Source organism: Oryctolagus cuniculus, chromosome 11 (genome assembly GCF_964237555.1).
Source record: "Oryctolagus cuniculus chromosome 11, mOryCun1.1, whole genome shotgun sequence".
NCBI lineage: Eukaryota > Metazoa > Chordata > Mammalia > Lagomorpha > Leporidae > Oryctolagus > Oryctolagus cuniculus.
The window spans coordinates 1,035,410-1,167,963 of record NC_091442.1 but is presented as its reverse complement, the minus strand read 5'-3'; the positions used below and the strand labels follow the sequence as shown (position 1 = coordinate 1,167,963).

Genomic DNA, 132,554 nt, shown 5'->3' with positions numbered 1-132,554 from the left:
CTGGTGCCTGGCACACAGCAGGGGCTCCGGGACACCCCCCAGGCAGGGGTGTGGCTCCGACCCCTAAGAGAGGCCCCTCTGCGTGTGTTGGCCGCTGCCATCCCGCCCCGCCCGCCGCACTCCATCCCCGCACAGGAGCTCCGGGGAGCGGCCGTTTCCCGAGATTGAAGGCAAAATTGCTTGAAAGCCTGCGCTTTTATCCACCAATTTGTGGCCACTTAGCAGGGCCAGGCGGAGGGGAGCCGGGGCCCCGGCTGCGCTGTCGGTGCGGAGGCGCCCAGCGCAGCGAACGCTGCTTTGTCCTTCCCAGACGGCTCAGGACACAGGGCGGGCGTGAGCTGCGGGGTCCGGCCCCGTGGCGTGGGCCCGGAGGGTCGGACAACAGCCAGCCTGTGGCAGGAGCCACAGAGGTGAGGTGCAGGGGAGGCTGCCCACTGGACAGCGCCCAGCCCTGGGGCCTGGGGTTTGCAGGCCCCAGCATCCCTGGGCTCGGTCCTCCCCCGGTCACCAAGGGGTGTCCGCACAAGAAGGCAGGGTCAGAATCCCAGGGGGAGGCGGGAGAGCTGGGGTGGGGGCAGGGCTGGCCTCGGGAGGCAGGAAGTTCTGCGGGGAGTTTGGAGAAAGAAAGCACAGGGAGCTGCGGGGGCGGGAGGAGGAGGAGGATGGGTTTTGTGCTGAGCTGGCCTCACCGCTGACCGGCTGGCAACTGGCACCTGGCACGGGCGGCTCCCGGCTGAGAGTGGAATGAGGCCGAGGTCAGGCGAGCCTGCGTCGGCGGCCGAGGGCCCCGGGGGCTGCAGGGGGCTTCGGGAGCAGGGGCGCAGCCCGCGTCACCGCCCCGCCTGAGCTGGGCCTGCGGCCTCTGCAGACCTGGTAGGGATGTCCTGGCGCAGACGGTGTCTGCCGAGCAGAGCGCTGTCCACACGACCCCGAGCCCCTTCCGCGTGCCCCTCCGCACCCTTAGCCCCACCTCCAGGCCTTAGCCCAGGCTCCTCAGCCCCCGCAGCCCCTCTGCTGCCCCTCCCCCGCACTCCCTGGGGTTCCTGGGTGTGACCTAGATCCTGAGCCCCCCCCCCCCCAGGCAGAAGGTCATGGCTGGGCTCGTGGCCAAGAAAGATGGGCGCCCCGTCCTAGGGCAAGGCTCCCAGCGCCTGGGGAGGGGGCCCTGATGAGGGCGGACTCTGGACGGAAGGGCAGGGCAGGCTCTGGGCCCCACAGTCGTCCCCACGCCTGGGGACCTGTGCCTCTCGCGGGATCCCTGGCCCCCCAGAGCCCCTCACACAACGTCCTCAGGGATCAGCACCAATAAAAAAATACACTTTAATATGACCTCACGTGTGCAACAGCGGGCATGCACGCTCACTCAGGCGCACAGGACGCAGCAAAGCAGCCCCGCCCCCGGCGCCCCCGGCCCCAGCTCCTCCCGCCATCCCGGAGCCTTGGGGCCCTCCCAGCCGGTGGCCCCAGGCGGTCCTGGCTGAGTAGACGGGGCGGGCACCCTGCTCCGGCTGCGCTCAGAGCCGCGGTCGGGGCACCGCTGTCCCTAGCCGGGGGTGGGGCGGGCAGAAGCAGCTGGCGCAGCTCAGCCGGAAGCGCGGCACAGAGGGAGGAGGGCGTGGGAGCCCACACCTGCCAATCCAGCCCCGAGCTCCTGGCAGTTTTGTCTCTCTTGATTAAACATCCAAGGAACATCAAGTTCACAGGCATGTTTTCTTCCTTCTCCGTCTTCCCGAAAACGCCCGGAATGGAAAAGCAGGGAACAACTTCGAGGTCCTGGGGCCGCTCGACACTTTCGGGGACGGAGAGAGGAGAGGGAGGGAGGAGGCAGGCCCTGGGCTTGAGCGAGAGATGGGGGCAGCAAGGGCAGTGTCCAGGCTTGCCCAGGGAGGGGCGGTGTGCGGGTGTGTGCAGGCTCGGGGGCCGGGGCGCGCGCCAAGCACTAAGCAGTTGGTCTGGGAAGCAGAACACGAACCAGTAACGCACAAAGGGCTGACTCCCCCAGCCATCACAGTGCCCGTGGGGTGGGCGGCACGGCTGGGACCCCCGTGTTGCCTTGCCTGGGCTGGAGTCGCGCGGCAGGCAGCAGGGCGGGCCCCTGTTCAGCCAGCCAGGGCCCCTCCGGCCAGCCCAGCCAGCGCCTCCACCGCGCAGCAAAGGCACTGGGGTGGACCCCAGCGCTCGCGGGAGCCAGGTGGGTGACAGCCGAGCCGGAGAGGCTGCGGGCGGCCGGGCGGCGGCCGGCTCACTTCCAGCACTGCTCCAGGGAGCCATGAGGCTGGATCTTGAGCCGCTGGGGGCAGAGCAGCTTGGTGAAGGCCCGGCGGAAGCTGTAGTGGCACAGCGGGTAGAGCACGGGGTTGACCGCCGAGTTGGCCCACAGGAGCCAGAAAGACGTCTCGTACCAGAAGTCAGGGACGCAGTGGCCGTGGCAGGCGGCCCGGATGATCATGAGCAGCGTGTACGGGGCCCAGCAGAGCCCGAAGATGCTCACGATGACCGCCAGGGACTTGGCCACCTTCTTGTCCCGCGACAGCCGGAAGCGCTGGCTGATGCCCTGCGACACCATCTTCATGCGCTTCTCCAGTGACGCCGAGGACGCCGACGGCTTCGAGCCCCTCTTGAGCGAGCGCGGCCGCTCGGCGCCCCGGGAGGAGCTGCCAGAGCTGGAGGTGGGCGAGGCCGCGGCGCCCCCGCCGCTGCCGCCCCCGAGGGCGCCCTCCCCGGCCTCCGCGCCCGGCGCCACCTCGCCCACCCCGTACCTGTGCAGCGGCACGGCCTCCGCGTGCCCCTTGGGCCAGCAGCCCCAGCAGCCGGGGGGCGGCGGGGGCGGCGAGGCCTGGGCCTCGGGCGGGGGCTCGGGGCCGGCGCCGTCGCGGACGCCGTCCAGGCGCAGGCGCGTCCGCCTCTGGATGTTGAGGTAGATGCTGAGGTTGAAGAAGGTGACGCTGAGGAAGGGGGTGAAGAACTCCAGGGTGGAGGCCGTGATGAGGAAGTACCAGTTGTGGAGGAACTCGGCGTAGCAGTGGCCCTCGGGGATGGAGCTGCCCCCCGACAGGTGCTCCCAGCTCAGGATGGCCGGCCCGTACAGCAGGAAGGCCAGCACCCACACCAGCGCCATCTTCTGCACCGCCCGCCGCGTGTCGCCCTGCTGGGCCCGGTAGGAGACCTGCGCGGGACACGTGGGGCTGGACCGGCCTCCGCGTGCGCTCCTCGGGGCGGCCGAGCCCTGCCCTCCCTACTGCCGCCCCCACCGTGTCCCCTGGCCCACCCTGGGCCCTACAGGGTGCCCCCACCAGCTGTGAGCTCCCTGGGGCGTGGGTCCAGACCCAGCACGGGCCACACAGGGGCAGCGCGGGCAGCGCGGGCAGGGCGCCTGTGCAGGGCGAGGCCTGTGGCGCAGCGGGTCCAGCCTCCCTCGTGACGCCAAGAGCCATGTTGGAACGCTGCCGGGTCGAGCCTCGGCTGCTCCGCCCCCCTGAGCCAGCTCCCTGCTAATTTGCCGGGAAGGCGAAGGAGGGTGGCCCAGGTACTCGGGCACCGGCCACCCACGTGGGAAGCCCTGACGGCCTTCCGGCTCCCGGCTCCGGCCTGGCCCAGGCCTGGCTGTTGCAGCCGTCTGGAGAGTGACCAGCGGGTGGAAGGTGGTTCCCCCGTCCGCCTGTCTTCCCCGGCTCTGTCACTCTGCCTTTCAGATGAAAAATAATCTAAAAAAGATGCTCTCGTGCTCCAGGGGCGGAGTCCAGCCCTGCCACGTGCAGCAGCGTCCTTGGGAGTGGGAGTGCAGGAAGCCCCGTGCTGGCCCCGTGCTGGGAGAACACACGCTCCCACACGCTCCCACACGCTCCCACACGCTAACACACGCTCCCACACGCTAACACACACTCATAGTAACACATGCTCACACATGGTCACACACGCTAACACACACGCTAACACACAGGCTCACACACACTCGTAACACGCTCACACAGGCTCACACACTCGTTACACTCACACATGCTAACACACGCTCACACACACACGCTCACACATGGTCACACACGCTCACACATGGTCACACACGCTCACACACGCTCACACAGGCTCACACACACTCGTGGTAACACACGCTCACACACGCTCCCACACGCTCACACATGCTCCCACACGCTCACACACGCTCACACACGCTAACACACACTCACACACGCTCACACACACTCACACATGCTAACACACACTCACACACACTCACACACTCACACATGCTCACACACGCTCACACATGCTAACACACACAGGCTCACACACGCTCATGGTAACACACGCTCACACATGCTCACACACACCAACACACACGCTAACACACAGGCTCACACACTCGTAGTAACACATGCTCACACAGGCTCACACACTCATAACGCACACTCACACGTGGTCACACACGCTAACACACACGCTAACACTCAGGCTCACACACGCTCATGGTAACATACGCTCACACATGGTCACACACTAACACACACACGCTAACACACAGGCTCACACACACTCGTAACACGCTCACACAGGCTCACACACGCTCACACACGCTCACACACACACGCTCACACATGGTCACACACGCTCACACATGATCACACACGCTCACACACGGTCACACATGGTCACACACGCTCACACATGGTCACACACGCTCACACACACTCGTGGTAACACACGCTCACACATGGTCACACATGCTAACACACACACGCTAACACACAGGCTCACACACACTCATAGTAACACATGCTCACACATGGTCACACACGCTAACACATACGCTAACACTCACACAGGCTCACACACTCGTAACACACACTCACACAGGCTCACACACACTAACACACACGCTAACACTCACACAGGCTCACACACTCGTAACGCACACTCACACGTGGTCACACATGCTAACACACACAGGCTCACACACACACATGGTCACACACACACACACTCACACAGGCTCACACACACTTGTGGTAACACACGCTCACACACGGTAACATACACTCACACATGGTAACACACACTCACACACGGTAATGCATGGTAACACACACTCACACGCTCACACATGGTTAACACACAGATGGTAACACGCGCACACACAGTAACATACATGCTAACATATATGGTAACACATGCTCACACACGGTAACACATGGCAACAATCACACATGGTAACATACACTCACACACGGTAATATACCTACATGGTAAACACAGTAACATGCTTGCACATGGTAACACATGGCAACACAGTAACACATGGTAAATCACCCTCACACACAGTAATACACACATGCTCACACACTCACACTCGGTAACACACATGGCAACACACTCACACATGGTAACACACACATGCTCACACACTCACACTAGGTAACACACATGCTCACACACGGTAATACATGGTAACACACAGTAATACACGTGGTAACACACTCACACATGGTAACACACACGCTAACACACGGGAACCAAGGGTCGCAGATCCCCGAGGGGCTGGATAGAGGGTGGGGCCGCAGGTCTCAGGAAGTGGGGCGGCACAGGAGGGCGCGGCAGGGGCCCGAGGTGTGGTGTCTCCGGTGGGGGGAGTGACGAGGGCCTGAGCCCACCCCTCAGGACCCCCGCCCCCGACTCTGGCGCTGACCTCCGTGAGCACAGGGGCAACATCCAGGCCACCGCGGCCGCAGGGCCGGTGCTGGGCGGGGGGGGGGGGGGCGAGCCGGCCTCCGGTCCCGGCTGCTCCACTTCCCATCCCGCCTCCTGCTAATGCGCCCGGGAGACAGCCAAGGACGGCCAAGTGCTTGGGCCCCCGCGGGAGGCCGGGTGGAGCGCCTGGCTCCTGGCTCCGGCCTGGCCCAGCCCTGGCTGTTGCAGCCATTTGGGGAGTGAGCGGACTCTCTCTCTCTCTCTCTCTCTCTCTCTCTCTCTCTCTCTCTCAGTAACTGCCTTTCAAAGAAGCAAATATCTTAAACTTAAGAAACAAAACAAAACAAAGCTACCACTGCTCGGGAGCCTGTGGCCTGACACCCCCTGGACGGCGCCTTGTTCCGTCCTCACAACGGCCCCACCGCTGCCCGGGCGCCGGCAGACCACAGGGGGATGGACTCGGGAGGACCCCCGCTCACACACTGTCCCCCCCTTCCCAGAGTAGGAGGGAAGATGCCCCCCACAGAACCCGGGGGGGCGGGGAAGACGAGGTGGGGAGGGAGCGGCGTCGGGTGGCCTCAGGCCCCTGGGACCCGCGCGGCAAACTCGCAGGCCCGGGCCCCTGACACGACGGGGCCTGGGGAGCCAGGAGCTGCGTCTCCCTGGGGCTGCATCTTTGAGTGCACCTGCCAGGGCCCTGCCTCCACCCAGGGACTTGGGACGGCGCCGCTCCCTTCAGAACCTCTGGTCAGGTCGCACTCTGCCTCCTACCCCAGGGTCAGGCCAGCTGGCTGCAGAGCACAAGCCTTGTGGGTCAGGACGAGGTCGGCGGGGACCAAGCTCTGGGGCACCGAGAAGTGGCCACCCCCGACCGTCCCAGGGAGTGAACGGCGACACCCACACGCCAGGACTCACGGCTCGCGTGACGGACAGGAAGCGGTCATAGCTGATGAGCACAATGTTGAAGACGGACGAGGTGCACAGCAGGTAATCCACCACCAGCCACAGCTTGCAGAGGCCCCGGCCAAAGGTCCAGCGGCCGGTCAGCACATAGGGCACATACAGCGGGATGCAGAAGGCACCTGCAAGGGGTGGGGGGAGTAGGGCCACAGCTGCACAGGGGCCAGAGCCAGATCAGCCACAGCGGACACAGGCAAGACCTGGAAGTACCGTAGTGGCCACCTTCCCGGGACCATCAATCTCCTAAACGCCCCTCCCTGGGGTCTCCCAGGCACAAACCCTGCCCTACTGCTGGCCTTTGCCGCCCCCCCCCACCGCCCCTGGACTTGGGGTCAAGAGAGGAGAGTCCAAGCAAGGGGGCCTGGCGTGGAGACTCTGGGCTTCTGCCCAGCGCTCCCAGCCCCCAGAGAGAGGGAAGATAATTTCCACTCTGCCCCAGCCCCCACCCTAGCCCCTGGACGGCCCTCCCTCCTTGGCGAGAAAACCCAGAGAGCCCCTCTCCGCCAGCCGCTCCCACCGCCAGGGCCCGCTCAGCGTCTGCCTGCCAGACGCACCTCGCAGCCCCAACAGGTGTCTGGCGCTCGGCCCCCTCCGCGCGCCCCGCCCCCCAGCCGGCAGCAGAGCACGGACACGTGAGAGCGCGCTCCTGCCAGCACCTCCCCACCCCCCGCCTACCCCACGGCACCCTCCCCCAACACGGATCTAAAACCCCCCTCCCGAGTCCTCTCCCCAAACCCCGCAGCGCCCTCCGCGCGTCCGGAGCCGCCGCCGCCTTTGTTTGTTTGGCTTTGGCGCAGGGGCCAGCGCAGCACCGGCGGTCGCTGCGCCTCGCGCCTCGCCCCGCGCCTTCCCCGCTCGCTCGCTCGCTCGCTCGCGCCCCCTCCCCCGGGGCACCCCTCCCCAGCCTCTATACCGCGGGCCGGGAGGCGAGGAACTTCCTCGCGCCCACCGCCCCGCAGGCTGCGGCTGCCTTGCCCCAGCCGGACCCCGGAGGAGCGTGCGCCCGCGGGAGCCACCCCGGGTCCGTGCGCCAGTCCCCGCACGCCCGGCCGGGCTACAGCTGCGGGCTGCAAGGGCGGGGGCTTTACCCACGAGAAAGTCGGAGATCGCGAGGTTGAGCAGAAAGAAGTTGTTCTGGGTGCGGAGGCTCGAGTCGGCCACGAAGGCGAGCATGACCAGCGCGTTGCCCAGCACCGTGGCCACGATGAGCAGCGCCATGAGCGCGGCCAGCACGGCGGTCCAGGCAGCCGAGAAGGCGCGCGCCCCGCCCGCCGCCGCCTCGCCCGCCAGCGCCCCCGACGCGTTCAGCAGCCCGTCGGGCGGCGCGCGCTCCATGGCCTCGCAGGCTCACGCGGCGCCGGGACGCGGGGCAGGGCGCGGGCCGCGGGCTGGGAGGCCGGGAGGGGCCCCGACCCGGGGGCCTCGTCGTGGCCGACTCTCCGCCCAGTGCGGTTCCCCGGGGGGCGCCCGGCGCATGGTCCGCGGGACCTGCGCGGGAGGCACCGAGGGAACGGGGCCCGGTTCCGAGCAGTGGGGGACCGGTGGCGCGGCGGCTGCAGGCGAGCGGAGCCCGAGCGGAGCCGGAGCCCCAGCCGCCGCCGGCGCGTCCGTGCACCCCGAGCGCAGCGCGCAGCCGAGTGCGCCCCGCGCCCAGCCCGCCGCCCCCCGCGCCCTGCGCTGAGCCCCCGCCATTGGCTGCGGCCCTCGCCCCGCCCCCGCCCCGCCCCCGCCCCGCCCGGCGCCGGCAGCACCACGGACAGCGCCGCGTGCCCGCCCGCCCGGCTACAGCCCCAGCCCCGGTGCGCACGGCGGCTGGCGGAGAGCCCGCTCCGGGCACGGCGGGCGCTGGGGCCGGGGGTCGCCGCGGCTCACCGGGGAGGCGGTCTCTGCGACGCCCGGCCCCCTCCGTGCCCTCGGTCCCGATGACCCGTGCCCGGCCTTCGTCTGCAGCCGGAGCGCCGGGGGAGACCTGGGGGGAGGTGGGGGTGGGGATACGCCCGCGGTCGCGCTCGGGGGAACTTGCCCTGCGGGGCCCCTCCTCGCTCTTTACGGTGTGCAAGCCTCTCTGGGGGTGGAGGAAGGCTCCGAGAACGAGATGGGGAGGGGGTCTCGAGAGCCGGTGCCGCGACCCAGAGTCCTCTCCATCCCCTGAGTGTGGGAGACCCTGGGTCTCAGCCTCCCGCGGTCAAGGCCCCTGCACAGGGTCCAGGGTGACCTGCCAGGCGCGGCCAGATGTGTGGTTACATAAGGGAGCTTGGGAGCCCGAGTGGGTTCAGCCGGAGGGGAGCACGCCCCGCCGGGACGCAGGTGGCCGCCGGTTGACCTGGGAGCCTCCAGCGGCTGCAGCGGGACCGCGGGTCCCCCCGGAGGGCAGCGCGGTGGGGCGGTCACTGCTGCGGCCGTGGACAGACGAGGTCACTGCGCTCGGGCGCAGACAAGGCGGCGGCTGCGTTTGCGCCGCGGGCGGGGGGCTGGCGCGAAGGAGCGTCCCCATCCCCCAGGCACAGGGGGTCAAGGGCAGACTGACAGCCGCGCTTGCGCTCAGACACACAAATACCCACGGAGCGGGGGCCCCGCGGCCGGCGTCCCCACAGGCTGGGGACCCAGGAGCGCTGGGAGCCGCATCAGACAGCCGACAGCCAGGGAACAGCCTGGGGGAAGCTGCGGCGCTCAGGCGGACCGAAGTGCCTGTGGCTGGGTGGGGGTGGGGGCCCCTGGGGCCGGCGCGCAGCCACCCCACGCTGGGATCCGGCGCAGCCACCCCTCCCCCAGCCCCAGGTGGTGCTGCAGCAACTTTGGGGCGTGTGGTCTCCCTTCCTGGGTTGCCCCCAGCCCCACCCCAGCCTCCAGCTGTTTCCGGGTTCTGGGGGAGGGGGAAGCCCTGCTCATACTCCTTCTGCCAGCCAGCCCTGCCCCCTGGTTTCTGCCAGTTGCCCCTTACCCTAACTCCTGCGCTGAGCCGGGCTGTGCAGGGCGGCACCCCGGGGGCAAGGTGCAAAGTTTCTGGAGCTGGCAGACCTGTGACGTGTGGTCCTGGGCAGGACGCACTGCCCCAGAGCCTGCTCCCTGCGTCTCCCCCGTCCCACCCCCAGGCTGGCTACAGCCAGACAGTGCATCAAGTTCCCCCACTGGCGGAAGCCTCAGAGGGCGGAATTGCACGGGGTGGGGGTTGAGAGGGGCCCAGCTCCTGCCCTCCCCGGCTGGGGCCACCGTGCCGCCATCTTGCATGGGGAGTGTGAGTTGCTGAGCCACAGCTGGAGCAGGGTGTCGTTACCCTCGGAACTGGCAGGAGAAGCCGCACCGGAGTCTGGGACCCCAAGCAGGACTAAAGACTGGGGGCTCTGGAGGCCCGCCTTCCCGTTCCCCCAAACGGGCAGGGCCCCCAACACCTGCCGTCCACCCCCAAGGCTGGGGCCACACCCACCCCGGCGCAGGGGAGTTCCCTGGTGGCTCTGCCCACAGCAGCTGAGTGGGGACACCTGAGCCCCGCCTGCCGCACACTTCGACGGGGCGTCACCGCTCCCTGCCAAGGCGGCGACAGAAGGTTGGGTGTGGGTCCTGTGGGTCATCCACCCTGGCAGCCTGGCTTATTTGTTTGTTTATTTTTAGAGATCGCTCTTATTTGAAAGTAAGCGTTACACACACACACACACACACACACAGGGGGAGGTGAAGGAGAGAGAGAGGGAGAGAGAGAGGAGAGAGAGGGAGGGAGAGAGAGAGGGAGGGAGGGAGGGAGAGAGAGAGAGAGAGGTCCTCTGTCCGCTGGCTCCCTCTTCAAAAGGCTGCAATGGCCAGGGCTGGGCCAGATGAAGCCAGGAGCCAGGAGTCTCCTCCAGGTCTCTCACGTGGGTGCCGGGGCCCAAGCACTTGGGTCGTCTTCCACTGCTTTCCCAGGTGCTTTAGCAGGGAGCTGGATGGGAAGTGGAGCAGCCTGGGCATGAACCTGAGTCCACATGGATGCTGGCGTCGCAGGCGGCGACTTTATCTGCTGCACCACAGCACTGACCCCAGAGCTCCCACTTTTTAATCAAAGCTCAGGGCCAAGCCCCTTGCTAAGAATCGCTGTGGGCTCGGTTCACACCCCAGCACTGGGGGCTGAGCTGTGTGGCCCTGCGGTGGGCGAGCAACTCCCCTGAGCCTCAGGCCCTTGCTGTCCCCACCGGCCGGCTCCCTGTGAGCACTTACACCATGACGTCATCAACCCCAGTCACCGACAGGTGGCACTGGAGCCATCACTGCGGTGCACGCCAGCCGCCCGCCCAGGGTCGCACAAGGCCTCAAGCCCAGGCTCCGAGCAGCCTTGCCCTGGCCCAGCCCCGTGGGGTGGAGGCCCCCACACCAGCAAGACAGGAACCTGGTGCCCTCTGGGTGGGGGTCCCAACCTGGCGGAGGACTGCAGGGTGAGTGGGGCAGGCCTCCGTGTGGCCGAGGACAGGCTGTCCTGCTCTGGGGGACCCAGAGTGGCCGCCCAGTCTGCACAGCATGTGGAAATGGAGAGTGGCTGGGTCCAGGGGCCAGGGGCCAGGGGCCGCACGGCAGGCTGGGGCAAGGAGCTCCCTACCGTGGAGTGTGGGTCTAGCGTGGAAGAGTTGGGGTCACATGCAGCCATCAGAAGCATCAACCACCAAGGTGGGACACCAGCAAGCCCCTGTCCCCAGCCGCCCAGACTGGTGCGGTCACACCAAGCAGAGGGCTCGCGTGGGGAGCCACGCACAGGTCCAGGAGCACGGGCCCCCATCTGCCGGGGCCCGCCCCCCACTGCTGCCTCTCAGCGTCTGACCCCAGCAATGGGTGCAGCACTGAGCCCCAAAGGGCTCCCTCCTCCAGGACCAGCGCCCCCTGGTGGCGAGATGATGGCGACAGGTCCACTGCAGCCCCTCCTCACAGGGCTGTGCACCTGCTCCTGGCTTGGATTTGCCTCTGTGTCCGGGGAATGGAGGAGGCTGGCTCCCCAGCATCCCACCAGGGCTCCACGTGAGGAGGGGGTGCAGGAGTGGTCCCACGGCCCCAAGGCCTTGTGGTTGCACCGCCTGCCAGGCCATCCCGGGGCAGGGGTGGGAACGGCCTCGAACGGCCTGGCAGTGTGAGACACTGGCACAGGGCCTGGGTGCTGTCCTGCAGGGTGTGGGCGAGTCAGGGAGCCTCACGTGCAGGTGGGGCACCCCCGCTGAGGCAGCGCAGCACCCAGGGCGAGGCGCAGGCGGGACAGCAGGGAGCAGCTGTTCCGAAAGTGCGGGCTTGGAAGCCCTTGTCCCAGGAGAGGGCACCCTCTCCCCAGAGGACTTCAGGCCATGGCTGTCTCCAGGGTCCAGAGAGGAGGCAGGCCCTCCTGGGCACGATGGGACCCCCGGTGCGACTGCTCCTGTGTGTGGGGCGTGCAGCCACCCTAGCCCGAGGTCCGGTAGTCAGGGGCTCAGCGCCGTGAGGAGCCAGCGTGGCCCCAAGATCTGCAGAGACGACCGCTGAGGCAGGGGCGCGGCCCGAGGTCACCTGCCCCGTCCCCTGCGTCATCCCGGGAATCTCCTGACCAGCACTTTCTTCTTGGCGTCTGCTTGCTGGAGGACCCAGGAGGACACGGCCAGGTTCCAGGCTTGGAGGCGTGGCCAGGGAGTCTCCCCTGAGAGAGGGACACTTGAGCAGAGACCTAAGGAAGGAGGGGGTGTTGGGGGGCGGGGGTGCAGAGTTCCGGGCAGAGGGAACAGCAGGGGCGGAGGCGAGGGGGGGGGCGTGTCCAGATGCTCGGTGTGCAGCCGGGAGGCCCGTGCGGAGCAGACAGGGGACGGTCTGGGGAGAGGTCGCAGGGGCAGGTGGCGTCATCGCGCCTTCTGGGACATGGGGACTCCGGGACCCCGGCTGCTGTGGGGAAGCAGTCCCCTTGGACGAGGGCAGAAGCCAAGAGACGTTCAGGTGAGCGGCGACGGTAGCGGCCGTGGAGGGGACCCCTGGCGGACTCTGGGTGCTTTTTGAAGCTGACAGGTGAGCTGCGAGGAGTGAGAGGGGTCCAGCCACGTTTGGGCTGAGACACCTGGGAGGATGGTGTTGGCGCGCACGCAATGGAGCAGCGTTGGGGAGATGGGGTCCTTGCTTTTTTAATGTTTAGAAAACTTGAGAGGTGAGGGGGCGCAGAGACACAGAGAGAGCGAGAGAGAGCGAGAGAGAGCGAGAGAGAGAGAGATTTCTCACCCTTTGGTTCAGTCCCCAAATGCCTGCCGCGGCTTAGAGGCTGAAGCCAGGAGCCAGGAAGTCCACCAGGGTCTCCCACGTGGGTGGCAGGGACCTGGTTCCTGGAGCCGCCTCTGCCGCCCAGGGCCTGCGTCAGGGCCAGGGCTTCAACCCCCAAGCTAAGCACCCACCCCAGAGGTGCCCTGTCGAGCAGCTGGACGCCGGGGGAGCGAGGACACGGGTGGGCAGCCCTGGGCTGGCAGCTCCGCCCCGCTCAGGCTGGCCTGTGCACCTGCAGCGTCCCGGCCGCGCTCTGCCAGCTCTCACGGCGCCGGTAAAGGCCTTTCTCCGCTGGACTGAGGGCCGCCCGGCGCTGTCGCCCGCACAGCTCCGCGCCGCTGTGGGAGGACACGGCCCGCTAATGAGGAATAATGAGGGAGCAGGGCCACCCGAGGCCGGCGGCCAGACAGGTGTCCTGCCAGCCTCGGCCACGGCCCTCGCGGCCCGGGTCCCGCGTGCACCCGCTCCTCACGGAGCCGCGCTGTCTCCCTGCAGGAGCTCATTTGAATATGGGAATGTAGATGTTTCTTTTTTTGTTCCGAGTCTTCTCTCCCCCTGGTGACATTCTAAGCCGGCTCCCGGTGAGCGTGATGAGCTCAGGGCCTGGGTGTGTGCAGACGGCATCTGAGGCCACCAGCTTGGAACCCGAAGCCGCGTCTGACCGCCCTGTCTGTGGGGCCCGGGGTGGGGGGAGGGGCACAGGAGGCAGGGACGCAGCTGGCCCACTTGGCTGCAAGGGACAGGAACTGCCGAGAGGCCCACGGAGATGGGGGTCTGGTCGCCCACCGGAGACATCCAGGGGGACGATCCCCAGACAGAGCTGCACGGGTGCTCGAACAGCCGCCCTCCCCGCTGCACCCCTGTGTTCCCTGCCGCTCCGGGATGCTCTGCTCCTCCCCTACCCTCTCGCTACTGGAGGGGAGCAGCCGGCAGAACCCAGAATCGCCACACCGGCCTGGCCCGGCCGTCAGGTACGGGGGAGTGCCGGGGAGGGGCCGTGGCCAGCGCAGCTGCAGGCGCATCGTGTAGCAGCCCCTGCCCGCTGCCCCTGCGGAGCCCACATGCTATGCCACCAGGGCCTGGGCGCAGGGAGCCCACCGTGGTGGGGACGGCGGTGGGCAGATGGGACTGTGGACAGGGCCTGGCTGTGGCTGTCGGTCTCCTGCTGCCCGGCTGCAGTGGGTGTGGCGCAGAGTGTGAGACTGGCCCACCCTGGGACCACCCACCGGCCGGAGGCTTAGCGGCTCCCCTGCGTCTGCCCACTGCTCTTCCAGCGCCGGGCTGGGTCGGTGGCGCCTAGCGCAGCGAAGAGCACCCACATCAGCACCCTCACTGCACACCCCTGGCCCCTGGGCCGGGGTCTCTGCTCGGGGAGTGGCGAGGGGCAACGGCTCAGCGGCCGCAGACAGCACGAAGCCTTGCAGAGCCGCACCGAGCCGTGGCGTCGTGGGCGATGCATTGCTGCGCCGAGCGAGGGCACACAGAGAAGCCCGAGGGATGAACGCGGACGGCGGGGAGCGGGCTCGGGCCCTGAGCTCTCCACCCCAAACCCAAAGCAACAGCGTTGATAAACACAAAACTCACAAAAACGGGAGGGGGAACACGTGTTACTGGGGTCAGGCCAACCTAAGGCCCGGGCGAGACTGCTGTCCATCAGAATCCTGACGACACACGACAACCTGGACAGTTCTGATTATAATCTTCTTAAAATTTTAATTAATTAATTAATTTTTGACAGGCAGAGTGGACAGTGAGAGAGAGAGAGAGAGAGACAGAGAGAAAGGTCTTCCTTTGCCGTTGGTTCACCCTCCAATGGCCGCCGTGGTCGGCGCACTGCGGCCTGCGCACCGCGCTGATCCGAAGCCAGGAGCCAGGTGCTTCTCCTGGTCTCCCATGGGGTGCAGGGCCCAAGCACCTGGGCCATCCTCCACTGCACTCCCGGGCCACAGCAGAGGGCTGGCCTGGAAGAGGGGCAACCGGGACAGAATCCAGTGCCCCCACCGGGACTAGAACCCGGTGTGCTGGCGCCGCAGGCGGAAGATCAGCCTAGTGAGCCGCGGCGCTGGCCCGAATCTCAGTCTTACCATTGACCCCGGTGCAGCAGCGGGGCCGTCGCCCAGGGGTCTCTGCCTGCCGGGTGGGACGCAGTGCACTGCTGTCGTCTGTGTTTTAGGTCCTAGTTTCAGACCAGAGCCTCACGGGGGGAGGGGCTTCCTCAAGATGGAGTCTCGGGTGCTCTAAGACGCCCCCCACTGCCGGGTGTCACTTCAGAATCAAGCACAAGCGAAGACAGAGGCCGGCGCTGCGGCACCGCAGCCCACACGGGCGCCGGCTCCAGTCCCGGCTGCTCCTCTTCCCAGCCAGCTCCCTGCTGTGGCCTGGGGAAGCAGTAGAGGATGGCCCAGGTCCTTGGGCCCCCGCACCCACGTGGGAGACCCAGAAGAAGCTCCTGGCTCCTGGCTTCAGTCTGGCCCAGCTGCAGCCATTGAGGCCATTTTGGGAGTGAACCAGCGGTTGAAAGACCTGTGTGTGTGTGTGTGTGTGTGTGTGTGTGTGTGTCTGCCCTCCACCCCCACCCCAGCTCTGTAACTCTGCCTTTAGAATAAAATAAAAATAAATCTTAAGAAAAAAATATTTGGCAGGCGCCGCAGCTCTCTAGGCTAATCCTCCGCCTGCGGCGCTGGCACCCCGGGTTCTAGTCCCAGTCGGGGCGCCGGATTCTGTCCCGGTTGCCCCTCTTCCAGGCCAGCTCTCTGCTGTGGCCCGGGAGGGCAGTGGAGGATGGCCCAAGTGCTTGGGCCCTGCACCCCATGGGAGACCAGGAGAAGCACCTGGCTCCTGGCTTCGGATCAGCGCGGTGCGCCGGCCACGGCGGCCATTGGAGGGTGAACCAACAGCAAAGGAAGACCTTTCTCCCTGTCTCTCTCTCTCACTGTCCACTCTGCCTGTCAAAAAAAAAAAAAAAAAAAAAAAAAAAAAAAAAAAAAAGATTTGAATACCTTAAAAAAAAGAGAGCGAGAAGACATACTCCAGGAAGGCTCCCTGGAGGAGGCAGAGCCCAGAGGAGTCCAGAGGTCTGAGGGTTCTGTGGGCAGCTGCCCATTGCTGGAGGAGCCAGAGGAGTGCAAACGTGCCTACGTCCAAGGCAGGGAGCCCCTGTGTGCGGGTCCTGCACGGCGTGCCTCCTGGCCAGTGTCTGCGTGGGTCCTGTGTGGCGTGCCCCCAGGGTGTCTGCGTGGATCGTGTGTGGCGTGTTCCCCGGCGGGGGTCTGCGGGGGTCCTGTGTCGTGTGCTCCCCGGCGGGGGTCTGCCTGGGTCCTGTGTCGTGTGCTCCCTGGGGGTGTCTGCGTGGGTGTCTGCGTGGATCGTGTGTGGCGTGCTCCCCGGCGGGGGTCTGCGGGGGTCCTGTGTCGTGTGCTCCCTGGGGGTGTCTGCGTGGGTGTCTGCGTGGATCATGTGTGGCGTGTTCCCGGCGGGGGTCTGCGGGGGTCCTGTGTCGTGTGCTCCCCGGCGGGGGTCTGCCTGGGTCCTGTGTCGTGTGCTCCCTGGGGGTGTCTGCGTGGGTGTCTGCGTGGATCGTGTGTGGCGTGTTCCCCGGGGGTGTCTGCGTGGGTCCTGTGTGGCGTGTTCCCCAGGGGTGTCTGCGTGGATTGTGTGTGGCGTGTTCCCCGGTGGGGGTCTGCGTGGGTCCTGTGTCGTGTGCTCCCCGGCGGGGGTCTGCGGGGGTCCTGTGTCGTGTGCTCCCCGGGGGTGTCTGCGTGTATTGTGTGTGGCGTGCTCCCCGGGGGATGTCTGCGTGGGTGTCTGCGTGGGTCCTGTGTGGCGTGTTCCCCGGCGGGGGTCTGCGGGGGTCCTGTGTCGTGTGCTCCCCGGCGGGGGTCTGTGGGGGTCCTGTGTCGTGTGCTCCCCGGCGGGGGTCTGCGGGGGTCCTGTGTCGTGTGCTCCCTGGGGGTGTCTGCGTGGGTGTCTGCGTGGATCGTGTGTGGCGTGTTCCCGGCGGGGGTCTGCGGGGGTCCTGTGTCGTGTGCTCCCCGGCGGGGGTCTGCGGGGGTCCTGTGTCGTGTGCTCCCCGGCGGGGGTCTGCCTGGGTCCTGTGTGGCGTGCTCCCCGGGGGTGTCTGCGTGGGTGTCTGCGTGGATCGTGTGTGGCGTGTTCCCCGGCGGGGGTCTGCGGGGGTCCTGTGTCGTGTGCTCCCCGGCGGGGGTCTGCGGGGGTCCTGTGTCGTGTGCTCCCTGGGGGTGTCTGCGTGGGTGTCTGCGTGGATCGTGTGTGGCGTGTTCCCGGCGGGGGTCTGCGGGGGTCCTGTGTCGTGTGCTCCCCGGCGGGGGTCTGCCTGGGTCCTGTGTCGTGTGCTCCCTGGGGGTGTCTGCGTGGATCGTGTGTGGCGTGTTCCCGGCGGGGGTCTGCGTGGATCGTGTGTGGCGTGTTCCCGGCGGGGGTCTGCGGGGGTCCTGTGTCGTGTGCTCCCTGGGGGTGTCTGCGTGGGTGTCTGCGTGGATCGTGTGTGGCGTGTTCCCGGCGGGGGTCTGCGTGGATCGTGTGTGGCGTGTTCCCGGCGGGGGTCTGCGGGGGTCCTGTGTCGTGTGCTCCCTGGGGGTGTCTGCGTGGGTGTCTGCGTGGATCGTGTGTGGCGTGTTCCCGGCGGGGGTCTGCGTGGATCGTGTGTGGCGTGTTCCCGGCGGGGGTCTGCGGGGGTCCTGTGTCGTGTGCTCCCCGGCGGGGGTCTGCGTGGGGGTCTGCGTGGATCGTGTGTGGCGTGTTCCCGGCGGGGGTCTGCGTGGATCGTGTGTGGCGTGTTCCCGGCGGGGGTCTGCGGGGGTCCTGTGGCGTGTGCTCCCCGGCGGGGGTCTGCGGGGGTCCTGTGTGGCGTGTTCCCGGCGGGGGTCTGCGTGGGGGTCTGCGTGGATCGTGTGTGGCGTGTTCCCGGCGGGGGTCTGCGTGGATCGTGTGTGGCGTGTTCCCGGCGGGGGTCTGCGGGGGTCCTGTGGCGTGTGCTCCCCGGCGGGGGTCTGCGGGGGTCCTGTGGCGTGTGCTCCCCGGCGGGGGTCTGCGGGGGTCCTGTGGCGTGTGCTCCCCGGCGGGGGTCTGCGTGGATCGTGTGTGGCGTGTTCCCGGCGGGGGTCTGCGTGGATCGTGTGTGGCGTGTTCCCGGCGGGGGTCTGCGGGGGTCCTGTGGCGTGTGCTCCCCGGCGGGGGTCTGCGGGGGTCCTGTGTCGTGTGCCCCCCGGCGGCAGCCAGCTAGTGCTTGTTGTGGGAGGGGGCAGGCGGCCTCCGCGCTGGCTCCCCGGACGCTGGAAATGAGAACATGGCCGCTGGGCGTTTGCACCCCACGTGGGGCGGAGCGGCCTGGTCGCCCAGTCCAGCGTGGGCTCCGGCTCCCTGCTGTGCGGGTGGCTCAGGCGCTTGGGTCCCTGCCGCCACGTGGCAGGCCTGGGTTGAGCCCCCAGCGCTAGCTTTGCCCCGGCCCCGGCCCCGTGGTCGCAGGCACGGGGGGCAGGGCCAGCAGCTGGGAGCGCTTGCTCTCCGTCTCTTTGCCTCTCAAACGAGCAGAATCTTAAAGCAAGTAAGCGAAAGACACAACAACAAAAGAGAAGGAAGGCAGACCCTCCTCCCACACTCCCCAGAGCCCGGGCAGCTGGGACCAGCCAGGTCTGGGGAGGGCCCGAGGGCTCCAGAGCCAAGCCCAGCTGTGGGACCCCAGCCCCAGCCCAGGGGCTTCCTTCGCCCCCTGCAAGAGCATTTGGTGGGACCCCCATGGCTGTGACCCAACAGAGCCCCTGTCAGCCCTGCCTTGGCGGGGCGGACCCGAGCCAGGCCAGGCTATCACCCGCCCCTCCCACCCCAGCACCCCGGGGGCTCGGGACTGGGCTCACCCGAATCGGGCTCTGGACAGCTAACATGGGGGTCGTGAGTCCTGGCCAGAGCAGAGACGGGCCCCACTGACGGGGCGGCCCTGGGGAGCCTGGGAGGCACGGTTCCCAGCCTTGCCCTGCAGCCTGGCCAGGGTTTGCCCTGAGCCCTCCCCACCCTGGACCAAGCTTCTTGCAGGTTCGGGTCAGGCCGTTCCTTACCCTCATTGCCACCTGCCTGTCCTCAGAGGTCCGGGCTTCCCTGAGCACGGCTCTGCACCCACTGCCTGCCGTGCCACCGTCACAGCGCCTTGGAGCCCGGCCGTGCCCTCCCCTGACCCTCCCTCCCCTGACCCTCCCCTCCCACCTGGCCCTCCTCTCCCCTGACCCTCCTCTCCCCGGCCCTCCTCTCCCCTGACCCTCCCCCCACCTGGCCCTCCCCTCCCCTGGACCTCCTCTCCCCTGGCCCTCCTCTCCCCTGACCCTCCTCTCCCCTGGCCCTCCCCCCTGGCCCTCCCCTCCCCTGGACCTCCTCTCCCCTGGCCCTCCTCTCCCCTGACCCTCCTCTCCCCTGGCCCTCCCCCCTGGCCCTCCTCCCACCTGACCCTCCCCTCCCCTGACCCTCCCCTCCCCTGACCCTCCTCTCCCCTGGCCCTCCCCCCACCTGGCCCTCCCCTCCCCTGGCCCTCCCCCCACCTGGCCCTCCTCTCCCCTGGCCCTCCCCCCACCTGGCCCTCCCTCCCCTGGCCCTCCCCCCACCTGGCCCTCCCCTCCCCGGCCCTCCCCTCACCTGGCCCTCCCCTCCCCTGGCCCTCCCCTCACCTGGCCCTCCCCCCACCTGGCCCTCCCCCCACCTGACCCTCCCCTCCCCTGGCCCTCCCCTCCCCTGGCCCTCCTCTCCCCTGACCCTCCCCTCCCCGACCCTCCCCTCCCCTGGCCCTCCCTCCCCTGGCCCTCCCTTCAGTCCCTGCCCCACAGCTGGGCCTTCCTGCTGTGACCGGCTGGGGACTGGCATGGCGACCCCGGTCCACTCTGCAGGCCCCAGGAGCACGTGGTGGCTGCCGGGTGAGAGCCGTGTCTCCAGGCTGCTCCCCAGGCGGGGCCAGCAGTGTGCACCCTCTGGCAACTGTGGGATGGGGGCAGGGCTGTGGGACTTGGGCACAGGTGCACACATGCAGTATTGTCCACGGACCGTCCCCACCCGTGTCCCAGCACCAGTGGGGTGGTCTGTCTGGAGCAGGGTGGCCCTGGGCGTGTGCGTGCCCAGCTGTGAGGTGAGGCTGGTGGACAGCCGGCCACGGCCTTGGGTCCTGAAGCTGCAGCAGACCCGGCACCCACGCCCTTCCCAGACGCCCCCCGGGCTGCGCCCCCACACCTCTGCCGATGGCTCCTCCCGGAGCTCTCAGGGCCACGCCGGGGTCTCCCAGGTCTTGCCTGCAGGGTCTCGGAGCTGCTGACTGGGGCTGGGGCATGTGTCTGTGTGTCTGCACGTGTGTGGTTCATGTGTCTCTGTGTGAGCATGTGTGTGCGGTACATGTGTGTGCACGTGTGTCTGCATGTGTGTGGTGCACGTGTGTCTGCATGTGTGATGTGTGCACATTGTTTGCATGTGTGGTGATGTGCGTGGTGCGTGTGTCTGCATGTGTCTCTGTGTGTGAGCATTTGTGCTTGTGGTACACGTGTGTGGTACACATGTGTCTGTGAGCATGTGTACATGTGGTACATGTGTGCATGTGTGGTGCACACATGTCTGCACATACGTGTCTGCATGTGTGGTACATTGCATGGTGTGTGTGCACATATGTGTGCGTGTGCGTCTCTGTGTGTTGCATGTGTCTGCCCACAGCCCCCACCACCTTAGGGCTTGGGCCCCTCGTCCTCCATGGCAGCACCCAGGACAGCACAGCGGGGCTGGAGCCGTGCAGGCTGGGCTCAGAGAGCCGCTTCCTGGAGGAGGGGACAGCCAGGTCTCTCCTGCCCGTCCCCTGGGGCCCAGGGCGGCTCCGTGGGGGACTGATCGGTGCCCGTCAGTGCTGGGCCTGGGTCCAGTCGGAGAAGCCGTCCCTCGAGTCCTTGAGGGAGGAAGGGAGGGTCTGGGAGTGAGTGCGTCTGCTCCTGGGCCGTGTGCACCCGTGCCTTCCCTCCGTCTGCATGTGTGTGTGAGGCACACATGTGTGCACGTGTGCGTGTGTTCAGCTGTGCACCCAGTGGTCTGAGCGGGCAGAGCTGCCCCTCCCGCCCTGAAGGGGGTAAGTCAGGGTCAGAGACACAGCCCCTGCCTGCCTCTGCTGGCTGCACAGTCAGATCCTCCCTTGGACGGGTGCAAGTGTCAACCACCCGCTGGCCACACATGTGTGCGCACACATGCACACACGTCCTCCCACACACACTCAAGGCATGCAAACACATGTACTCACATAAGGCACACACATGCACACATATGCTCACACACGCACACACATACTCTCACACACATGCAAACACGTCCTCCCACACACACACACAGGCATGTGAATGCATGTACTCACATAAGGCTCACACATGCACACACATACTCTCACATGCGTGCACGTACACGTAGTTACACAAGGCACATGCACACATATACACACGTACATGCACACACACATCCTTGCACACACATACACGTATCCACATGCTCACTCGCACACACGCACACACGAGAAACAGGGCAGGGGCTGTCCCAGCACAGGCTGGGCTGGCGCCCGCCCTGGGCAAAGCAGCAGGCCTCGCGCCGCCGGGCCTCTCGCCCTGGACCGGGGGCGCCTGAGGCTCACCCCGTTCCCTGTGGGCCTCACGCCGTGGCATGGGCTTGCCACCTACGGCTGGGACGCCAGCAGTCCCGGGGCTGGACCGCAGTCCTGGGCAGGAAGTGGCCGTGCCGGTCTTGACAGCGTGCGGCCCACGGGGTCCCCATGTCCACGTCCCGGGGGGTGTTGGGGCCCTGCTGCACCCTCCTGCCCACCCTACCACCTGGGTCCACCTCTTCCTGGCCTTGCACATCCTGCCCTTGGCCTGCATTGCTCAGCTGAGCCGCGCAGGCCAGGAAGTGGCTGTGAGAGAGGGATGAGGCTCCTCCCTCCCCTGGGTAGAGCAGGTGCAAGGTCAAGGTGAAAGGCCCCTGGTGGCCACGCCCAGGGCTCCAGCGTGGGGCAGGAGAGGGCAGGAGGGGTCCCGGGTCCGTCCTCCGTGGGCCTGGCGAGTGGGCTCCTGGTCAGGATTCGTCGTGTGGCAGGGGGTGCCGTCCAGCGTCCCGTCTGCACCCCTACCTGCCCGCGGCGGGGGAGGGGCCCCCACAGGCAGCCCCAGTGGGGCTCTGCCTCCCAGGCCTTTCCTCTGGGGAAACTGAGGCTTCAGGGTCCTGCCCACAACCTCCGTGAGCAGGGCCCTGGCCCACGTGGGCCTCAGCCCCCGTCCAGCCCCCGGCTCTGTGCCCAGACCTGCCCCCACTCCTGCAGGCGAGCCCGGGGTTGCTAGTGAGAGTGGGGGCGTCCCCAGGGTCACCTGGGAAAGACCCGCCCCGGTGTCCTGGAGCCCCAGCCAGGGCCCCTGCACGCACCGCCTTCCCAGGGCTTGGGCTGCACTGGGGAGCGCAGAACCAACCCAGCCCGCTCGCCCAGCCCGCCACACGCCTACCGCGCACAGAAGCACCCGGCTGGCTGCTGGCAGCGCCCCAAGCCCCGAGGACCCGCTTCCCACACGGCGCCCGCCTCACGTGGCGCAGCTCCAGGGTTTGCCGGGCCCAGCACAAAAGGAAGAGGTGGCCCCCAGAGTCCCAGGGACGGGGCAGCAGAGGAGGCCAGGAGGCCGGGACTGCAGCTCCAGCCCCAGGGGTCCCCACGCGGCCCTCTCCCCAGGGTGGGGTGGGGCTGGCGCCTGCTGCCCTCTGCTGTGGCCCAGGGCCTGGCCCTCGGACTCCTCCAGGGGCGGGGGCGGGGCCGGGGGGCGGGGCAGGGGCATACCCGCCCTAGAAGACCCTAAAAGCCCGGCTGTCCTACCAGACCCCCCCATTCCCGCCGACGCTGCTGGCACGGCCCTCTGGCGGCTGGGGCTGTTCCGGGCGGGCGCTGGCGGCTCCCCACCGTCTCCGGCGGAGACTCGCCCCCTCCACGGCAGCTCCAGCCAACACACTTGCCTCCCAGCAGATGCTGTGGAACCCGCCCAGCTGTCTCCTCTCGGCTGCGCCGCCCTGCACACGGATGTGCACATGCCTGTCCCGGCCCACGTGGGCCCCCGGGAAGGGGGGGAGGGGAGCACCAGAGCCCTTCTCCGGGCAGCCCTGGGCTCTGTGGCCTGCCCACGGGGGACCTGGTGCCCAGCAGGTGCAGGGTGAAGCGGCTCCCACTTGGCGTCCGTCAGGGGACAGCCAGGGAGGGCCACCGCAGGACGTGCCGAGCCTCGCGGGCCCGGCCCAGGTTGTCGGGATGCCGGTCGGCAACGGCCAGTGTGCCAGGCCAGCAGGTGGCCCACGCCGCGCCAGGGCCTTCCAGAGCGGCCTTCATTTCTGGGCCTGGGGCTGCGGGAGGGGGCCACAGGGCCCCGAGTGGTCTCTCTTGGGGGAGGCCCACAGGAAGCCGCCCCTGACAAGTGGCCAGCACGTGCCCTGCCCCTGGACTGGCAGTGTTGCCGGCTGCAGCCTGCTCTCGGCCCTCGGGGCGGGGACGCCCGTGTCCTCGGGACCCAGCTCTCAGACGGAGCTGCCCGGGGCGGGCGCTTGGCACAGCGGCTTCCGTCGCCGTGCCGAAGTACCTGCTCAGCACGGGCTGCTCTGCTTCCGATCCAGCTTCCTGCTGGTGCACGGCCTGGGGCGGAGCCCAAGTCCTTGGGTCCCCGCCACCCATGGGAGCCCTGGACAGCGTTCCTGGCTCTGGCTTCAGCCTGGCCCGGTCCAGGAGTGAACCAGCAGATGGACGTCCTATTTGTCTCTCTGTCTTTCAAATAAAAACAAAAACATCTCTTTTTTTTTTTTTTAATTTTTTAAGGAAGATGACTCATCTTGTGGGGCAGCATTTCCAACCTTCCTCTTTTGCTTCTGGTGAGAGATATGTGTGATGGCCACAGCACCAGCGGCTGTTCTGGGCCATGAGGTGACACGGCTGAAGGAGCCAGCACCAGGAGAGATGTGAGGACGGGAGCCCCCGCGGTGCTCGGACCCTGCCCCCCCGCGGCACTCGGGGCGGACGTGCAGTCCTCGTTGGCTGGAGCCTCTGTTCTGGGCTCCTCAGAAACGCGGCTCTGGGCCTACCTGGCAGCAGCCGCCGGCTCAGACACTCCGCCCAGCCTGGCAGGAGGCTGTTCTAGTGTGGGGGCTCCCAGACCCGGGAACTTCGGGGTCTGCACTGGGAGCCCCCAAGGACACCAGGCAGGGAGGGCTCTGGGAGCAATCGTGAGCTGGGCTTAAGCTTCCCGGACCCAGCTGACCGCGGGACTCTGCAAACGCAGGGCACAGGCGGAGGGCAGCCGGCGACAGCTAGACGTGGTGGCCCTGGGACTCTGCGGTCCCCCGTTAGCGCTGCCCGTGGGTGGCTGGGGCGCTCATGGGAGGCGATGCACGGGGGTGTTCACTCCGTGCCGGCGCGCAGGAAGCACCTCACAAAGGCCAGTGCTGCCGCTGTGCGAGTCAGAACGGGGTCCACGTGGACTTCGTGAGGGCCCCCACCCCAGCTGAGCCCCGCCCCTCCCCGGGAGCTGGGGGCGCCGGGAGGCTCCAGGAAGCCGTGGGGGCGCAGTCTGCACGGGCAGGCCTTTTTCCTCCTTTTGCCAGAATCTAATGGGTACAGGTTGTTCAGGTCCCCAAGACACGGGAGGAATAAAAGCCAACCAGAACAAGCCTGTGCGGCTGCTATTGATAACTTGTCTCTCTTCACGTGGCGGGTTCAAAACTAAAAATACTCTCCCTGCCACGATCGGGAAGCCGGAGCTGTCACGTTGCACAGGAGCCTGGGAAGTCGCCGTGGGCAGGCGGCAGCCAGCCTCGTGAGGGCCCTCGGCGGGCCAGGCTGCACCCCACGGGGGATTCCACAGCAGGCAGCGGGCCGCGGGGAAAGGCCCCGGGGAGCAGCCGGGAGCGGGCGGGGTTCTGTGACGTGAGGCACAGGGCGGCGGGGGCTGGCAGGGCTGTTCCTGCTGAGCCCACTCTGCTGCGGGACCCCGCGGGAGTCACGTCTGCTCTGAGACTCGGTTTCCCCAGAGTTGCCGCTTCGGGGCAGAAGGCAGGGAGCAGGCAGACGCAGGCACCTCCCGCGGGCTGGGTGAGACGGCACCTGGTGACCGGCCCACGGCAGGGGGCAGGGGGATGGCTTCTCCTCCTTGCTGAGAGAGCAGAGGGCGCTCCCGCACTTCGTCCTGAGCACGTGGCTGGGCCCGAGTCCTCTCAAGACCCCCGGGGCCCATCCGTGCTGGCCCTGTCCCCAGGACCATTCGGAAGGAGTTGGGACCCAGAGGCAGCCGGACACTGCCGCTGGGTCCACTTGGGGGTTGGCCTGGTCTGGCCGCCGTGCAGGCGGGAGCAGGTGCCCCAAGATCTCCAGGCTGAGTGTCTCATGCTCACACCAACGCCCGCTGACCGGCTGGCCCGGAAGCCGGGGGGTGGAGCTGGCCGGCTCAGCCGCACAACCCCCTGGGCACCTCCTGTTTCCATGCAGGTCCTGCTCCTGGGCTCGGGCAAAGCTCTGCTTCCCCCGCACACCCCGGGACCCCTGGTGAGGCTGTGAGGTCGCTGCTCACCTGCACGGCGGGACAGTGGGCAGTCCCTGCCCACCAGAGGCGTGCACCGGGCTGAGGCGGGCCCAGCAGGGTTGGTGCCAGCATCGACGTCACCATGCTGGCCCCAAGCTGTCCTTGTCTCCCTCCAGCCGAGTCCTGGAGCTTTGTGCCTGTGGAATTGGCCTCTTGGCCCAGTGAGGGTCATGACAAACACTGCCATGCTGGTTGCAAGGTGCCCCTTCCTCACCACCAACCAAGGGAGGGCCCCGCCGAGCCCTGGGTGCAGACCTGGAAGGAGGCAGCAGGCGTCCAGGTGTCATGGGTGCTGTACAGGGAACAGCTGCAGGGCTGGCCGGAGACCAGCCTCACCCCAAACTCCCAAGGCCGGGATGGGGTGGACAGGCTCAGCCGAGGGGTGGTCCCCGGGCAGGTGGGCGGGGCACTGACTTGCAGCTCAAGGTCATGGTGCGGGCAGGTAGGTCAAGCCTTGGGGCTCAGGGCCAGAGTTGCAGAGGTGAGGGGTAGGGAGGGTGGTGGGTTTGGAGACCCCGGAGCTGGCCCCAGGGACCAGGCCCACAAGGGAAGCTGCAGAGCCTGGTCATCTCCGTAGCAACCAGCCTGCCCTCCCCGTCCTGCTGGGGGGGCCTGCACACTACACTTTTCCCTTCCCCGTAACCATGGCAACGCCTTTGTTTCCCGGGCTGGCCCGCCTCCCTCCGTCTCTCCCTTCAGGAGAGCCGGGAGCTCCTTCCCAGTCGCAGCACGTCTCTGGCTCTCCGCCCCTGCCCCTGCCGCCAGCGGTGCCCCCGGGGCGGGGGAGGCCGGGGCCAGCCCCTGGGGCCCCACCCCTGCTGCAGACAGAGCCCCCTGCTGGAGGGGGAGGCGCCTGCGGGCCTGGGGACCCCGCTCCTGGGTCACCTAGGGCCAGCCCCTGGGGCCCCACCCCTGCTGCAGACAGAGCCCCCTGCTGGAGGGGGAGGCGCCTGCGGGCCTGGGGACCCCGCTCCTGGGTCACCTAGGGCCAGCCCCTGGGGCCCCACCCCTGCTGCAGACAGAGCCCCCTGCTGGAGGGGGAGGCGCCTGCGGGCCTGGGGACCCCGCTCCTGGGTCACCTAGGGCCAGCACTCCTGGCTCTGCCTCCTGGTTCAAGCAGGGAAGCAGGCGCAGCAGCTCAGGTGACCTTAAGGTCTTCGGACCCCTGCCGGGAGCCCCTGCACAGCGCCTTCTCCGCCTGACCACCCTGGGGGGCCGGCTGTGAGCAGATGCCGGGCCGTGACTTCGGGCCCGCGGTCTGGGCTCTGTGCCCGCAGCAGAGGCCCCAGGCTGAGCCCCCTCGGCCAGGGCGAGCCGCAGGCCCCACACACCGGCCTGGCTCGCGTCCTCATCACCGGGAGCAGGCCCGGGTCCCGGCAGGACGAGGGAGGCGAGTGGACGTGCCCAGGGCTGGGCAGCTGGTGGACATCCGAGCCCCACGGCCGCCTCCAGGGCCGCCGGGCTCAGCCACGGAGCCACGACCCGCGCGTGGGGCGCTGCAGGGTGCACGCGGGGCGCAGGGAAAACGTGCACAGCCCCGCCCCGCGCATCGCGGTCCCCGCCGCCCGCGCGAGGCTCGCCGGGGCCGCGCAGCCCCGGGCGCCGCGCCCGGCCACCTGACTCACTGTTTGTAAACTCGGCTTCCCGCAGCCACGCCCGCCCCGCCCCTGCGGGCCGGAGCGGAGCAGCCCCGCCTCCACCGCGCAGCGATTGGCTGCCAGCCCCGTCGCTCCTCCGCGAGGGCGGCACCCGGGACGGGCGGAGGGAGATCTCGCAGGGCCGAGCGATTAGCATAGTTCCCACCCCCGAAAGCGGCCCCCGGGTCGGACGCTGATTGGGCGGGGGGCGGATGACGTAACGGCGCCGGGGGCAGCGAGTGGCTGGCACGGGCTGTCAGTCGCCGGCGCGGCGGGCCGCACTTCCGCCTCGGTGTCAGCGGGTCGCGGGCTTGAGGGGCGGGGGCGGGGAGGGCAGCGAGGCTCGGCCGGCGCCCGCGGGACCCTCGTCCAGGTGAGTGCTCGGCCCGGCCGCCTGGCGAAGGCCCGGGACGGCGGGGCGCGGCGGGCGGCGGGGACTGGGCCGCGGGCAGGCGGCGGGAGCAGCGCCCGGGCCCGCAGGCCGCCCGCGCCCGACAGGTTCCGGCCCCGGCCCCGGCCCCGGCCTGGGCGTGCGGGCCTGGGCCTCAGAGGGCGCGGGAAAACTTCCGAGGAAGTTCCGGGCCGGCCCGGACCTCGAGCCTGCGAGCCTGGCTGTGGGCGGCCGCCGGGCGCCTGGCCCCGGCCTCCGCCCCCTGAGTCCCGGCCTCTCGCCCTGCGCCTGCCCGGGCGTCGGCCAGGAGTGGGTGGGCTCGCCTGGCGCGTGCTGCGCCCTGCGGGTGGGCGCCGTGGCGGCCGGCAGCGCGTCCCGCCCGCGGGAGGGCGGCGGGAGGCCGCGGGCCTGGCTCTCCCCGGCCGCCGCCTCTGCCGAGGTCACCCGTGTGCACCTGCGCCCCGGCAGTTTGCGCGCTGCCCTCGCACGTGGGTCTGCTGTCGAGAACTTTTTAGCCCGGCGGTCTCCCTGTCTCCACTCCGGAGAAGGCCCCTTAGCCCGGATCAAGACGGCTAATCGCAAAGCCAGCCCCCCCCCCCCCCGCGCGTGTGGGACGGGCAGGTGGGTGGGGTAGGATGTGACAGGCCCAGCTGTCGCCCGCGGAAGCTGCGCCCTTCCCTGTCCAGCAGGTTTTGTTCTGAGCTAGGGCGAGCCCTGCGCCCGCCTGTGTGCGCACCTGGGGGAGGGCAGGGCCTGCCGCGCCGGCCACCTGCCGCGGGTGGGCCTCAGCCGAGGGGCAGGGCCTCGGCTCCCGCCCCTGTGGCCCCTGTGCTGCTCGGAGGAGCCAGCGAGGGCAGCGCAGCCTCTGAGGCCCGGTAGGTGCTCGGACACCTCCGGCCCTCTCCTTGCCGGCCACAGGAGCCCTGCTGGCGGAACTTCCTCCCTGGGCTGCGTGGGGCCGACGGCTGGGAGCAGCTGTCCGCGGCTCCTCGGCCGGCTTCCCGAGGCCTTCTCCTCCGCAGCGGCTGTGGGAGAGGCCCGTGGGTGCCGCCTTCCGGGGAAGCGAGGAGCAGGGCGCTCAGGCAGCACGCCCCGGCCACACAGAGGTCCAGCCGCGCTCTGGCCCGGCCTCATGGGGGAGCAGCATTTACGCCTCCGAGGGCTGCGCGTCTGTAAACCAGCTTTAAACAGATTTATTTATTTATTTATTTGAAAGTCAGAGTTACACAGAAAGACAAGAGGCAGAGAGAGAGAGAGAGAGAGAGAGAGAGAGAGAGGGGTCTTCCATCCGCTGGTTCACTCCCCAGTTGGCTGCAGCGGCCAGAGCTGTGCCAATCCAAAGCCAGGAGCCAGGAGCTTCTTCCAGGCCTCCCACGCAGGTGCAGGGGCCCAAGGACTTGGGCATCCTCCACTGCTTGCCCAGGCCACAGCAGAGACTGGATCGGACTAGAACCAGCGCCCGTATGGGATGCCGGCACTGCAGGCAGCAGCTGTACCCACTACGTCACAGCGCGGCCCCTTCTTACTGTTTTAATAAAGTGGTTCTCCATCTGGCTGTCCTGGAGTGTGCCGAAATGGCCGGCTGCTGGGCAGCGCCTGTCACCAGGAAGGGGAGGCGGTTGCCGCTCACCTGTGGAGAGGCAGGGGTGCAGCAGGTGAGCCTCGGCTTGTGCAGGCGTCTCCACGTGGACACCGGTGTCTGAGTGGACACACAGGTGTCTCTAAGTGGACACCGGCGTCTCTGAGTGGACACTTGGTGAAATAGACACTCGGCGTCTCTGAGTGGACACTTGGCATCTTTAAGTGGACACACCGGTGTCTCTAAGTGGACACTCAGTGTCTCTGCATGGACACCGGCGTCTCTGAGTGGACACTCAGTGAAGTGGACACCAGCGTCTCTGAGTGGATAGCGGCATCTCTAAGTGGACACTCGGTGTCTCTAAGTGGACACCGGCGTCTCTGAGTGGACACTCCATGAAGTGGACACTTGGCGTCTCTGAGTGGACACTGGCATCTCTACGTGGACACTCGGCGTCTTTAAGTGGACACACAGGGTGTCTCTAAGTGGACACTCGGTGTCTCTAAGTGGACACCGGCGTCTCTGAGTGGACACTCGGCGTCTTTAAGTGGACACACAGGTGTCTCTAAGTGGACACTTGGTGTCTCTAAGTGGACACTGGCTTCTGAGTGGACACTCGGCGTCTTTAAGTGGACACACAGGTGTCTCTAAGTGGACACTCAGTGTCTGCGTGGACACCGGCATCTCTGAGTGGACACTCAGTGAAGTGGACACCGGCGTCTCTGAGTGGACACTGGCATCTCTATGTGGACACTCGGCGTCTCTAAGTGGACACACCGGTGTCTCTGCGTGGACACCGGCGTCTCTGAGTGGACACTGGCATCTCTATGTGGACACTCGGCGTCTTTAAGTGGACACACAGGTGTCTCTAAGTGGACACTCAGTGTCTCTGCGTGGACACCGGCGTCTCTGAGTGGACACTCAGTGAAGTGGACACTGGCGTCTCTGAGTGGACACTGGCATCTCTATGTGGACACTCGGCGTCTCTAAGTGGACACACAGGTGTCTCTAAGTGGACACAGCATCTCTAAGTGGACACACAGGTGTCTCTAAGTGGACACTCAGCATCTCTAAGTGGACACTCGGTGTCTCTATGTGGACACTCGGCGTCTCTAAGTGGACACTGGCGTCTCTGCGTGGACACCGGCGTCTCTAAGTGGACACTCGGTGTCTCTATGTGGACACTCGGTGTCTCTATGTGGACACTCGGCGTCTCTGAGTGGACACTCGGTGTCTCTAAGTGGACACTCGGCGTCTCTGAGTGGACACCGGCGTCTGCGTGGACACGCAGGCCGTCCTCTGGCCCCAGTGGCACTTGCAGGGTCCAGCTGTGCTGCGGTCAGTGCTCTGGTGAGCGGTGCTCAGCGTCTGCCTGCACCTCCAGGGAGCGCCGCACGGTGCCGCGCACACCCCTGAAGCGGGTTCTGGTCAGCTCATCAGAAATGTGGCGCTTTTGTTGTTGTTGTTAAGTGGTTTATTGATTTACTTGGAAGAGTTGCAGAGAGAGGGAAAGGGAGAGGGATTTCCCACCGCTGTTCCCTCCCCAGACTCCTGCCACAGTCGGGTCGGGGCCCAAGTCAGGAACCAGCAGCCCCATCCAGGTCTCCCACGTGGGTGGCAGGGACCCAAGGACGTGGGCGATCGTCCACGGCCTTCCTGGGTGTATCGGCCGGAAGCTGGATCAGAGCAGTAGCCGGCACTCGGCTGTGGCTGTGAGTGTCGCACGCAGCAGCCTAACTGCACCACAGCACTGCCACGGTGTCTGTGCCGTGAGTCTGCCGGCGGGGATCTGCTGTGCCTTGGTGTCCCTGGGAGAAGCCGAGGCCTTGGGGGCTTTGGGGGCTGACGGGAGCCGTGACGAGGAGCGCGGGGGGCTGTGTGTTGCCACTTTGTGGGGTCGGTGGGTGGGGAGCGGGGCGAGTGTTGGCTGGGCTCCTGGGTGCCGCTGTCGCTTGGGCTGTTTGATGGGAGGAGTCACCGTTTGCTCTGGCCTCCAGCGGCTGCCTGTGAAACCAGCTAGGTGTTGACTGTCACAGGTGCTCAGCGAGCCGGGGTGACAGCGCGCACACACACACACACACACACACACACGGCGCAGTGCAGAGAGGAAGCCTGGGACGGCTGACAGGCGGGCTGTGTTCTGTTCAGAATGAGCCACCGTGAGCGAGTGGCCATCTGAGGGAGGGTCCCTGGACACCTGGGCACGGGCTGCTCTGAATCCCCCGGGGCCCTGGGCTGCACCGTCCGGTGTGTGGATTGTTTCCCGTCGCCGTGCTTCCCGCTGGCTGGCGACGTCTGATGAGGGTTTGCGCGGCTGCCAAGTGCGAGCTCGGGTCCGAGCTCGGTGCACGGTGAGGTTGATCCGTGGCCTCCCGGGGTCACAAGGAACTTAGTTAGCATTTGAACACAGCTGAACATTAAAGACACAAACCCACGGGTATTTTAGGTTCCAGTTTCCGTGTGCCGTCGCCAGGGTAAGTTTGACTTTTCAGAACGCTTTTGCCAGTGGGTTTCCGGTGCTGCCTTGGGTTTGAGTCCTGGCGTGGAAACACGGTGCCTCCCATCAGCTCGCGCTGCAGTTCTCATCAGTAACACGGAATTGGCCACCGCGAGGTTTGCGCGAGCTTCCGGCACGCCCTTCCTTTCCGTTCCAGATTCAGAAGGAACGTGGGGTCATCTGGCGGGGTTTCAAAGCTTCCGCGTTTGCCGAGCCGGAGCCGGAGCAGCCGGTAAAACCAGCCCTGGGTGCAGAGGGCTGTGCAGGGCTCCCCGCCTCCCGCGAGCCCTGGAGCCGAGAACACGCGTGTGGAGACTGGCTGGATGCTGGCGTTGTCTCCTCGCTTGCTTTCGCTGCTTCTCAGCGGAATACCCGCCTGGCTGATTTTGAAAAATAAGCCCTGGGTTAGTCCTGCTGAGCTGGCCGGCCGCCGGCTCGTGTCCTGGGTGCACCTGTTGAGGGCTACAGCGCCGGCTGCTGCCGCCGTGTGTCAGTGCTGGGAGGGTCCTGGGTCTTGGCTGCTCCTGCAGGCCGTCTGCCTGGGAAGGTACAGGGAGTGCCTGGGGGTGGGGCGGGGGCTGTGCCCTGCGGGCAGGGTCTGTAGAGCCCTAGAAAGGGGCGAGGACCTCCGAGGGAGGGCTGGCGTGGCTGGAGGACGGGGAGTGTGGTGCGTGCAGAGGAGCACCCCAGCGATGGCAGCGGGCGTGTGGGCCACCCGCTGAGAGGCGGGAGGAGGACGAGGGCAGCTCCATGGCGCCCCGCTCCTGCCCCTGCCCCGGCTTTGTGCCGGCCTTTCCTGGCGACACAGAGCTAAGCCCGCGCTCTGCAGTTAGGACTTAACCTGCGTGCCGAAGAACCATAGTGGTAACTGTAGCAAGTGTGTGGGGGGGTCTCCTGGTCCGGAGGTGCCAGCCCCAGCTGCCGGAGCCCTGCGGGGGCCAGCCGCAGATCCAGGGGAACCTGGAAGGGTCCGAGCAGGCTCCCAGGCGGGAGAGGGGGCCCACTGCTGGGGCAGAACTGGCGCGGGAACCACCTTGATGTCCTCACGGGCAGCGTAGTGGCGCATGCGGGCTAAGCCGCCGCGTGTGCCCCCGCGTCCCGTGTCAGAGGCCTCGCCTTCCCACCCGCTCCCTGTGAGGCCTGGGCAGGCACTGGAAGTCGACCCGAGTGCCTGGGCCCTGCACCACGTGGGAGACCTCAGCCTGGCCCGCTCTGCTGTTGTGGCCACTGGGGAGTGAGCCAGTGGACGGAAGACCTCTGTCCCCCCTCCAACTCTACCTTTTAAAATAATAAATATTTCTGAAAAATCTAGTGTGTTTTTGTAAAGGGTGGACAGTTTGCATCATGTTTTCAGGAAAAAAGGAACAGGAACCGAATTTTGCCTTTTTTTCTTTATGTTCCTGTTTTTTGGGGGGGCTGGGGATGTGAGGTTCGCACATTTCCCCGACTGAGTGTGAACACCCCTTCCCCGAAGGGCTCAGGAGTGCCGTCGAGTGCCCTGGACAGGCCTCCAGTCTGGGAGAGGAACTCAGGGCACGAGACCAGCCGGGTGCAGTGGGGCGGCCCAGCCGGTGGAGGGGCCCAGCCCTGCCCTGGCTCTCCAGGCCCTGTGGGCAGCAGCCCCTCCCCACAGGGTGCCCTTCCCTGCCCCTGTAATCTTCCTCCTTCACAGCTTCTCCCAGGGCGATGCGAGGGGTGAGAGGGCATGGGGGGGGCGGATGGTCGGACCCTGCCCCCCTTCTCCCTCTCTCCCCCCCCTCTCCCTCCCTCTCCCTCTTTCTCTCTTTCCTCCCTCTCTCCTTTTCTCTCCCTCTCCCTCCTCCCTTTCTCTCCCTCTCCCCTCCCTCCCTCCCTCCCTCTCTCTCCCTTTCCCTCTCCCCCTCCCTCCCTGCCTCCCTCCCTCTCTCTCTCCCCCTCCCCTCCCTCCCTCTCTCCTTTTTTCTCCCTCTCCCCCCTTCCCCTCCCTGCCTCCCTCTGCCGCCTCCTCCCTCCCTCTCTCCCTCCCTCTCCCTCCTTCCCTCCCTCTCTCCCCTCCCTCCCCCTCCCTGCCTCCCTCTCTCTCTCTCCCTCCCCCTGCCTCTCTCCCTCTCCCCCCTCCCCCTCCCTGCTCCCTCTGCCTCCTCCTCTCCCCCTCCCTCCCCTCTCCCTTTCTCTCCCTCTCCCCCTCCCTCCCCCTCCCTCTCTCTCTCTCTCCCCCCTCTCTGCCTCCCTCTCTCCCTCCCTCTCCCTCCCCCCTCCCCCTCCCTCCCTCCCTCTTTCTCTCTCCCCCCTCCCTGCCTCCCTCTCTCTCTCCCCCTCCCTGCCTCCCTCTCTCCCTCTCCCCCCTCCCCCTCCCTGCCTCCCTCTGCCTCCTCCTCTCTCCCTCCCTCTCTCCCTTTCTCTCCCTCTCCCCCTCCCTCCCTGCCCCCTCCCTCTCTCTCTCCCTTTCTCTCCCTCTCCCCCTCCCTCCCCCCTCCCTTTCTCTCTCCCCCCTCTCTGCCTCCCTCTCTCCCTCCCTCTCCCTCCCCCCTCCCCCTCCCTCCCTCCCTCTCTCTCCCGGCCTCTCCTAGGGGGAAGCACCTGCCCAGAACTTGGTCTCCTCCTCCCGGGCTGCACTGGCACAGCGTGTTCTGTGTTGCATAATGATGAGATTGATTAAAACAAATGTTTTGGTGCAGACACTGCGGCCTTCCCGTGTGTGTCTGCGCACACGGCGCCGCTCCTGCACGTGCGATTGCTCCTTGAAGTGTGCGATGTTTCTCGCACTCACTGTGCAGTGGTGAGCCGAGAAAACCACTTGAGGGAGCCAGTCTTGGCAGTGGGCTCGGCCAGGGTAGTGTGGGCTCCAGGGCTGTGCTCACAGGCCCCCTGCTGGCGGGCGAGCGCACCCCCGGGCCACGCGGCCGAGGGCGGGCTTGCCCTCTCCAGTCCAGAGCGTGTCTCCCTAACAGAATCCAGAAGGTCCTTCCGTGGTGCCGGCTAAACTCGCTCGGCCAGTGTGGACGCGGCGGCCGCTCCGGCTGAAGCCTGTGGCTCAGCTGACGTGGCTTGGGGTCGTGTGCAGCGTCAGGTGGCTGACGTGGGGACTGCTTGTAGCCCCAGCCGAGGCAGGCTTGTTTCAGAAGCGCGCCCCCGAGACTTGGCGGACACTCGGACCTGTCGTGTCTCGCTCGAGCAGGAGCTGGTGTTCAGAAAGGCCACCCCGGTCTCTTCGGTCTCTTCGCAGAGTCCTTGCCGGGGTGCCAAGTGGGTGTCAGGCGCGCGCCACACTTGCCGCTCTCCCTGCGGGCTCTGGTGCGGGGACGCGGGGCGTTGATTTGGCTCTGGGCGTGTGCAGAATCTGTGAGAGCTCCCCGGACTCCGGCAGGGACGGGGCTGAAGGACAGCAGCCGAGGCCCAGAGGTGCTGGGTGGGAATAAAGGATGGGCGTGGCCTGCCGGCCTCTGTCCCCGAGCCGGGTTTCGGGAGCCTGCCTGCACTGTGAGATGAGCTGGAAGGGCCCGGCTCTGACACCAGAGGCCTGGCACCCTCCCCTGGGGGCTGGGACGCGCGGCCCCACGCGGCCTCGGGCTTTGCTGTGCAGTGGACTCCCCGTCACCTGGCTGAGGGAGGCGGCATGAGGCTCCGCCCCCTTGCACCTCCACAGTGCACCTGTGGCCAGCGGCAGCCTCGGCCCCCGGCGGGTCGGAGATTCCCACGGCGCCTGAGTGCTGGGAGCGGAGACTCTGTGCCCTTTTGTTTTGCTGGCACAGTGGCCAGGTGGCCAAGTGGGTTTCCCGCACGAAATGACCCTGGGAAGGCTGAAAGGCGGCAGGCAGGGCGCTCACGGGGTGGCCACGCTGCGGCTCTGACCTCCCAGGCCCAGGCACTGCCCGCCCGGGGCCCGTGGGCCTCCACCGCCCTGCAGAGTGGGATCCCCGGTGTGCGGGGCAGGAGCGGGGCAGGCAGGCACTGTAGGCGTCCCAGTTGCCTGACCAGGGCCACGTCTTTGTGTCTGAGCCAGTGTCTTCTGCCCCACCCCAGAGATTTTCCCCAAGTTGTGGCCGAGCTTTCCGTGAGTTCCACAGAGTAGCCTTTTTTTTTTTTTTTAGATTGATTTATTTATTTGAAACAGTTACACAGAGAGAAGGAGAGGCAGAGAGAGAGAGAGAGAGAGAGGTCTTCCATCCGCGCGTTCACTCCCCTGATGGCCACAACGGCTGGAGCTGCGCTGTTCTGAAGCCAGGAGCCAGGAGCTTCTTCTTCCGGGTCTCCCATGTGCGTGCAGCGACCCAAGGACTTGGGCCATCTTCCACTGCTTTCCCAGGCCACAGCAGAGAGCTGGATCGGAAGAGGAGCAGCCAGGACTCGAACCGGCGCCCCCATGGGATGCTGGAGCTTCAGGCCAGGGCTTTAATTTGCTGTGCCATAGCACTGCCCCCCTATTTTTTCTTTTTAAGATTCATTAATTTATTTTTTTGAGAGGCAGAGTGGCAGAGACAGACACGGAGCGCAAGAGACCAGAGCTATCTTCTGTGCACTGGTTCTCTCCCTAAATGGCTACAGTAGATGGAGCGGGGCCAGGCTGAATCCAGAATTCATGCCAGGAATCCCATCAGGTCTCCCGGGTGGGGCCTGGAACCAGGGGCTTGCGCCATCGTCTGCCTCCGTGGAGCTGCGGCGGGGAACCGGCTGGGAAGTGGGCCTCTGAGCTCGGCCCTGAGCTCTGGTGTGGGACTCTCATGTCGCACGCGGCAGCCTGACCCACTGCACCACAGCACCACTCTGTGTGTTTTTTCTTCATTTTCTTTCTTTATGTGTCTTTTTTTTTTTTTTAATAAAAGGGTTGTTTATTTATTTGAAAGAGTTACACAGATAGAGAAGGAGGGGCAGAGAGAGAGAGGTCTTCCATCCTCTGGTTCACTCCCCAGTTGGCTGTAATGTCTGGAACTGGGCTGATGCCAAGCCAGGAGCCAGGAGCTTCCTCTGGGTCTCCCATGCGGGTGCACTTGGGCCATCCTCCACTGCCTTCCCAGGCCATGACAGAGAGCTGGATCGGAAGTGGAGCAGCCGGGACTTGAACTGGTGCCCACGTGGGATGTCGGCAGTGCAGGTGGCGGCTTTACCTGCTGTGCCACAGTGCCGGCCCCTGTGTGTGTCCTTTCTGAAATGTCGCTGACATTCACTGAACTGCACATACTGAAAGTGTGTGGTCAGCCCTGACGGTCACGTACAGCCGTGACACCATCACTCCATCCCACCTCTCTGTCTCTCTGCAGCTCGTTTGTTGAAGCAGGGCTGCGTCCCGTCTGGGTCTTGCTGGTTGTGCCCTTTATAGAGCCTGCACCGGGAGCGAGTCCTGCCTCCGCGCCCGTCGCTGTCCTGCGCCGCTCACTGCTGAGCGGGCTGTAAGGCTGGCTGTGGCCGCCCGTGTCCCAGACGGGCTCGGTGTGGCCTTGTGTTCCGCACCCTGACGTGCGTGGGTGAAGCCAGTGTGGGTCGCGCCGTGGTCCTCCCTGGGACACACATCCACTGTGTGGGCAGTGATGAGCCTGGCGTACTCTGGGTCCTCCTCTGATCTGCGGGAGCCCTTCTGTCAAGTGAGATCTGCTCATCACCTGGCGACACAGGGCACAGATGGTGCGGGAGGCAGGGCAGGGGCCAGGAGTCTCCTGGCGTCATCCGGAGGTGACCAGTTAATTCCTTCCTTCCTTCCTTCCTTCCTTCCTTCCTTCCTTCCTTCCTTCCTTCCTTCCTTCCCTTCTTTTCTTATTTCAAGCTTTATTTTGTTACTTTGAAAGTCAGAATTAGAGAGAGAGAGAGATCTTCCATCCACTGGTTCACTCCCCAATTGGCTGCAATGGCTGGAGCTGAGCTGATCTGAAGCCAGGAACTTCCTTCAGGTCTCCCACGTGGGTGCAGGGGCCCAAGCACTTGGGTCATCTTCCACTGCTTTCCCAGGCCATAGCAGGGAGCTGGATGGGAAGTGGAGCAGCCGGGACTAGAACCAGCGCCCATTATGGGATGCCAGCACCGCAGGCCAGGGTGTTAACCCGCTGCACCACAGCACCAGCCCGAGAATCTTCTATCCATTGGTTCACACCTCAGTGGCCGGGGCTAGGCCAGCCTGAAGCCAGGAGCCTGGAACTCCATCCGAGTGTCCTGCGTGGGTGCAGGGGCCCAAGCACTCGGGCCGTCCTCCCCTGCTTTCCAAGGCCACAGCAGGGAGCTGGGTCAGAAGTGGAGCAGCCAAGGCTTAAACTGGTACTCAGATGGGTCCAGTGTCACAGGCCGTGGTTTGACCTGCTGCACCCTGCCTTTTTTGTTACTTGGTTGAAGATGTGTTTCTGACAGTGCTGGAGGCTGGGGTGCAAGGCCGAGACCTGCCTGGGGCGGGGGTCTCTTGCTGGGCCCCTCCGGCGCCCAGGCAATGCAGGGCATCGCTTAGTGAGGGGCCCGATTTCTTTTTTTCCTTTTAAATGGGAAAAATTTGGTTTGTTTCTTAATGACAGTTTATGGTGGGGGCAACACAGAAGGTGGTGCTGGGAATTAAATCCCTTGTTATGGGGGAGGCTCAGGCTTCCCAGAATCCCTTGTTCCTCCCCCCTTGGGCATGTGGAGGGGAGGAGGAGGGACAGGGAAGAAGCGGGGTGCGACCGATGCAGCTGCTGCCTTTCTGGGCTCTGCAAGTGGGGAGGGAGGAGGGGCCGGCTGGCCTGTCCACTGTTGTCCTGTGCTCGTTTGTCTTCACTTCTGTGGCCCCGGGTCCTCCCCGGGGCTGTCCGGGCCCTCGCACCTTCCCGGTAGGGCCCACGTGCTGAAGTCACATTGAAGAGGACTTCGGGAGAACGACGCGTACCCAGTTTATGCTGCGGCAGCTGATCTGTACGCGTGGGAGTGGCAGCTGCTGGAGGCAGGTGTGGAGCAGTGACCGAGGTTCTGGGGAGACTCGGGGGCTGTTGGGGGCGCTGCGTCCTGCACCTGCCCTCCGCTCCCAGATGAACGTCTCCTCCCAGCTGTTGCTCTGGGGTGCAGCCCCCAAGTGGTGATGACCTCCTGAATCGTTGATTGACCTTGAAGTCGCATGTCCATCGTGAGATCATTCATTTCTTTGCTTAGATGTCGTTGGGATTGATTTCAGGAGTGGCGTATGGGTGTTTAAAAAGCGTTTGTAAACCGGGACCCTTCTGGAAGCTGAGTGTGTCAAGTGTTTCCCCTTACACCTGCAGGATCGGCCGGCTTCTTCCCGAGGAGAGGTCCATGGCGTGACGTGCCGCCCTGCCGAGCCCTGCTGAGCCCTGCTGCCCTGCTGAGCCCTGCCGAGCCCTGCTGAGCCCTGCCGCCCTGCTGAGCCCTGCCGCCCTGCTGAGCCCTGCTGAGCCCTGCCGAGCCCTGCCGAGCCCTGCTGAGCCCTGCCGAGCCCTGCCGCCCTGCCGCTGCAGCTTGGCTGCGATGACCGAGTAGGAGGCCGCCCGCCAGGGCAGCCGCGGCCACCCTGCAGCATGAACGGCGAGGAAGAGTTCTTCGACGCCGTCACAGGTGAGCCGGGGCCGCAGCGCGGGGTGGGAATCGGGGGCCCCGTGACACGGCCCCCTCGGCGACCGTGGGCCCAGCCGTGGGCACGTGGAGGGCGTGTGCACGAGCAGGCGTTCCCGTCCTCACGAGGAGAGCGGGGGTGAGAGGTCAACTCTTCGGCACCGCCGGGCTCCTGTCTTGTCCGGGCTGTGTGAGGCGTGCAGTCCTGCCGGGCACGTGTTTGCTTCCCCACGGCTGCCACGTCTCAAGTTGGTTCCTCCATGGCCACGCTGAGTAGAGACCGTGCAGGCACATGCGTGTGTGTGACGCGGGGCTGCAGAGACCGTGTGGGCACATGCGTGTGTGACACGGGGCTGCAGAGATGGTGCGGGCACGTGTGTGTGTGACGCTGGGGGCTGCAGAGACCGTGCAGGACATGCGTGTGTGACGCTGGGGGCTGCAGGGACCGTGTGGGCACATGCGTGTGTAACACTGGGGGCTGTAAGGACTGTGTGGGCACATGCGTGTGTGACACTGGGGGCTGCAGACCATGTGGGCACATGCGTGTGTGATACTGGGGGCTGTAGGGACTGTGTGGGCACTTGCGTGTGTGACGCTGGGGGCTGCAGGGACCGTGCGGGCACATGCGTGTGTGACACTGGGGGCTGTAGGGACCATGCGGGCACATGCGTGTGTGACACTGGGGGCTGTAGGGACCGTGTGGGCACATGCGTGTGTGACGCTGGGGGCTGTAGGGACCGTGTGGGCACATGCGTGTGTGACGCTGGGGGCTGCAGGGACCGTGCAGGCACATGCGTGTGTGATGCTGGGGGCTGTAAGGACTGTGTGGGCACATGCGTGTGTGACGGTGGGGGCTGCAGACCGTGCGGGCACATGCGTGTGTGACGCTGGGGGCTGCAGACCGTGTGGGCACCGGCATGTATGATGCTAGGACTGCCCCGGCACTGAGAGGCTGGAGGACCGCGGGCGTTAGGGCTGTGGGCAGCTCCGTCCCTCAGAGCCCAGGGCCGCCGCCGTTCCGGGTGTCCGTGACTTGGCGACAACGCTGCTTCCTCAGCCTCAGCTCGAGACAGAACCAGGCGCTCGGGAGCCCCCAGTGGGCAGAGCCTCCGGCTGCTCCTCCCTCGGCTGCTGCCCCATGGGGCTCTCTCCCGGTCACCTCACACAGCCCGCGGCGCACCCGGGAGTGCCCGCTGTCTGGCCAGGCAGCTCGGCGGCCCCAGGGCGCCCCTTGGCCTCTCCGGGGCGGAGGTAGGCCGGCAGCTCCGGGACGTGCCAGCCGCCGTGCCGCGCTGCCGCTGCGCCTTCCTGGGTGCTGCTGGGAGTTTTGTCCCCGGACCCTCAGTCGGGTCCTGCTCGGCTCTGCCCGCGGACCCCTGCCCTGCTGTGGGTGCGAATCCAGAACCTCCCGCGTCAGCCCCTGCGGCCTCCCCGGAGCTGACTCGTGCTCTTGGTGGCTGGGTTTGGGTGGGCGCCACCGTCCCGGGGCAGCCGAGGGCAGGTATGGCGACGCCCCCCGCCACGCGGTGCTTCTCCCGCGACGGCTGTGTGCGAGGAAATAGTCGCGTCCCACCTCCGCCCTTCGGCTCGGGAGCAGAGCGGGGGGGGGGGGGGGGGCGCCTCGAGGGCGGGAGCTCTGAGCCCCCTCTCGGGGAAGCGGTTGTTGAACGAACTCGTCGCATCGCAGGGGACTGCTCGCTCTGTGTGCGGGACCAGGGCCCCCGGCGTGCGCTCGGTTCCTCCTCTGCTTGCCTGGTGCCGTGTGGCCGGCGCTCGGGCCCCGGCTGATCTGGAGGCAGGACCTGGCCTGCGAGGTCCTGTGACGGCGTCAGCAGGCACAGAGCTTCCCGCAGCCCCGGTGTCTCCACTGTGGCTTCCCCCGGGGCACAGCGAAGCCAGAATCAGAGGTGACAGCTGTGTCAGTGGGATCCTTCCAAAGTCCAGTGTGACACGGGCTGTCCAGTTCACACGTGACACGTGTTCCCCAGTCTGCGCGTGACACATGTTCCCCAGTCTGCACGTGACACGTGTTCCCCCAGTGTGCGTGTCACGTTTTCCCCAGTCTGCGTGTGACACGTTCCCCAGTCTGTGTGTCCCGTGTCCCCCAGTCTGCATGTGACACATGTTCCCTGTCTGCGTGTGACACGTTCCCCAGTCTGCGTGTGACACATGTCCCCCAGTCTGCATATGACACATGTTCCCCAGTCTGTGTGTCACGTGTCCCCCAGTCTGCGTGTGACACGTGCTCCCCCAGTCTGCGTGTGACACGTGTTCCCCCAGTCTGTGTGACACGTGCTCCCCCAGTCTGCGTGTGACACGTGTTCCCGTGTGACACGTGTCCCCCAGTCTGCATGTGACACGTGTTCCCCAGTCTGCGTGTCACATGTCCCCCAGTCTGTGTGTCACACGTCCCCCAGTCTGTGTGTCACGTGTCCCCCAGTCTGTGTGTGACACGTCCCCCAGTCTGTGTGTCACGTGTCCCCTAGTCTGTGTGTGACACATGTCCCCCAGTCTGTGTGTCACGTGTCCCCTAGTCTGTGTGTGACACATGTCCCCCAGTCTGTGTGTCACGTGTCCCCCAGTCTGTGTGTGACACATGTCCCCCAGTCTGCATGTGACACGTGTCCCCCAGTCTGCATGTGACACGTGTCCCCCGTCTGCGTGTGACACGTGTTCCCCCGTCTGTGTGCCACGTGCTCCCCGTCTGAGGCATCTCTCGATGCCGTGTCTTTGAGCCCTGCAGGCGTGGGGGGTGGCAGTCGGGTGCTTTCCTACTCCCTGGGCTCGGCTGCAGGTCTGACCGCCGCTGCCCGCCTGCCCCCCAGCCTGCCGTCCTCTGTGGGTCCCTCGACCTCTGCAGTGTCAGGTTCGTGGTCCAGCACGTCGCCTGCTGAACCAGCCCCAGAGCAGCCCCCGGAGCTGAGCATGGCGCTCTCACGGCGGCTTGTTCGCGGTGGAGCGCCGCCTAGCACCCTGGGCTCGTGGTGCGGGGGTGCCGTGTGGCTGTGCACGTGTGGACACCCGAGTTCCACGGATCACCCTCCACGCTCACTCCTCATTCCTTCCGTAGCCAGGCACGTGTGTGTGCTGCAGTGGTCACACATCCTGTGGTGCTCGTGAGTGTGCCACGGTCACGCACACACTGCTGTGGTCACGTGTGCTGTGGTGGTCACATGTACACTGTGATGGCCATGTGTGTGCTGTGACAGCCACATGTGCTGTGGTGGTATGCAAGTACTGTGATTATGAGTATGGTTGTGCATGTACTGTGATGGTCATATGTGTACCGTGACAGCCATGTGTGTGATGTGGTGGTCATGCGTGTGCTGTGGTGACCATGTGTGTACTGTGATGGACGTGTGTGTACTGTGGTGGTTGTGTGTACTGTGGTGGTCATGTGTGTGCTGCGATGGTCGTGTGTGCTGCGATGGTCATGTGTGTGCTGCAATGGTCATGTGTGTGCTGCGATGGTCATGTGTGTGCTGCAATGGTCGTGTGTACTGTGGTGGTCATGTGTGTGCTGCAATGGTCGTGTGTACTGTGGTGGTCATGTGTGTGCTGTGATGGTCACGTGTGCTGTGATGGTCACGAGTGCTGTGGTTGTGAGTGTGGTCATGTGTGTACTGTGGTAGTCACATGGCCACATGTGGTCATGCACGTGGGGTGCTCACATGTACTGTGTTGCAGTGGTCGTGCCCTGCGGGGGTCTCCTGCCCTGGAGCCGTGGTTCGAGCTTGCACACAGCACACTGCACCTGAGGAGGTGACCCACCCAGCAGGGTGTGAGTCCCTGCCCACGTGACGGCAGGTGGAGCCCTGCTGGAACGAGCGGGAGCTGCTGAAGCTCTCGCCGGCCGCTCCTTTTAGGCTGATGTGAAAGAGTGACAGAGAGAGGGAGGGTCTGCAGTCCCAGGGTCACTCCCCAGGGCCTGGGAACTCCGTCCAGACCTCGTGCTGCACCAGGTACGCGGGCCAGTGTCCACTGCCTTCCTGGTGCATGTACGGGAGCCATACCGGAAACAGAGCAGCCGGGACTTGAACCAGCGCTGTGACGTGGGCTGTGGTGGCAGGAGCAGTGGCTCAGTCTTGTGCTCCACAGTGCGGCCCCTCTGCCTGGCCTCCCTTCCTGGGGTGTGGAGTGTGATGGTGCAGTGCAGTGCCCTTGGTGGTCTCTGGTGCCCTCGGTGGTCTGTGGTGCCCTTGGTGGCCTGCGGTGCCCTCGTGGCCTCTGGTGTGCTCATGGCCTATGGTGCCCTCATGGCCTGTGGTACCCTCGTGGCCTGTGGTACCCTCGTGGCCTGTGGTGCCCTCGTGGCCTGTGGTGCGCTCATGGCCTGTGGTGCGCTCATGGCCTGTGGTACCCTTGGTCACCTGTCGTGCCCTCGGTGGTCTGTGGTGCCCTCGGTGGCCTGTGGTGCCCTCGTGGCCTGCGGTGCCCTCGTGGCCTGCGGTGCCCTCGTGGCCTGTGGTGCCCTCGTGGCCTCTGGTGTGCTCATGGCCTATGGTGCCCTCGTGGCCTGTGGTGCCCTCGTGGCCTACGGTGTGCTCATGGCCTATGGTGCCCTCATGGCCTGTGGTGTGCTCGTGGCCTGCGGTGCCCTTGGTCACCTGTGGTGCCCTCATGGCCTGTGGTACCCTCGTGGCCTGTGGTGCCCTCGTGGCCTGTGGTACCCTTGGTCACCTGTCGTGCCCTCGGTGGCCTGTGGTGCCCTCGGTGGTCTGTGGTGCCCTCGGTGGCCTGTGGTGCCCTCGTGGCCTGCGGTGCCCTCGTGGCCTGCGGGGCTCTCACGACTCCGCACTCCTCCAGCCCCGCGGCCATGACTGCTGTCTTGTCTCGCACAGGCTTTGATTCTGACAACTCCTCCGGGGAATTTTCCGAGGCAAATCAGAAAGTCACCGGGATGGTTGACCTGGACACGAGCAGAAGCGGGAGGACTGGGAAGGCTGGGGAGAGGCCCCCTCAAGAGAACGGAATTCAGAAACACAGGTATGCGCTGCACGTGTTCAGCTTCCCGCGGTGCACCGCGCCCTCGGCTCCCACGAGCCTGGAGCGAGGGCCCCGCCAACCTCGCTGGGGTCCTGGCCGGCTCCTCCAGGCACGCGCAGCGTCTGCCCCGCAGGGTGCCGACTCCACGCCCCTCTGCATGCATGATGCTGTGCGCCCGCGACTCCCGTGCGGCGATGGGGTCGCTCCCCTCCCTGTCTTCGGCACTCGAGGGAGGTGGCCGTGGGCACTCGCAGGTGTGGAGGGGCAGTGCAGGTTCTGCCGAGGGCGCCGACAGCAGGCCTGGCTGGTGGTGTGCGCGTCCGCCCGTCCTCCACGCTGCCCCTCTGCCTTCCTCCGTGCGTGGTCCCCTGACCCTGAGGCACGGGGCTGGTTGAGCGCTCACAGAGGACGTGCGTTTCCCCCCGCCTGTTCATTTCCCTGTGCCGACAGTGGCCCACGAGCTGCCGTCAGTCTCGGAAACAGAAGCAGGACGGGCACGGGTGGGGAGAGGGTGGGGCTCTGGCCGCAGGGAGCCCCTTCAGCGTGTGTGGGATTGGCCCACTCGGACACCTCCCTTACCCTACGTTGCCCCATTCACGCCCTTGGCCTCCTGCGCCCAGGGCCTGTCCAGAGCCCCGGGCCTCTCCCTGGCCTCGGCCTCCACTGCCGCCCCTCCCCAGTGCACAGCCCTGGTACCTGGACGCCTGCAGCGAGCCAGGGACACCCCGGTCTCACCCGGTGCCTCTGCCGCTCTGGCCGGCCTCCGTGCGTCTGGGTGCTTGGTTCTCTGCCTGCCCGCCACGTGCCAGCCCACTGCCCCCACCCCGCGTGGCCGCCCCTGTTCTTCCCTCTCCCTTTCTGCTCCGGCTGTGTGCAGGGGCATTTTCCAAAACCACATCTGATGGCACCGCCTCCACGCTCTGCCGGAAACTCGCCACTGGCCTTGCACTCCTGGAGCCGCGTGGCGCCAAGCGGCCTCCTGCCCTCACAGAGGCGTCCGGGCTGGGCAGTGGGCAGTGGGCTCGCCGTGCTCACAGGACGAGGCCAGCAGCCTCCCGTCCTCTTGCCCTGTGCTCTCTGCTGTGCCGTGTGCTCCTGTCCACGCTGCCCCCTGGCCTGGGCCCACTCCCCCCTCCTGTCCACGCTGCCCCCTGGCCTGGGCCCACTCCCCCCTCCTGTCCACGCTGCCCCCTGGCCTGGGCCACTCCCCCCTCCTGTCCACGCTGCCCCCTGGCCTGGGCCCACTCCCCCTCCTGTCCATGCTGCCCCCTGGCCTGGGCCACTCCCCCCTCCTGTCCACGCTGCCCCCTGGCCTGGGCCCACTCCCCCCTCCTGTCCACGCTGCCCCCTGGCCTGGGCCCACTCCCCCTCCTGTCCACGCTGCCCCCTGGCCTGGGCTACTCCCCCCTCCTGTCCACGCTGCCCCATGGCCTGGGCCACTCCCCCCTCCTGTCCACGCTGCCCCATGGCCTGGGCCACTCCCCCCTCCTGTCCACGCTGCCCCCTGGCCTGGGCCACTCCCCCCTCCTGTCCACGCTGCCCCCTGGCCTGGGCCACTCCCCCCTCCTGTCCACGCTGCCCCCTGGCCTGGGCCCACTCCCCCCTCCTGTCCACGCTGCCCCCTGGCCTGGGCCACTCCCCACTCCTGTCCACGCTGCCCCCTGGCCTGGGCCACTCCCCCCTCCTGTCCACGCTGCCCCCTGGCCTGGGCCACTCCCCCCTCCTGTCCACGCTGCCCCCTGGCCTGGGCCACTCCCCCTTCCTGTCCACGCTGTCCCCTGGCCTGGACCCACTCCCCCTCCTGTCTCGGCTCTTGTTCCTGCTCCTGTTTTTCGCCCAAAGGTCCTCAGCCCCTCCCCCAACTTCCCGACCCTCGGAAGAGCCTTGTGCCCCTCCTGGTGGGGCCCCTTGCAATTTGCCACGTGCGGCAGCCAGAGTGTTCCAGCAGAGTCTGGAAGACGGCACAGAGGCGCCAAGCGTTCCTTCCGGCAGCCGAATGCCCGCCGAGCTCCCGCTCGCTTCTGAAGTAAGCGCGTGCCCTGGTGGACCGCGTGGGACCTGGCGTGGGCGAGGGCCCGTGCTCTCCGTGGTCGGAGGGTCGGTCCAGGTCCCCCGGCTGTGAGTGCGCAGCGTCTGTGAGTGTACACCTCCCCGCAATCCTTACATCTGCACCCAGACGCCCGCCTCCCAGCGGGAGACAGGGCCTCTTCTGCCCCCGTTCCCAGGAGGGAGCCCAGGCCCTCCCGCCCAGTCAGCTGGGAGCGGGTTGGGGGTGCAGGTCTCGTGTGGAGGTGACTGCTGGGCCCCGTCACTGGTGGAGGTGGCCTGAGGGGTTGCGCCTTAGGAACAGGTTCTTAGCAACCCCTCGGCCTGGCCTCTGTCCTTGTCCTGCCCCAGGCGGCTGCCTCTGGGGCAGGCAGGAGGCCCCGAGGGGGGCAGCAGGTGTGTCCTCCTCCCCCACTTTGGAGGAGGACACACGGTGTGGCTGCAGGGGTCCAGGACTCCCAGCCGTCACAGCCATCCCAGAGGCCCGGCTCCGAGTAGAGGCGCCAGTGTTCAGCTGTGACACACTGGGGCGGGCCGTCTGTGTGCGGTGCGGTGACATGCGTGTGGCCTTGCCGCCCTCACAGGACCTGCCTGCCCGCCCCGATGTTCACCCGGAGCGACTTCAGCGTCTGGAGCATCCTGAAGAAGTGCATCGGCCTGGTGAGCGGAGGGCTCGTCCCCGAGCCCAGGGTGCACCCCTGCGCGTCCTCCTTGCGGGCACTGGCGCTCGTCCCCGAGCCCAGGGTGCACCCCTGCGCGTCCTCCGTGCGGGCACTGGCGCTCGTCCCCGAGCCCAGAGCGCACCCCTGCGCGTCCTCCGTGCGGGCACTGGCGCCCGTCCCCGAGCCCGGAGCGCACCCCTGCGCGTCCTCCGTGCAGGCACTGGCGCCGGTCCCCGAGCCCGGAGCGCATCCCTGCGCGTCCTCCGTGCGGGCACTGGCGCTCGTCCCCGAGCCCGGAGTGCACCCCTGCGCGTCCTCCGTGCGGGCACTGGCGCTCGTCCCCGAGCCCGGAGTGCACCCCTGTGCGTCCTCCGTGCGGGCACTGGCGCTCGTCCCCGAGCCCAGAGTGCACCCCTGCGCGTCCTCCGTGCGGGCACTGGCGCTCGTCCCTGAGCCCAGAGTGCACCCCTGCGCGTCCTCCGTGCGGGCACTGGCGCTCGTCCCCGAGCCCGGAGCGCACCCCTGCGCGTCCTCCGTGCGGGCACTGGCGCTCGTCCCCGAGCCCAGAGCGCACCCATGCACGTCCTCCGTGCGGGCACTGGCGCCCGTCCCCGAGCCTGGAGCGCACCCCTGCGTGTCCTCCGTGCGGGCACTGGCGCCCGTCCCCGAGCCTGGAGCGCACCCCTGCGTGTCCTCCGTGCGGGCACTGTGCTTGCGTAGGAGAATGCGCTGTGTGTGTGTGGAGCGTGACGTCGCGGTGATGACCAGGGCAGGTGTTCGCCCCGCGCACGCATCCCACATCGGAGTGCCAGGTGTGAGCCGTGGTCCCAGCCCCGACTCCAGCTTCCTGCTGATGCTCGGGGAGACCCCGGCTGAGCTCCCAGCTCCTCCCTCCGGCCGGCCCCGCCCCAGCCGTTGAGAGTGGACCAGCGGTTGGGATCTCTCTGCTTCTCAAATTAAAAAAAAAAAAAAAAAAAAGAACACTTAAATGTGTCTAACAGGAAGGGAACAAATAGAGCAGGAAAACAAGCGTGCAAGTGGGCTTGTGCGGCAGGCGCTCCCAGGGCCGGGCACGCGTGCTTCCCCAGGGCCGAGCACGCGTGCTTCCCCAGGGCCGGGCACGCGTGCTTCCCCAGGGCCGGGCACGCGTGCTTCCCCAGGGCCGGGCACGCGTGCTTCCCCAGGGCCGGGCACGCGTGCCCCTGCCAGCAGGGTGGCGTCCCTCCCCCCGTTCACCTGTGTTCCCGGGTGCAGTCAGCGTGGTCCTCGGTGCCTCGTTCAGGTTGCTGGGCTGTTGGCTTCGGGAGCCCCTGCGGGGGAGCCCCGCCTGCCGTGAACCCCAGCTTTCAGGCTCCTGGGGACCCCTGGGTCCCCCCGCGTTCTCCTTGCCTCCGCCCAAGGAGCCTTCTGAGGCTCAGGAGGCAGGACCCCGGCCGGCTGTGTCCCCCACCCCGTCGGCTCTCGAGCTGGACGAGTGTGTGCTGTGCCGTGTGCACATGGACCCGTGTGCTGGCGTCTAAAACCACGCGTGTGGAGTTCGCTCTTCTACCAGCGGTTTTTGCTGAGATGTAGACTGTTTCGGACCGACAGGCACCTCTGTCTGTCTGGCTGGCCCGGAGATGAACCCTGTCAGGCATCTGCCAGTCCAGTTGCCCCGTCTTTGGTCATTGGAGGCCTCTGCCAGGCAGTTCTGATCCTTGAGAAGACGCCCAGGCTCACCCCGCACATTTCCTGTCCCGGTTCCGGAATCGGCCGCTGTCAGGGCCACGGCCGGGCTGCAGCTGGGGGCCGTGGGTCCTGTTTCTGGGTCTCTTCAGGCGTCGAGCTGGGAACCTTGTTTTTGTTCGTTTCAACTTTGCTTCAGATTCGTGAAGGCAGGCGTGTCCTGGCAGTGTCTCTCCCTCCTCACTGGCCGGTTGCCAGGGTGCTGCACCCAGATGTGACACGTTTACCTTGTCCCACGCGTGTGCTGACAGCCCTGGGACCACGCGTGTCTGTTGGCTTCTGTGGTTCTTTGTGTCCTTAGGGAACATCTCAGATTACTGAGCTGTGAAGTCGTCTGGGGGCCGGTGCTGTGGCACAGTGGGTGCTGTGGCACAGTGGGGTAAGCCGCTGGCATCCCAAATTGGAGTGCCTGGTCCGAGTCCCGGTTACTCCACACTTCCGGTTCAGCTTCCTGCGATGGGCCTGGGAGACTCAGGTGGAGCGCCTGGCTCAGCCCTGGCTGTTGTGGCCGTTTGGGGAATGAAGCAGCACACAGAAAATGCTCTGTGTCTGTCTCTTCTTCTGTTTCTGTCACTCTGCCTTTAAACAAGTAAATGTTTAAAAAATAAAACCAGCCGGGGTCATTCTTCTCTGGGTGATTATGCCAGAGAGGGAACCAGGTAGGCATGTTCATTTAATTTTTGATGTTAGATAGCTCATTTGTTCTTTCTCTCTCTCTCTCTTCTTTTTTTTTTTTCTTTTCTCTTCCTTTTTCATTCCTTCGTTCCTCTCAGATTTTATGTATTTATTTGAGAGGGAGAGATGGAGAGAAAGGTCTTCCATCCTCTGGTTCACTCCCCAGTTGACCGCCACGGGCAGAGCTTCTTCCGGGTCTCCCATGTGGGTGCAGGGCCCAAGGACTTGGGCATCTTCCAGTGCTTTCCCAGGCCACAGCAGGGAGCTGAATCAGAAGTGGAGCAGCCGGGACAGGAACTGGCGCCCGTGTGGGCTGCTCTTGCCTCAGGCAGAGGCTTAGCCTGCTGCACTACAGTGCTGGCCCCATTTCTAAATGCTTATTTTTGTTTTTATCTGCTTGAAAGGCAGAGCGAAACACATGTGGGGTGGGGCGGGGAGAGGCTTCTGTGTGGGTCTCTCTGTGAAGCTGTTCCGCCCTCACACGGCCGCCCTGCGGTTTTCTGGACCGGTGTCCTGTTGCTGGAAATTTGGGTCACTTCTGGTCGTGGCTGAGTTTTGCGGTGCTGTGGGAGCCAGCCCTGCATGATGTCCGCCCAGGCCGCCCAGAGGTCATCGGGTGTGGAGCTTTGCTGCCCACGGCGGGACCCGCAGGCTGCGCGTGGTGTCCGGCCAGCAGCAGGGGTGGGGCCTGGGCTCCGAGCCTTGCCCGCGGCGTGGGGAGCGCTGGTCTCCCCAGCTGAGCAGGCCAGCGTCTCCTGCGCTTGGCGCTGCTTCTTCCCTGCCCAGCGCCGGCTTCTCTGGCCCCAGCTGCCGCCAGCTGTGGCGTCGTCAGCTCGTGGAAGGGAAGTTAGCTCTCGTCTGGGGTAAAAACCGCAGGTTATGTCTGCTTCTCTCCGCTCTTCTGAGTCTCCTCAGCACCCACGTCTCCCGCCCCCTCCTCGCGAGGCAGCTGGGGTCCCGGGCTCTCGTCCCGCCCTGCTCTGCAGAGGCAGCCTCACTGCTCCTGCCCCTGCCCCTGCCCCTGCCCCGGCCTCAGGGGTGGTCTGTGGGTGGCAGTGTGTGAGCAGGGCCCAGGGCCTCCCGGAGTGCCGCCACAGCACTCAGAGGGTCACTTTGCCCCCATGCTGCGGGCAGGGGCGCAGGGCCCTCAGCACGGGCGCCACAGCCTGTTCTGGTCCCAGCGGCCGCGACAGCTCTCACCTGGGCCCCTCCTGCCCCCGCCTCTCACTCCGCCTCCCCACCTTTGCTTCAGCCGCACCGGCCCTGGCCTCTCTGAAGGACCTGTCCTGCCGACAGCAGCTGTGCCTCTTCCTGGCCGCCCTCCTGCCTTCTCTGTCAAAGTCCATCCTCCCTAGAAACAGTCAGAGGCAGGCCGCACGTGACCCCTCCCCTGGGCTGGGGGCTCAGGGAGCGGGAGCCACAGCCCACCTTGTGCCTGCAGGTTTGGAGCAGATGCCCGCGGGCTCTGGAAGTGTTACTGCTGGGCCTGGGCTCTGCTTTTTAAAGTTTAATTTTAATTAATTGATTGATTAATTTGAGACACAGGGAGGAGGAGAGAGAGACATTCACAGGCAGAGCCCGCAGCCACTGGTTCACTGCCCGGGCCCTGTGGTGACGGCCAGGCCAGGCCAGAGCTGGATCTGGGGACGTGGGGGTGGCCGGGACCGTCACTTGAGCCGTTGCCTGCCGCCCAGGGCACTGCAGTGTCACTCTGGGGGCAGTGGAAACCAGGTGACTTACGATCGTGTTTTTAAAGGTTTATTTACTTGAAATGCGGAGCAGCAGAGAAAGGAGAGAGAGTCTTCCGTCTGCTGGTTTATTCCCCGAATGGCCACAGTGGCCAGGTCTGGGCCCTGCTAAAGCCAGGAGTCAGTAGTCCCTCGGGCTCTCCCATGTGGGCGGCAGGGGCTCGAGTACGTGGGCCACCTCCGCTGCCTTCCCAGGTGCAGGGGGGAGGCGGGCTGGGTCAGAGCAGCCACTCGGGTACGGTGCTGAGCCTGGGGCGCAGGGAAGCTGCTGGGCCATGGCACCGGCCCCTTTAAAACAGTCTGAAGAATGTGTTTGAGAGGCAGAGACAGAAGGCGAGACGGCGAGAGCTCCCATCTGAAGTCAGTTCCTCTGACGCCCACAACAGCCAGGCTGGGCCAGGAGCCGGGAGCCCGGGCCAGCTCTCTCTCAGGGGTGGCAGGAACCCAACTACTTAAACCATCACCACTGCCTCCCAGAGCCGGGGATTAAGCCAGGCACTGCCGTGTGGGACGCGGGCTGTGAGCATCTTGGCCGTCTTTGTTGATGTGAGGGAAGCTCGCGTTTGGTGCCCGATGTGGAAATGGAGTGGGGAGGGACAGCTGCAGGTGGCCGGCGGTGGCTCCTGCCCAGGCTGCCTGCGCACCGCGGGTTGGGTTTGGGGTAGTGGCCTGGGGGCGTGGCGAGGACGCGGGGGAGGCCTCTCTGGGCTGGGCAGTGGCTCCACATGGGGTCGGACGGAAGCTGCTGAGCGAGGCCCCTGGGGCAGGAGTGCCAAGGGCAGCTGGCAACCCCAGAGGGTCTGCGCCATCTCGATCCCGCCCAGGGCCGGATTCTGCAGCTCCGTGCAGTGACTGTGCGCGTGGGGCCGTGTGAGGCCCGGGGCTGGGGAGGTGAGAGCAGGCCTCCCAGGAGCCTGGGAGGTGAGAGCAGGCCTCCCAGGAGCCCGGGAGGTGAGAGCAGGCCTCCCAGGAGCCCGGGAGGTAAGAGCAGGCCTCCCCAGGAGCTGTCGAAGATCACGATGCCCATCGCCTTCAACGAGCCCTTGAGCTTCCTGCAGCGGATCACAGAGTACATGGAGCACGTGTACCTCGTGCACCAGGCCTCCCGGCAGCCCCAGGCCCTGGACAGGATGCAGGTGTGTGCGTGGCGGTCGGGGCCGGCGGCGCGTGTCTGCGCAGCCTGGTGCTGGCTTCCTAGGCTGTGTGCGTGTGTGGCGTGTGCAGGGGTGTGTGTGCACGTGTGTGTCCTTGGACGTGTGACTGTGGCCACAGTAGCATGTGCATTTCTGCTTGCATGAGTGTGTGTGTGTGTGTGCACGTTTGTGTATGTGGGCACACGTGCAAGTGTGTACTGAAATGTGTGAATTCATGTGTATGCAGGGTGTGTATGCATGTGCACACATTTGTGTGTGCGGCTGCATGTATGTATGTGTGTGGATGCGTGTGTGAATGCATGCATGGCTACACGTGTGTTGCACACTTGTGTGTGGGTGCACTGTGTTGTGTGCAGGTGCACGTGTGTGTATGCACACATGTACATGTGTTTGAGTCCGTGGGCACATGTATGTGCAGCTGTGTCCTCGGGGGGTGTGTGTGTGAGGCAGGCAGACAGCGTGCCGCAGCGCGTGCCAGGCAGAGCCGAGCCTGACGAGAGAAGCGAGTGTGGTTCTTCCGGGGGCTTTGAGGAGCTGGGGGAGGGGCAGCATCCCCGGACGTCCCGTGGCACAGAGCGTGGGGCCGGTGGGGAGCTGACACGTCGCAGAGGGGGTGACAGACGCCGAGTGCCGCGGGCGCTCCGCGCTGAGTCGCTCCTCCCGGTCCTGTGCCTCGTTTGCAGTCCGTGGCTGCGTTTGCGGTGTCGGCTGTGGCTTCCCAGTGGGAGAGGACAGGCAAACCCTTCAACCCGCTCTTGGGAGAGACATACGAACTCGTCAGGTAAGGAAGAGGCCGCCGCGAGCGCTTGTCAGTGGCAGGTGCCGGCCGTCGGGGAGCCCCCGGGCCTGGGAGGGTCGGGCTGGGGCGCGTCCCCCTGCCGGCTCTGGAATGCTGTGGCCAGGGAGGAGACGTGGCACGTACGTGGAGCGTGGTGCTGATGGTGCCGCCAACCCCTCGTGACGGCAGCAGAGCTGGAAGTGGCGCCTCCGATGCCTCGGAGTCAGGAGTGGCTGTGACGTCCACGGACGCGGGCACGTGTGACATGGGTCAAGCAGTGAACTAAAGTGGAAGTAGACAGTAAGCAGTGACACTAGGCCGTTTCCCCAGGCATCTCGGTGTGGGTGCTGGAAGGGCAGGTGTCGGGGGGGGGGACAAGGGCACCGCGGGAGCTGTGGGGCTCGGGCGGGGCGGACGAGCGGCCCCCAGAGCACGGCGCCCCCGCGAGATTCTCCTGAGCTGTGCCCCCCCCCCCCGCCAGAGTCCTTCAGGCTGCACCTCCTCCCCCACCTTCCAGCCTCATCCTTGTGGTCACCATGCGGACGTCCACAGACTGGCTCGGGGCCGGCGCTGTGGCGCAGCCGGTTAATGCCCTCACCTGCAGTGCCGGCATCCCATATGGGCGCCGGTTCGAGACCTGGCTGCTCTTCTTCCAATCTGTCTCTCTGCTGTGGCCTGGGGAAGCAGTGGAGGATGCCCAAGTCCTGGGGCCCTGCACCCGCCTGGAGGAAGCTCCTGGCTCCTGGCTTCAGATCGGCCCAGCTCCAGCTGTTGCAGCCAATTGGGGAGTGAACCAGCGGATAGAAGACCCCTCTCTCTCTCTCTCTCTCTGCCTCTCCTCTCTGTAACTCTGACTTGCAAATAAATACATAAATCTTTAAAAAGACTGGCTCAGGACATGCAGTGGGCAGCACTGCTCAGGACTGGCCTGGAGCCTGGAGGGAACCTCCCCCCGCCCCCACAGTGTCACAAGCAGAGGGCAGCGCGGCGTGGCCGAGGCGCGGGACGGAGGGCTGGCATCTGGGACTCTCGGTCCTGCCCTCTCCTGGTCCCCAGGCTGCTGGGGAGGTTTATGGGCCCAGGAAGGTGGTGAGGAGCGAGCGGGGCTCGGAGAGCAGGGTCTGCTGTGTCCTGGGCCCCTCCCAGAGGGGTGGAGCCCAGCACCTGCAGCCCGCTCTGCCACAGGGATGGAGGTTTGGACGGACGACAGCACAGGAGCCAGCAGGCGGGTGGAGGGAGGGCTCCCTCATCATCTTGGCTTTTTTTAATTAAACACTTATTTATTTATTTGAGTTACACGGAGAGAGGGAGAGACAGAGAGGTCTTCCTTCTGCTGGGTCACTCCCCAGATGACTTCAACAGCCAGGGCTGGGCCAGGCCAAAGCCAGGAGCCAGGAGCTTCCTCCAGGTCTCCCACGCAGGTGCAGGGACCCAAGTACTTGGGCCACCCTCTGCTACTTTCCCAGGCCATCAGCCGGGAGCTGGGTTGGAAGTGGAGCAGCTGGGACTCGAACTGGCGCCCACATGGGATGGCAGCACTGTGGGCTGTGGCTTTACCTGCTGCGCTGCAGCGCTGGCCCCGTCATCTTGTTTTCTGTGGAAAGGGAAGTCCTGCCAAAATGCCGCCTCTGACTGAATTCTAGTTAATTGGTTTTTCCCTGGAGTATTTTATTTAAGTCAAGTCTGCTTTTAATTACAAGAATATGATCTTTATAGAAAATGTACAATATCGGCCGGCGCCGCAGCTCACTAGGCTAATCCTCCACCTGTAGTGCCGGCACACCGGGTTCTAGTCCCGGTCGGGGCGCCGGATTCTGTCCCGGTTGCCCCTCTTCCAGTCCAGCTCTCTGCTGTGGCCAGGGAGTGCAGTGGAGGATGGCCCAGGTGCTTGGGCCCTGCACTGGCATGGGAGACCAGGGGAAGCACCTGGCTCCTGGCTGCAGATCAGTGTGGTGCGCCGGCCGCAGCGGCCATTGGAGGGTGAACCAACGGCAAAGGAAGACCTTTCTCTCTGTCCCTCTCACTGTCCACTCTGCCTGTCAAAAAAAAAAAAAGTACAATGTCGACAGAAGTAGAAAAGACAAATCAGACGTGACGCCCGAAAGCCGGTCACTGTCGACGTTTCAGTGGACCTGTCTGTGTGCGCGTTTGTGCGATGTGGGGCATTCACCGGTGTGCTGGGCTCACCGGGTCACTCCGGGGTGCTGAGGTTGTCTACTCAGTGTCTCCTTGGTGGTAAGACACGTTTCACAGTGTAGCGTTTCTGTAACGTGTGTGTGTGTTTTAATGTATGTATCTGTCTGAAAGGTCGAGTTAGAGAGAGCTACCTCCATCTGCTGCCTCACGCCCGGTGGCCGCGGTGACTGCGGCCCGGAGCCTCTGGCCTGCCGTGCACTGGGCCACCCTCTGCTGCTTCCCAAGTGCACGAGCAGGGCGCCGGGTCTCCTGCTGCCGCCCTGTGGAACGCTGGCGTCTGGACGGTGGCTCTACCCCCGGTGCCACACGCCAGCTCCTGCATGGCACGGTTTAATCTGCGGCATTTTTTCGTTAAACTCAGAGAAGCACAGATGCTTTGGAATCACAGGGCACTGTCGTGGGGCCTTTGTTGCACAGTTGGTGACCGGGAGCCCCCCGGTGGTGAGTGCGTGCCGGGGCTGCCTGGGCCTGGAGGCCTCCGCCCGGGGTTCAGCCCACGCGTTGCTGGTGCTGGTTTTCTGCCCATGGGGAAGGGGTGTTACCACGGTGATGCGGGCCTCCTGTGCGCAGGCGCTGGGGCCAGGGTCTCTGATTCTCAGGGCTCTGCTGCTGGCCCCTCTCACCTCGGCTTGGTGGGGCTGGGGATGTCTGGAGGTCTTGGTTTGATTTGGCAGCTCTGGGGAACTGGGTGGCCCAGTCCTGCTCTTTTTTTTTTTTTTTTTAAGAGTTATTTATTTGAGGCTGGCTCCGTGGCTCACTAGGCTAATCCTCCGCCTTGCAGCACCAGCACACCGGGTTCTAGTCCCGGTGGGGGCGCCAGATTCTGTCCCGGTTGCTCCTCTTCCAGGCCAGCTCTCTGCTGTGGCCCGGGAGTGCAGTGGAGGATAGCCCAAGTGCTTGGGCCCTGCACCCCATGGGAGACCAGGAGAAGCACCTGGCTCCTGCCATCGGATCAGCGCCTTGCGCCGGCCGCGGCGGCCTTTGGAGGGTGAACCAACGGCAAAGGAGGACCTTTCTCTCTGTCTCTCTCTCTCTCTCTCACTGTCCACTCTGCCTGTCAAAAAAATAAAATTTAAAAAAATTTTAAAAAAGTTATTTATTTGAAAGTTAAGAGAGAAAGGAGAGACAGGAAGATCTTTGTATCTGGTGGTTCGTTCCCGCATGGCCACAACTGCTGTTACTGGGCAGGCTGAAGCCGTGCTCCCGGAACTCCGTCCAGGTCTTCCACGGGGGCAGCAGGGGTCCCAGGGTGACCTGGAGAGAACGCCTGGCCCCTGGACTCGGCCCGGCCCGGCCCTGGGTGTTGTAGCCGTGTGGGGAGTGAGGACGCGAGGTTTCTGTCTCCTCCCTCTCTGTCACTCTGCCTTTCAAATAAATTAATAAGGTTCTTTCAAAAGAGAAATATTAAAATATCTTGAAGAACAGACCAGAACAAAAAGAGTTCTATGTTTTATTTTTATTTATTTGGAAGAAAGAGACAGGGACAGACAGAGAGCTCCCACCTGTGGGTACGCCCCCCAGAGGGTCTCAGAAGCTGGGGCTGGGCCAGGCTGAAGCCAGGGCCCAGAGCTCGGTCAGGTCCCTTGAGGGTGCAGGGACCCAGCTACGTGAACCACCTGCCGCTGCCCACAAGGTGAGCGCAGGCCCACGCAGTGGTGGGATGTGAACCCAGATGCTCCGGTGGGGTCAGGTGTCGACCGCTGTTTAAGGAAAAGAGGCACCCAGATTAAGAGATAGGAACAGCCCCAGACGCCAGCTGAGACGGGTCGGCCCGGTTCTTAACCTGCCCCGGGCACTGAATTCAGGGTTGACAAAATCGAGGCCCTGTGTCACGTGGCCCAGGCCCGGATGTCGGTGTCGGCTGTGCGTGGTGCGTCCTGTGGCTTAGGAGCCACGTCCAGGACCAGGTCGCTTCCCGGCGTCTGATCCCTGCAGACTGCTCTGGGAGAGCTAAAAATACCTTCCCTGTCTGAGACCGCGTTCCTTTGTGCGTCACGGACCTTGGAGGCAGCCTTTAAGTCTAATTTCTCAACTTTGCTTCCCTGTAATGATTGGAAGTTCTGTTCCAGTTAAGTTAGTAATCGTGTGGTTTGGCTTTTACGATTGCTGGTGACTGCAGCTGTAGGTGTATTCAGTTCCGGAACAATTAAAAGCGGACGCTCTTATTGAACGAGACTGTGTGAAGTTGCTGTTTCCTGGCCCGGGTGTAGGACAGCTGCTTCGTGGGAGTCTGAGAGCCTCCCGAGGGGCCTGAGGGAGCTCCGTGTGGAGGGGCTCACGTCCACGCACCCCTCTGGCCCGGCCCCGTGTGGCCTGGGTGGCCCCGGGGAGGTGAGCGGGCAGCTGTGCTCCTGCGGTGGCCAGGGGTGTGTGCTGGTGACGGCAGAGGCTGGAGCTAGACGTGTCTGTCGTGCAGTCCGGTACCCGTCAGTCCTTGATGAGCCTGCCGGGTGCCGGACCGCGGGCTCGTGTGACCGGCGGGCGTGCTGGTGTGCCAGGGGTGCTGGGTGCCGGACCGCGGGCTCGTGTGACTGGCGGGTGTGCTGGCGTGCCTGCCAGGTGCCGGGTGCCGGACAGTGAGCTCGTGTGACCGGCGGGCGTGCTGGCCTGCTCTGAACCCAAGGTGGCTGCCTGTTCTCCCTCGTCCTCTTATCCGTACCCCATCTTGTTTTTGGACCTAGGGAGGACCTGGGGTTCAGGTTCATATCCGAGCAGGTCAGTCACCACCCGCCCATCAGCGCGTTCTACTCGGAAGGTCTCAGTGAGGACTTCGTGTTCCACGGCTCCATCTACCCGAAGCTGCGGTTCTGGGGCAAGAGCGTGGAGGCCGAGCCCCGCGGGACCATCACACTGGAGCTCCTCAAGTGAGTGGCGCCAGGGCCGGGCTGGAAGGAACCCCAGACCCGTCCCTGGGGCACATCCTCCACGAGGTCCCGAGGGCCACGCTGCTCGCTGCCGGAGGCCCGCCCCTTCCCCGCGTGGTCCTGCAGTGCTTTCGCCACTTTTGGATTCGGTGCCTTTTGCTGTGTGAAATCCCGCTGGTGTCTGGGCAGCACTCCCGTGACGTCACACAGAAGGCGTGGGCCAGGCTGACCCCGAATGCCGTAGCCTGCGGCCTCTGCTTCCAAGCTGCCCTCCAAGCTGTGGGCAGCAGGCCCCGGCCCCCAGTCCTGGCCACCGGCTTCCTTTATCCCTCTCGGGCCCACGGGGAGAGAGCTGTGGAAGTGACAGCCCCCGCCCCCAGCCACACCTGCTGTGTGCTTGGTCACACTGACGTGCACAGTGAGGGGGGACAGAGGTCTGGGTCCGAGGTAAGGCTCACTGGAGGGGCTGTCTGCGAGGCTGCCCAGCGCCCCCTTCAAGTCAGACTCGGTGCGTCCAGTCCAAAGTCCACCCAAGGCTCTCAGAGCAGAAAGCAAGTGTCCAGTAGGTGCACACACGGCCAGGTGAGCCGTGTTTGCTTCCTGCTGGCCCTGCCTGGTTGGTTGCCAGGACCAGAGGAGCATGGTCCCCGCTCTGCCCGCAGGCGTATGTGGGCTGACGTGGCTCCAAGCGCAGTGACGGGCCCCTGTGTGAAGTGCTGCTCTCTGCTCTTTGGGGCTGGGGCATGGCGAGCCTTGCTGGTGAGCGCTGTAGGGTTCTGCCGGGAAGCTCAAGGTCTGGTGACGCCAGGCAGCACTCAGCTCCTGGCCGTGGCCCCTCAGAGGCGCAGGTCAGCATCAGCTGCAGCTCTGCCTGGGCAGGGCCGTTCGCGGCTGGACGGTGCAGACCACTGCCGGGGTCCCCAGGAGGCCAGGGGCTGTCTCAGGGCCCTGTTTCTGCAGCGTGTGTCTGGGGAGCGCTGGCCACTTGACAGGGGAGCGCTGCTCTCTGTCTCAGTCTGCGTCGCTCGTGACCCGTCTCGGCATCTAAGTAGAAAGCTTTGTTGATGCTACAAAGGAAGAAGGAACCGATTTCAAATGCGTGCCAGCTAAACAGCCACCCGGGACTTCAAAGGGACGTCGTGGCCTTCTGCCGGCCCCTGTCTGGTCTCCGCGTCTGAGGTCACGCAGCGTCTGTTTGTCTGGTTTCCGCTGTTTCCAGACATAATGAAGCCTACACCTGGACCAACCCCACCTGCTGCGTGCACAACGTCATCATCGGGAAGCTGTGGATTGAGCAGTACGGGACTGTGGAGATCCTGAACCACAGGTGACGCCCCTCCCCGCGGGCCCGCGCACGGAGCCGGGGTCTGCCCCCGGTGACAGTCCCCCCTCCCCACGGGCCCATGCACGGAGCCGGGGTCTGCCACCGGTGACAGCCCCTCCTCCCCACAGGGCCGTGCACGGAGCCGGGGTCTGCCCCCGGTGACAGCCCCTCCTCCCCGCGGGGCCCATGCACGGAACCGGGGTCCTGCCACCGGTGACAGCCCCTCCTCCCCGCGGGGCCCCGCCACCGGTGACAGCCCCTCCTCCCCGTGGGGCCCCGCCACCCGCCACAGCCCCTCCTCCCCGCGGGCTCCATGCGGGCTCCGTGCGGTGTCCAGGGCACCACGAAAGCGCCGTGTTGGCTGTTTTGTCTTCAGTCTAAGTCGTAATTTACTGGGAGATTCTGCACGGCACCAAAGGCGGCGCAGTGACATCCCCAGCGCCCACTGTCCGGGCTGGCGGTGTTGCTAACCGTGGAGAGGCTCACAGCAGTAAAAGCCACGTTTATGTGGTGTTTGGTGGGTTTGCCCAGCTCTGCAGCCACCGCCACAAGCCAGTCCCAAGACATTCCCGGCACCCGGCACCCAGCACCCAGCACCCAGCACAGCCCCTCGTGCCGGGTGTGGTCGTCCCTGCTCTGCTTTCTGCCTCTGTGGGTTGTGTCCTACAAGGAAGCCTGTGTTTCTCCCCTGCAGAACTGGAGACAAGTGCGTGCTGAACTTTAAACCCTGCGGGCTGTTTGGAAAAGAGCTTCACAAAGTGGAAGGGCACATTCAGGACAGAAAGTAGGTCCATGTGTAGCCGGGACGGTGTGTCCATGGGACAGTGTCCTTGGGGGCGGTGTGCCTGGGGACAGTGTCCTTGGGGGACGGTGTGCCCGGGAGACAGTGTCCTTGGGGGACGGTGTGCCCGGGGGACAGTGTACTTGGGGGGCGGTGTGCCCGGGGGACGGTGTACTTGGGGGGCGGTGTGCCCGGGGGACGGTGTGCCCAGGGACGGTGTGCCTGGGGGACGGTGTACTTGGGGACGGTGTGCCCAGGGGACGGTGTACTTGGGGGATGGTGTGTCCGGGGACGGTGTACTTGGGGACGGTGTACTTGGGGGACGGTGTGCCCGGGGGACGGTGTACTTGGGGGGCGGTGTGCCCGGGGGACGGTGTGCCCAGGGACGGTGTGCCTGGGGGACGGCGTACTTGGGGGACGGTGTGCCCGGGGATGGCGTACTTGGGGACGGTGTGCCCGGGGACGGTGTACTTGGGGACGGTGTACTTGGGGACGGTGTGCCCGGGGGACGGTGTACTTGGGGGACGGTGTGTCCGGGGGACGGTGTACTTGGGGGACGGTGTACTTGGGGGACGGTGTACTTGGGGGACGGTGTGCCCGGGGACGGTGTACTTGGGGACGGTGTACTTGGGGGATGGTGTGCCCGGGGACGGTGTACTTGGGGGACGGTGTACTTGGGGGACGGTGTGCCTGGGGACGGTGTACTTGGGGGCCAGTGTACTTGGGGACGGTGTGCCCGGGGACGGTGTACTTGGGGACGGTGTGCCCGGGGACGGTGTACTTGGGGACGGTGTACTTGGGGGACGGTGTACTTGGGGGACGGTGTGCCGGGGGATGGTGTACTTGGGGGATGGTGTACTTGGGGGACGGTGTGCCCGGGGACGGTGTACTTGGGGGACGGTGTACTTGGGGGATGGTGTGCCTGGGGGACGGTGTACTTGGGGGACGGTGTGTCCGGGGACGGTGTACTTGGGGACGGTGTGCCCGGGGACGGTGCGTGGTGTGCAAACGCTGTGCTTAGCCCTGAGCATCTCCTCGTGGTGGGAGAAGTTAGGGCTGTGTTGGGAAGTAGTCTGGTCGCTGAGCGCAGCAGCCGGGCCGGGCCAGTGCCGAGCGCGTGACCGCGGGGAGTGTGCAAGCGCTGGGCCCGTGTCCTCCTCCAAGTCAGCCTGGGAGGTTGGACACGTTCACTAGAGACAGGGCTGCAGTTCTACAGACAGAGCCGAGGCTTGGAGCCCTGACCGCGCGTCTCCTGCTGCACGTCAGGCAAAGCGCAAACACGGGCTTGTGTCAGCATCACTGTCACACGGCTGGTTCGTTCCGGGCTGCGTGCCGGGGCCTGTACAAGCTTTGGTGAGCGCAGTTAGCCGTGTCCCGCGAGTGTCGCTTTTGCTTGGGTCACTTTATGTTTCGGATCTCCGATTTCTCGGGCTTGTCTCCGGTAAGGATTTGGGCCGGGGACCTGCAGATTCCTTCCGGCTCCTGAAATCTGTGCGGTTTCAGCCGGAAGCTGGCTCCCAGCCTCGAGCTGTGAGGGCTCTGCTGGGGACAGAGACGGCTGCCAACGGCAGCTGGACTTGAGCCTCAGCACTCGGCAGCGGGGAGCTAGGACTTGGCGTGTGCGCTGTGCCGGCCCCTCCTCGGCAAGCCGGCCCCACAGCCTGTGCCGGGTGTGCCAGCACTGACGGCACGTCACCGTGTTTGAGTCGCTGGTTTTCCGTCGTGAACCTGAGTGCACCCTCCCTGGGGACAGGTGTGGCCCCGTATACTGTCGGTGGCCACCTGCCTCCCTGAGGCCCCCTGCGCCGGCTCTGTGCGGGCACCCAGCCTGCCTGAGCCCCGCTTCCAGGGAGAGGCGGCCGAGGGCCTGGCGGGGAGCGCAGGGCTGTGGGCGCTCCGCCCCTTAGGGAGTTGGGCTCCAGAGCTGCTTTTCAGGGAAGCGCCGCAGTCAGCAGGCAGTCAGCAGACAGCCAGGGGCCGGCTGGGCGTGGGGGGAAGATGGCGCGAGGGCGCCGGCACAGGAAATGCGGTGCGGCCTCAGTGGGAGGCCCTGGGTGCCTGCTCCTGTCCGCGCTGTCTCCCGTGGGCCCCGGTTCTCCCTTTGGGCTCGGTGCCTCGTTCCTTTTTCTGCTTTGGCGCTGCAGGGTCGGGACAGTTGCTGCCGCGCGGCGAGAGAGAACTCAAACTGACCCCGTGTTTGTCTCAAAGTTGGGAAACTGAGGCAGGGCCGGACCCGCGCTCGCGCTCAGAACGGTGTGTTCTCTGCCCCCGTGTGACCCTGTGACACAGCAAGAAGAAGCTGTTCGTGATCTACGGCAAGTGGACGGAGTGTCTGTGGGGCATCGACCCCGCCGCCTACGAGTCCTTCAGGAAGCAGGAGCGGAGAGGCGAGCCCCGGCGGAAGGCCAGGCAGGTGAGTGCTGGCGCCCGGCAGAGCGAGCCGGGCCGCCGAGGGCTGCCGGCGCTCCCCCAGGAGCCCGGTGCTTGGCCTGGCCTGCAGCCCACCCTGGGGGCACAGGGGCCCCCACAGCCGCCACAGCAGCAAGGGTGTCAGGTTTGTGTCAGATCACTGCCTGCGCCCCCCTGGCTTCGAGGCTGCCCTGGGGCGGGGCGGGGCCTGTGGATGTGGCCCTGTGGCTGGGCGTGGCCCCGTGGCTGGGGCCCCATGGCTGGGTGTGGCCCTGTGGATGTGGTCTCATGGCTGGGTGTGGCCCTGTGGCTGGGTGTGGCCCTGTGGTTGGGCTTGGCCCTGTAGGTGGACAGGGTGTGGCCTCGTGGCTGGCCATGGCCCTGTGGCTGGGCGTGGCCCTGTAGGTGGACAGGGCATGGCCCTGTGGCTGGGTGTGGCCCTGTGGCTGGGCGTGGCCCTGTAGGTGGACAGGGTGTGGCCTCGTGGCTGGCCGTGGCCCTGTGGCTGGGCGTGGCCCTGTAGGTGGACAGGGCATGGCCCTGTGGCTGGGTGTGGCCCTGTGGCTGGGCGTGGCCCTGTAGGTGGACAGGGTGTGGCCTCGTGGCTGGCCGTGGCCCTGTGGCTGGGCGTGGCCCTGTAGGTGGACAGGGCATGGCCCTGTGGCTGGGTGTGGCCCTGTGGCTGGGCGTGGCCCTGTAGGTGGACAGGGCATGGCCCTGTGGCTGAGTGTAGCCCTGCCGTCCGTGCAGGAAGGGCCTCCCACAAGCCCCTTCCTTCCCTGAGGCTCCAAGTTCTTGTCTGAGTAATGTCCCTTCCTCCACTGCGTTAGCTTAGACAGCCTTGAACAAACAAGTGAGTTTGCCGTGTTTTCAGCTCTGAGCACAACAGCCAGAATGTGTTGGCAAGGACTCCTTCTAGAACATTGGAACACCGATTCTCTTATATTTTTTAAGATTTGTGTATTTCTTTGATAGGCAGAGTCACAGAAAAAGAAGTAGAGACAGAGAGGGAGAGCACACTCCACCCTCCGGCTCGCTCCCCAGGTGGCCACAACGGCAGTCAATACTCTGATTCAAACAAAGGCTTCCTTCCCAGTGCCGCCGTCCACACAGGCTGCTGGGCGGCCTGAGCGTCTCAGCCCAGGCTGTCTCCTGAACGGTGCAGCGTGATGGCGGACACCGAGGCCCCGGGCTGCCCCGGCTCCCAGGCTGCCTGTGGGACCCTGGCCGCAGGTTTGGTCCCCACCGGAGCCTGCGACAGCTCAGGCAGCCGGACTCACACGGAACCCCCTCCTCTGCGCGGCCAAGCTCTCGGCGTTAGAGGACGTCGCGTATGGACTGTCCTTCCAACTCTGCAGGCTTTCAGTGAAATTTTATTTATTTTATTTGAAATTCAGAGTTAGGGAGAGGCAGAGACAGAGAGAGGTCTTCCATCCACTGGTTCACTCCCCAGATGGCCACAACGGCTGGGGTTGGGCCAGGCCAAAACCAGAGGCCAGGAGCGTCTTCCTGCCCACTTAAGGGCAGGAGCCCAAGAACTCTGGCCATCTTCGACTGCTTTCCCAGGCCACAGCAGAGCTGGATTGGAAGTGGAACAGCCCGGACTCGAACTGGCACCCATACGGGACGCCAGCCTTGCAGGTGGAGGCTTAACCTTCTTCTAGGCCACAGCACAGCCCCTATTTATTTATTTATTTATTTGGCAGAGTTACAGGAAGAAGAGGGGGAGAAGAGAGAGACAGATCTGCCCTCTGCTGGTTCACTCCCAGGTGGCAGTGGCTGGGCTGAGCCAGGCCAGAGCCGGGAGCCAGGAGCTTTATCCAGGCCCTGCCTCGTGGTGCAGGGCCCGAGCACTTGCGCCGTCTGCTGCTGCTGTCCCAGGCGCAGTAGCAGGAGCTGGACTGCAACTGGAGCAGCCGGTCCTGAACCAGTGCCCACGTGGGGTGCTGGCACTGCACACCACAGCGCCAGCCCCACTAGGAAGCCTTCTGCTCTGAGAAGTTCATTTTTAGGGCCCCCGCTCGGTACACCGTCCCTACGTAGCCACGTTCAGGGCCAGCACGGCGTCTTGAGGGTGCTCACCCTTGGCTCCCCCAGCTGCCAGCCCTGGCCTGCTGCTGTCTGCGAGTCCAAGAAGCACAGCATAACGCCTGCACAGGGCGTGAGTGCCCCTTGGGAGCGAGGCCCCGGCTTCTCTGTGAACTGACGGACAGGCAGTGTCGCAGGAAGAGGTGTGGTGGCCGGTCTGCGAAGTGCTCTGAGAACAGCTCCCCACCCCGGGCGCAGGGGTGGCCCTGCCGCGTGTCCTGTGTTCTGGGTGCAGGGGCGGCCCTGCCGCGTGTCCTGTGTTCTGGGCGCAGGGGCAGCCCTGCCACGTGTCCTGTGTTCTGGGCGCCGGGGCGGCCCTGCCGTGTGTCCTGTGTTGCAGGGTGCAGAGGTGGCCCTGCCGCATGTCCTGTGTTCTGGGTGCAGGGGCGGCCCTGCCGCGTGTCCTGTGTTCTGGGCGCAGGGGTGGCCCTGCCGCGTGTCCTGTGTTCAGGGTGCAGGGGTGGCCCTGCCGCGTGTCCTGTGTTCTGGGTGCAGGGACAGCACTGCCGTGTGTCCTGTGTTCTGGGCGCAGGGACAGCCCTGCCGCGTGTCCTGTGTTGCAGGGTGACGGTCCGGAGAAGGCAGACAGCGACGAGGTGGACGATGTGCCCGCGGCTCAGGAGACGGTGCAGGTCATTCCTGGCAGCAAACTGCTTTGGAGGATCAACACCCGGCCCCCCAACTCCGCGCAGGTCTGTGCCCCTCACACCCAGCTCCCCAGGCACACAGAGGGGTTCCCCCACACCGTCAGCCTTCGCGCTCCTTGAGCCGTCTCCAAACCCTGTACCTGCGGCTCAGCCCCTGGCACCTGCCCGCCTGTTGCCTGTTCCTGATGAGACCAGAACCCCAGGCCTGGCCGTCCGTGTGGGGTCCCTGTACAGGTGCACGGCTCGTGCCTGCTGGTGTGCACCTCGGCACTGGCACCACACGCACCCTCGTCCTCTGCCCTGAGCTGCAGGCCGCTGGCAGGGCCCTCCAAGGCTGGCACCACTGCTGCTTGCCACAGAGCCGCGGCCCGTGGGAGGGGAGGCCCCTTCCTGCCTTGTTGCTTGAGTGCCACAACTGCACGGTGAAATTTAGCTTTGAAAACTTCTGTGGCCGGTGCCGCGGCTCACTAGGCTAATCCTCTGCCTGCGGCGCCAGCACTCGGGGTTCTAGTCCCGGTTGGGGCGCCGGATTCTGTCCTGGTTGCCCCTCTTCCAGGCCAGCTCTCTGCTGTGGCCAGGGAGTGCAGTGGAGGATGGCCCAGGTGCTTGGGCCCTGCACCCCATGGGAGACCAGGAGAAGCACCTGGCTCCTGGCTTCAGATCAGCGTGGTGCGCCTGCCGCAGCGGCCACTGGGGGGGTGAACCAACGGCAAAAGGAAGACCTTTCTCTCTCACTGTCCACTCTGCCTGTCAAAAAAAAAAAAAAAAGAGAGAAAAGAAAACTTGTGGTTATAATTCCTTACGTGTGATTCTGTGCATTAAAAGTTACGTGTTATAAAGAGCACATGAACAACATGGTACCCGGCACGACCTGTGATGTCACGTTTTGATTTCCTGTAAGTCACACTTTGTGTGAGAGGTAGAGTTTATTACCAAGTTTTCACGGTGCTGCATGAGCAAGATGAAGGAACCAGAATATTCGCCTGTGAGACGGCCCCCCCCCGTGGGAGGCAGAGTGACGGAGCGTGCAGGAGAGACAGCGCTTCCGTCCTCCAGGTGGCCACAGCGGCCAGGGCCGGGCCAGGCTGGCGGGCCAGGACCTCCGCGCGGTCTCCTGTGCAGCTGGCAGGGCCCAGGCACGTGGGCCCCCTGGCCTGGAGACAGCAGCCAGGATTCAGACCCAGCGCTGGTCTTGACTGTGGTCATTGGAGCAGGGAATGAGCCAGCGTCACGGTGGGACCACAGAGATTGACTTCTTCCACTGAAAGGCAGAGTTAGGGAGGGCGGGAGGTCTTCCACCTGCCGGTTCACTCCCCAAATGACCACAACGGCCGGCTCTGCCTGGAGGGAGCCAGGAGCCAGGAGCTTCCTCCAGGTCTCCCACGTGGGTGCAGGGGCCCCAGCGCTTGGGCCATCCTCCACTGCTTTCCCAGGGGCACTAAGAGGGAGCTGGATGGGCAGTGGAGCGGCCGGGACTTGAACCTGTGCCCACGTGGGATGCTGGCCCTGCAGGAGGAGGCTTAACCCATTACGCCACAACACAGACCCCATTTCTATTTTAGAAAAATTAGCTTATTATGTTTTTCTCAAGGAAATCTTTCTGAGGAGAGCACTCACTCCCTTGCCCAGGGGGTCAGTCTATTTATTGAGTCCCTGCTGCCTGCCGGCTGTGGCTGGGCCAGCGTGCCGGGAGCGGACCCGGAGGACAGGGCTGTGAGGCCCTCGGCCCAGCCGGCACCAGCCGGCACCAGCCGGCACCAGCAGCAGGCGGCGGACGGACAGCAGCACCTGGACAGGTGCTGTGCTGCAGTGGTGGGCGCTGGGGGCTGGAGTGGGCAGTGCGGAGCCCAGCTGTGTGCGGCTGAATTCTGGCAGAGCTGCGGGGGCGGGCGGGGGCGGAGCCAGGGCCCCCGGAAGCTGCTGCGGCAGGCTGTGGTGTGGCGTGAGAGATTCCCAGATTCCCCTCGGACATCCCGAGTGCCGAGGGGACAGGTGTCGGAAGTCAGCGCCAGGGTCTGGGCTGGAGAAGCAGCTGTGTGTCCCGGCACAGCCACTGCCGTGCCCCGAGGCAGGTGGAGGCCAGGGGGCCAGCAGGGGGTGCGGGCAGCAGGGGGGCGGAGGTTGCACAGCAGGACGCAGGTGGCCCTGGCAGGAGCGATGAGGTTTAGCGCCTGGGCTCAGATCATGAGTGGCGGGCGGTGGTGGGCGGTGGCGGGCGGCGCCGGGCGGCGCCGGCGGCTGTGGTCATGCCCGGGGCCTCCCTGCAGATGTACAACTTCACCAGCTTCACCGTGAGCCTCAACGAGCTGCAGACGGGCATGGAGAAGACCCTGCCCCCCACGGACTGCCGCCTGCGCCCTGACATCCGAGGCATGGAGGACGGCGACATGGGTGAGCGCCGGGGCCCCCCCACACGCTGCAGACCCACCCTTTGTGAGCCCAGCGTGTGGCCGCGGTGCAGGCCCTACATGGACAGCACGGCCGAGGGCGTCAGCCGACGTCCCCAGGCTGCGCTTGTCCCCTGGAGCCGGGTCGGCCGTCAGTGCCCGGCCGCTCCCCACAGCTGTTGCCAGTGAAGCTGTGCGCTGGCCCCACGTGGCGCTCTGAGCGTGCACCACGTGTGTCAGTGGCCGGCTTCTGATGTGGCAGACGGGCTGCTCCTTGCTTGCTGACCCAGCCTCTGTCAGCACAGAGCTCCACGCCGGGGACGCAGGTCTCGTGTCCTGGGCTTCCTTCCGGGGTGCATTTGCTACTCCAGAAAGCGACGTCCGCGGGGCGAGCTCGGGAGGCAGGAGGGTCCAGTCAGGTCGCGGACGCCCACCTCCCACGTTCAGAACCCATCCTGCTCTGTGTTGGGGTCAGCGCGTCTCGGGCTGGGAGCGGTGGCTCCTGGGTGCACCCGTGGGCTTGGCTGCTTCACCGTCTCGGGAGCGTGCGGTCGAGCCTTGCCCCGTGCCCGGCGCCCAGGCGTCTCCGGTGCGGGCTTTCACGAGGGTGGGCTGCAGCCCGCGGCCAGCAGGTGCGCCTTGCCCCGGCGGGCTGCCCCAGCCTGGTGCTCACCGGGGTTGGTTTGCTGACCTAGATCTGGCCAGCCAGGAGAAGGAAAGGCTGGAAGAGAAGCAGAGAGAAGCCCGCAGGGAGCGCGCGAAGAACGAGGCGGAGTGGCGGACACGGTGAGGGGGCTAGGAGGGCCTCGCCCACCTGCGGACAGAGTCCACACCCACCCACACACACCCACACACACACACCCCTGAGACAGACGGAGTCCACACACACACACACACACACCCCTGAGACAGAGTCCACACACACCCACACACACACACCCCTGAGACAGACGGAGTCCACACACACACACACACACACCCGAGACAGAGTCCACACACACACACACACACACACCCCTGAGACAGGATCATATACGACACGCCAGGCTGCCAGCTGTGTGCTGTTGTGTTCACTCGCAGACACCCGGGGGTTTGAGTTCGCAGTTGCCCGTCCTGTGTGCGTGTCCGCGTGTTCAGTGCCGTGATAACCTTGCTCCCACCCTGCGGGCCCACGCGCCCTCTGCTGGAAGTGGCCGGCGTCTCCGCTCTAGTGCAGCCGCAGGGCAGTGCGGGGACCGAGCCTGGCACCTGCCCTGTGGTCTCTCCCCGGTCCCCGGCGTGGCCACTGCCTGCCGTGCAGGGACAGTCTGGTCACGGCCCCTCCTCACCCGTCACGGCCTGCTGGGGAGTAAAACAGACGTGCAGGCAGTGTGTGAGGAGCAGCTGTGTGTGAGGAGCAGCTGTGTGTGAGGAGCAGCTGTGTGTGTGAGGAGCAGCTGTGTGTGAGGAGCAGCTGTGCGTGAGGAGCAGCTGTGCGTGTGAGGAGCAGCTGTGCGTGAGGAGCAGTTGTGCGTGTGAGGAGCAGCTGTGCGTGAGGAGCAGCTGTGTGTGAGGAGCAGCTGTGTGTGAGGAGCAGCTGTGCGTGAGGAGCAGCTGTGTGTGAGGAGCAGCTGTGTGTGTGAGGAGCAGCTGTGTGTGAGGAGCAGCTGTGCGTGAGGAGCAGCTGTGTGTGTGAGGAGCAGCTGTGTGTGTGAGGAGCAGCTGTGCGTGAGGAGCAGCTGTGTGTGAGGAGCAGCTGTGTGTGTGAGGAGCAGCTGTGTGTGAGGAGCAGCTGTGCGTGAGGAGCAGCTGTGTGTGTGAGGAGCAGCTGTGTGTGTGAGGAGCAGCTGTGTGTGAGGAGCAGCTGTGCGTGTAAGGAGCAGCTGTGTGTGAGGAGCAGCTGTGCGTGAGGAGCAGCTGTGCCCTCGCCCGCCTGCCGTGACCGTGCCTGTGCCCGCAGGTGGTTCTACCCGGGCAGCAACCCCCACACCGGGACGCCCGACTGGCTGTACGCGGGCGATTACTTTGACCGCAACTTCTCCGACTGCCCGGACATCTACTGAGGGCGGGGCCTGGGCCGGCGCCCGCGAGTGTGGACCCCGGCGCCGCCCGGCCGAGGCCGCCGTTCCCGGTAGCTCCCGTTTGCCAGACACTCGCGCTGCTGCACCGGCGCCCCCGGGCGGGGAGTGGACGGCGACAGCGCCTTCGCGCGGCCTCGCGCAGCGGCCGGCCGGCGGGCCGCGTCCCTACAGCTGTGGGACAGGTGAACTGACGCCCGCGGGTGTGGATCCCGAGCGAGGCTGGGCCGGGGCCGCCCTGGCGACGGGCAGGTGAGCTTTCCAGGGCGGTGTCAGTCTGTGTCAGCAGTCCTGCGGCGGTCACTTCGGGCTGCCTGGGAAGTCCCCAGGGCCGTCTCAAGTGGGAGGGGCCGGGCTCCGGCCACGCCTGTCGCCGTGGGCCACGCTGCCCTCGGGGGACGGGATTCTGGCAAACTCCGCGCCGTGTCCGGCTGCACGCGTCCGATGTCAGCCATGTGCTGTGCCGTGTGAGAGGCAGAAGCGGCGTCTCACCCGGTGTGATGAAAGGTGTCCAGCACACACGGCTGCGTCCGTCCCGGCGGCCGTCCTGACCGCGTAACCGAGTGTAGGGAGCAGTGTGGACCCCATAGGTGATGGTGGACCTCTGGACCAAGGCAGCCTGCTGTGTGCACGCGCACACGCACGCACACGCATCACACGCGGGCACACGCGGGCACACCACCTCACAGCTGTCCAGCCCAGCAGGGCGCTGTCGCTGTCCACTCTTCACAGTGTCGTTTGCAATTAAAACACTTTTGGAGTGAACACGTGTTTGGAAGGCTTGGTCTCTGTAGCTTGGGACGCCGGCGGCAGTGTCGGGTTCAGCCCCGCGCTCTGTGCCATCGCCCCGGTGTCCCGTGGGGAGGAGACTGGGGAGCACCAGGGAGCTGGGCAGACCCCGGGCACCTGGCCGAGGCTCCTGGCTCAGACGGCGGCGTGCGGGCTCCTCGCCCAGGAAGGCCGCGAGAGGAGCCCGAGGCCCGAGCTAGGCAAGCTTCGCCGCGGCGGCTTCTGCCTGGGGCCCAGCTCGCGGGGTCTCGGGGCTGCTCAGCCGCACGGCAGCCCCAGTTCCGTGTGCACCCGAGCCGGGAGTGAGACACGGCACGTCTAAGGCTGCTCCGAGTTTTTATGACGGTTTTCTGTTGCTGCTGCAAATGTGAACACACCAGGAGCTGTTGGACCGCGTCCTGGTGCCGCATCCTGGCACTGCGTCCTGGTGCCGCATCCTGGCACTGCGTCCTGGTGCCGCATCCTGGCACTGTATCCTGGTGCCGGGTCCTGGTCCTGGTGCCGCATCCTGGCACCACGTCCTGGTGCCAGGTCCTGGCACTGTGTCCTGGTGCCGCTGTCTGCGATGCTGGCTTCCACACCAGGGCGGTGACTCGAGTCCCAGCCGCTCTGCTTCCGCGCCAGCTCCCTGCTGATGCCCCTGGGGAGGCAGAGGATGGTGGCCCAAATACCTGGGCCCTGCACCGCGTGGGAGGCCGTGACGGAGCTGCTGGCCCAGCCCCAGCCGTTGCGGCCGTCTGGGGAGTGAGCCAGTGGAAGGAGGGCCTCTCTCTCTGTGCCGCCCCCTCCCTGCCCTTCCGATCAGTGAAGCCTTGGACAGAAGCCACTCCTGAGCGCCACCCTTGCACCTGCCGAGTGTCCGATGTCCCCAGCAGCAGAGGCGCTCAGCCACTGTCCCGTGTGGGCGGCGCTCAGCCACTGTCCCGTGTGGGCGGGGCCTGGAGAGGGCCTCACCGCCCTGAGCGCCATCTTGCAACAGACCAAAGAGGGTGCAGGCCCTTCCCGGAAAGAACCTGGTGTCTCGCAGTGTCCTGGGCGCACTTGGAGCCCAGCTCGCTGGCCCCAGGCCCGTTTCCCGCCGGCCCCAGGAGAGCTCGCGGTGGAGACACGGCTCCCGCGCTCGCGGCTGCTGGGGAGATGCCGGCAGCTGGCGTGGGGGTGGCGGCCACACTGCTCCAGAGGTGGCCCTGGCTTGGCTGTCTCTGCTGCCTGTTGGGGCCTGCCTGGCCACGAGGCGGCGTGGAGAGGCGGGCCCGGCCCCTGCCGGCCTTTGCCACTCCAGGCCGGCCCAGGCACCAGAGCCTCCAGCGGCACTGCTGCCCTGCGGGGGCCTCGGCAGAGGAGGGCGCCCGAAGGCCCTCGGGGCTCCGCCGAGACGGTGCTCTTGGCAGGGAAGCGGCCGTGTGCCTGGGCTGGCGTGGCCCTGCACGGAGAACCGGGAAGCCAGCCAGGGCCTGTGAGGGGCAGTGCCTGCCGGAGCTGGTGGCTGCTGCTGTCCCTCTCCTGTCCCCAAAGCTGACGCCTGTGCTTTGCTGAGAGCAGCGGCCACAGCAGGGCCAGCAGGTGCACAGCCCGGGCGGCTCCCGGGGCCTGGGGCAGGCCTGATGCCAGTGCCCCGGCCACCTGCCTCCCAGTCCTTGTCCGAATGGGGCAGGGGGGCGGCTGGAAGCCCCACTGCCCTGCAGGCTCTCAGGACCGCAGGTTCCACGTCTGCCGGTCACTGCCAGGAGCGATGCCGGGAGACGGCCACAGTCCAAGGCCGACATCTCGGGAACACCATGGCCTGCGTCCAGAGCACTGCTGGGTGCAAGGCCAGGCACTGTCAGGTGGGCCCAGAGGAGGTGGGGGGAGGGGCACAGGAAGTCAGGAGGCCTGGAGGGGCCGGCGCCCTGGTGCAGTGCAGCCTCCACCTGCAGTGCCGGCAGCCCACACGGGCACGGGTTCCAGTCCCGGCTGCTCCACTTCGATCCAGCTTCCTGCTGATGCTTCTGGGAAGGCAGGGGAGGTGGGAGGTGGCCTAGTGCTGGGCCCCGCACCCGCGTGGGAGACCCGGCTGTGGCCTGGCCCAGCCCCAGCTGCTGCAGCGATCTGGGGAGTGAACCAGCGGATGGGAGACCTCTGTCTGTCTCTCTGTAGCCACCTCTCAAATTCTCTAAAAGTACATAAAAATAATCAGCTCACTTTTATTTTGAAATAAATATTTCAAAATAAATATTTATTGTGAAATAAAATGTTCAGCGAAAAACGACTGTTTTCCCAGAGCTGCGTCTCAGGTCAAGACACTGCCACGCGGGAGACGGGGGTGCCGGCGCACCCACCGCGGAGCAGGGTGAGGGCGCCCGCCTACACCCGCGGCTGTCACAGGGCCTCTGGGAGCCCTGCTGTGTGCGCCGGGCACGGTCAGGAGCCTGGGGCTCCCTCGCTGCCTTGGCTGCCGTTTATGTCACCAGAAGGCGCCCCCAGCTCCACGGGGCACCTGGCGGGCCGCAGCCCCCGAGGAGTTCGAGCACCTATCCGGGGGTTCCCGAGGAGCTGAGCCCCACGAGCGCTTTTGCGCGACGCCCTGGTTCCCACGCCCTTAGGTTTGTCCTCATCGCGGCCTCCGTCGGCCCCCTGGGTGCCGCCCCCGTGGGTGATACCGTCCAGAGGTGGGCTCGGGGCCTGCGGTTCCCAGTGCCGCCGCCAGGGGCCGCCGCCGCGCCCCTATGACACAGCAACAATAGGGGCCGCTCTGGCCCGCGCGCCCAGCGGCCCGCGCTTCCGCCGGAAGAGAGCCGCCGGCGCGGAGGCGGGCCGGGGCGGGGCGCTCGCGACGGACGGCCCTCCTACCCAATCGGTGGCGGGACAGCGCGGGCTGCCCGGCTGACGGGGCCCAATCGGCAGCGAGAGCGGCGGGCGGGGCGGGCCGACCGCGGGCTTCCGGCGAGGCCCGGCAGGCACCGAGGAGGAAGAGCGACTCCGGACGGCGCTCGGCGGCCGAGTGTGGGTGCAGGCCAGGTGCGAGGGCCGGGCGGCGCGGGGCGGCGGGCGCTGGGGCCGGGGCGGGCCGGGCTCTCGGGGCCGCTCGGCGCCGCGCGCGCCTGCCCGGCGCGGAGGGGCGACGCCCGGCGCGGCGGGGCGCGGAGCGACGGCCTGGGCGTCTTTCAGGATGACGAGCTCCGGCGCGCTGTTCCCGAGCCTGGTGCCCGGCTCCCGCGGCTCCTCCAGCAAGTACCTGGTGGAGTTCCGGGCCGGCAAGATGTCGCTCAAGGGGACCACCGTGACCCCCGACAAACGGAAGGGGCTCGTGTACATCCAGCAGACGGACGACTCGCTCATCCACTTCTGCTGGAAGGACCGGACGTCGGGCAGCGTGGAGGACGTGAGGGCGCGGGCGGGGTGGGGCGGGCGGGGGCGCGGGGGCGCCGGGCGCGGCCTCCCGCGCTGACGCCCTCCCCGCGGCCAGGACCTCATCATCTTCCCCGACGACTGCGAGTTCAAGCGCGTGCCGCAGTGCCCCAGCGGGCGCGTCTACGTGCTCAAGTTCAAGGCCGGCTCCAAGCGCCTGTTCTTCTGGATGCAGGTGCGCCGGAGGCCGGGCGGGCGGGGGCGCCGTGGGCTCGGCCAGGGCCCCCCACCAGGGGCAGGGCGCCTTGCGCTCCGAGTGGTGTCCGCCCCCGGCCTGAGCTGGGCCAGGGAGGCGGGAGGGCGAGTGGGCGTGGCCGCGGCCCGGTGGGGCCGTGTGCGCTGCGCGTCCCCGGCTCGGCTCCGTCGGGAAGCGCTGGGCCCTGGCGGGAGCGCGCGGCACAAGCCCCCGTCTGCCAGGGCCAGGGTGAGAGCCGTCAGCTCTGTGGGCGGCCGGGACCCTCCAGGGGCCTTCCAGCGTGGGGCCGGGGCTGTGCTGCCAGGTGCCCTCGGGGCCCCGGCCCTGCGTGCAGGGGCGCCCGTGCCGGCCGTGGCCGTGGCCGTGGGCTCCTCACCCATGCCTGTGCCGGCCGGATGGCCGTGGCCGTGGGCTGCTTACCCATGCCCGTGTGCAGGGGCGCCCGTGCCGGCTGGGTGCCGTGGTCGTGGGCTCCTCGCCGGCCCTGGCCACCCGTGCGTTGCCCGCAGGAGCCCAAGGCGGACCAGGACGAGGAGCACTGCCGGAAGGTGAACGAGTGCCTCAACAACCCCCCGCTCCCCGGGGCGCTGGGCGCGAGCGGGGGCAGCGGCCACGAGCTCTCGGCCCTGGGCGGTAATGTCCCCGCGGCGGTCGGGCGGGGCGGGGCGGGCGGGCGGGGGGGGGGGGGGGGTGCCGCGGCTGAGCCCCGTGTCCTGCAGGTGAGGGGTGGGCCGGGCGGGGGGGGGGCCGCGGCTGAGCCCCATGTCCTGCAGGTGAGGGGCGGGCCGGGCAGGGGGGGCCGCGGCTGAGCCCCGTGTCCTGCAGGTGAGGGCGGCCTGCAGAGCCTGCTGGGGAACATGAGCCACAGCCAACTCATGCAGCTCATCGGACCCGCCGGCCTCGGAGGACTGGGTGCGTGGGGCGCGTGGGGCGGGCCCAGGAGGGCCGGGCTCGGGGCTTCCGCCTGCTCGTGTTGGGGAGGGGGCAGCCGGGGCGTGGGCTGGGGCAGAGCCGGCGGTGGACTCCAGCGGGAGCCTGGGCCGCCTGCCCGCCGTTGGGCTGGGGCCAGGGTCCGGGTGGCCCTTCCCTGACCCCGTGTGCTTGGTCCCCGCAGGGGGGCTCGGGGCCCTGACCGGGCCAGGCCTGGCCAGCTTACTGGGGAGCGGAGGCCCTCCAGCCAGCAGCTCCTCGTCCAGGTGAGCCCGTGGCCCGTTGCCTGCCAGGTGAGGCTGGACAGGAGCTCGGGCAGCCCCTCGGCGAGCCTCTTCCGGGCTGGTTCTGGACTCGAACGGGGCGGCGTGGGGCCGGTGCCTCCACCTCGGGACCCAGCCCCGCCCCCCTCTCGCCAGCTCCCGGAGCCAGTCGGCAGCGGCCACGCCGTCCTCCACCGCCTCCTCCGCCCGCGCCACCCCGGCCCCCTCCGCGCCAGCCGCCGCCGCCGTGACAAGCCCCAGCCCCGCGCCCAGCTCAGCTAACGGGGCCAGCACGGCGGCCAGCCCGGCCCAGCCCATCCAGCTGAGCGACCTGCAGAGCATCCTGGCCACGATGAGCGTGCCGGCCGCGCCCGGGGCCAGCCAGCAAGGTAGGGCACGGCACGGGCCAAGCGGCGTGGGGGCGCCGGCGCCGGGGGACTGAGGCCCCCGCCCGTGTCCTGCACGGCTGTCCGGGCCGCGCTGACCTCGGCCGCGGCGGCCCTGTGCTTGGCTGCAGTGGACCTGGCCAGCGTGCTGACGCCGGAGATCATGGCGCCCATCCTGGCCAACGCGGACGTGCAGGAGCGCCTGCTGCCCTACCTGCCCTCCGGGGAGTCCCTGCCGCAGACCGCCGACGAGATCCAGAACACGCTGACCTCGCCGCAGTTCCAGCAGGTGGGGGCCGTCGAGGCTGGGCGGGGCGGGGCGGCCGCCCGCACCCCCCGGCCGGCGCTCACGTGGCCTTTCTTTCAGGCCCTGGGCATGTTCAGTGCGGCCTTGGCCTCGGGCCAGCTGGGCCCCCTCATGTGTCAGTTCGGGCTGCCCGCGGAGGCCGTGGAGGCCGCCAACAAGGGCGGTGAGTACCTCCCCCCCCCAAGCAGCCACCCAGCGCCCGGGTGTGCGGGGCCCCCGCGGCAGGCCCGGCCCAGCCCAGCCCAGCGCCCGTCTGCTGGTGTGTTTCAGATGTGGAAGCATTTGCCAAAGCGATGCAGAACAGTGCCAAATCGGAGCCGAAGGAGGGCGACGCGAAAGACAAGAAAGACGAGGAGGAGGACATGAGCCTGGACTAAGTTATTGTCGTCTGCGGGCCCCGGGCCCCGGTAGGGGCTCGGGCAGACCCCCCACCCCCACCCCCACCCCCTCAGAAATAAAGCCTTTTCTTGTATCTGCCAAGTCGGGCTTCCCTGTGCGGCCGCGCCGGCGCCCGGACCTGCGGCGTGTGCTAAGAGGTTTCCGCCTGGGGCTCACACCTCACGTGGCTACAGCGGCTGGGCTTCCGCTGGGCCTCCCAGGTGGGTGCAGGGGCCAAGCACGTGCGTCGCTGGCCACTGCCTCCCCAGCCCGTTAGCAGGGAGCCCGAGAGGAAGTGGAGCAGCCGGGACTTGAACTGGTGCCCATGTGGGACGCCGGCTTCACCTGCCAGGCCAAGCACTGGCCCCCATGTCTTCAATTTGAAGTCAGCACAGCGCTGAGTTAAACGAGTCATTTATTCTTTGTTTGAGGGAAAAGGAACCATTGATCCACAGACCTCACGCGGTAACAGGTGTGTGGAGGGCAGATGAGCCCTGGAGCCCCCTGAGGGCCAGACACTGCCACCAGGCTTGCTCCCCTGGGCCTGCCGGCCCGGCCTGGCCCTGTGTGGTGGGGAGGGGAGCAGTCCTGCAGCCGGGATTCCAGACAGGAGCTGCCTTAGCTGGCTGGACAGCCGCTGGCCCCCACTGACCCCTGGACTGCGGCAGAGCGCGTCACGGCGACGGGGGACCCGTTGGCCACCAGGCTCCGCATGCAGCCGCTGTATGCTGGGGGCCCGGCCTCTGCAGCTGTGGTCTCTGGGGGTACAGGGAGATGGGCGAATACGAGGGCGTCCAGGGCCCCACAGCCCTCCCCGCCTGCCCTCAGCTGCTCCCCCGGCCCCCACTCACCTGGCAGGCCCCCAAGGTGCAGGCGTGCTGGCCCGCCCACCGCGGCGGCCAGGGCAGGGCCCACCGTGCGGTTGCTCTGAGCGTCCACCTCCAGCCACAGCACGCTGCCGGCTCTCCTCACTGCAGGGCAGAGCCTGGTGGGTGCCCCGCCCGGCCCGGCCCTGACCCCGTCCCACCCGGGGCTGCCGGAGGGGGCGTGTCCACGCCTGTGGGGGCTCACCTGCCACTCGATGCCACTGCCCGTCACAGAGCCCCGCGGGCGGCGTCACCCACGTGGAGACGTGGCCTGCGCCGTCGTCCGCCTGCAGCAGCACCTGGGTGGGAGAAGGGTCAGGCCTGGCCAGTTCAAGGTCACCTGCGTGGAGGGGCGTGGCCCAGCCTGACCAGGACCTCAGCCTGGCTCACCTGCTCCTGAAGCACTTGGAGCTGCAGGTAGGGGGCGCCCTGCAGCTGGCCCAGGTGGAAGACCAGGCCCGTGGCTGCGCGGGGCCGCAGCTCCAGCTCCAGCTCCAGGCTGGACAGTGTGGCTCCTGGGAGGCCTGCAGGGGTGTGGCTGTGAGGGGACAGCCGAGCCCTCCAGGCCCCGGGCAAGCCTCCCCTCCCGCCCACACACCTATGGAGACGACGCCTCCGCTGCCTGGGAAGAACAGGCCCTGCTCCAGGGGGCCAGAGGTGCAGGGTGTGACCCCCACAATCCTTGTGGGGGTCCCCAGGGGCTGCCCGTCCAGCCGCAGTCTCCTCACGCAGCCACTGAACCCAGTGGACACCTGAGGGAGCAGACAGGGTCAGGCCGAGTGGGGCGCGGGACGCCCAGGCTGGCCCACAGGGCGGGCACAGGGCCAGCTGTCCTCACCGGGAGCTTGGGGATGAGGCTGCCGGCTGGGAGGCCCCCCACAAACAGGGTGTGGGGCTGGGGGCTCTGTGCCTCCCGGGGGCCCTGGCGGGGCGCCCCCTGACTCCGGGTGTGGCTCCCGTCCATCCTCAACTGGATCTGGCCCGTCCTCCAGCGCACGGACACCTGGGGTGGGGAGGCGGCAGGTCAGGGCAGGCACTCCGGGGGCCCTGCCAGGGACCCCCTCTCCAGGCACTCACTGTGTGCCACCGGCCAGCCCGGGCACGCCGCTGGCTCCGTGCGTGGAGCCGGGGCCCGGGGCCCTCTGTCTGCGCGACGACGTGTCCACGGCTCAGAGCCAGCACCAGGGAGGGGCCGCTGGTTGTCAGGGGGGCAGCGAGCAGCAGGAGGCCGTGGGGGGCTCGAGGGCGCAGGAGCATGGACAGCTGGAACCTGGAAGCACAGGCCGCTCGCGTCCGTGGCCCCACAGCAGCCGCCCCAGGTGGGCCCAGCCTTACCAGTCCCTGCGGGGGGCGGCGATGCCTGCGAACTCCAGGTGACTGGACAGGGGGCCCCCAAACTGATAGGCGTCACCGAGGGTCCCGCGGTGGGGGGTGTGTGTGCAGCCCTTGTCCTGCGTGGGCTGGCGGCTGCGGCGGGACGCCTGGGGACAGACGCAGAGGCCACTCTGGGGCTGCCCCCCACAGCCCCAGCCTGCCCGGCCCACACGGTGCCCAGGCCCCCACCTTTCTAGCCACGGCCCGCAGCGCCTGTGGCCCCCGGCCCGGGGTCGGGGCGGGAGGGGCCGGGACGCAGCCGGTGCTCACGTTGACGCCACCGCTCTGCAGGTTGAACACGCGCTGCGGCTCCAGGAGCCTGTGGGGGTTGTGGGGGGGCAGTCAGGGGAGGGGCGCGGGGGAGGGGGCGGGGCTGGCGTGCAGTCAGTAGCCCACACCCCCGCCAGGCCCCCGCGGGCCGGCTGCCGGCGGCTCACCGCTGCACGAACACGTTGCGGATGCAGCCGCTGAAGTTGCGGAAGGCCCCGGTCTCGGGCAGGCCGCCCAGGAGCAGCTGCCGGGGCTCCTCAGGCCGCGGCCCGAGCCCGGGGGGCGGCCCCTGGTGGGGCCTCGTCTGCTGCAGCTGGTCGTCCACGTACAGCCAGACCCTGGGGGGAGGGCGAGATGGCCGTGTTTCCCACTGCCCAAGTGGGCGGGGCCTGGGGGCAGCGGGTGGGCGGGGCTCACCCCGAAGCATTGCTGTAGAAGGCCACGTAGTGGCTGGAGCCGTCCGCGAAGCTCCCACGAGTACGGACCTCCGTCCTCAGCAGCCGGAGGGTCAGGCGGCCCTGGTGCAGCGACACCTGGCACAGCCCGTCCTGGGGACGGTGGCCAGTGAGCAGCCCGGCCCGGCCCAAGGCCCCCACCCCGCAGGCTGTCCCCGGCGGGCGGGCGGGCGGGCTCACGGGGGAGGCACGGTGGAAGAGCAGGCCGCTGTCCTGGGTGCTGTGGAAGCCGAAGCCAGAGTAGACGTCGCCGGTGAGGGGCGCCACGTCCGGCAGGGGCAGCGGCAGGAAGCCGTGGCCGTGGAAGGTCAGGGCGCGGACCGTCTGTGGGGAGGCGGCGTGAGTGCGGGCGTGCAGGGGGCGGGGCGGGCGCGCAGGGGGCGGGGCGGGCGGCTCACCAGCAGGTCGGCGGTGCAGCCCGCGCTCACGCCCGTGGTGTTCAGCCTCTTGAGGTCCACGTACTTGCCCAGCGCCTTGATGCCCTTCACGCAGCCGCGGATGGAGGCCCCGCTGGGGAAGAGCGGCCGCAGGCTGCGGGGAGGGGTCAGCGCCGGCTGCCGGTCCCCCGCCGCGCCCCCCCCCCCCGCCTCGCCCCGCCCCGCCCCGCGCCCACCTCGGCGGCAGCTGGCCGGGCGGCACGCCCCCCAGGTAGTAGGCGCTGGCCCGCTCCAGCGTGTTGTCCTGGTCCACGCTGAACACGGTGAGCCTCTCCACGCGCACCAACACGCGCTTGCGGCCGCTCCCCAGCAGGAACACCTGGATCTGCAGGCGGCCCGGGCGGCGTCAGGGCAGCCGGTCCCGCCGCGCGCTCCGGCCCCTGCCGGCTCCTGCCGGCTCCGCCCCCCGCTCCGCCCCCCCGCCGCCCGGCTCCGCCCCCTGCCGCCCGCTCCGCCCCCCGCTCCCGTCTGCTCCGCCCCCGCCCGCTCCGCCCCCCCACCGGCTCCGCCCCCCAGTCCTGTCTGCTCTGCCCCTGCCGCCCGCTCCGCCCCCGCCTCCTGCCCCGCCCCCCGCTCCCGTCTGCTCCGCCCCCCGCCCCCCGCTTCCGCTTGCTCCACCCCCGCCGCCTGCTCCGCCCCCCGCTGCCTGCCCCGCCCCCGTCTGCTCTGCCCCCGCCGCCTGCTCCGCCCCCCGCCGCCCGCTCCGCCCCCCGCTCCCGCTTTCTCCGCCCCCGCCGCCGGCTCCGCCCCCCGCCGCCTGCCCCGCCCCCCGCTCCCGTCTGCTCCGCCCCCCGCCGCCCGCTCCGCCCCCCGCTTCCGCTTGCTCCACCCCCGCCGCCTGCCCCGCCCCCGCCTGCCCCGCCCCCGCCGCCGGCTCCGCCCCCCGCCGCCTGCCCCGCCCCCCGCTCCCGTCTGCTCCGCCCCCCACCGCCCGCTCCGCCCCCCGCTTCCGCTTGCTCCACCCCCGCCGCCTGCTCCGCCCCCCGCCGCCTGCTCCGCCCCCCGCTCCCGCTTGCTCCGCCCCCCCCCTCCCGCCGGCCTCACCGCTTTGCTGGCCGCGGTCATGGGCGGCAGGGGCTGCTGCGGCGCCGCCTCCTTCAGGCCCGAGCCGAAGTCGTACAGGAGCACGAGCGTCCCCTCGCGCACAGCCAGGCACAGGAACTGGCTCTGGGGGGACAGGGGCGGGTCAGCTCGGGCAGGTCAGCTTGGGCGGGGCAGGGCCGGGGCGGGGCCGGGGCGGGTCAGCTCGGGCGGGGCGGGGCGGGGCCGTGCCTGGTGCTGCAGGAAGAAGATGACCCCGCTGGACGACGCGAGCCGCAGCTCCTGCTCAAAGCGCTTGGTGGTGCCGATCTGGCTGTCGAAGCTGATGCGGGCGAAGCCGGTGCCGTCCAGGTAGGAGCCGTCCGTGAGCCACGGGTCCCCAGTAGACTTGGAGCTGGACACCAGAGAATTCGGGCTCAGCGGGGGCGGGGCCGGGGCGCACGGGAGCCGGGAGCATGGCACGTGAGGGTGGGGCACTGAGGGGCGGGGCCGGGGAGCACTGAGGGGTGGGGCCGGGGCACGTGGGTGCTGGCCAGCCACGCCTACCGGGCGCAAGGCTTGTCCACGGCCGTGTCGAGCTGGAAGGTGCTCTCGAAGTTGTACAGGCTGGCCACCTCCTCGTTCAGCGTGTCCATCTCGATGCAGCCCCGGTAGCCGGGGAAGCGGAGGGGCGCGGGGGGCTGTGGGCACAGCACGTGGGCAGGGCCGACCTTTAGGCACCTCCTGGCCCGGACACACCCCAGGGCTCGGCCCAAGGCGGCCGGCTCACCGTGAAGCTGCTGGGGTAGCCGCCCACGTAGAAGACGAAGTCGTCGGGCCGCAGGTCGAGCAGCCCCTCGGGCCCAGGGGCCACCGTGTCACCCTTGGTCTCGTGGACAGTCTGCTGCTCCACCGTGACGGACATGTGGCCAAACTGGAGGGTCCTGAACAGCAAGGGGGGGCGGGGGGGACGGGCCTCAGTGGGGGGGGGGGTCCACCGTGACGGACAGGTGGCCAAACTGGAGGGTCCTGAACAGCAAGGGGGGGCGGGGTGGGACGGGGCCTCAGTGGGGGGTCCACTGTGACGGACAGGTGGCCAAACTGGAGGGTCCTGAACAGCAAGGGGGGGCGGGGGGGGACGGGGCCTCAGTGGGGGGTCCACCGTGACGGACAGGTGGCCAAACTGGAGGGTCCTGAACAGCAAGGGGGGGCGGGGGGGGACAGGGCCTCAGTGGGGGGGGGGGGGTCCACCGTGACGGACAGGTGGCCAAACTGGAGGGTCCTGAACAGTAAGGGGGGGCGGGGGTGGGACGGGGCCTCAGTGGGGGGTCCCGGCCCTGCTCTGAGGCCCCCACCTGTCGATGCTGACGGCGGCGAACTCCTCCCCTATGTCCTCGTCCACGCTGAGCGTGGCGGGGCCGGCCGGCCCGAGCTGGTACACCCAGTGCACCCGCTGCTTCCGCAGGGCCACGCCCATGTAGTCCCCGGTGGCCTGCGGCGGGGAGAGGCGTGGTCGGGACAGGGACCCCACGCTGCTGCCCCTCACCGCTCGCGCACCCCGCCTGCCCGAACCTGGCGGCTGCCCATGTAGAGCACGAAGTGGTCCCCGGGGTCCTGCCCGCGCGGCGGCTCCGGGCTCTGCAGGTAGAACTTGAGGGCGGTGTAGGCGGCCAGGTCGGCGAGGTCTCGCGGGGCGCGCAGCTGCACCCCCGAGCGCCCGTTGAACTTCATGGGCACCTTGACCTGTGGGGCACGGGCCTGTGAGCGGCCGCCGCCAGGCCCCCTGGACACCCACCTCCTCCCGGCGGGCGCCCACCTTGCTGGCGGCCCCCCGGGCCTGGGCGATGAGCTCCCGCACGCGGCCGATGCTGGCGGCCAGGGCCAGGCTGGTGTTGGGCGCCCCGCGGTTCTCCAGGAGGCTCAGCTTGGCCAGCAGCTGTGGCAGCGTCTTCTCCAGCGTGGACACTGCGGGGAGGCAGCCCTGAGAGCCCGCCCCCGTCCCCCCCCGCCCCCTCCCCGGGCACCGAGGGCGGGGACCCACCTGAGCGGCCGGCGTCCAGCACCGCCTGGCCCAGGTCCTGTCCCTGCAGGGCCCCTAACTGGCCCTGCCAGCGCTCCAGGTCCCTCTGCATGTCGTGTAGCTGGGCTTGCATGCGGGACGCCTTGTCCTGGGCCTCGGCGGCCATGGCCTTGGCACGTGCTATCTTCCTGCTGGTCTCGTCTGGGGGTCCCAGGGCAGCGACAGGGTGCAGGTGAGGCCACTCTGCCTCCCGTCCCCAGCACGGCCGCGACCGATTCCAGACGCCCCCCGCCCCCCCCCCCCGACAGACGCTCAGCCTCTCGGGCCACAGCTGGTTCCTGGACGCCTGCCCAGGGTCACCCTCCTGCTGACCGGCTCTGCCTGGGCCCCGAGCCTGAGTCCAGGCTCCTTGGGACATTCAGCAGCCATGGGGCGCCACACCCTCCTCTGCTCCAGGCCCTCAGAGCAGACCTGTGCCCACTGCCAAGGCCTGGCCCGGCCCCTCGGCTCCAGCCATCCTGCCCCCAGTGCCTCCCCCATGCCCACAAGCCAGGCGTGTCACCCAAGGCCCCGCCCACCATCCACTGTTGTCCAGGGCACCGCTGGGGCCCACTCATCCCCAGCTGCAGGGCCCGCGTTCTGTCCACTGCTGGTGTCGCTGGCAGAGCCCTGCCCCAGCCCCAGGCAAGCAGTCGGGTCCACGCTGGGCCCCAGCACCTGGCCCTGCCCTGCCCACACCCGTGGCCAGCAGCTGCTGCTCCACCGGCCTGCGCTTCCCCTGCTAGCCTCCTGCAGCGCTGCCCGGAGCGCACCACTCCCCCAGGGCCAGGCCGGGGACGGTGGCCTCGCAGGTACCTGTCTGCATAGCCAGCATGGCCTGCACCTCCTGCACGCGAGCCGCCAGCCGGTCCTTCGTGGCCCGAGCGTCTTGGAGCCGGGTCCCAGTGCCCTGGAGGACGCCCCACGCTGCGGGAGAGGCAGCCTCAGCGCCCGAGGAGCCCCTCCCCCACATAAGGTGCAGCCCACCTCCACCCACCGGACCCAGGAGGACCAAGGCAAACACTGGGACAGATGCCGGGGCAGGGCCTTCAGCCTTGCACCTCCTGGGCCGTGACACCTTGGGTCATGGAAGCAGCAGGACTCTGCAGGGCTCCCGAGGTGGACGCACGAGACAGGGGGCAGGGGACGCCCACAGACCAGGCCCAGAGGCCCAGGAAGCTGCGGAGCCGGCACACCGCCCCAGCACTCACCGCGGCCCAGCCTCTGCTGCTCGCCCAGAGCGGCCTCCTGCAGGGCACTGCCGTTGGCCAGCAGCTGCCGGGCTCGGGCCGCCAGGCCCCGCTGCACCACCGCCTGCGGACACGGAGCAGGACGCGGTTCAAGGCCAGGCGGGAGGCGGGGAGGGCAGGGAGGGGCTGGAGGGGGCGTCTAGGCCTCACCGTCCACGTGCGCTCGGCCTGCTGCAGGGCCTGGCTGGCGGCTGTCTCGGCGGCCTGCACGGCCCCCAGGATGCTGCCGTAGGCGCTGGAGGCCGCCAGGGCCCTCTGGATGAAGCGGTCCTGGTTGACGCCCGCGATGATGCTGTGGCGGAGGGAGGCGGTCGCGGGGCCCCCAGGCCTCTGCCCACGCCCTGCCCCCACTCTGCTCCTGCCCACGCCCTGCCCCCACCCTGCTCCTGCCCACCCTTCCTCCTCCCCACGCCCTGCCCCTGCCCACGCCCTGCCCCTGCCCTGCCCCCGCCCACGCCCTGCCCCTGCCCATGCCCTGCCCCTACCCACCCTTCCTCCTGGCTCCTCCCCTGCAGGCCCCACGCCGGGGGCTGGGGACGGGGGCCGGGGCCCGGCTGCCTCCCGGAGTGGGCCCAGGCGCCCTCCCGGCCACCCACCTGGACAGGTTGTGCGCCAGCTCGTCCAGGCGGCGCGCGTGGGCCTCCGCGGCCTCCACCAGCTCCACCTTGCTGCCGGCCGGCGAGAAGGCCTGAATCCGGCGCAGCAGTGGCGTCTGCGCCCCGTCCAGGCTGGCCGCCAGGCGCTCCAGCTCCTGGGGAGGGGGAGCTCCGTGGGACCCTCATCCCCAGGCCTCCTGCTGCCCACCTGGTCTGGGGCCCGGGTGCCACGCTGGGGTGGGCCTGCAGGCTGCGGGTGGGGCCTGGGCTCCGCTCACCTCCTTTGCCTCGTCCACGCCGCTCAGCAGCCCCGAGGCCTGGGCCAGGGTGTGGCGGGCAGCCTGCAGGGCGGCCTGCAGGGTGGCGTTGTCCTGAGACTGCTCCTGCTTCCGTCCCTGGAGTAGTGGGGTGGGGCGAGGAGGTGAGGGGCAGCAGCAGGGAGGGGCGAGGCGAGGGGCGGGGGGCGGCAGCAGCGGAGGGGGTGGAGGGTGGGGGGCAGCAGCAGTGGCAGGGCGGGGGTGGCAGCAGCGGGGCAGGGTGGGTGGCAGCAGCAGGGAGGGGCGAGGCGAGGGGCGGGGGGTGGCAGCAGCAGAGGGGGTGGAGGGTGGGGGACGGCAGCAGCGGTGGGGCAGGGGTGGCAGCGGCAGGGAGGGGCGAGGCGAGGGGCGGGGGCGGCAGCAGCGGAGGGGGTGGAGGGTGGGGGATGGCAGCAGCGGCGGGGTGGAGGTGGCAGTGGCAGGGAGGGGCGGGGCGAGGGGCGGGGCAAGGGGAGGGGCGGGGCCGGGGCCGGGGCCTCACCAGCGCCGCCTGCAGCTGCTCCTGGTTGCGGCTGTTGAGCTCCTCGGCCTCCCGGGTGGTGCCCACTGCCCGGTTCAGGGCCTCGCGCAGGTCCATGAGGCCAGCCTCATGCTCAGCCAGCTGCCTGCGGATGCTTGCGGCCAGCGCCTGGTTCTCCTCCCAGCGGCTGGTCAGCTGCCCCTGCACGCGGGCCAGCACTGGCCCGTACGGGGGGAGGGGCTCATGCGGTGGCCACACCCCTCCGTGGCTCCACCCCCACCTGCTCCTCTGAGGCCCTTGGGCACCCTCCACCCTGGCTGTGCCCGGGCTCCCACCCCAGCTAGCCAAGGGCCAAGCCCACTCACGCCTCTGGGCCTCGGCCAGCTCGGCCTCGGCCGCAGCCCGCTGTGTCCCCAGGTCACGGGCACGCATCTCGCCGAGCAGCCGGCCCACCTCGGCCAGCGCTTGGCGCAGCTGCTCTGCGGATGGGGCCGACACGTTGGCTGGCGGCAGGTGGCCTGTCTGGGCCTCAAGCCCTGTGGGGAAGGGGCCACGTCAGGGCCTGGGCCAGTCCGCTGCCCACCCGCCCGAAGGCCACAGCTGCTCCTCGGGCCCGCAGCCCTGCCCCGCTGCCACTGGCCACGCTGGGCAGAGTGCTCCCCGCTCGGGGTCTCCCTGAAGGCCCAGTGCTCCCTGCCCCGTGGCGAATCCGTCAGTGAGTGAGCACACAGCCCCACCTGGGCGACCCTCACAAACAGCCCCACCCCACCAGAGGCAGCCCCCTGCCCTGCCCCCAGTGCATCCCCCTCAGGCCACCCACCTCTCAGGGCACCAACCACAGCCTGGACGGCTGCCAGCAGCGTCTGTGCCCGGCCCAGCGTGGCCTCGGTGCCATCCAGCAGCTGGCCAGCCCGGCCGCGGGCCCCCTCGGCCTGTGGGCACAGCCCCGTTAGCTCGGCGCTCCTGCCGTGGGGGAAGGGCTGAGCTGCGGGCAAGGTGACCAGGGAGGGGCTGGGTCCAGGGCCACTAGGGAGCCGGGGGGTGGGGGCAGTGCCAGGGCCCTAGAAGGGACCCTCTGGTGACCAGGGAGGGGCTGGGTCCAGGGCCACTAGGGAGCCGGGGGGGTGGGGCAGTGCCAGGGCCCTAGAAGGGACCCTCTGGTGACCAGGGAGGGGCTGGGGTCCAGGGCCAGTAGGGAGCCGGGGGGGTGGGGACAGTGCCAGGGCCCTAGAAGGGACCCTCTGGTGACCAGGGAGGGGCTGGGGTCCGGGGCCACTAGGGAGCCGGGGGGGTGGGGCAGTGTCAGGGCCCTAGAAGGGACCCTCTGGTGACCAGGGAGGGGCTGGGGTCCGGGGTGGAGGAGCATCCCAGAGGGTCGGGGGGGGTCCTGCCTGGCCCCCCAGCCGCTGGACGTCCTCGCCAAGGCTCGAGCTCTGCCGCTCCACCGCCTCCAGCTGCTGCGCAGGCCCGGGGCGGGGGCCCGGGGGGCTCCGGAGCTGGCCCTGGGGGGGAGCGGAGGTGAGGGCGGGGCTGGGGGAGGGCGGGGCGGGGACAGAGGCGGGGCCTGGTACCTGCAGCTCCACAATGGAGGCGTTCAGCCTGTGCAGCCGGGCCCAGGCCATGGAGCTGGCGTTGAGGCCACGCAGCTGCTCGCGGATGGCAGGGAGGAGGGCGGCCGCCCGCTCCAGGTCGTCCAGCAGGAGCACCACGCAGTGGTCACACACTGTGGGCCCAGGCCACGGGGCGCCACGGAGCCCGGGCGGCGGGCAGGGGAAGGGGCAGCACAGGGGAGACAAGTGTCGGCACCAAGCGACGAGGCCGGCTCCGGGCCCCGGCCAGCAGGAAGCAGCAGCGAGGCCAGGGCAAGGGTCAGCCCGGAAAAATGGGGTCAGCGTGGGGTCGTGGGGTCAACACGGAGTCACAGGTCCGGCAGGGAACTGGGGTCCGTGTGAAGGGTCACAGACGAACAGGGCTCACGGGGCTGGCACGGGAGGCCGAAGGTCCATGGCCGCTGGGGTCAGAGGTCAGGGGTGGGTACCCAGCTGCTGGGGGTGGTCAGGTCAGCGCTGGGGCGGGGGCCCGGGCCACAGGGTGCCCGTGAGCAGGAGCAGGAGATCAACGTAAGGTCAGGGCCAGGGCACGCGGAGAACAAGAGGGCAACTGAGGCTCGAGCTGGAAGCAGGGCCATCCCCCAGGGGCCCAGTGGGGTCAGCACCTTCGCAGTGGACGCCGTGGCCTCCGGGCCCGCCTGGCACGGGCACCTGGTGCTGCTGGCTACAGGCATCACAGCGCTCCCCGCTGAGCCCGGGCGGGCAGGTGCAGTGGCCTGTGTGGGGGTCACAGCGGCCCCCTGGGCACTGGCAGCCTACAGTGGGAGGGCAGGGGGAGCGCGGTCACTGCCACGGGCAGCCCCGCCCCGGCCGCCCGCACTCACTCCTGCAGCCCCGCCCCCACCACCCCAGCACCCATACTCACTCCTGCAGCCCCGCCCCCACCACCCCGGGCACCCACTCACGCCTGCAGCCCAGCTCGGGCAGCCCCCAGTGGCCAGCAGCACACTGGCGGCACTGGGGGCCGGCAGCCCCTGGTCGGCACTGGCACTGCCCACTCTGGGGGTGGCACTCGGAGCCCTCGGCAGCTGGTCCGCAGGCACAGGGGCGACAGCCCCCACAGCTGTCAAAGCCGAAGTGTCCCTCCTGTGGGCAAGGGCCGTGGTCAGTCCAGCCCTCCGCGGCCTCCAGCCCCAGACCCCGGGGTCCCAGCCGGCAGCCCTACCTGACAGCGGTCACAGCGCTGTCCCGCCACTCCTGCCTTGCACAGACACTGCCCGCTATGGGGGTCGCAGGCCTCTGTCCCGCACGGGGAGCAGTCGCACCCTGCAGAGGAGGGGGCACGACCACAGCCCTGGAAGCCCCGGTGAGCCCCAGGCCGTCACCGCCCAGCCGTCCCCTGCGGATGCTGCCGGCCCTTCCCCTCGGCCTGTGGGTGTGATCTGACCGTGGGGGGCCCCGGCCAGGTCCCCGACAGCCCCACCCCGGCACCTACGCGTGCAGTTGCCGGGCAGCAGGGCGCTGCCGTAGAAGCCGGGGGCGCAGGTCTGGCAGCGGGGCCCCGTGGTGTGGTGCAGGCAGCTGCGGCAGGCGCCGGTCAGGGGGTCGCAGTCGCTGAACAGCATGTTGGGGTCGCCGTTGCCACTGCAGTCGCAGGGCTGGCAGGAGCTGCCCAGCACCAGCGGGTTCCCGAAGAAGCCGGGCGCACACCTGGCGTGGGGTGGGGCCGGCTCAGTGGCCGAGCCCCCCCCAGCCCGCCCCGAGGCCCCCGCGTTGCCCCACTCACCGCTCGCAGGAGGCCCCCGCGTAACCGGGCTTGCAGAGGCACTGGCTGCGGCCCCCTCGCAGGACGCAGCCCGTGGCAAAGCTGCGAGGACAGAGGTGGTCGCTCAGCACCTGCTCCCCCCCGCCCCAGGGCCCGCCCCGGGGTGCTGATTGCCAGCTTCTGCAGAGGGCAATGTGGACCCCCGGCTGCGGGGACAGGGGTCCCCAGCACTGCGAAAGGGGCCTCCGCGGGTCCCCGCCTGGAGGGCCCGGTGCAGCTCACTTGTTGGACGGCACCGCCAGGGGGCAGGGGCAGCTGACGCAGGGGGCTGCGGGGTCGCCGGTCCCACTGCTCACGAAGCCGGCCTGGCAGCGTTCACAGTGGTCTCCCTCCGTGTGGTGCTGGCAGTCCTGGCGCAGAAGGGGCGTCAGCGGCACAGGGGCCCCTCCCCCTCCTCCCCAGCTGATCATCCCCCCGCCGGGCCCCCCACTCACCACACAGATGCCGGAGCCGGGGAGGCAGCGGTCTGAGTGGCCATGGCACTGGCAAGGCACACACCGGCCCAGGAAGAGACCTTTGACATCGCGGTAATGGCCAGGGGCACATTCCTGGGGGGGTCAGGAAGGGACATGGGGCCAGCCCAGAGGCAGGCTCGGGGGGACACGGGCTGCTAGGAACACTGGGCCGGGGTCAGGAACGCCTGGCCTGATTGGCTGGGGTCCGTCCGCCACCTCCGAGGCAGCACACGGGGCTCCCAAAGCGGGGGCGGGGCCTCCTCTTTCTAGGGGGTGTCCACTGCAAACCCTGGACTCGCAGGACCCAGGCCAGACCGATGGGCAGGAGTGGACACGTGGAGCAAGGAACAAGGGAGGGTGCCCGGGGAGTGGTGTGGGCGGGGCCAGCGTGTGGACCGAGGGCAGGCAGTGAGTGGGTGAGGGGCCGGTCGTGGTGGGCCAGACCACGAGCAGGCAACACTGGGAGGGCAGACGCGGCAGGGAGAGGTGGGCGTGTGCGGAGGCGCCGCCCCATGCCCTCACCTGGCACGAGTCCCCGCGGTAGCTGGCGGGGCACATGCACAGCTCCACGTCGCTGGCCACGGGGCCCTCGCCACCCTCGCCGGCCACCTCGAGCGCCACCCTGCGCAGCGAGACGGCCGAGGAGATCTGCGAGAACAGGGCGCGGATCTGCAGCTGCTCCAGGCCCGCCAGCACCATCACGAGCTCCTCCCGGGACACGGCGCTGTGGGTCTCCGTGTGCCGGAAGTTCCCCTGTGGGCCGAGATGGGCGCTCAGGGGCCGCACCAAGGGCACCAGGGCCCCGCTCACCGCGCAGGCAGGAGCTCCAGATGCGGTCGGGACACGGGCCCGGGAGCCCTCCGTGACTGTTCTCGCGACGCGAGCAGCTCAGCCGCGGATAAAGACCCGCTCCTCGCCGCAGAACCGGGAGCAGCTGCTCCGGAAGCCAATGGACCAGTGCGGCACAACCTCCCCCCGCAGGTCGGACAGACACAGGCAGGGTCCGGCAGTGCCCCGGGGAGGGAGCCCAGCGGCCAGCACGCAGCTGCTCACCCGCCGGAGGCCAGGCACGCAAGCCCACGACGGCCTCACCCCACCCAGACACAAGCCTGGCCACCGTGCGGCCCTCCCCTCCTGCTCCGCCCATCTCATCGTGGACTGTGGCTGAGGCTGCCCGGGTACCCCTGCCCATCTGGGCAGTGCGGGGGCCATGGCGGCCCCACTCACCTCCACCAGCTGCAGCTGCCCGTGGTGAACGTGGCCAGGTGGGGGGTACGCGGGCTCCAGGAACGTGATGCTCATTTGGTTGCCCTGGGGAGGCACGGGGGCCGGGTGAGGGCTGGCTCTGTGCGCGCCGGCTGTCCCCACTGGCCTGCACCTCCACGTGCCCCCAGCTCCCACCTGCAGCACCACGTCTGGTCTGCTCTCGGTGGGGACAAAGACGTCTCCGCGTTGGGTCTCTGAGTGCAGCTCATAGTGGAGGGTCCCCCCGTACGACGACACCTGCAGGCAGGACAGCGGGAGGTGACCCCAGACCCCCGCAAGGCTCTCGGCGCCCTGGGCCTGGGCACCGTGATCTCTGGTTCCTCCGCCCCCGGGCGGTGCCCTGCTCACCCGGTCCCCCAGGTAGGAGGGCGGAGCCTGCCAGTACAGCTCAGGGAGGGTATCGGACACGTGCCGGAGGTCTGCGCGGAGCAGATCCGCGTCCGCCCGCGGCTCCAGGGGCACCAGCTGCCGGTCACTGCTGAGCAGCGTCCAGCCCTCCATGTCCACGAACTGCGGGCACACAGGCAGGTCACCCAGGGGGTGCCCACGTGTCTCGGGGCCTGGCCGCACTCCAGTGCCCCCAGGCGCTGCCCGCTGGCCCGGGCCCCCCCGGCGCACCTGCCGGCGGGTGTAGGCCGAGCTCCTGCAGCGCTCAGTGGCCCCGAAGCAGAAGCAGCGAGTGCAGCCCTTGGGGTTGGCGGCGTCCAGGGAGAAGGTCCCGAGGCGGCACTGGTCACACCTGGGGCCCTCCACGTTCTCCTGGGGGGCGGGCAGCGAGCGTCTGGTGGGCATGTGCTGGGCACCCCTCGGGGCCCAGGACGGGGCTGTGAGGCGGGCAGGGGCAGGGCGCAGGCCCCGGCTCACCTTGCAGGAGCACTGGCCCGTGAGGGGGTCGCAGATGCCAGGCACGGTGCCGGCCTCATGGCAGTCACAGGGGCGGCAGTTGGGGAAGCCGTGGAAGCCGGGGGCACAGGTGTCACAGCGGCGCCCAGCCACGTTGGGTCTGCACCTGCGGAGCAACGGGAGCTGGCGCGGGCGCCCGGGGGTCCCCTCCCGGGGGCATCCTGGAGCTGGGGGCAGGCACTGCCAGGCCCACGGCTATGGCGCCCTGCTCACTTGCACTGGCCGCTGTCCACGTCGCACGTGGGGTCGGTGAGCTCCTGGACGCCGGGTCCCGAGCAGTTGCACTCCTCACAGCCGACCAGGGGGTGGCAGCCGAAGGTCTGGGGCTGGCAGTGCAGGCAGCCGGGCGGGACGGTGCGGGGCGGGCAGATGCACTGACCCGTGAGCTCCTCACAGGGCCGGGTGCCGCAGTCGCAGGCTGGGGACAGGCACAGGGCACGCTGACCCCTCCTCCCGCCGCCCCTCCCAGAGGCCCCAGCTGCGCGACGGACAGCGAGGCCAGGGCCCCAGAGCTGCAGGCAGCTCCTCTGACACAGGGGGCGCCGGGGCTGCCGACCACCTCCGGGACAGCCCCACCGGCTGCTCCCCGACGGGAGGGGCGGGCTGGCCGGCCAGCTCCCAGCGCGCTCTCCCGGCCGCCCTGGGGCGCACTCACGTCTGCAGTGGGGGAAGCCCCAGTAGCCAGTGGCACAGCGGGAGCAGTCGCGGCCGATGACATGGGCGCGGCAGGGACACTGGCCCCCGAACGGCTCACACGTGGGGCCCGTGGCGCCGGCCTCGTGGCAGCCACAAGGCTGGGCGCCGTTGTTGTAGAAGAGGGAGAGGGAGGCGGCGGCGTTGCGGCAGAAGGCGGACGAGCTGCTGGGGCTGTGTCGAGGGCGGGGTGAGGCAGCCTCGCCCCGCCCTGCCCAGCCCCGCCCCTCTCCAGCCCCGCCCCTCCCCACCCCGCCCAGCCCCGCCCAGCCCACCAGCCCACCTGATGTGGTAGCCCTGGGTGGCGCAGTGGCTGATGAAGTCGTAGGACTTGTCCAGGGGCTCTTCCCGGAGGTAGCGGGAGCTGTACACGTCCTCAGGGACCACCAGCACGTAATCCTAGGGGTCAGGCCCGGTCACTCTCCCGCGGGCCAGCAGGCAGCAGCAGCCGAGGGCCGCTCCCCATAAATGGACCCGGGCTGGGCCAGGGTCCGGCTGGAAGCGACCACCCTAGCCCCGGGAGGCGCCTGCGGCTCAGAGAAAGGTGGACCACTGGGGTCGCACGAGCTCCGGGGAGCCCGCGGGGCAGCTCGCACACGACCTCACGCCCCACCTGCTCGCCACGCCACCGCCCTCCCCTCCAGGAAGGTCATCCTGAGCAGCAGGGCCCGGTGGGCAACGGTGGAGGCCCCAGTGCAGGACGCACGCTGGCTAAGGGACCACGTGGTGTGACAGACGCCGGGGCGCACGGGCCCTGGACTCACCAGCCAGAGCCACCGGCCCTCGGGCACGCGCACGGTCACGGTGAGCTCATTGTCAGTCACGTCCAGCACGGCCCGGCCCTCACACAGCACCAGCGCGCGGCAGCCATAGCCGTGCGGGCAGAAGCTGGCGTTGGCGTGGCCTGGAAGTGGGGGAGACAGGGTCAGGGCCCCAACAGTGGCCACCCCGGTTCCAGCCCCAGATCCAGGTCGCTGCCGGTGACTCGGGGGAGGGCTGCAGACAGAGCAGGGCCCGGGCCACGAGACGGTGCGTCTTCCTGGGACCCGCACCGCAGCCGTGTGATGTGCTCTGGGGGCCCTCAGGCCGTGGGGACCCGCCGTGGTCACGCGGGCCACCCCCACGGCCCCTCACCTTGCCAGACGCGCCCGCCGTCGATGAGCACCTCCACAGGGAAGGTGGGGTGGGCCGGCTGGTAGCCGTGCAGCAGGAAGGCGTAGCGGCCGAGGCTGGGGACCTGGGCGGCGAAGACCACCGTGCCCTGTGGGGGGGGCGCCTGTGAGCGAGCAGAGGAGGGGCCGGGGCAGGCACCGAGTTCCCCCGAGGCCGCGGCCCCGCCTCTACCTGGGGGTGCCGTAGGAGGGTGGGCTCTGACTCGGGGTCCACGGCGGTGGGGGGCCGAGGCTGGGGTCCGGCCGGGGGCGCGCCCGGCAGGAGCTCCTGTGAGTGGGTGATGGGCAGGCCAGGCGGCAGCGGCAGCACCTGGCAGTCCCTGAGGACGATGGGCTGGGGCGGCTTCAGGAAGTGGGAGGGCACACAGGCGGCACTGGGGGGCGAGGGGGCGTCGGGTGAGGCCGCGTCGTCACGCCGGCCCGCCGGCCCGCCGGCCCGCCGGCCCCGCCCAGCCGCGCTACCTGCCGACGGCTCCGTGGCTGCTGATGCAGCGGACCTGGGGCTGCACAAACTCCACGCTGAACACCTCCAGGGGCACCAGGGTGACGCTGTGCTGTGGACACACGCTCCAGATGCCACCGTGCCGGGCGCCGTGGGGCCAGGAGCCGATCCCGACCCCAGGGCACCTGCCCGAAGCCCCGGCTGCATGATTCCAGCCCTGAACTCGGCACCCAGCCATGGTTTCTGGGGCCCGGGCCTTCGATGCTCTCCACAGCCCCCACCCCCACCGCCGGCTCCCCACAGTTCCAGGAGGCCCTGGACGTCACCAACCACGTCTGCCCATGCCACCCACCACCCGCAGGGGCCTGCGAGACCCATCCGAGCGGCTGGGACGGCACCACCGAGCTGGGTGCCAGGAGGGGGCTGCCGGGGGCGAGCGCCGTGCAAGGCGGGGCTGGCGCTGACCGTGGGCGGCAGTGGGGAGCTCCACAGGCCCTAACGCCGGCAGCAGACGCTGGAAGCGGGGCTGGTGGCCTGCAGCCGTCTGGAAGGAGCTGACCCCACAGGGGCGGGGGCCTTACCAGGAAGAAGCGCGCGTGCTCGGCCGTGAGACGGACGCTGGCCTCTGCGTCCAGGTGGAAGACAGCCAGGTGGCGCTGTGCGTCCAGGACAAGGCCCCTGCAGAGGTTGCTGGGGGAGGGGCAGGGCGGTCAGTGCCGAGCAGCAGCAGCCGCGACCCGAGGCAGGGCCCAGCCCAGGGCACTACGCGGGCAGGCAAGGGGGCGGCCCGGAGCCCAGGCCTCCCAACCCACCTGTATGGGCAGGGATGGAGGGTGAGCGCCCCCTCCTGGGGAGCTGCCTGGGGGGTGTGCACGGCCACGGCCACCTCCTGGGGGGCGTCCTCGCTGGCATACTCCAGCACCAGGGCATAGCGGCCCGGCCGCGGCACGGCCACCTGAAGCTGGACGTCCACCTGGGGGAGGGGGGGACATCAGAGGCCTGCGCCGCTGTGCTGTCTCTGCTCACCCCGCTGCCCCCCACGCCGGGTCTGGGGCCTGGGCCAGGTCAGGTCACCCCGCTGCCCCCCACGCCGGGTCTGGGGCCTGGGCCGGGTCAGGTCACCCCGCTGCCCCCTGAGCCGGGTCTTGGGGCCTGGGCCGGGTCAGGTCACCCCGCTGCCCCCTGAGCCGGGTCTTGGGGCCTGGGCCGGGTCAGTCACCCCACTGCTCCCTCCGCGCCCTGAAGCAGACCCCAGCCAGCTGAGCCCCCCAGGGCCCAAGCCCGCAGTGCCCACCCCACGGGCCAGGACACGCACATCACTGCCTATGCAGGCGGCCAGCGGCGGGTGTGAGGGGCTGGGGTGCTCCGTGGGGCAGGGCCGCGGCAGGCTGTTGTCATGGCGACACAGGGCCTCTTGCCCGGCAGCAGAGGGGAAGCCGTCCAGGGGCAGGTGGGCGTACAGGAGGCAGCTAGAGGGGACACGGGCCACGGTCAGCAGCAGGCGCCCAGGTGCCAGCCCCGGGCACAGGGGAGCCCAGGCGGCCCTGCCCCGCTCCCACCAGGCAGCCCCTCACTTCTCGCCGGCGCGCTGGGCAGGGGCGCGGGCCAGGCAGGCCTCGGTCACCCGCAGCTGCAGCAGGGCGGCCTCGTAGTAGGCGCTGGGCAGCAGAACCACGTAGTCCTGCAGGAGACAGGCAGTGGGCTGCCAGCCCCGGGCTGAGGCCCTCCCCGCCCCCACCTGGACCCCCACCTCACCAGCAGCACCCCTTCTGCCTCCACCAGCAGGGACCAGGTGCCGGGGTGCAGCACGAAGGGCTCCCCGAAGCCCCTCCTGGGCACGGTGAGAAAGGAGGGCTCCGTGCTCGGCGGGAAGGCCACGGGCTGGCTCTGCTCCGGGCCTGAGGGGGCGCCCTCCTCCTGCATGGACACCCGGCCGCTCACGCCCACGGGCCCACGGTTCACGTAGCGGAAGACGAGCCGGAAGAGGTCAGGGGAGGTCACGTTCAGCCTGGCCACGATCCTGGGCTGGGGTGGGCACTCAGCATCAGGTCGTGTGCTGGGGTCATGCCGTAGAATGGGGGAGGGGGCAGAGCCCCAGGAACGGGGGTGGAGCCCCAGGGACGGGGTGGAGCCTGGGGTGGCACCTACCTGGATGGGCGTCATCTGGGCGTAGCCCCTCCAGCTGAAGCCCTCGAACTCCAGGGGGTTGAAGCCGAAGCGAACGGCGCGGCCCTCGGGCGTGGCTGCCTCCTCCAGCTCCAGCCGCAGGTGGTGCAGGTCCGGCAGGTAGTGGTTCTTCGCGGGCCTGGCCACGGCAGGGCACGGTCAGCGCGAGGGGCGTGGGGAGGCCCGGGACAGCCCAGCCGAGGGAGGCACCTACTCGCTGCAGGTGGGGCCCTGGGTGTTGGGGCGGCACCGGCAGGCGCCCGTCCTCGGCTCGCAGCCCTGGCCCAGCGCACCGCCAACGTCACACCGACAGCCTGTGGCGAGGTGGGAATGGGGTCAGCTGCTCCAGGCCCCGGCCTGCCGGGGGCCCACAGCCTCCAGCCAGGACCCCGCTCGGCCCTCACAGGTCGAGAGCAACAGTGGCCAGGAGGTTGACTTTCATCCACCCAGGGGCTCCTGGGCTCGGGAGTCCCGGCTCAGGGCCAAGGGTGGGCGCCCTCTCCCTGCCCAGTGCCCAGCACAGGCCTGGCCAGGCCACGAGGAGCAGCTCCAGGGACACCACACCTGTCCCTGGGCTCCCCGTTCCCAGGCCCCAGTGGAATCCCTGCCCCGGGGGTCAGCCCCTGGGCCTCTCTAGCGGGGGTCCCTGCCCCGGGGGTCAGCCTCTGGGCCTCCCTAGCAGGGGTCCCCAGGGGTCAGCCCCTAGGCCTCCCTAGCGGGGGTCCCTGCCCTGGGGTCAGCCCCTGGGCCTCCCTAGCGGGGGTCCCCAGGGGTCAGCCCCTGGGCCCCAGCTCCCCGGGAGTGGCCCTAACGAAGGCTGAGGACCCAGGCACTCACTGCGGCAGCCGAAGTAGCCGGCCTGGTCCAGCCCGAAGAAGCCGTCCTTGCAGGCCGCGCAGGTCCGGCCGCACACGTGGGGCTTGCAGAAGCACTGGCCACTGTCCTGCGGCCGCAGACAAGGTGAGCTGGGGGCGGGGGCGAGTCCCGACCGGCCACCCCTGCCCCCGGCCCCCAGGTCCTCACTCACCGCGTGGCACTCGGCACCTCCACCCACTGTGCCCCTGGGGTCGCAGCTGCAGCCTGGGGGGGGGCAGAGCTAGGCCTGAGGGTGCGGGCGGGGGCAGGAGGGCCTGGGCTGGACCCCAGTCTCCCCTCCCCAGGGCTCCCTGCAGGCAGACTCACGGGCACAGCCCTCGGGGTTGCTGGGGCTCAGCCCCCAGAACCCAGCTCTGCAGTGGTCACAGCTCGGCCCCTCCACGTGCGCCCGGCACACACAGGGGGCTTGTGCCTGCGAGGGGGCAAGGCTTGGGTCAGAGTGGGTCCCTGCGCTTCTCCCAGCCCACGACCCTCCTCAGGCCCTGCCCCACGCCCGGCAGTCACGGGGCACAGGTTAGAGGACCCTGGGTTGCCGTGGCAGCCAAGCTGGGAGCCGCCGGTGTCCCTGTGCTTGGCGTCTGAGCACGGCCGGGGCAGCTCGCCCTCCTCACCCCACAGGCGGCCCTGCGCTCACCTCAGGAAGGGCAGGATCGGCGGGGGCCAGGCCAGCGGGGTGGCAGGAGCCAGCTGTGGGGAAAACCAGGCCTTGGTCACTCCCTGCGACCGATCAAAAAGGCCAGGATTCCCCCAGGCTACCCGGGACCGCGGCTGCACAGGAGCCTGCACACGCTCCTCCCGTGCACATGCGTGAGTGTGGACACGCACGCACACACACACACACAACACACACACCTGTGAGCACGCGCACGGGAGCCTGCACACGCACCTCCCGTGCACATGCGTGAGTGTGGACACACACACACAACACACACCGCTGAGCGAGCGTGGGAGCACACACACAAATACACCCAGAAGAGCCCCGTGCCGTGTGAACGGCCACACACAAATGGCATCATGGGAGGTGCCCGCACGCGGCCCCTGCCCCACTCACCCTCACAGGAAGGGAAGTTGTAGGCGCCGGGCACACACGTGTCGCACCGCAGCCCCGTCACGCGGGGCCGGCAGGGACACTGCCCGCTCCGGGGGTCGCAGGTGCTGTGCAGGGAGCCGTCAGGGGAGCACTGGCAGGCTGTGGGGCCACGGCTGGTGAGGGCACGCCGGGGACGGCTGCCCCCACCCCCACCCCCAGCCCGGCACTCACGCGTGCAGTCGGGGAAGCCGTGGAAGCCGGGGCTGCACTCCTGGCAGGCAGCACCTGCGTAGCCAGGACGGCAGCGGCACAAGCCACCAGCCCCACACAGCTGATCCAGGGCTCCCCGGGGATCACAGGCACAGGCTGCGGGGGGCAGGCGGGGCGGGGGTCAGGCCCTGACACCACGCCGTGGCCTCCCCAGACCCCGCCCAGCCCTCGCTCACCCTGGCAGTCAGGGTAACCATGGTGGCCAGGGCGGCACTGGTCACAGCGGGGGCCATCAAACCCAGGCCGGCACAGGCAGCGGCCGGCCTCGTCGCAGCCTTCGGGCAGGGTCCCGATGGGGCTGCAGCCACACACTGTGGGGGTGGAGGGTGTCACGGAGACGGCTCTGCCCCGGCCCGCCCCCCATAGCCACTCCAAGGCACCACTCACGCTGGCAGAGGGGGAAGTGGAAGAAGCCAGGCGCGCAGCGGTCGCACGCAGCTCCCTCGAAGCCCAGCCGGCACCGGCACTGGCCCGAGTCGGGGTCGCAGAGGCCATCAGCCACCCCGGGGCTGGAGCACGGGCACGCTGCAGCCGGGGCGGCGACAGGCTGGGTCAGACGGGGGTCAGCCCCGGGGTCGGGCTGGGGGCCAGGCAGGGGGCCGGGCAGGGGGCCAGACTCACGCTGGCAGCCGGGGCCGTAGAACCCGGGCGCACAGAGCTCGCAGTGGGTGCCCTGGAAGTTGGGTTTGCACACGCAGCGTCCCACGTGTGGATCCTTCCGGCAGGCGTTGCCCTCGGTGCCAGCAGCGCTGCAGTCACAGTCTGTGGGGGAGGGGGAGGCTCAGCCGCCCGGGGTCCAACCTCCCCTGGGACCACCCCCCACCTGCACACAGCACTGCCCAGAAACCAAGAGAAAACCCCAACACCGGTTGAGAGCAAGACGGGCCCGGGGGCCACAGGACAGCGGACAGCCACAGGGCAGAAGGGCGAGCCGAGTCTCGGGCTCCGGGGCAAGGCGGGGAGCACCGGGTGTCTGTTAGGGGCAGAAATGGCGGCTGCAGGTCCCCCAGGGCCACGCAGTACCACAGCACCCAGCACCCAGACCGGAACACGCCCGGCAGCTCCCATGCACCCACGTCGGGAGCAGGGGTCAGCGCAGGGACCCCACAGGCAGCGGGAAGGCCGCACAGGCAAAGACTGAGCCGACTCGGCACAGCCCCCCGAGGGGCTCCCGGAGCCCAGCACGCCCGGCGCTGTGAGGGAGAGGTGCGCGCTGGAGGCAGCCCTGGGGACACAGGGACGCGGCAGCCACGAGCCTCGGGCAGCTGAGCTCCAGCCGCCAGGACGGCCTCACGGCAGGGAACGCGTATCCCATCCACGCGTGACCACGTTCTGGGTGTGGGAAGAAAAACTCAAATCCCAGAGACAAGGGGGCTGTGTCGTGGCACAGCGGGGCAAGTCCCCGCCGCAGCACTGGCTCCGGTCTTGGCCGCTCTGTTCCCCATGCGGTTCCCTAGTGGCCTGAGAAGGCAGCAGAGGACGCCCAGTCCTCGGGCCCTGCACCCACGTGGGAGACCGGAAGAAGCTCCTGGCTCCTGGCTTCAGACTGGCTCAGCTCCAGCCATTGCGGCCATTTGGGGAGTGAACCAGCGGATGGAAGACCTCTCTCTCTCTCTCTCTCTCTCTCTCTAACTCTGTCTCTCAAATAAATAAACTTAAAAAAAAAATAAGAAAAACTCGAGGATAAGCAGAAACGCTCAGACCCCAGCGTGCACAACCTGAGCTGCGGCCGCACAGCCCAGAGGGGACCACGCAGCCCAGACAGCGGCAAACACTCCTGGACCCTCAGGCCTCAGAGGACGCGCACACAGACACGGCAAGTTCCGGAAAGGACGGCCATGGGGACCCACGGCGAGACCCGGCCACGAGGGCCCACGGCAGGACCCGGCCACGAGGGCCCATGGCGGGACCCCGGCCACGAGGGCCCACGGCGGGACCCGGCTACGAGGGCCCACGGAGGGACCCGGCCACGAGGGCCCACGGCGGGACCCGGCCACGAGGGCACACAGAGGGACCCCGGCCACGAGGGCCCACGGTGGGACCCCGGCCACGAGGGCCCACGGCGGGACCCGGCCACGAGGGCACACGGAGGGACCCCGGCCACGAGGGCACACGGAGGGACCCCGGCCACGAGGGCCCACGGTGGGACCCCGGCCACGAGGGCACACAGAGGGACCCCGGCACAGTGGGACCCCAGCCATGAGGGCACACGGAGGGACCCCGGCCACGAGGGCACACAGAGGGACCCGGCCACGAGGGCCCACGGAAGGACCCCGGCCACGAGGGCCCATGGCAGGACCCCGGCCACGAGGGCACACGGCGGGACCCCGGCCACGTGGGCACACGGAGGGACCCTGGCCACGAGGGCACACAGAGGGACCCTGGCCACGAGGGCCCACGGCAGGACCCTGTGGGATGCCCCTTGCTGGCCTGAGAAATGGCGCGTGCCAGGCCGGGTCACGGGCACGGTGGGCTCTGGAGGCCTGGTGATGGCCGTGGGGAGCCTCGTCCTGCACCACACAAGGCGTCAGCTGCATCCCTGGCCAGCGGCACCGCCAGTTCTAAGAACTGGAGCGTCCCCAGGCACCACCCAATGTCCCCTGGGGCCCAAAGCCACCGCTGGCTGGGAACCTGCTGCCCTCTGCCGCCTCGGGGGCCGGAAGGAAGCAGCGGGAATCGGAGCGCTCACTTCCGTTCCTGGGTCAGGAAGTCAAAGTCTCCCCAGGCGGCAGGCGGCCCAGCAGACCTCACCACGTGGGCGCGGCTGTCTTCCCAAGCACCTGCGAGGTCCGATCGACCAAGGACAAAGACCAGAAAGAGACGGGGACAGGGGCGAAAGGGCGGCGCCCCGCACCCAAGCGGGGCTGAGCCCCGGCAACTCTGCCTCAGCAGACGGCCCAAGTGCTGGGTCTCTGGGACCCGTGTGGGAGACCCGGAAGAATTCCTGGCTCAGGCCTGGCCAGACCTGGCTGCTGCAGGCACCTGGGGAGTGACCCAGTGGGTGGACGGGCTCACTCGCTCGCTCTCGCTCAGCCAGCGTCGTGGTCAGGCTCACGACACTGGCGTCCTGCACGGGCACCGGTCCAGGCCCAGCTGCTCTGCTTCCAACCCAGCTCCCTGCTGATGGCCTGGGAAGGCAGCGGACGACGGCCCAGGTGCTCGGGCCCCGGCACCCACGTGCTCGGGTCCTGGTCCAGCTGTGGCCACCTGGGAATGAACCTGCAGATCGGAGATCCCTCCTCCCTATAACCCTGGTTTTCAAATAAATACACTTTGTATATACGTAAACAAAGCAGCTACACCTGGCCCTTCTGAGAGTGGGCCAACCCCGGCTCACGCCGTGGGCGGAAGGCGGAACATTCCGGCGTGAGAAAGAGCCCAGGGGAGAAGCCGCAGCTCGAGGGCTTGAGCTGGGTGCGCCACTCACCGACCGCAGCAGACACCCGCAAGGTTCTCCCGCAAATACAAAACGACCACAGGGAGGAAACCACGGGGCCGGCAGACACGGGAGGCCGAGCAGGCGTGGGCAGAGCCGGCACGCGGGGGGGGGAAGCTGGGAGAGCCACCACAAATTGGCCCCGCCCACCGAGGACCACGGCTCTGTGCCGTGTTGCCGGGGCAGCCGCCCGTTCTACCTCGACCTGCCCGCAACCGAGACGCATCCTGGTTCTGGGAGGGGTCTCCACGCCCAGCACACTGACGGGGGCATGAACAGCGGCGAGCAGGTGTGCGCATGGCCACGCGGGCCGGGCAGTGTGGTCCTGAGAACAGCTGGGCAACCTCCAGCCAAAACCCTCCCTGCCCGGGCTCGCCCGGCGGCCGGCGCCTTCTCCAAGGCCAAGGGCCGGCGTCTCCGCACCGCTTCTTAGACCTATGGCGGTGTGAGAGCGGGGCCTCAATTCCCAAAGCCAGGGGCTGGTGAGGCAGACCCGGCCTCTGTCGGCTCGGTGGACTGCGAGTGGCAGGTCGCAGGGCAGCGCGGGTGCGACACGCAGCCACAGAACACGTGGTCACGGAACACATGGTCACGGAACACCAACACACACAATTGCAGAATACACAGTCACAGAACAGTCATGGAACACGCGATCACGGAACACACAATCATAGAACACAGTCACGGGACATGCAGTCACAGGACACGCCATCACAGGACAGTCAGGGAAAACGTGATCACAGGACACGCAGTCATAGAGCACACGATCACGGGACACGCAACGGCAGAACCGCGTGTGAGACATGTGGGCATCACAGCTGAGCGGGGGGAGGGGTCACGTGCAGGCGGTGTGGTTCAGGAGAACTCTGTGTGTCGCCTGACTCCGAGGGTTTTCGGGAGGAGCCGCCCGCCCTCCGCGCAGGCGCAGGCCCGGTCCCTCTGCCCAGGCGGGCGGGGCCCTGGCGGCCTCGGCACTTACTCACGATCTGTCCGGCCGGTAGCACCTGCTCGCCGGTGTCGCTGGGGGAGGAGGGCAGCGCTGCGGGGAGACACCGGGCGTCGGCCGGACGCTCTGCACCCCCACCCCCACGCAAATGGAGCTGTGTGAGGGAGCAGGACCCCCACCCAGGGCCCCCAGGACCCCACAGCCCCGCCCGGCGGGCGTCCTCACGGTAGCAGTGCGGGAAGCCGGTGTAGCCCTCGGCACACGCGTCGCACCGCTCCCCCGTGAAGTTGGGCCGGCAGTAGCAGCGGCCCGTCAGGTCCTCACACGTCCCGTCCGTGAAGTCCGACTCGCAGGCGCAGGCTGGGCGGGGCGGGGACGAGCCGTCCTGAGACCCCAGCTGGGGCCTCCAAGGGTGCGGGGGCCCAGGGGACGCAGCCCGAGACCGGGGGACCACCCAGCCCTGGCAGAGCCCCTCCCGGGCGGGCTCTGAAGCTCGGGCCTCTGCCTCCCCTGCCACACCCCCGTCCCGTCCAGCGGCGCCCACTCACGGCGACAGGCGTGTGGCGAGTCGAGGGGCTGGTCCGGGGCGCGGTAGAAGCCGGGCAGGCAGCGTTCGCAGTTGATGCCGGTGGTGTGGTGCTGGGGGGGGGGCGGGCTGCTGAGTCCTCACGTCCCCCGCGGGGGCCGCCACACCCGGCCCCGCCCCCGGCCTACCTGGCAGTCAATGCACACGCCCCCTCCCTGGTAGATGTTGTCTTGGTCCTGGCTGGCGTGGCGCCGGGCCACCTCGGGGTCGTAGTAACAGGCGTGGGCGTGGCCGTGGCAGTTACAGGCTGGGAGGGGGCTCAGCGTCAGCACAGATCCATGGCCACGAGGGCCCATGGCACACGCGTGTGGGGCGAGTGGGGGCACAGGTGTGGGCACTCACGCTGGCACTCGTTGGCGCTGTCGGTGGTGGCCGGCTTCCAGGGCTGCTGGTTGAAGCCGGGGCAGCAGCGGTCACAGGAGCCCCCACACGTGTTGTGCTGACAGGCACACTGCAGCCTGCGGGGCCCAGAGCACGGCGCTCAGACCCCGCCCTGCGGCCTCCCGCGGCCCTCGCTGACGGCTCACCCGGCTCTCAGGCGGCGAGCCTGGCCCGGACGCCCGAGTCCACTCCCCAGCCTCAGCGAGGGCTTCACTGTAGCGGGAGCTGTGCGGGGTCTCTGTCGGGCTGGGGACCAGGAAGCGGTGTGGGCGGAGGCGGAGGAGGGGCCCAGGACAGGGACCCCAGGGGTCAGTGCAGGGTGGCCCTGCCCGTGGCTCCTTCCCACGGGGACAGGATCGAGTCCAAGCCCTGGACCCCCGGTGTCAGCTCCAGGACGGAAGACACTCGCACCGCCAGGGCCCAGCTGGCACCGGGGCAGGGGGCCAAGAACTGCTTCCTCTTCCGACTGGGGTGGACACCAGGCCGGAGGCTGGAGCCGCCCACTGCTCGGAATTCCCAGAACCCCGTGCCAAAGCCCCCAGCACATGCCCAGAGGGCAGCTAGGGCCGGCAGAACTCGCCGCCCCCCACCCGCCAGGGCCGTGCATGTGCTGAGCGGGACCCCGGAAGCCGCCAGCTCCACCCTCGTCCCCCCACCCCACCCCGGGCTCCTCTCGGAATGCAGAAGACCTGTGAGGAGGAGGAGCCGCGGGGAACACGCCCACCGTGTCGGCTGCCGCCAAGGGGGCCCACGGCCAAGGCCTGCAGCCCGTGCCCCCCTCTCGACCCCGGCAGGGCCCCTACGCTGAGAACTCAGCACAGTGCCAGTGCCAGGACGGCAACGCCAGGTGGGTTCGGCAAAAATGCTGGCATGGGCCCCCTGGAGGGTTCTTCCCAAGCCGGGCAGGCGGGGGGCCAGAGGCGGCCTCCCAGGCCCAGCAGACACAACACCTGCACGGCCACACCCCAGCACCCGGGAAGGTGTGACAGACCACCAGGACGCCCACAGCGGAAACTGAGGGCTCGCCGGAGGCACCGAGCGCAGACCAGACGCCGGACAGAGGCGGAGCTGGAAAAGCCCCATCTGCGGCCGGGCAGGGGCGCGGTGGGCGAGGCCGCCTGCGGATGTCGGCGCCCACACTGGTGCAGAGGTCTGTCTCGGCCGCTCCATTTGCCCCGGCTCCCGGCTAACGACCCGGGAAAGCAGCGGCAGGTGACCCAAGCCCTTGGGCCTCTGCGCCCACGTGGGAGACCCGGATGGAGCCTCAGGCTCCTGGCTCCAGCCACTGTGGCCATCTGGGGAGTGACCCAGCAGATGGAAGACCTCTTGGGGAGTGACCCAGCGGATGGGAGGCCTCTGGGGAGTGACCCAGCGGGTGGGAGGCCTCTGGGGAGTGACCCAGCAGGTGGGAGGCCTCTGGGGAGTGACCCAGCAGATGGGAGACCACCCGGGCACCAGCCGCGCAGCCCGAGCCGAGGCACTGCCGGGGCGGATGGGCTCCGGGGTGAGGCCAGGCGCGCAGGCGCGGGGAGCTGGCGTGGGAGAGCCCACTGCCCGGAGAAGAGGCAGCAGTGGCAGCTCACGGGCACGGGGAGTGCAGCAGCAGGCTGGACTGGGTCTGCAGTTCCTGGGGAGTGGCCCTGCCCACGTCCAGGCCCGGCGCGTCAGGGGGAGGGGCAGGCCCAGCTGCCGGTCCAGGGCCACCGCCACCCGGCAGCCTCTGCGCCCGCCGGGCCCCCGCAGCTGCACTGGAGGACCTGGGGAGCAGCCGCTGGTGCCACTCAGCTGGGGTGGCCATGCCACACGCAGGGGGTCTGGGCTCACATCTCCACTTCTGTCCCATCTGGGCCTCCCCCACATCCCCTGCAGAGCAGGACTATGGGCGGACCCCAATGGAAGGCACAGGAGACCTCCATCCACGTGTGCAGAGTGGGGGCGCCGACTTCCGAGCACTGGCTGGAGAGCCCGCCTGCTCCCAGGGGTGCCCGGAGGTGGGAGTGGGGAGTCCAGGCCCCAGCCCAGGTGCCTCTCAGGGCACCCCGTCCAGCCCCTTCCACTGTATCTCTCCAGTGTTCCCTCACGGAGACTACTGAGCTGGGGTCCCTGCCTCTGTCCCCTGGGCCAGGAATGCAAGCTAGCCTGGCTCAGGTCAACAAACACCTAGCTGGACAGGAAGAGGGGGAGGGGGAGGGGAAGGGGAGGAGCCAACCTGCCCCAGGGCTGCTCCGAGGGTGAGCGAAGCCCCCTGGGGTTCAGTAGGCCCAGCCCACACCCCCGCTGGGCAGGACGGGACGGGCAGGGGCCGCGGTCTCACCTGAAAGGCTCTGTGGGGTCGGTGGCATCACAGACGTCCGCGTGGCCGTGGCAGACGCAGCGGCCGCCAATGCTGATGTCCTTGATGCTATAATAATACTGCGCCCACGGCCCCGTGAGTGCCTGGTGGCCCCTGGCCACGCCCAGGGCCCAGGGTGGCCCCTACAAGCTGCAGCCAGGCGCCCCCTGGCCACTCCCGGGTCCCTGGGGCGTCCCCCAGCCAGGCGCCCCCTGGCCACTCTGGGGTCCCCAGGGCCTCCCCAAGCCAGGCGCCCCCTGGCCACACCAGATCCCCAGGGCCTCCCCCAGCCAGGCCCCACTAGCCACCCCCAGGTCCATGGGGCCTCCCCAAGCCAGGCGTCCCCTGGCCACTCTGGGGTCCCTGGGGCCTCCCCTAGCCAAGGTCACCCTTGCAGGCTGCAGCCAGGCCCCCCGGCCACCCCAGTCCCCGGGGCCTCCCCCTGCCGGCTCACCCGGCGGGTGACCGTGGGGTCCCGCAGCGCCTTGCCCATCAGGTGGCCCAGCAGCGTGTTGGTGCGCAGGAAGCGGAGGCGGATGTTGGTGGCCTTGGTGAAGTCCCGCAGCAGCGGCGAGAAGGAGAAGTTCATGGCCCCCGGGCGCCCGTTCACCAGCGACACCACGATCTGCGGGCCGCGGGCACAGGGCGGGTGAGCGGGGCACGCGCGCCGTCGCCGGGCAGGGCCGCGCCCCGGGAGCCCACCTCGCCGTTCTCCAGGGGCACGATGCGCGAGTACTCGGTGGTGCAGACCGCGTCGTCGTCCCGGCTGACGCGCTCCAGCGTCCGCGCCCCGAAGCGCTCCAGGCAGTCCCTCTTGGAGGCTGCCAGGGACGGGCGGCGGTGAGGGCACAGGGACCCCAGCAGACCCCGGGGCCCCTGCACGTCTCCCCCAGCCTGGCCTGCTCGCCCCAGGGAGGCCGCGTGGGTGCTGGGAACTGTGGGACGGCGAGCGCCTGGCCCCGCCCCAGGCACGGGGCTGAGCCCGCCTCTCCCCAGGACAGGCTCGGAGCCGCGTCCCCTGGGTGAGCAGCCCCCCGCCCACAACAGGGCCACCCCTCCCCGCACTGGAGCCAAGGACTTTGGGGGACACGTGGGGGACCAAAGGCCAGACCTATCCCACGGGGGAGTGGCGTGGGTGCTGACCCCCCAGTGAAACTGGCAGGAAGTGAGCTCAAAGCTGGCCTGGGGGGCACCAGGGGGCCAGGGCCCAGACGGCCAGGGTTGTGACGGTCCTGAGCCACGTGGAAGCCGCGTGCAGGGACACAGCACGGCGACCAGAAAGCACAGGCTCCCCCAGGGACACCCCAAGGCCCCAGGCGTCGGGACACTCACAGGCAAAGAACTGCCACGGCTGGTAGGTGTGGCCGAAGTCCGTGGAACGTTCTAGCACCCAGAGGTCCGGCCGAGGGGAGTTGGCGAACTTGATGAGCACATAGGCCACATGGAAAACCTGGGGGAGAGCGGGTGTGGGGGGGCGGGTGAGTGGGGGGAGAGCAGGGGTGGGGGGAGAGGTGTGGGGGGCGGGTGAGTGGGGGGAGAGCAGGTGTGGGGGGCGGGTGAGTGGGGGGAGAGTGGGTGTGGGGGGAGAGGTGTGGGGGCAGGTGAGTGGGGGGAGAGCGGGTGTGGGGGGAGAGGTGTGGGGGCAGGTGAGTGGGGGGAGAGCGGGTGTGGGGGGAGAGCGGGTGTGGGGGGCAGGTGAGTGGGGGGAGAGCGGGTATGGGGGGAGAGCGGGTGTGGGGGGAGAGTGGGTATGGGGGGAGAGGTGGGGGAGCGGGTGAGTGGGGAGAGAGCGGGTGTGGGGGGCAGGTGAGTGGGGGGAGAGTGGGTGTGGGGGGAGAGGTGTGGGGGAGCAGGTGAGTGGGGAGAGAGCGGGTATGGGGGAGAGGTGTGGGGGGAGCGGGTGAATGGGGGAGAGTGGGTGTGGGGGGAGAGGTGTGGGGGGAGCAGGTGAGTGGGGGGAGAGCGGGTGTGGGGGGCGGGTGAGTGGGGGGAAAGTGGGTGTTGGGGGGGAGAGGTGGGGGGGCGGGTGAGTGGGGGGAGAGCGAATGTGGGGGGAGTGGGTGAGTGGGGGGAGAGCGGGTATGGGGGAGAGGTGTGGGGGGAGCGGGTGAATGGGGGGAGAGCAGGTGTTGGGGGAGAGGTGTGGGGGGAGCAGGTGAGTGGGGGGAGAACGGGTATGGGGGGAGAGGTGGGGGGCGGGTGAGTGGGGGGAAGAGTGAGTGTTGGGGAGACAGTGGGAGGACATAGCAAGGGTGTGAGGGCGGAGATAGTGGGGGGCAGTGAGTGGGGGGAACGGGGTGGGGAATGGTGGGGGGACTGAGGGGGGTGACTGAATCAGGGGACAGAGAGGGAATGGGGATGTTGGGGCTGTAGAGAGGAGAGACGGGGGGATGGTGAGGGGGGCAGGGGAGGGACAGCAAGGGTGTGGCACGGGGGGATGGGGGAGACATTGAGGGTGGGGGGACGCCGGGAGTGTCGAGGAGGCAGTGGGACACTGGGTGCCTGGGTCACGTCCATGGCCCCTGGCACCCTGCACCCCTGCTGCCAGGTCAGGTGTGAGGTTCACAGGAGGGGCCGGGGACGCCCCAGCCCCACTGGGCATCTGTGGTTTGCTGGGGGGGGCAGGGAGGAAGCAGGGAGCAGCCCCTCTGAGGGGCACCCCTGCTGAGCCTCACGCTGCTTGGCCGGGCCCAGAGCGCACCTCCTCCCTCCCCCAGGAGCAGGTACGATGCACCTGACACGTGGGCCGGTGTGGGGCGGGGGGCAGGACAGGGCTCAGGGGAACAGCTGGTCTCCCCCCCAGGCAGTGGAGCCGGGGGACAATCCCAAGTCCTCAAGGCACAGCCCTGGTGACCTTGGCCTCCCCTGCCCCTGCTGAGGGGCCCAGTGGGGTATGCAGAAGGAGCTCCGGGCGCGTCAGGGCACTGGGCAGCCCCTGAACCCCAACCCCTGTCCAAGGGACCCTGCCCACCTCTCTCTGCTCTCTCCTCCGGCGGGCCTGACCCCCCGACCTCTGGCCCACAGCCCAGTGTTGGCCTTCCTGGTCAGAGGGCAGTGGGCGGGGGTGCCCGGCCCGCGCCCCTGGGACCCAGCAGCAGTCGGCAGGTTCTGGCTTTGTGCCCCCAGCCCTCACCGCGCCCTTGTGACACCTCCTTGGGGAAGCCCGCCCTGACTGCAGGCCTCCCCACAGGCCAGGTGCTGGGGGGTCCTCCTCCTGAGTGCCCCACCCCCAACCTCATCTCCGGGCCATGATCTGGGGTGGCCCCTCAGGGTCGCCCGCTGAGCAGCAGCCCAGGGCACGAAGCCGACACTCTGGGGTAGGGAGGTGCCCTCTCCAGAGGCAGTGGAGGGGAGGCCGAGCTGCCCTCCAGGCCGGCCCCGGAAACAGCCCCAGGCACCCCAGCCTCAGCCAGCACCGAGGTCTCGGCCCTAGGATCAGCCGTGGTCCACAGTGAGGCTCTGTGCCCCTTGCCCCAGGCCACCCACCCTCGCCTCCGCATGCTGGGCCCCGTCCCCATGGCACCAGGTCCCAGCAGGCGAGGCCCCCACCCCCCACTCCCCTCTGGGGGTTCTGGGCTTGGCCCCCGCCAGGGGGCCCCCCCATACAACACAGGGGGCTGCACCGTCCAGGCCAGGGCCCGGGCTGCCTGTCCCTCTGGGCTCTAACGGCTCCCATCTGCACAAAGTGGCCCTTGGGAGGAACGGGAGGCCCCAGAGTGGGGAGGGGGCCCGGGCATGTCCCCTCCCACCCCACCCACAGCCCCCTACCTGCAGGGCTCACGCCAGAGCCCCCAGGGCCACACTCAACACTGATGGGTGAGCCCCTCCCCCAGCTCACAGGTGTACCCAGACAGGCCCTGGACTGTCCACCACGCGTGAGGGCCACCCCCACATCAGGGTCCCTGACGCAGCCCCGCACAGGCAACAGCGTGCGACACCAGGCATCGGCGGTCCCGCAGGTTTTCCCAGCACAGCAGGTGTGGTCAGCCAGGCTGGGCATGCCGGGAGGGAGCAGCGGCGTCCCCCACCTGAGCCCGAGGCAGCGGGAGGCAGCGGTTGTCCCCGTGGGGGGACCCCGGCCCCTCGTGGCCCCAGCCCTGGGGAGACACACGCCTGCTCTCCCCAGGAAGCCTGGACGCGGGGTGTCCAGTCAGAGCCGGGCAGGCCCCCACCCCGGGCCTCTGAACCTTACTCCCAGCCCCACGCCGAGGCCTCTGCACGCGTGTCCCAGGGAGCCCATGCGTGCTGGAGTGGGGAGGGTCTGCCGCACCCGCCCGGGGAGACGGAAGCTCCCAGCCAGCCCCTGGGACCGCCCCCGCCTTTCCCTGCGCGCCGGCCCCCAGGCTGGCCACCGTCCTCCCTCGGGCTGCATTTTTCCCCGCTGAGAGCACTTGCGCAAGTGCGGACTCCGAGACACGGCGGGCAGGGCCGGGGGGGGGGGGGCACCGACACGCCCAGCCCTCCGCCCGCAGGCGCTCGCGACCCCGGCTCCCATCCGCGCCCGGGCGTCTGGCTGCCCGCCGGGGTCCCTGGCCAGCTGTCCTCGGGATGCGGGGGTGGGGCGGGCAGTGTGGGGTGCACCCCGCGCCCCGACCTGCGGGTGCCCTCGGCGTGACCCGGCCTCCCCGCAGGCAGCCGCCCCTCCCCGCCGCCCCGCACAGCTGCCAGCAGGGCTGACCTCTCCGTAAAAAGGAAGAAAACGTCTTTTAAAGCAAAAGCCAAACAAAAGCGGCCGGGTTATTTTTAAAAATCTCGCTATTCTGGGGTAGGCTCGAGTCCAGCACAGCGCCTCTCAGCCACTGCCCCCAGCCTAGCTGGACCTCGGGGGGAACCCGAGAGGGGTCCGCCCCCGTGACCCCTGCCTGGAAGGGTCAGCATGCGTCCCAAGAGTACAGGGCCAGGGTGCGCTCCAGGCCTCGGGCTCTGGGACCCTGGGCGGCTCCTTCCCTCCTGGGCACAGGGCCGTGGGGACAGGCACCAATGGGGGGGGGGTCACACTGTGGAGACCCTCGGGAAGGGCGTGCTGCTCTCCCTGGGGAAGAGGGGCTGGGGCCAGCAGCCACCTGGCAGGGACACGGCGGGCCGAGGGGGAGCAGTAGGCCGGGCCAGGCCTGGACACCACAGCAAGGCTCTGGGGAGGGGGCACAGGACGGCCTGGTGGCCAGCAGCCCCGGGGCTCAGACACACGACTCCGAGGCTGCCCGTGGGGCTCATCGCGTGCCCACCTGCAGCCCTGCCCGGGCGGACTCAGGGCTGGGGACGCGGTGGCCGGCCAGGTGCTGGTGCAACGCCTGTCCTGCAGTGAGGGGACGCAGCTGCACCCGCCGATGGCGTGACTCAGCAGGAGGCCTGTGACTCAGCCCTGGCCCCACAGGAAGAAGGCCCTGTGCCAACGCCCGGGTCCAGCCGGGGTCCCAGCAGGAGGCAGGAAGCCCCTCCTAGCCCCGAGCATCCGGGCCAGCGCCCACTGGAGCCCACCCTGACCCCATCCTGCGCCCAGGCCAGCCTCGGAGGCCACCGTCCAGCCGGTCCAGCCTCAGTCTGCCCCTCCCCCTCGGCAGGAACTCCATCTGGGAACCCTGATGGCACCACAGCCCGGCTGGGGCAGCCAGGCCAGGGTGGGCTGTCCACTCGGGCCCCCGGCAGGGTAAACCAACCAGGGAGCTAGGACAGACTACAGGTGGACCCTGCTGGGGGTAATAAAGGCATGGGACACCCGGGAGCCCCACCCCCAAGGGGTTGGCGAGTGCCCAGCCCAGGTGTGCAGGGTGGGGGTGGGAGCAGGGGTGGGGTGGGAGGGCCCGAGCCCAGGTGTGCAGGGCAGGGGGTGGGGGTAGGAGGGCCCCCCAGGACGGGTGTGCAGTAGCCCGCTCGACGGCCAGGGGCGTATCTAGTGACCCTGGGTGCCCCGCAGAGCCCTCCCGCCTCAGCCCCGCGGCCAGCCCAGGTCAGGCCAGATGGCCAGCCGGGGCCACAGGAAGTGCGGTTTATCCCAAGGGGACCCCGTGGCCGAAACCCAAACAGTTTAGTCTCTGCTGTGCGGTGCTGTGAGAAGCCAGCACAGGGGAGTTTGTTTTAAAACCTGGAAAACAGGAAGGCCTTGGGGTGGCCAGGGCTGGGCCACCCAGGCAGGGTGCAGGGGCGCCTGCAAGCGCCCAGTGCAAGGTGACCAGCACGCCGAGCGCAGCCGCGTGTGGCCTGCAGGGCGAGCGGGCAGGCGAGGAGGCGGTCCTCTGCCCGGTGCTGCGGTGGGGGCCTGCGGACGCCCCCCAGGACTCTCCCGCCCCCGGGAGCCCAGCCCCTGCACCTGGCCCACGCACTGGACTCTACTACAGCCCGGCCACTCCGCACTTCCTGCTGCTTCCCTGGACAACCCACTGACCTCCCTGGGCGCTGGCCACGTGGCCGAGTGCCGCGGGGCCCGGGAAGCTGTGCCAATGGCTGTGGCCTTGTAAGCATGCGAGCCAGCAGCTCCTGGGGGGCCCGCCCTGCTTTTGCAAAGTGCCAAGCCCCCACCCCGTTTACGGAGGAAACACCAGGAGCCCTGAAGCCCCAGGCCCAGCACAGCCAGCCCGTCTCCTGCAGACACCAGCACCGGATCCCGGCGGCTCCACACTGGCACTGCCCCCTTGGTGCACTGCTGCCTCAGTTTCTCCAAGTGCCTGGGGAGGACTCGCACGGCTCCAGTGGTCAGAAACATGTTCCCCACGCCCCACCCCAATTCACCCTCTGCCTGCCTGGGGCACGAGCCCTCCCCCTGGCATTTCTAGGCCCCCACCAATCCTGGTCTCATGCCCACCAGCCCCCAGCCCCACTGGCCCCCAGCCCCAGGTGAGAGCAGAGCCAGGGGCTCCCTGCCAGGAACACCGCTCGTCTGAAGCCCCAGGCGAAGCGGCTGCTGGGGGGACGTGGGGCCAGAGCCACCCACTGGGCTGGGGGTGGCACCTGTGGCGGAGGCCCACCGGAGCCTGGGCAGGGGTCTGCGTGAGGCTCTCGGGAAAGGGGCCGTGGCTGGCGAGCTAAGCTGTGGCTCCGAGAACTGCCCAAGGACCCGAGGAGAAGCACAACACCTGCCCCAGGATGCCAGGTGGCGGCGCGGAGGCTCCTGGGCCCCGGGGACAGAAAGCCCCCCCACAGCTGTGCTCCAGGCCGAGTCCCGCGTGGGACTGTCACCCCCACCAGCACGTGGTGGGGACCCTCAGACCACACACGGCCCACCTCGTCCTCCGCCCTGGATGCCCGGTGCCAGCGGCCCTCCCCGCCCAGGGCGTCCGCTCCACATCTCAGAACAAAGCTTCTGGCCGCCATGGCCAGGGAGTGCCGGACCCGCCCGCCCGTCCAGCTCCGCTTCCTGATGGAAGCCCCGGCCACACCCCAGGACCAGCGCCCCAAAGGGCTGCCCAGCCCCCCAGTGGCAGAGCCTTAGGAAAGAAGGTCCTCTCGCCCAGGGGCTTGGGGACGGGGCCCATCCCCACCCCCAGCCACGCCGGCAGCCCCTGGACCCAGGCCAGACGGCGGGGGCGGGAGGACGGAGGCGGGGGCGGGGGCGGTGTTTCCCAGAGCCGGAAGCGGCACTCTTCCCTCTGTGTCACTTCAGGGCTGGCAAAGCCAAGGCCTGGAGGCAGGGTGTCCGTGCACGGAACCCGCAGCCTACGCCGGGACGATATCAGACCAAACCCACGCCAGGCCCGCCAGGCCCTGAGCAGACTCACGGCCCCCGGGTCAGGGCACGGTGGGGGCGCGCTCAGAGGACCCAGCCCGGGTCCTCGGCCCCCGCCAATCCCCAGCCCATCTCCCCCGGGGCCCCGGGCTCAGACCCCTGCCTTGTCCCCACCCAGCAGGCAGGAGGCTCAGAGGAACCCCCGGAAGCCCCTTTCAGGCCCTGGGGCCAGTTCACCCCCGCCCCGACAGCCCAACTGTGCCACACAGATGCGGGGCCCTGGGGGCCCTGGGTCCCAGGGAACAGGGGAGCCTAGGATCGCTGAAAACCAGGGAGGGGAAGGGGCAAGACCCCTCCACACAGAGCGCGGCCTGACCAGCCGAGGGCAGCCCCTGCCCAGCCCTCCCCTCCCGAGCCCCTGTCTCCTGGAAACTGCCGGCCCCCCGGCTGGTGCAGGAGGACCTGCCCCTCAGTGCCGCCTTCTGGTGCGCGGCAGGGAGGCTGAGGGAGGAGCTGAGACCCACAGGGAGACCCGCAGGCCTCGCGGCCGGACAGCAGGTCACAGGTGGGTGGGCTCGTGGGGCAGGGGCCTGGCGGCGGGCAGCCCGGGGTCGGCCGCCTCCAGGCTCCTCCCCACCCTGTCCTGGGGTGCAGCGGCACTGCCAGCCCATTTCACAGGCCGGGCCCTGGAGACCAGGCACCAGGGCAAAGTCAGAGAGGGGAGGAGCCTGCAGCCGGGAGGAGTCTGACCCCCCCAGAGGGAATCCTCATGCCCAAGACCCCAGATCCCCGTGGAAACACTGGGCCCCACCCTCCCACCTGCACGAGGGCTCAAAGGTCAGAGGGCCCAGAGGCGCCCAGCTCCACGTGGCCACCGGGCCCAGGTATCTCAGGAATGTCCACCTCTGCTGGCCTCGCGGCATTCCTGCCGCCCCTCCCACAACCGCCAGGAATTCCTCAGAGTAAACACCAGCCCCCCCCCCCCCCGCGCACCGGCGCCCCACCCCAACTTTCGGGGACCTCCAGGGCACCCCTGCCCCGTCCCCTGCCCGTGTGCCCCACAGACGCCGCCGCGGCCTGGGCGGTGCTGCCTCCCGGCCTCTGCTCTCGCTCCAGTGGAGACCTTGCTGGGGGGGGGGTGTCCCTGGGGGGGTTCCAGGACGGGGCTGCGGCAGGCAGGAGGAGACTCTACCTGGCCCAGGTCCAGGGTCACGTTGACCTCATTGTACTCCAGGCCGCGGGACAGGGGCGGGCTCTGCCACCAGCGCTCCGTGCCGTCGATGGCGTTGCTCGCGGGGTGCGCCTTGTTGCTGTCGGCGGCCGTGCAGATGTCACAGTACTGGCCCTGCAGGGGAGGAGACACCGGGGTGGCCAGGAAGCACTGGGGGCTCCTCGTCCTGTCTGCCCCCTCCAAGGTCACCCTCCTGCTGGAAGAGGAGCCATCACACCGGCCCCCAGCCCCCCAGACACTGGTCCACCCGAGCGTCTGCTGCTGTTTGATTCCCAGCAGGTGAGCTCATGGGACCAGGGAGGAGAGGGGAAATCAAGGGGGCCAGTTGGAGGAGGTGGCACGTGAGGGCGGCCTACACGGAACGGGGGAAGTGCTCCAGGCAGAGCAGCTGCTGGGCGAGAGGAGGCCAGGAGGCCATGTGGCGGGGGCCACGGGGGCCAAAGAGCGAGGCACCTGCCACCCTTCTCAGCCCAGGGCCCAGAGGGCGGGGCAGGCTGGGCTGAAGGAGGGGTCATCTGGGGGGCTGCCGCCCCCCCGTGCACTTGCTGGCGCCTCCTGGGTCAGGGGCTCAGAGCCTGACCCTCAGCCCCAAGCGTAGGTGGCGGCAGCGGCTTCCGAGCCCTGGGGCGGGGCCCAGTCACAGCCATGCCAGCCTCAGCACCCCCATCCGCAGTGGGGGCTCCCGGGGACTAAGGGATCACAGGCCAGGGCCTGGCAGCTGCCTCTGTCACGGCCCGGCCACCTGCTGGGGGCCTGCCCTCTGAGGGGCAGAGGAAGCTCCCGCAGGGTCCTGGCCGCAGCCCCTGGTGGGGGAGGGGCGGCGCTGGGCGCCTGGGGAGCAGAGCCCGGGCCTGGCTGCCAGCCCAGTGGAACGAGCCCCCCCCCACTCCCCACCCAGGGAAACCAGACCCACTGTCCCCGCACACAAAGCAAAGGCGGCCCAAGAAGGCCCCAGAGGCCTAGCCTGGGAGCCAGAAGCCTCCTGGGAGGAGGAGGAAGGAGGTGGGAGGAGCCTGGGAGACCCCCCTGCCCCCACTGCACAGAGCCCGGAGCCCCTCATCCGCCTGTCCCTGCCTGCCTGGGCCCCACCTCCCCCCGGCGTCAGGACACAAGGAGACGAGGCAGATCCAGGTGCGTCCACCTCAGACCACGCCCCGCCTTGCGGCCTGGGCACCACTGTCCCCATCTCCAGTTAGACGCCACCTCTGAGGGGCACAGGGCCCAGGGCCCCCCAGGTGATGGGCGACTGCTGCCGCCTCCCTAGGACCCCCGAGCTCGGCAGCAGCGGGGTTCACATCAGCTGTGTCCCACGCCCACCCAGAGCTGCCACAGAGGACCAGAGCAGAGGCCACACTGGCTGGGACCCACTGCCCGGCTAGAGCCCAGAGCTGGGCTGCAGAACCGGGGGTGGGCGGGCAAGGGAGGGGCCGCGGTACCTGGCTGGCTGGAGGTGCGGAGGGCAGGCGGGGCCTTCTGGGAAGGCTGCCCACTGGCCAGACCCTCCTGGGCTTGTGAGCACCACGGGAGGTGGGGGAAGGCTGAGGGTCAAGGTACAGGGTGGGCTGCCAGTCTCCCAGGAGCCCAGGAACGGGTCCCAGCCCCCGCTGGGTGACAGAGCTGGTCTGGACACGGTGAGACGTGGCTCTCGTCCCCACCGAAGCCAAAGCCACAGGGGGCACCCTGGGTGGCGTGGGCCTCCTCGCAGGCCTCTCTGCCTCACTCTGGCTGGTGGTGCAGGCCACCCACCCCGTGCCACAGAGGGTCCCGCCGGGACACAGCTGGACACAGGCCTCCCTCCGATGAGTCCGCGGACGCCCCAGCCAGCAGCGTGTGCTGAGGCCTCTGGGAGCTGCAGGCCTGCACCCTTGGGCCACCCCGCCTGGCCCCTGGGCCCACCCGCGGCCCCAAGAGCTGTGGCTTCGTCTCCTGGGCACCCCCTGCCAGCCAGAGGCCCACTGAGCAGGAGTGCAGGGCCACAGAGCTGGCTCCAGCCTGCCAGGCCGTCCGTCCACGCGACCCCCGCAGCCTGGGAGCGGCCGACGGCGGCTCAGTGCTGAGCTTCCAAGGGGAGGCTTTTGCCTCTCGCACCAGACACGACCTCAGGGGAGCCGAACCGCCATGCTGTGCCCATTCTATAGACTGCAAAGTTGAGGCTCAAGGAGGAAAAGCCCACAGCTAAGGAGCTCGGACCCCAGGCTCAGGGGTCTCCAGGCGCCAGATGGGGGCGGTAAGGAGACACTGAGGGAACCGGGAGGGGTGGTCTGGGATGGAGCGGAGCCCCCCGCCCCCCGCCGGAGCCCGCCAGCCCCTCCCCAGGAGCTCTGGTCCAGGGCCAGCTGGACCTGCGCGGGCTGTGGCGCACAGGCAGGTGTCCCCAGGTGAGACCCGCTGAGTTCAGCCAGAACACCGCGGCGGGCCGGCCGGCCCCTTCCTGCACGCCTGTGCCCCCCCCTTCCCCAACTCCAGCGACCCCCCCCACCGCCCAGCTCCGGACTCTCCTTCCCGGAAGGTGGGGGCAGGTCCCTGGAGGCGGCGGCTCAGGTTACACCAGCCCTCAGGGCCCCCAGACTCTAAGACGGGAGGGGGCGGGGAGGGCCACCCGGAGCAGGCTTTGCCCCCACCACGCCGACCCCAGCCCCAGGCTCAGTCCAGGGTCCCTAACAGATGCCCACCGTGGGGCCACCTAACCAGGTCCCCAGGCCCAAGGGTCTTCAGGGACTAAGACCACAACTTCCATCACCTGCCGGGCAGAATGTGGCCCTGGCCACGGGCCCTGCTCCCACCCCCAGGGAAGGCTTCCCCGGCGTGCCCACCCCCACCTGGGGTCCACCAGGCCCTGGGCCCCTCGGAGAAAGGCTTTCCACCCTCGGCTGTGGCCCTGAGAGCGAGCGCCCGGCCCCTCCCGCCGCCGCCCGGTCCCCATCCGGAGGCCAGCAGGTTCCAGCCTGTCCCGGGGGAAGGCGGAGGCGCCCGCCCCCACCCCACAGGCAGGCTCGGCGCAGGCCAAGTCCCGCCCTCGCCGGGATCCCGGACTCGGGGCGCCCGGGGCTGAGCACCAGCGCCCGCCGGGCCACCTACGCCGCGCAAGTGACCGCCCCAGGGTCAGCGCCAGGGACACCAGCGCCTCCGGCCTCCCGGCAGGAACGCGCAGCTTCCCGGCTTCTTGGTTCCCCGAAAGGCAGAGTGCGGGAGTCTGGACCCGAGGGCCCGTACCTGGACTCTGCGCGCCCGTGGCTCTCCCCACGGAGTCGCGCTGCGTCCTGCGCCCGCCGCCCGCGCTCACCTGGATGGTCTGGTTGGGGTCCCCGCCGGCCACGGGTCCCCCCACCAGCTTGCAGTAGAGGTCCTCGGTGGGGCGCGGGGGCCCGCGCGCTGGGGCCTCCTCGCCGCAGGTCGCGGACGCGACGATGCGGGCGCCCTCGGCCAGGTTAAAGTAGGGCGGGTGCAGGCTGAAGTCGCCGCCCGCCGTGGCCCGCGCCCGCGCCGCGCCCAGCAGCGCCAGCCCGGCCAGCAGCAGCGGTGCGGGACCCCTGGAGCCGCCCCCGGGCAGTGCGCTCCCCGCACGGTGCCGCGCGCTGCGCTTCGCCATCTTTCCGGCTCGGGGCCGCGACTCCGCGCTCCCGGGACAGCGAGCGCGGCGGGAGCCCCGCGGGTCTGCGGCGCCGAGGCCGGCGCGACTCGCCCCGCCCGCGGACGCCAGGCCCCGCCCCGGCCCGCCCGGGCGCCCGAGCCCCGCGCCCCGGGGAGGGGGCGGGGAGGGAGAGGGCAGGGGGAGGGGCGGCCTGAAGTTCTTAACCCTTCGGACCCCGGCCGGCCGGCCACCCGGAAGGAGCACCTGCTGGCTCCCGGCCAGGCCGTGGGAACCGCGCCGCCGCGCCTCCGCGGGCCCCCCGAGTCGTGGCTCCGGATCCCGAGTGGGGCCCAGCGCGCCCAGCTGGCTCCTCCCGGCCGGCTGACAGCTCCCCTCGTGGCCTCCCGGGTGCTTTCTCCCAGGTGTGCGAAGCCTGGGGGGCGGGCCCTGGAGGGGCCCTCTTCTGCATGGAGCGCAGGCCAGCTCTGAGTCAACCGCTTCTGGCTCCTGCCCGCCCCAGCTGGGCTTCAAAACTCTCAAACAGGGAAATGGCGGCAGAGGGCCTGGACGCCAGCCGGCCAGGCCCGGGACGATGGGGACTCTCATCACATGGGGCTGGAAGCGCCTGTCCATCAAGCTGGGCGAACTCCACCAGCGGCACCTGCTGGCCCTGAACCCATGTGTAGGTCCACTCCCCCGTCTCCGGCCAGCAGCCGGAGCCAAGTTTCTCTACCTCTGGGTGGCTGTGGCCACGGGGCCTCCTCCCTGTGGGCTCCTGGCCCAAATCCACGGGAGCGGGCAGGGTGGAGCCTCAGCTGGGTTTTGTCCTGGGGGGAATTTGTGGCTCCCATCTTGCTGGGCCCTGGACTGCGGTGAGTCCTAGCAGGCGTCCTGGGCCTGAGCCAACAGCTGTCCCTGGAACGTAGCACCTCCAACCACCTCTGCCACTCCCCTCAAACCTCCAGTCCCGGGGGCTTTGCAGAGCTGGGCAGTGGGCGGTGGGAGTGACCCCTTCACCCTCCCCACCTTCCCTGGAGCTGGAGGTCTCCTCGTTGTAGCTTCTCCCACCTTGGGGAGGGGCCCTTTGCGGCAGCTCGCAGAGGGGGAGGAGCCAGCCCCGGGGTGGGCGGGAGGCCCGAGGAGGAGCTGATTTAAGATCCCCTAGCAGGCACAGCTTGGGCAGTAGCAGGTCCCCGGATGGGGGTTGGCCCAGCCACAGCCCAGCCTCCCTACTCCCTACTGCCTACCAGGCAATTGTGACAGCTGGGGTCCTGCAGCACGCCGGGGGGGGGGGGGGTCCCCACCGGGTCTGACTCTTCCCACGGTGGATGTGGAGGGTCCGGCAATCGGCGGAGGTTGGGCCCGGAGCCCTCCGAGCCCCCTAGTGGCCAGGCCAAGCCTCCACCACCCTGGGCACAGGCACACAGCAGGGAGGAGCGGCCGCCTGGGAATGCGCTGAGTCAGCCCACAGCCAGCGCTCGGAGGGTTAATCCCAGGGCCCGCTGCTTCCGGGCAGACAGCTGCCCCCGAACAACTGGGGCCGCGGGGGTGAAGTGGCACAGGGCTGGAGGGGCGCCCCCCACCCCGTGCCAGCCCGTGCTCACGGCTGCCCGGAGCAGCTGGGTCAGGACTGGGCACCGTGCGGGTGGAAGGGGCTCCCAGCTCTGGTGCCCACCCACCCCCGTCCACATCACAGTCCAGTGAACCGTTGCCAAATCGGCCAGGAGTGCCTCTCCCTGTCCACCAACTCCCGCTTACAGATGAGGAAACTGAGGCCAAACATCAGGCAAGGGCGTGCGAGTTACGAAAGGGAGGAGCCGGCCAGAGAGATCTCCCAGAAGCCGAAGAGCTGGGGGCTGGGCCAGGCGGCCAGAACCCAGAACTCAGCCCAGGTCTCCCAGGTGGCCGGGCCCAAGTACGGGCCAGCGCTGCTGCCCGCCCCCACCCCCACCCCGGGTCTGCAGTACCAGGAAGCCCTGGGGACCGGAGCTGAGAATTTCGCCAGGCTCTCCAGCATGGGATGCGGCCCTAATGTCGTCTCGCTCAGTGCCTCCGCTGGAGAGAGGTCAAGCCTGGGGGCTCTGTCCTGTGGGCTCTGGCCGCCATCCCAAGGACAACCCAAGCCCTGGAGCCCCTCCCCACCCAGTCCCAGGGCGACCGGAGGGGTCAGCGGTCAGTGCCAGCTCCAGAGGGAAGGGGCCTGCTTGCCCTGGGAGGCCCCACCCCCACTCCTGCTTGGCCCCAGCTGTGAGGACGGTGCCAGCCGGGCCAGCGCATGTCTCAGGGTTCGTGACCTTGGCACCTGCAGGAAGCGGCTGCGCTGAGGACCCTGGCTCTGAAGCCACGGGGTCGCCGTCGCTGGGCAGTGATGGACTGTGTGGGGCCTGGGGCCCAGGCTCCTGCTGGGGCTGCACCCAGGACGGGGAGGAGCTGCCGGCGGAAGGGGCTGGGTCCACAGGAAGGTGGGGGCGCCGGCCCTGAGGGCCACAGATGCCCTCCAGGGGGTCCGCGGCAAGAGCCTGAGACCCTGTCCATGGGCGGCGACGTGGGGGGCGTGGCGGGTGCAGCTCGTCCTCTGACACAGACCAGCCAGGCACCAAGGACACCTGGCTGGGAGAAGGCCTTGGGCAGCCGCGGCCTCTGTTGGCCACTGCTGGGCCATCACCCTCGGTGGCCCCGGCGGCGGCAAGGCCAGCCCAGAGTCTGGGGGCTGCAGGGGGCTGAGGGCCCCAGGAGGCCTGTCCCCTGAGGGCTGTGGCCTGTCTCTGGCCTCCCACAGGCTCCCGCCCTCCAAGGCCTGAGCGAGCTGGGCCCGTGCAGCCGCAGAGGGGCTGGGAGCTCTTGCTTTTCCCGGCCTGGCCCCGCTGCGCTCCTGCTGGCCGCCGGAGCCGGGCTGCTGGACCAGGAAGGGGGATTCTGACTCCAGGCTGCCTGGGCCAGGCCCTCCTCTGGGAGACCCCGACCTCACTGTCCACCCCAGGGCTGCGTGCCCCCAGCTCCCAGGCCACAGCCCGCCAGGGCGGCCCCTCGACGGGGCGAGCACAGCCTGCTCGAAGGAGGCCCTGGGCCGTGGCCTGGTGCCTGCGCACCCCCGTGGCAGGTGCTGCCGTGAAGATCAAGGCCACGAGGCGGAGGGAGGGGTCTTCACACCAGGGGGCACACACGGGTGCTGGGCCTCCACAGGGACCCAGGTCTCCTCTCCCCGCGCCCGCCCCCTGAGTTTCCTTTCTTCCCAGAGGGGACCGAGGTGTGGCTTGGGCTTAGCGGCTCCGACACGGGGCCAGGCCCATAGCAAGCACAAGAAGCAGGACTGCGCAGACGTGGGGGTGGGGAGGGCTCATGGTGCTCCGGGGTGGCCAGCCTGATGGCCAGCAGCCCAGGGTCCAGGGCAGATGTCCCCCTGCTGAGTGATAGCGGGGCGCTTGCTTTCTGAGGTTCACCACAACCTGCAGGAGTCAGGTGGCTGGGTTGTCAGGGGCTCCCCAGGAATGTGCCGGGAGCTGGGCCTTGCGCTGGTGTGAGGGGCCTCTCCCAGCCCCCACAGGGCACCTCTCCTCCTAGACCAGAGCCAGGCCCCCCACCGCAGGCCCTGGGAGCTCCCTCCCACCACCTCAGGTCTGAGCCCTCAGACCCCCACCCCGCTCCCTCCCCGTTCCCATGGGACTTTGCCCTCGCTTCCAGGGACACCAGGGAGCCAGGCTGCCCCTCTGTCTGGGCACCTCCCTCTGCCCCTCCCTCCCCGGTGAGGGCCCTGGGAGCGCTCACCTGGCCTGGTTCTTGGCTTCATCCATGTGATTGATCTTCTCCGCCTGGCAGTCTGAGTGCCCTGGGGCCTGCAGCTCTTCGAGGGTGGGCGGGAGCCCTGGGGGGCAGGAGGAGCCCCTCACCCCTCTTGGCCACTGCCCGGCCTGGGGGGCAGTCCTGTGGGCCAGGAGGAAGGGAGAAGCAGCTGCCCGGGGTGAGGGGGAGGGGTGCAGTGTGCAGAGGGCCTGGCGCGCACCCATCCTGGAGCCAGCCCTGCCTGGGGGCAGGTGGTGGTGTGAGGGGCCTCTCCCAGCCCCCACAGGGCACCTCTCCTCCTAGACCAGAGCCAGACCCAGCCGGAACCTGGGGGCAGGTTCTCCAGGTCAGGACCGAGGAAGGGGCCGCTTGTCCACCTCGCTCCGCGCTCGCCCCTCCTGGGGGTCTGCTGCTGACCCCAGACGGTGGGGAGCACGTGGAGGGGTGGATGGCGGGGGGCAGCATCCCCAGCCTGTGTGACGCCCACGTGTCTGCCGTGTCATTGTTTTCTCTTCTCTGTGCAATCTTTGGCCCCCGTGCCCCTGCTCCAGGCCCCGACTGGGCAGCTCTGGGGGAAACCAGGCAGGACCGGGGCCCCATGGCACGGTGGGAGAGGCCTGGCACCCAGGGACCCCGTCCCAGCCCTGCTGGGCCGGCTTGCCCTCAGGCCCCTCCCCCACCTCAGTCTGGCCAAGCTCTGGTTCCCACGGCGGGGGGGGGGGGTGCTCTGAGCTTCTCCAGGAGGTGCCCGCAGGCAGCCTTATATGGCCAGGAGGCCTGGAGCCCAGGAGGAATGTTATCCCCCGGGAAGAGCCAGGGCCGAGCCGGAGCCCGGGTGGGGACCTGGGACTGGGCCCCGTGAGCGATCACCTCGGATGTCCCCAGCAGCCCGGGGTCAGTCCCTGAGCAGAACCAGCGTGGGCCCCTCGGGTGCTTTGGGGCATCTGGCTGGGGGCCTGGGAGGAGGGGGCACCTGCTGCTCCCCGAGAGCCCCTCCCCCCAGCGGGGGCCTGCGCCTGCAGGACCAGTGATTCTCAGGGCAGCCGGTGCCTCCCATGATGCTCCTGGGCCTGCTGAGCCCTGGCCTGGGCCCAGCAGCCGTTGTCGTGCCCCTGACCGCCCAGGGCCAGCGGCCCTCGCTCTCGGGCGGTGCCCCCCACCCCGGCTGCCCGGCTGCTCTGCCTGCAGAGCCACGCCCTCCCCATCCCTGCCCTGGGAGCGCTGGTCTCCTGAGGTCTCTGGGGAAGGTGACACAGTGGCAGCACGAGTCACTTCCGGCCCCGGCCTGGGCCACTCCTGCAGGGCTGGGCGGGCCTCAGCCGGCTGCTGAGGGCACAGACCTCCCGGCCCCTCCAGCTGCGCAGCCGCGGGCAGCTCATCTCTAGGCGCCACACGCAAGCCACGCTCAGTGCGCCTGCCCCACGCTGAGCTGGCCCCGGGCCAGACCCTGAGCTCAGTGCAGGACCACCGGCCCCTGACGTCGCAGCCGGGCTCACGGGCGGCCACGGGAATCACTGCGTCCGTTTCACAGAGCAGGAAGCTGAGGCGCAGCCACGAACCATGGTCCACAGAGACCCGGGCGGGCGAGGCCGAGAAGTGTGGTGCCAGCCACCGCCTGACCGACCCATGCTCTGAAGTGGGCAGAGCGGAGGGGCAGGCGGGAGGCCTGGGCAGCTCCTAGCAGGGCCTCTAAGCTGGGGGGGACGCGGCCGCCCTGTCCCCCAGGCCCAGTCGGAGCCCCGCCCCAGCCCTGGGTGGGGCCGGCTGTCCCCAGCCAAGGCAGCGGGGGATGTGAGAGACAGGGGCAGGAGGGGCTGGGCGGTTGGCACGAGGGGCGGCAGAGCTGTGACGAGGGTCCCTGGCACTTCAGTGGCTTCCCGAGGCAAGCTGCACAGTTCCAGGCAGGAGACCCCAAGGGCAGATGCTGCCCATGGCCCCCAGAGCCCCATCCTGGTCCCCCAGCCCTGCTGCCTCGGCCCGGGGCCTTGGCATAGACTGCCCCCACCACAGCCATGATTCTCCCCGCCCACCCCAAACTGGTCCATTCTTCCTCCGTTGGCTGCGTGGGGCCGGGCCAGGGTCCCTTCCACCGCGGCCCTGGGGAGCGGGGGCTCCACGCCCCCAGGCAGTGATGGTCTCCGGGCTCGGCTCCCGCCCTGGGAGTTTTCAACACGAAGGGGCCTCTCTCGGCACAGCTGGCCCTTCTGCCCAGGCTTCTAGCTCTCGGAGACCAGGGTGCCACGCCTGACCCAGTTCCCCGCGTGGGATCCCACAGGGCAGGGAGGGTGTGCTCACCACTGTGTCCCCCAGCCCAGCACTGAGCTGCGGGGCCTGGCCCGAGGCGGTATCCCCCTGGGGTCACCCCAGAGCCACAGCCCAGCCCCTCGCCCGCGGCTCCTGAGTAGATCAGAAAGCAGACGGTAGGGAGGGCTGAGGAGCAGGGAGTCAGGTCCGGGGCCACGCTGGTGGGGGCGGGGCGGGCAGTGGCCGTGAACGCTGGGCCTGGCAGGTCCTCGATGATGACGCGGGGACCTGCCTGGAGAGACTAAACACGTGTCCCACAGACTTGGCTGAGAGCCTTCACGGTGGCCCCGGTCACACAAGCCCAGCGCCCACCCACGGTGCAGGGGTGCAGCAAGTGGGGTCCACCTGGGGGTGGCAGGGGTGTCCCTGCCCCAAGGCTGCTGCCACTTAGGCCGGCCTGGTGAGACCAAGGGTGAGGTGAGTGACTGGAGGCGGGGCGGGGCGGGGCGGGTCCAAGAGTGAGGTTCAAGTGGGGGTCCGTGGGGGCAGGGTTACCTCCCAGGCCCCTGGGGGCCGCCTACGGACCCTGCCCGGAGCCAGCTGGGCCCTGGCCTCCTGTATGGAAGCGTGGGCCTGTGTTTAGGGCCACGGGGAAGCCAGAACACTCAACCCCAAACACGAGGCTGACTCAGCCTGGTGCGTGAGACGTGGTGGGATCCACAGCCTTCCTCCCGCCCCTGGCTTCAGCCAGCTTGTGGGGCCCCGGGGTTCCCGGGGGGTAGGGCCTGATGGCGGGAGCCGCCCCTGTGCTGTCCCCAGGGAGGCCACTTCCACCTGCCACCTACCGTCAACCACCAGGGAGGAGGAAGGCTGGGGCGGGGCCAGGCTGGGAGGTGCCGTCCACCTGGGCCCCCGTGGGACTGCCCAGTCCACTCAGAGCCGCCTGCTCAGCCCTGCCCAGCTAGGACGGGGGTCCTGGTGAGAAGGCGCCCGGCCCCCAGCGCAGCAGGGCCCGTGTCTGTGTGGAGGGGTGGGCTCAGCTCCAGCCTCTGTTTGCCCCAAGTCTCAACGTTGACAAAATATTTGTCCTGTGGCTCCTGGGGAGACGTGGAATGTAAACAGCGGGAGGCCGTGGTCGGCGAGGTGGGGTCAGCCGGGAGCCAGGTCAGCCTGGGGGTCGGCAGAGGTGGGGTCAGCCGGGAGCCAGGTCAGCCTGGGGTCTCCCCGCCCCGGGCAGGGGTGCTGAGCAGGGCAGGAGGCGGCGTCTGCGGCTCCAGAGTGACCCGCTCGCTGCGGGGTGGTGCTCCCCTCTGTCTTCGCCCCCCGACTGGACCCTGTGGCCGAGCCCGGGCGCCTGTAGCCCCTCCGTGTGTGAGGCCCGGGGTCAGGGGCTGGCGTGTGCAGGGCGTGCGCTCATCTGTGCCGCTGAGAGAGAGCCACCCGCTGTTATGCCCATTTCACAGGTGGGAAGACGGTGAGGCCACCACGCGCCCCGTCTCCTCCACAGCTCCGTGTGCTGCCCTGCCGGCGGCAGCTCCCTGATCCGGGCTCAGGCTCTCTCCCCCGCGTGCCCACTCCCCAGCTCCAGGAAATCAGGCCCCAGAGAGAGGTTATCTGCCTGCCCCAGGGGTGCAGAAGCTGGGCCTCTATCTCCTCCAGGAATGCGCCAAGCCCCCACCCTGCCCACCCAGGTGGAGGAATGTGGCAGAGGCTGCCGGGAGGAGGAGCCCCCGCCTCCTGGAATGTCCCAGGCCTGGCACAGGCTGGGGCTGCTCCAGATCCCTGCCCCTGCCTGCCCCAGCCCCGGGGTGCAGCGCGAGGAAGGGGTGGGCCCACAGCTGCGCACCCCCACATCCTGGGGGACACCTGCCCACCGTGAGCCCACGGCAGGTCCTGGGGCTCTGTCCCTCCCACCGGGGCTTCAGTCCACGCCCCCTTGGGTGGGAGCTGGTGCCCGCCTGCTGTGTGGCCCTGGGGGGAGTGAGCAAAGCCACGCATAGGCGGCCCAGGAGCACCTGGTGGTGGAGGTGCGGGTGTGTGCCTGTGTGTGCGTGTACACACGTGTGCTGGTGGGGGGGGGGCCAGTTGCGGGGCTCTCCTTGCTGCTGATTGAGGGTTCCGGTTTCTTGCCTGGACGCCCCCTGCCCCCCTTCCCCTCTCAGACTCAGCTTCTCTCTCACCAGCTCCCAGCTAGGCCCTGGCCCAGGGCTTGGCACACGTGCCGGCGGGAGGGGTGTGGGCTGGCTCTTCAGCCCAGCCCACTGCTGCCCAAGACCAGGGTGGCCCCTGCCCCTGCAGGGCACCCCCCACCCCGCAAGTAGCCAGGAGGGGCGGGAACAAGGCACCGCGGGCCAGGCCTGTCCGGGGATATGCCAGGGCCCCAGGGGGCCTGCCAAGCTGGGCGGGGCAGGGCAGAACAGGCCCTGGCAGCTCACCTGCAGCAGTGTGGACGCCGCGTCTGCACCGGGCTTCCTAGGCTGAGCAAACCTTGGCCTCCAGGCAGGTTGGCAGCCCCAGCCGGCCCGGCCTGCAGAGGCTGGGCTGGGCCCTGCTGCTGGCCAGGGCAGGGCCCAGGGAGAGGCTGGGAACGTCGTCCTGGGGCTGCCTTCCTTCCTCTGTGGCCTGCCCAGGTCCCCAGCTGGGTGTCCCCGGGGTGTGGGAGGGGAGCGCCCTGGAGCGTCCTGCTGCTCTCGTGTGCCCGCCCAGATCCCACTGTGATCCTCCTCCAGCCTCCGCCGTGGAACCCGCGACTCCAGGGAGCCACTGTCCCTCCCGTGAGGTCCGTGGGGGGCCTCGGGAGGGTGCTGGCTGACGGAGGGACCCTCTCTCGGGTAACGTTTCACAGGCAGGATGACCGAGGCAGACAGCTGACCCTGTCCCCAGGGAGCCCTGTGTCTGGAGCCGCTCTGGGGCCCGCACCTGCTGGCTGACTCGGGCACTCTGCCCGTTTCTGGCGGCGCAGGAACAGCGGGGTCCCCGAGAGCCAGTGCCAGCCCACCTCACCAATGGGCGGGACACGGACGGTCAGAGCCTTCCCCAAAGGAGGTGGGCACGACAGGCTCGGTCCCCATGTCTGCACGGCGGCCCACGCTCCCTGTGTCCACAATACAGCCCACGGTCCCCGTGTCCACACGCAGCCCACGCTCCCTGTGTCCACACGCAGCCCACAGTCCCTGTGTCCACACGCAGCCCACAGTCACTGTGTCCACAATACAGCCCACAGTTCCCATGTCCACACACAGCCCACAGTCCCTGTGTCCACACGCAGCCCACGGTCCCCGTGTCCACACGCAGCCCACAGTCCCCATGTCCACACGCAGCCCACAGTCCCCGTGTCCACACGCAGCCCACAGTCCCCGTGTCCACAATACAGCCCACAGTTCCCATGTCCACACGCAGCCCACGGTCCCCGTGTCCACATGCAGCCCACGGTCCCCGGGTCCACATGCAGCCTACAGTCCCCGTGTCCACACGCAGCCCATGGTCCCCGGGTCCACGTGCAGCCTACAGTCCCCGTGTCCACACGCAGCCCATGGTCCCCGGGTCCACGTGCAGCCTACAGTCCCCGTGTCCACACGCAGCCCATGGTCCCCGGGTCCACGTGCAGCCTACAGTCCCCGTGTCCACACGCAGCCCATGGTCCCCGGGTCCACGTGCAGCCTACAGTCCCCGTGTCCACACGCAGCCCATGGTCCCCGGGTCCACGTGCAGCCTACAGTCCCCGTGTCCACACGCAGCCCATGGTCCCCGGGTCCACGTGCAGCCTACAGTCCCTGTGTCCACACACAACCCACAGTCCCTGTGTCCACACGCAGCCCACAGTCCCTGTGTCCCCATGGCAGCCCACGGTCCCCATGTCAAACGCAGCCCACAGTCACCGTGTCCACACGCAGCCCACGGTCCCTGTGTCCACACACAACCCACAGTCCCTGTGTCCACACACAACCCACAGTCCCCATGTCCACATGCAGCCCACGATCCCCGTGTCCACACGCAGCCCATGGTCCCCGGGTCCACATCCAGCCTACAGTCCCTGTGTCTACACACAACCCACAGTCCCTGTGTCCACACACAACCCACAGTCCCCATGTCCACATGCAGCCCACGATCCCCGTGTCCACACGCAGCCCATGGTCCCCGGGTCCACATCCAGCCTACAGTCCCTGTGTCTACACACAACCCACAGTCCCTGTGTCCACACACAACCCACGGTCCCCACGTCCACACACAGCCCACGGTCCCCGTGTCCACACACAGTCCGCGCTCCCGTGTCAGCTGCTTTCCCGCTGTGTCCTCACCACTGCCCTCAGGGCCGGGGAGAAGAGCATCCGGGTCCCAGCGGGGAAGCAGGCGCAGAGACCAGGAGGCCCTGGGTGGAGAGAGAAGGCGGAAGGTCCCGGTCTCCCTCTCCAACACGGTGCCGCTCTGCCTTGGGAATGGTGGGGCCTGGGGACAAGCTTGGTCTAGCCTGGGCAGGACTCAGGCCAACTGGCCCCGTGGGGGAGGTGGGCCTGGTGCGAGGGGCCCTTGCCGCCCACCGCCTGCACCTTCTGGCCCGGAGCTGCCTCTGTGGGCGTGCCGGTGTGGGAGCCCCTGGGGACCCATGGGGACGGAAGGGCCTCCCTTCCTGTCCCTGGGCTCAGAGCCATAGCCAGGCCCCGGGGAAAGGGTGGGGACAGGAGACGGGGCATGCATGAGTGGCCGGCTTCATGGTGTCTGTCCACTTGCTAACTGAGGCAGGGCCAGGACAGCTTCCTGGGAGCTGGCAGGAGCGGGGCGGGGGCACACACAGGTGGGAGAGTCCAGGGGAGGACACGGGTGGGGGAGTCCAGGGAGGACACGGGGACTCGGGTTCCTGGTGGTGTGTGGCTACATCTCAGTGAAGCAGACAAGACACACACATGGGTACAATCAGAGATCAGTCCAACAAAGCAACAGTGGACAGGAGGGCAAGGGAAGGGGTCCCGGCCCCTGCAGCCATGCTCCCTGGGCTCCAGCAGCTGTGGCCAGCGCTGTGATGTCCCTGTGGCTCCAGGCCAGCCAGCCTGGCCCTCACGCTGGTGCTGCACCCCCGCGACCTCACTGGAGCCCCTCCACCTGGGGAGGGCCTGCTGCCGCCCTAAGAGCAGAGTACCCAGAGCCGGGGCAGGGAGGGTGCGGTCCCGGAGCCGGAGCTGGAGCCGGAGCCGCCACTCTCCTTGCCCCATGGCCCCCATCCGCGGAGGGACCGTCCTGAGCCTCCATCCACCTTCGTCAGCGGCTTTGGGAGGGGCGGGCAGGAGGCCAGCGGATGCAGTCCTGGGGAGGCCCGGCCCTTGGCCCCGACCTGCCACTCACCCTGACACCCCCGCGCAGGCCTGGAAGGAGGATTTCCTTGCTCTGAGCTGACACAATGCGTGTCAGCTGGCCTCGGCCCCACTTGGCCCAGGAACAGCTGCTGGGGGGGGGGGGGGTTCCTTGCCGCCTACACCTCCACGTGTCTGGGAGTCTCGGCACCTGAGCTGGGCCCGTGGGATGGTGCTCGGGCTGGGGGCGGGGCTGCCGAATGGGGGGTGCGACTGGGGGGTTACAGAGCTGCTTCCAGAGCCACCAGCCCAGAATCTGAGTCCAGCCACGAGATCGTGGCCATCACCGTGGTGACGATGGTGATGCTGTGAGGGGGGCGATGAGGATGGCAATGGTGACACTGATGGTGACGATGGTGATAGTGATGGTGATGGCAGTGGCAATGGTGACGATGACGGTGATGGCGGTGATGGTGATGGTGATGATGAGGATGACGATGACGGTGATGAAGGCGGTGGTGATGGTGACGATGGTGATGATGGTGACGGTGACGGCAATGATGGTAAGGGTGATGGTGAAGATGGCGGTGGTGACAATGATGATGAAGATGATGATGGTGGTGATGGTGATGGTGACAGCAATGTTGACGATGACGGTGATGAAGGTGGTGGTGATGGTGATGGTGGTGATGGTGACGGTGAATGCGTGTCCTGAATCTGGATGCGTGTTTGTCCCAGCCCTGCTGCTGGCTCCCCCACAGCCCCACGCACAGCCCAGAGCGTGGTTTGTCCCAGGGCAGCTCTGGCAGTCAGGGTGATGGGTGCGGCGGGGGCAGGGGCGGCAGCAGCTGTGGGTGTGCTCCGGGGTGGACACCTGTGGGCACTTAGGGGTCCTGCCTGAGCTCACCCTGCAGAGACAGCTGTGACACTGGGCCCTAGAGGCCGCTCGGAACTTCCGCAGACCTCAGCCTGACGGTCCTCCTGCCGCCTCCTCCCCCGCCTAGCCCCCGGCCCTTTCCCTCCCCGAGACCCCACGGGAGCCTCAGTGAACAGCTGGGTGTGGGAGGGCACGGAGCTGGCAGGTGAACCCCGGCCCTGGGCCAGCCAGCACGGCTCTTGGCTGCCCCCTAGTGGCTGCTGGTCACAGTGCAGGTGGGACAAGAGGAAGCTCCCCCAGGCTCCCAGCAGCTGCGCAGCCTCTGGTTCCTGAGAACCCTGGGGAGACCCGCAGCGGCTCCCATCTGTGTGCAGGGGTGTGGGGTGCGCGGGGGTGTGCAGGGGTGTGCGGGTGGGGGGTGGGGTGGGGTGCGCGGGGGTGTGGGGGTGTGGGACTGGAGCAGTCTTGCCGGTTAGGGGTCTGGGATTTTGCACACCAGGTTTTCCTGAAGGAGGCCCATCCAGACGTCACCCAAGTGGGAGCTGCAGCGTCCCCTGAACTCGGCCTGAGACCCACCCAGGGGACGGGAGCTTGCAGTTCTGCCTGTGTGTGTCCTGCAGGCTGACAACACACGGATACAGCAGCTACACTGAGCCACACTCACACACGAGCTGATGAGTGTCCATGCACGTGTGCAACCCTGAACCCACCACCAAAGGACACAAACATCGGTCAGACTCACCGCCTCCTGTGTCTGCGAACCACCTGCCACCGACACGCTTTGTGTCATATCAGCAAGTCTTTTTTGAAAAGTCTTTTATTTGAAAGTCAGAGTTTAAAGGGATAGGGAGAGGCAGAGAGAGAGAGAGAGAGAGAGAGAGAGAGAGAGAGATCTTCCATCCGCTGGTCCACTCCCCAGATGGCTGCAATGGCCAGGGCTGAGTCAGACCGAAACCAGGAGCCAGGAACCAGGAGCCAGGAGCTCCATCCAGGTCTCCCATGTGGGTGCAGGGGCCCAAGCACTGGGGCCACCTTCAGCTGCTTTCCCAGGCCACAGCAGGGGGCTGGATGGGCAGTGCATGGAGCACGCGGGTCGCAGGTGGCGGCCTTACCCCCCAGGCTGCAGTGCTGGCCCTGCACTTTCTAGAGCCTCGCGGAAATGCCCCCAGTGCCTTGCCCGGCCTGTCCGGAGCTCCTGACCGCTGGGCAGTTCTCATCCATGGATGCCCTGCGAGTTTCCATTTTGGTTCTTAAAAAAATAGAGCTGCCAAGGACATCTCAGCACATTTGTACAGACGTATGTTTTAATTTTTTTCTTTAATATTCTTTTTTTTTTAATTTGACAGGTAGAGTTAAACACAGTGAGAGAGACAGAGAGAAAGGTCTTCCTTCCGTTGGTTCACTCCCCAGATGGCCGCCATGGCCGGTGCTATGTTGATCCGAAGCCAGGAGCCAGGTGCTTCTCCTGGTCTCCCATGGGTTGCAGGGCCCAAGCAATTGGGCCATCCTCCACTGCCCTCCCTGGCCACAGCAGAGAGCTGGCCTGGAAGAGGGGCAACCGGGACAGAATCTGGCGCCCCGACCGGGACTAGAACCCGGTGTGCCGGCACCACAGGCGGAGGATTAGCCAAGTGAGCCACGGTGCCGACCTCCACGTATGTTTTAATTGTATATAGACACATTCAAGACTTTCCCTATTTTTTTTTTAAGATATATTTATTTAAGTGGCAGGATGTGGTAGAATGAGAAGGCCATGCCAAGATGGCTGCTGGCAAGTGAGTGTCAGTTACTCAGGAGTGGCTTCAAAACCCACATGGCAAACGGAGCCTGCCTGGCAACAGGCTGTGATTGGTTGGGGCATAGACCGCCCCTTGACTGGATTGGCTGCCTTGTCTATATAAGCTGCTGTACCAACTGAAATAAACGAGTCTGCGGGCTGCTCGCCTCAGGCCTGCTTTCACCCGACTCCCGGGGTCTGTGTGGTGACTCTGCGCCTCTTGCCCCCACCATGCTCCTCCTCTCAGAACAAATCCACAGCAACATCTGGCGCCAACGTGGCTGAGAGACAGTGTGTCAGACTCGGTGAGGTCCCCCCTGGATTTCAGCAAGAAGGCCCCTTGGTGTTCTGTGTGCTGTGAGGATGAGCACAAAACCCCCTCCCACGCCCCTTTCCTTGTCCTTGTCCTCAGTCTAAATGACTCCAGGTTAAGCACACACCGCCCAGAAGCATACGCGGC

General features: G+C 68.3%; 4 protein-coding genes and 1 long non-coding RNA gene across 9 annotated transcripts; 2 read left to right on the top strand and 3 right to left on the bottom strand.

The window, feature by feature from the left end:
- Window positions 1–2,242: 2,242 nt before the first annotated feature.
- HRH3 (histamine receptor H3) lies at window positions 2,243–7,977 on the bottom strand. Its single transcript, NM_001082226.1, is given in 3 exon segments — window positions 2,243–3,166; window positions 6,598–6,764; window positions 7,731–7,977. Coding segments are annotated over 3 exon segments (1,338 nt in total).
- Window positions 7,978–27,328: 19,351 nt separating this feature from the next.
- On the top strand, window positions 27,329–69,723 carry OSBPL2 (oxysterol binding protein like 2). Of its 3 annotated transcripts, XM_070051636.1 has the most exons (15): window positions 27,329–27,485; window positions 38,767–38,867; window positions 38,972–39,076; window positions 43,915–44,059; window positions 46,690–46,765; window positions 51,917–52,051; window positions 52,753–52,850; window positions 57,725–57,907; window positions 59,127–59,234; window positions 59,926–60,015; window positions 62,302–62,425; window positions 65,073–65,201; window positions 67,424–67,547; window positions 68,239–68,329; window positions 69,483–69,723. In XM_070051636.1, exons 3-15 carry the CDS (start codon window positions 39,040–39,042, stop codon window positions 69,583–69,585), a joined length of 1,443 nt encoding a protein of 480 aa, XP_069907737.1. In that variant the 5' UTR covers window positions 27,329–27,485; window positions 38,767–38,867; window positions 38,972–39,039; the 3' UTR covers window positions 69,586–69,723. The 3 variants fall into 3 exon arrangements, with proteins under 3 accessions (XP_069907737.1, XP_069907738.1, XP_051698396.1); XM_070051637.1 differs by lacking the exons at window positions 27,329–27,485; window positions 38,767–38,867 and adding an exon at window positions 38,917–38,935 and having other exon boundaries at window positions 38,974–39,076; XM_051842436.2 differs by lacking the exons at window positions 27,329–27,485; window positions 38,767–38,867; window positions 43,915–44,059 and having other exon boundaries at window positions 38,973–39,076.
- On the bottom strand, window positions 30,534–33,009 carry LOC138844266 (uncharacterized). Its single transcript, XR_011379814.1, has 2 exons — window positions 32,421–33,009; window positions 30,534–32,118 (listed from the first exon to the last, which is right to left on the bottom strand). It is a non-coding gene; the product is annotated as an uncharacterized lncRNA (long non-coding RNA).
- Window positions 66,705–118,247, bottom strand: LAMA5 (laminin subunit alpha 5). 2 transcript variants are annotated; one of them, XM_070051634.1, is made up of 79 exons: window positions 117,844–118,239; window positions 114,522–114,674; window positions 107,002–107,119; window positions 106,372–106,490; window positions 106,124–106,294; window positions 105,652–105,749; window positions 103,299–103,414; window positions 103,085–103,203; window positions 102,919–103,009; window positions 102,596–102,730; window positions 102,404–102,463; window positions 98,610–98,750; window positions 98,376–98,513; window positions 98,165–98,299; window positions 97,950–98,084; window positions 97,740–97,877; window positions 97,323–97,375; window positions 96,995–97,100; window positions 96,840–96,892; window positions 96,650–96,755; window positions 96,027–96,126; window positions 95,795–95,951; window positions 95,402–95,671; window positions 95,221–95,327; window positions 94,962–95,115; window positions 94,459–94,619; window positions 94,228–94,336; window positions 93,667–93,758; window positions 93,377–93,578; window positions 93,167–93,293; window positions 92,797–92,936; window positions 92,316–92,431; window positions 91,995–92,206; window positions 91,553–91,757; window positions 91,301–91,445; window positions 91,055–91,195; window positions 90,785–90,946; window positions 90,572–90,673; window positions 90,398–90,481; window positions 89,693–89,923; window positions 89,150–89,263; window positions 88,938–89,065; window positions 88,677–88,757; window positions 88,386–88,600; window positions 88,116–88,216; window positions 87,856–88,036; window positions 87,556–87,705; window positions 86,912–87,063; window positions 86,732–86,842; window positions 86,161–86,272; window positions 85,706–85,876; window positions 85,362–85,558; window positions 84,842–84,958; window positions 84,564–84,718; window positions 84,118–84,259; window positions 83,929–84,031; window positions 83,534–83,644; window positions 82,700–82,879; window positions 82,475–82,623; window positions 82,231–82,401; window positions 82,014–82,150; window positions 81,449–81,602; window positions 81,226–81,359; window positions 80,911–81,073; window positions 80,683–80,805; window positions 79,815–79,963; window positions 79,600–79,732; window positions 79,382–79,525; window positions 79,164–79,294; window positions 78,914–79,084; window positions 78,666–78,795; window positions 78,438–78,583; window positions 78,180–78,372; window positions 77,941–78,105; window positions 77,701–77,854; window positions 77,493–77,626; window positions 77,308–77,401; window positions 77,088–77,207; window positions 76,635–76,994 (listed from the first exon to the last, which is right to left on the bottom strand). In XM_070051634.1, exons 1-79 carry the CDS (start codon window positions 118,147–118,149, stop codon window positions 76,855–76,857), a joined length of 11,064 nt encoding a protein of 3,687 aa, XP_069907735.1. In that variant the 5' UTR covers window positions 118,150–118,239; the 3' UTR covers window positions 76,635–76,854. The 2 variants fall into 2 exon arrangements, with proteins under 2 accessions (XP_069907736.1, XP_069907735.1); XM_070051635.1 differs by lacking the exons at window positions 76,635–76,994; window positions 77,088–77,207; window positions 77,308–77,401; ... (12 more) ...; window positions 80,911–81,073; window positions 81,226–81,359 and adding an exon at window positions 66,705–66,982 and having other exon boundaries at window positions 117,844–118,247.
- Window positions 73,232–76,338, top strand: ADRM1 (ADRM1 26S proteasome ubiquitin receptor). 2 transcript variants are annotated; one of them, XM_051842437.2, is made up of 10 exons: window positions 73,232–73,386; window positions 73,537–73,750; window positions 73,835–73,951; window positions 74,482–74,605; window positions 74,798–74,884; window positions 75,087–75,168; window positions 75,322–75,554; window positions 75,683–75,840; window positions 75,919–76,021; window positions 76,129–76,338. In XM_051842437.2, the coding sequence occupies exons 2-10, from the start codon at window positions 73,538–73,540 to the stop codon at window positions 76,233–76,235; spliced, it is 1,224 nt and encodes a 407-aa protein (XP_051698397.1). In that variant the 5' UTR covers window positions 73,232–73,386; window position 73,537; the 3' UTR covers window positions 76,236–76,338. The 2 variants fall into 2 exon arrangements, with proteins under 2 accessions (XP_051698397.1, XP_051698399.1); XM_051842439.2 differs by having other exon boundaries at window positions 73,239–73,371.
- Window positions 118,248–132,554: the final 14,307 nt, after the last annotated feature.

What these genes read in the sequence shown, in the direction of transcription:
- OSBPL2 (XM_070051636.1), top strand. Translation starts at nt 39,040, where the DNA reads ATGAACGGCGAGGAAGAGTTCTTCGACGCCGTCACAG. An exon ending in TGAAGAAGTGCATCGGCCTG is followed by an intron (nt 46,766 to 51,916) that starts GTGAGCGGAGGG and finishes AGGCCTCCCCAG; the next exon opens with GAGCTGTCGAAGATCACGAT. An exon ending in GAGACATACGAACTCGTCAG is followed by an intron (nt 52,851 to 57,724) that starts GTAAGGAAGAGG and finishes TTTTGGACCTAG; the next exon opens with GGAGGACCTGGGGTTCAGGT.
- ADRM1 (XM_051842437.2), top strand. Translation starts at nt 73,538, where the DNA reads ATGACGAGCTCCGGCGCGCTGTTCCCGAGCCTGGTGCCCGGCTCCCGC. An exon ending in CGTCGGGCAGCGTGGAGGAC is followed by an intron (nt 73,751 to 73,834) that starts GTGAGGGCGCGG and finishes CCCCGCGGCCAG; the next exon opens with GACCTCATCATCTTCCCCGA. An exon ending in GCCCGGGGCCAGCCAGCAAG is followed by an intron (nt 75,555 to 75,682) that starts GTAGGGCACGGC and finishes GCTTGGCTGCAG; the next exon opens with TGGACCTGGCCAGCGTGCTG.
- LAMA5 (XM_070051634.1), bottom strand. Translation starts at nt 118,149, where the DNA reads ATGGCGAAGCGCAGCGCGCGGCACCGTGCGGGGAGCGCACTGCCCGGG. An exon ending in ACCGGCCGGACAGATCGTGA is followed by an intron (nt 98,751 to 102,403) that starts GTAAGTGCCGAG and finishes CCTCCCCCACAG; the next exon opens with ACTGTGACTGCAGCGCTGCT. An exon ending in CGGCCTACACCCGCCGGCAG is followed by an intron (nt 90,947 to 91,054) that starts GTGCGCCGGGGG and finishes GTGTGCCCGCAG; the next exon opens with TTCGTGGACATGGAGGGCTG.